The sequence below is a fragment of the Alosa alosa genome, chromosome 21, assembly GCF_017589495.1.
Source record: "Alosa alosa isolate M-15738 ecotype Scorff River chromosome 21, AALO_Geno_1.1, whole genome shotgun sequence".
In the NCBI taxonomy this organism is placed as follows: Eukaryota; Metazoa; Chordata; class Actinopteri; order Clupeiformes; family Clupeidae; genus Alosa; species Alosa alosa.
The window spans coordinates 23477451-23621629 of record NC_063209.1 but is presented as its reverse complement, the minus strand read 5'-3'; the positions used below and the strand labels follow the sequence as shown (position 1 = coordinate 23621629).

The window sequence follows — 144179 nt, the reverse complement described above, 5'->3', positions numbered from 1 at the left end:
CTGTTTTCAACTGTATTTAATGTTAAATAGTTAGTTTTATGGTACCTTTATGTTCATGGATAAATTATGCTTTACATGAAAGATTCTGTAGTATAGATTTGATTAGTTATTACTGAATTAACTATTCACATTCGCAGAAATAAACATTAATTACAAAATTAATTGAATTTCATATATAGTGTAGGCTAATCAATTGTAGTTAAGGGACTTTCAACATAGAGCCAGGATTACAGGGAAATTTGCATTTACAACTGAAGGGCGATATCTACCTACTGTATGTAGTTCAGCATGCAGTTTGACATGTCTGCTTTAATGGCTCAGCATGGACATATTAATCTTGCACAGGTTACCATCAGTCAGGTAGACTGTTTTCAGTTAAAACGTCAAAACTTACTAAAACACAGAATTACTATTAATCATATGGAACTGCTTCTACGTCAATATCAAGTAAGAGGTGTCTGAATGAAGCTGTGGTAAGTTTTCCATTTGCTTGCTCAATGTGGATATGTGGCTTCTCATGTACAGATTATCATTCACCATGACAAATCGCTGATGGTGAAAGGCTGTGAAATCTTTCTATTTGTCTGAGCCACCACAAATGAATTGCGTTTTGTTCTCCTGTTTAATTGCCCTCTCCAAACTTAGTGATGTTTTGGGGGAGGGTGGGGGGGGGGGGTAAACTTTGTCCTCACTTTATACATATTCTAGCCTCAAAGGACTTCAGCTTGGCTCCCAAAGTAATATTTCTTGTAGCGTGATCTGGATTTATTGAATTATATTTCTGCATTAAGGATTTATTATTTGTACTCACCGTCATAAATCTGCCAAGCAACATTTCATTTTACTAAACATCTTGGAACGCTTTAAAAGAAGAACAAGACTTTCAGAAAGGCAAATAGAGAGAGAGAGAGAACAACCACTAACACTCTGTAGAATTAACAAACACTGCTCCCCCTGGGGAGGCTGAGGGGGATGCACGAGGCCCTGATCATGGCAGGGCCTCCTCCCCATAACATGCATATGATTCGTTGTGCTGGTGAAGACAGCAGCCGTGGCTTCTACCGCTACTTCATAAAATGGGGATGAATCGGGGCGTTTCTTTTCACCTTTTTCTTTTCACACTCTTTTCTGAAATCACTCTGAGATACCAGTCCAATCATTTCATTTGACTCGGAGGTCACACCGACAGCTGTGACCAAACAGTAGAGATCAGCTTTCAACTACAGCCAAGAAGGCTGCGGACGTGCCTGTGGTGGATGAGTTTGACAGTAATGAGGACAGTGAAGCATGCACATATACGGGAAATGCAAGTCTTTGTGTTTCCATACGGCCAAGAATATTTGACTAAAGCAAACCACTATACACTTTCATCTTTCTGTGTGAACTATTGATGGCAAAGATAGTGTGCAGATCAGCAGAGGGTGTCTTGCTGTTGCATGCACTGAATTATAAATACTGTATTCCTGAGAACATGTCATGGAGGTCTAGTAGTTTTTCAGCAAGATGCAAAGAAAGGTAAGACATGCATTAGGACTAGCTGTACTTAAAGTGACATACATTAGGACTGTACTTAAAGTGAGAAAACAATATGTGCTGGCTCACTTATCATGTGTCATGTGCGTGTGACATCATCTGATCATATTTGTGTGGCAGCAGCTTTATAGGTAACCAGAGTCCATGGCACTGTTTAATCAAATCCACATGTTTGTCTAATAACAACATAACAAATAAGAAATAAGCTCAAATACTACATATCATTTTTAACAATTGTCGCTAAAAAAGTTTGATTGCATCTGCTACAAGTCAAAATCTATTCTAATATTTAGTCCAGTATTTGTCTACACCAGGGGTGGGCAAACTGCGGCCCGCGGCCGGATCCGGCCCGCCAAGCACTTTCATCCGGCCCGCCGAGCATTTCATTTGGTTATCAGGCTGCTCGCTATTTTTTTCCTGCGATAGAGACGACGTTGGTTAGCTTTACTGCAAACTGCTTTTCACTCTCCTTAGAGAACATTATGTCAATGTCAAAACATGATGTTAAATAGAGATAACATAATGTTAAACTAAGTTAACTCTTATTTATCTCCTTTGCAGCAGATCCAACGTGAACATTATGCGATCCATTTAATTGGGAACGCGTCTGCACTCACGAGAGGGAGAGAGAGCTGCAGGTTCCAGCTGGCTTGTCATTGTTGATAATTGATATCTCCTTCTTATAAGAAAGTTTTAAAAGGAAATCATGAAGGCAACCGTAAAACTGTGAGAGGGCCCAGCTGTAGGTACAGCACTAGCCATAGCGGAGCAGGCAGAAGATCATTGAGAAATAAACGTGAATTAAAGCGACTGTCTTACAACAAATACGTTTCATACTAAATTATAGGCTATAAAAAAATGTATTTTTTTATGTGTGTGTCGTGGGGGGGTTGTTGTGCGGCCCGCCGGCCAGTTTTCAAAACCCAATGTGGCCCTTGAGCCAAAAAGTTTGCCCACCCGTGGTCTACACTGTTTGTGTGATCACCTTCTGATCGGGCATCAGTGCTATAAGCTTGCAGCAGTGCATGTTATTCCAACAGACTCTTTTAAAGTATCCCAATGGATGGCCAAAGGTCCCTATGTCTAGCCTACTACCTTTTCAGAGACTCTCAAAGATGTATACAGGCTTCCAACGGGTCATGGAATTTCATGGAATATAATGGAATTTTACAAAAAATCTATTTGCGACAAAGTCAGGAGAATTTATAATTTTTTGGTCCTAGAGGAATATCATTTTTTTTTGTTCGAAGCATGTTTAAATATACTAAGGCATGTATCAAAAGTCATATTTTCCATGCTGCATGCTGTGCCATTATCATCAACAACTTACAATCACTTCAGGCAAGATAATAATGTATTAGACCATAGGCATAGAGGTATGTAATCATAATTATGCACTATGTTTAAGCAGTGCAAACTTTAAATTAAAGACTAAAATTTTAAAATTGTCACAAATGGATGTGTTTAAGATATTGTGGCTGGTTATTGTCTTCTCATAACAAAGATACTGAAAGATAGAACAAAGATAGAACTGTTTGTTCTGTTCATTAAAAGTCATGGAAATCCAGCTTTTTAGTCAGTGAAAGTCAGAGAAGAACAAGTGTTTACCTGGGTGCAGAAGGTGAGGAACTCTTTAATGAGGCATTCGGTCAGTTTGAGTAAAAGCATGTGGAGAGGATATAAGTATACAGTAAGTATACAGTAAGTATATATACACTTTTGATCCTGTGAGGGAAATTTGGTCTTTTCATTTATCCCAATCCGTGAATTAGTGAAACACACTGCACACAATGAGGTGAAACACACCCTAATCCCGGCGCAGTGAGCTGCCTGCTACAACAGTGGCACTCGGGGAGCAGTGAGGGGTTAGGTGCCTTGCTCAAGGGCACTTCAGCTGTGGCCCACTGGTCGGGGTTTGAACCGGCAACCCTACAGTTACAAGTCCGAAGCGCTAACCAGTAGGCCACGGCTGCCCCTTATAAGCTTGATATAAATTACACTGCAAAACTTATCCTTTTTATTTTAACAACCCCAGCAGCTTTTGCAACCTAAGGGTAACTTAAACAGGCTGTAGATAAATCTGCTGCTACTGCGGCAAAAGTTGATTGTAAGCTAATATAAGTGTAAGGAGTGACTGAAAACATTTTGTGTCTTTTTCAGATTAGACTTCCACTGACGATATTACCAGTCATCAACGGCATAATTTACACCTTTATTACTTCCAACAGTCTACACTGGGGAGTAAAAGTTCCCAAACATATGAGGATAGCATCAGACTGTTTTTGTATTCATCTTTGGGCTATAAAGATTTGTAATGATGGACTTGGGAAAATAAGCACGTCCCGGCTTCCATCCAAAGCCTGATTGATTGGACTCCCCGGCATATTCGTCACTTAAGCAATCAGATTCAAAAAAAATGTTAAGGATATGGATTGCAGCCGCATTCAAATGATGGCTCAAGCAAGCCAAGGAATGATCGGTGAGGTAAAATTAAACACACTGAAAGAAGTCCTGCTGAGAGGCTCACAAGAAACTAGTTGTGTTCTCTTTTCTTCTTGTACATGAAAGTTGTCATATTTTTTTTTCCATTGCTCAATAAGGAATAGGACTTATAAAACATCAGAATCTCTTATAATGACTAAGAATCATATAGTGAAATAGCCATCTGGGGCAGTGATTATAAAATAACAACAGCAGCACAATGTGGATCATCACAGGATTAAGGTCTTGGATGTTAGGACTGCATCTCTCCATTTTCTAGTTAATTTTGTGATGGCTCAGCCTCACTCACACACAAAGCAGTGTGAAAAGACAAGACAGCAGAGACAGGGTGAGACAGAGAGTCTCTTGGCTGGATCAATGAAACGAAGTACTTCAGTCCTCACAATCCCGGATCGCAATTTGCAGAAATACAGGCAATTAGTGTGGGGTGGGTAGCCGGAGCTTTTTCAGGAGAATAGTCTCATCAGGCCCTGGGCTCCACAGCAGAGAGCGGCCACAGCATTCCAATTATGGAGCCGCTCTCCAGCAGCAGCTCAATGCAGAGATGGCCACAGGTATTGAAAAAAGGGAAAACATTTGTTTGTGTGTGTGTGTGTGTGTGTGTGTGTGTGTGTGTGTTTGGGGGGGGGGGTGGTTGTTTACCTACATTTGACGACTGGCCTTGTGGAGCCTCGGTGACGTGTAAACGTGGGTCACGACATTCACTTCCACTGTCCCTCCCGCCACCACCGCTGCCTCCGCCGCCTGTGTTCTCGTGATAAACGGAAAAAAAGATCTGTTTGTCAGTGGCTGTTTGGTTGTTTTGGCAGGCGGCGCTCGCGGCAGGCATCTGCCATTGTTACTGCCCGGCCCCGCGGTGAACCCCGGGTGCTATTTTCAGGGCCCCTGGTCCTACCACAGGAGCTCCGCAGTGAGTGCCAGCGACGGACACAGCCATGCGAGTCCGTGCGAGTGCATACATAGGCAGCTCACTGGCTGACTGTAAAATGAAAGAGATAGCTTTTAAAAGCCCAGGGCCTCTTCTCTGAGGGATACCTTTCACCTGCAGCAAAGTGTGTCTTTGTAGCACACAGCTTCAATGTTCCAAGAGGTGACTTAAAACACCCACAGCCCTCTGGAAGTACATAAATATATTCAGTGCATGTTCCACTGACTTAACTGGCAGAGCCAGGTGCAAACACGACCAAGGTCATGGACTCGGTACCAGTTTTGAGGCATCTGTACTTTACTCGAGTATCATTTTTGGGGAGTACTCATGACTTTACTCAAGTACATTTGAGAGGCAAATATTGTACTCTTTACTCCACTACATTTCTATCCATAACCGTGAGTACCCGTTACTTTTTCTAAAAAAAAAAAGGAAAAAAGAAAAATCTCGGAAACCCTCAATTTGTTGTTTCCCTCTCCCTCTCTGGATTGTGCAGGCGCCACTGATTTTCCGCCAAAGTCAACTCCATGGTCAGATTTAGATAAGAGACGAAGCCATGGATGAAACAATGGATGAAGACGCAGCAGGTCCATCCCGGGAATTATGCCAACCCGTGGCCCCACCTTACCAGACTATTTCAATAGTCTGGCGAGACTATTTCAAGTTAATGATAGTTTTCGCTTCAAGTGTTTCAATTACAAAGTAGTGTTTTGTATTTGAAATACGTATTTTAAATACATGTATTAGAAATACTGCCCATTCCTGGCAACATGGTAAAAAGATGAAAATGACCTGATTTTACTTTCAATTCCTTTTACATTCTCCAAGGTATTAACATTAACATTTTTCATAACTCCATGTGGGACGTTTCTGTGCATAAATGTAAGCACTGTGGCAGTAATGCAATATTTACTCTTGTACTCTTGATACTCAAGTACTTTTAAAAACAAGTACTTCAGTACTTTTACTTAAGTAGACATCTGACTGTTGTACTTTTACTTGTTCTTGAGTAAAATTTAGCAAAGCGTATCTGTACTTTTACTCAAGTAATGAAGCTGTGTACTCTGTCTGCCTCTGGTAAAATGGCAAAACACCATAATAGTTAACCATAAAACACCATGTAGTTCCATTTGTTACACTGTGGTTATTTTTCAAGAGGAGTTATAACAGGTGAAACACACTTTGTGAACAGCGTGTTCCAATGGGTTCAAAGGCGTGGGTGTTCGGATGAGAAGATGCATGCTTGCTTTCTCTTTCTGAAGACACCATGTTGTGAGTTCCTCACTGGCATTTCTCTGTGATGTATTTTTTTTTTTTTAAACTAATAGGATCTACTTATCATGCGGCACACAGCGCTGAAGCAAAGAGACTTCCAGAAGTCAGAATAATTATGCCACGATCAGCAGAACTAATGTTCTCTTGCGTCCCTCCATTGCATTTAGTCCCCCTTTTTCCCATTCTCCTCTGAAAACAAAGACCTTTCATTACATTTTAGATTATATGCCGGCGGTAATTTAATTCACAGCTTTACACTTCAAAGTTATTCAAACAGAAGCAAATGAGGAGTGCTACAGTAGTTCTTAGCTACGTGCGTGTGCGTATGTGTGTGTGTGTGTGTGTGTGTGTGTGGGACATAGGTCTGTATTTACTTTGTAAATCGCTGGTCCTTCATGTACCTTTTCTGTGATTACACCCCTTTTTTGCTTCTTCTCAAACCAACCTGTTAAAGCGGTAATGAGCGGCAGGCCTGTATGTTCAAAGCATGAGTCAGGATTAAAACATGGGAGTCAAGCCATTTATTCCATTAGCAGAAAATAACAAGGGTCTGAATAGCTTACGCAAGATACCAACCGTTCTGCTTTCATACGCTCGCAATAAATTGCAAGGCTGCTATATGGTCGGACTCAAGCAATTAACAGTGTCTTGTGGATTTAAACACCAGAGATAACAAGGGCAGATCAAAAACCACAGAAAAGGAATCAGGTTAGAATTTCAGATCATCTAGATTATAGATAGCCTCGGTGTAAATCTGCAATTGCAGTTGAATATGTTCTGCAGATCCCATCACAACCACTTACCCTGCATGGGACAGGCTTTATGCGGGGGCGGGCTTTATGCCCGTGGTTATAGTTAGGAACACTGTTGTACACAACCAATGGCTGCACTGATGGCATCAGTATTAAACAACACTGTCTTGTTATCCTCTTTGGAATCGAGTAAACAACTGCATTTTAATCCTTCAACTGCAAGTTTGCTTTACCTGTAAGAGTGTATTGTATCAATTTAAGTTTAATATGCTGAAGTACCTCCCTTGGAAATCAGAAGTGAAAGAAGCGTTCCCAGACCAATACTCTTTTGGGAATCAGTCTGTTGGTAGCCAGGCTAGATATACAGTATATAGTTTCACAATGCCTAAAAATGTAACTGTCTTATAATATTTCTTTTTTTTTTTGTTTGTTCATCCATCCATCATTACATCCATTGAAGGATAAAAAAAGGTTCCATGCCAACTGGTCATTGAAAATTCTTATGTATACTTCCAATGTTAAATGTGTGTTGGAGTGGAAAGAAATTTAGTTTTTCATCAGCCATCAGTATTTTATTTTGGTAAAATATTTGTAGTGTTTATTATTGTCCCTTAAAATAATTTTAAATATGTTGCATAACGTACTTTTAGCATATTTATGGATTCTGAACTATGATGTTCAGAATCTCTTATAACGATTTTATTTTGATGTTCAAATTGTATGTGGAAATTTTGTTTCTAGACTGTTGCTTGGTTTGATGCATATCTGAAGTATTTCTGCTAAATAAGTTCAACCAGTTCAGCTAAAGTAAATTTCTGAACTTATGTTTGATGGAAATTTTAACTGTATTTCAAATACCCTAGCCTGGAAGCCAGCCCGAATTAACCTCACTCACAAAATTTGAGGTTGGGAATTTTGAATTCGGCTACACCGAATTCAAAATTTTGAGTATGGCTACACCAGCTACCGCCATTTCCATTAAAATGATGATGATTCTAGGCTTTCTTCAACATCACAATATTACATAATGTCCTGGCGTGGTCCATTTTTCTGCCAAGTCAAGTCAAGTCAAGTCAAGTTTATTTATATAGCACATTTCATACACAGAGGTCAATCAATGTGCTTTACATAAACAAAACCAAACAATAATAACAAATAAAAGCATAGAAGGGCAATATAGTCAAAGAATAGTTAAAAGGTAAAGATCATAATAAAAAGAAAACATAAAACACAAGGTAAAATCATTTAAAAATAAAGAATAATTAGTAAGCAAAAAAAAAAGGCAAAAGTAGTAAAAAAAAAAATAAAACACAAAGTAGAATAATTATCGAGGCAGATTCAGAATTTGTAACTCGGTACAGTTAGCAGAAAGCATCTGAGAACAGTTTGGTCTTAAGTCTAGATTTAAAACTGGCTACAGTTGGGGCCTTTTTAATGTCATCAGAAAGTTGGTTCCACAGCTGAGCCACATAGCAGCTAAAAGCTGCTTCACCATGTTTAGTTCTAACTGTAGGTTTTACTAGCAGGTTTTTCACCTGGGACCTGAGAGGACGAGAAGGTGTGTACTGCTGAAGCATGTCTGACAAGTATTTAGGTCCTGCTCCATTTACTGGTTTATAAACAAGCAATAGTGCTTTAAAGTCAATTCTGTGACTTAAGAATTGGAGTAATGTGGTCAGTTCTTTTAGTTTTTGTTAGAGTCCTAGCTGCTGCATTTTGTATCACCTGAAGCTGTTTAATAGTCTTTTTAGGAAGGCCTGTGAACAGTCCATTGCAGTAATCAACCCTGCTGGAGATAAATGCATGAATGAGTTTTTCTAAGTCATGTTTTGACATCAGCCCTCTGAGTTTGACAATATTTTTGAGGTGGTAAAAAGCTGATTTAGTTATCGCTTTCATGTGGCTGTTGAAATTTAGATCACTGTCAATTAATACACCAAGATTTTTAACAGTATCCTTTGCCTTCAACCCTTTTGTGTCAAGGACAGTGGCAACCCTAAGTCTTTCCTCATTTTACCAAATATAATTACTTCAGTTTTTTTTCTTTGTTCAGCTGAAGAAAATTTTGAGACATCCAGGTGTTGATTTGTTCTATACACTGACACATAGATTCAAGAGGACCATAGTTGTTTGGTGATAGAGCTAAGTCAATTTGTGTGTCATCTGCAAAGCTATGATATGAAATCAAATTATTTTGAATGATTTGTCCAAGTGGGAGCATATAGAGGTTGAATAATAGTGGCCCCAAGATCGACCCCTGGGGAACACCACAGGTCAAGGACGTTGGTGTTGAGGTACAGTTTCCGATGGCAACAAAGAAGCTCCTTTCTTGTAGATATGATTTTAGCCAGCTGATAACTATGCCTGTAAATCCAACCCAGTGTTCTAGTCTGTGTAGTAAAATATTATGATCAACAGTGTCAAATGCTGCACTAAGGTCCAGTAGCACTAGGACTGATGTTTTACCTGAATCTGTGTTGAGGCGTATGTCATTGGAAACTTTAATGAGAGCTGTTTCAGTGCTGTCATTGGAAACTTTAATGAGAGCTGTTTCAGTGCTGCCAACAGTAAAATGTTGCTAATGATGTGTTGAAGTGGCATAGTTTTAAAATTAAACGTCAATTTGAGGATGAAAATGTCCAAAAGATGTGTTTTGTGCCAACAAATGGTAATTTGGTTACACTTTACTTGACGGTATCTACATAAGAGTGACATGACACTGTCATGAACGTGACATAAACATTATAAACAACTCATAAACATTTATGACATGACGCTTCTGTTATTAAGTGTCATTTCTTTTTTGTCATGACAAGTTAGAATTAGGGTTAGAGGTTAGGATTAGGGTTAGGGTTCATGTGTGATGACATTGTCATGTGTTCATGACAGTGTCATGTCACTCTTATGTAGATACCGTCAAGTAAAGTGTTACCGGACATTTTAGTCTTCTTTGAAAGTCTAGTCATTGATAACAACATAGAGCTATCCAACATAATCACATATTTTGTGGTACACAGACATGTCTGCAGAAAATGTCAAGCGTTTACCCTGATTCTGAAACTACCCATATAATTGAGCATAATTGTGTAAAATTACTTTGACAAGACAACGGAGCATTTTGCCTTGTGGATGTGAGATATAAATGTTGAATCATACATAGAAAGCTTCAATAAGAAGAAACAGGAAAAGAAAAAGACTGATTTGACCATGAAATCCTTAGTCTAACAATAAACATCTCTTCTAAGACATTAAATTACTCTCAGTACAGTTTATAGTGTAAGGCTAAACATGCTGCCATGGCATGAATTATTACTTCCTTAAACACTGAAATGCAACGCTAACATGGCTCTGCCTTGGAAGTAGCTAGAGCCCATTTATGATTTCTCTGTGGGGTTGCATAATGGGTTTTGCTGTGAGTCCCACACACATATCCTTTCCTCTGTCTGGGACATTTCAAGCAATTGGAGCAATGGCTGCATTTTTCCTCCTCCTAAATAACACAGAACTGTATGTTCTCTCCCGAGGTATGGCAGACGCTCTCGATTCCTGCGTCATCTACCTGTCCAAGGGGACTGACAATCTCCCACAAGGTTTCTGATGGCTTAAAGAGGTTCTTTGCCAAGGTCTCATCCCCATATGCTGTCTCGGGCTTGTCACGGGGGACATGACATAGAACCCTCTGCTTTGAGCAGGGTTACATCCTCCTGAACTTTTAATCTAAAATTAAATCTTCGTGGAGCAAATTAAATCTTTGCAAAACGCATGTGTCTCTCAAATTGGAGACAATCAGACCTCCACCTATCTGCTCAAATCCGCAGTCCCCTGGCTGCCGGGGGTTGTAACCTTCATGTCACTGCGTGGAGGTAATTACAGAAAAGAACAGACAAGAGGCTTGTTTTGCACTTCAACATTTTTTCTTAAGTCGAGAAATCTGCTCTGTGTCAGTCAGGGAGAACAAAGGCGTATGATGAAGACTTCACCGTGGCAGGTGGGCGGGCGGCCAGACGGGCGGTTTGGCTGGGCGTTTTGCGATCTGAAGTGGCGCGGTGGCCCGAACATGCGGATATGAAGACGAGCCTGGGGAGAGAAGGTGCAGAGGCAGCAGCTGGAGATGCAATGGCTGACCCGGCGCTTCCCCTGCCGGGCATGTAATGCTGTTGTCAAGGCCACACAGCCCCCCACGGTGAGCAAAGGAGATCAAACTTGACGCTTCCTCGCCACCCCACACACACACACGCAACCCCCACCCCCCTACACACACACACAACCCCCACCCCCTACACACACACACACTCACAACCCCACCCCTCCAGAGTCCGTATCTAAGCCGATTACCTTTTTGCCGATTTTGCTCCTTGCATCCCTTTCTTTCTTCCCCTGTCCCTGTGTAAAGCAATGTTTATCTGGAAAATTCATCACAAAGGTTGCCGTGTCACAGCCAATATGTCATGGCGGCCCGTCTGTCCTAGAAAGCAACGGTTGACCCCTGGGGGCGTCGAATCGGAGCAGTGCCCCATTCGTGGGGGCCTCGTCTTGCAAAACTCACAAGCGTAAAACGTGAGTCTTCCTTTTGTGCTAATAAAGGCGGTGATGTAAAGTTGGTCTGTGCTCGGCTAGGTGGCTCAGGAGACCCGAGCTGGTGTAGCCACACAGCCTGTCCCTCCCGTTGGATCCAGGAATCAGTTTAGTGCTAAATTGACAAAGCTACTGGATGTGACAGGGGCAGTCATAAGATTGCATTTTGTTGGATCAGTGTTTCTCGTTTCACTCTCTCTTTCTCCCTCCCTCTCTCTCTCTTTCGCTCTCTCTTTCATTCTCTGTTGCAGCGATTGCACACTCAGATCACTGCTGAATTTAAATTGATATGATTTATCTCGATCCAAATCACAGTTGTGCCCTTGCTCCGTGGAGATAGAAAGACATGAAGTCCATGCACTGTAAAGACAGGATGATCACAGTTCAGGGGAAGGCTTCCTTCAAATCTTCATGATTTGATTCGAGCTGACTTGTAACCAGCGAAATGTCAACCATTCATCTAATGACCCCATATATGAAAAGATCAGCTAAAGGAAAGGGGATCTTTGTATACTGCATGTCAGGTCTACAACCTTTTCTCGATCTTGTTTATTGATTCGCTGATACAGCTTGCTTCATGTTCTGTATTTTTTTTTAATCTAGTGTAAAAGGATTTGCATTGGAAAGCATGCCCAGGCTGCCATGTACTGTGGCTGGAAACCTCAGCTGTTGACTCTCAGTACATGGCTATGGAAGGAGCATCCCATTTGTCTCCCTCAAGGCGTTCCCGCGGCTGTCTAGGCCTCTCTGTTGTGTTCCTCAACCTTCAGGACTAAGTGGTTCTCTCACTGTCTGCGTGAAGGGGTCCTGCAACCGCTGTGGAGAGGAATGGGATGGGGCTGGGGGTGGAGGGTGGAGGGTGCGCTGCCATGACTGAAGAGGTCACTCGGCACACACACACACACACACACACACACACACACACACACACACACACACACACAAACACACACACACAACACACACACACACACACACACACACACACACACACAAACACACAAACACACACACACAAACACACACACACACACACACACACACACACACACACACACACACACACACACACACACACAAACACACACACACACACACACACACAAACACACACACACAAACACACACACACACACACACACACACACACACACACACACACACACACACACACACACACACACACACACACACACACACACACACACACACACACACACACACACACACACACACACACACAAACAAACACACACACACACACACACACACACACACACACACACACATACCCACTCTGCTGGTTTTTGCCCCTAAAAGAAAAAAAAAATTGCAGTCTGTAGTCTCAGCGCCACAATGAATTGAATCGAATAGGTTCCCCCTAATACGCCCCGAGAGCCATGGGTCCAGACTGTTAATAAAGGCACCTAAGAGTGACCCCCCCACACAACACACACACACACACACACACACAGGGTCGCGCCTCAATCCCCTCCCTGCCCCCCTGGTTGCCGCAGTGGGCTGGACTCGCAAGCAGACTTCAGCCCCGGCCCCCAGCGGAAAACCAGAAATAATCGAATGTTCAAGCTTGGTCTGTTCCCAGGCCTGACACAGATTCATAACCAGAAATAATCACGGCAATCTCAGGTTTCCTTTCAGGAAGGGATGAATTCATCGACCGGAGCCTCGATCAATTTCCTCCACTGAACCACAAAATGGAGTTACAGGCCAAAGAAACTTCGGACAATATTTTGTCTTCATGTTCACAAACATCAAGATTGCTGTTTTTTTTTTTTTTTTACCTTTTTTTAGCTGACTGATGTGCACATTTGAATTAAGTCACACTAGAGCTCAGCAGCACTTGAGGACACGAACCCTCCAATGACTCCTTTCTACAGTCAGTATTATATATACCGCTGTCAGATTCATTCTGAAGGACAATTTCAAAGCAGCGCAGTCTCTTCAATGCCATCCATCCATTCTTTATCTCGTTTGCTAGGAGAACAAGGGGCACAGGGACATCAAGCGATACCACCAACCGAGACAAATACAGCCCACAATGTCATCATGCCTTGAAGCTAAAAGCAACTTTAAGGTTAGCTGCCTTCATCTCTAAGCTGCCTTCATTAGTTTCATAGCCCCAAGTTCAAATATGTTTAAATCAAGCTGCACACAGACAGAAACGCACGCATGCGAGTGCACACACAGACACACACACACACACACACACACACAAATTATGGGTTACTTAGGTCAAAACTGTAGCTCTAAGCATTTGTCTTTAAACAAAACAAGGCAGAGGTCTTTTTTTCTCACCGGCGAAAGAAAAAAACAGTAAACAAATCGGAAATTCCATCTTGGACTTAATCTGTTCCTCCAGCCCGAGGCCTGGTCTACCCACTCAAGGGTCCCCCCTGCAATCGACTGCCACTCTCAAGGGAACCAGCAGAAGAGGAAAGCGCAACAGCATGGAAATCTCAATACACAGTTCACCCAGATTGGTATTGGAGGGATTTACAGTACACTGGCTATAATGTGCAGCCAAGCATTGATAATGAAACAGCCACACAGGCAACATTTGTGAGCAAAAAAAAAAAGAGAGAGAGAGAGAGAGAGAGAGAGAGAAAAGAAGGAAAGAAAGAGAAATAACAAGGAAGCACACATTATGCAAGAAGCCAGAGAAGCCATTTACACCCGTCTAGTTAGTTAGTGGATGACCTTTTCCCCACTCTCTCATTTGGACTGCCACGGAGGTTGGCCTTTAACGATCAGCAAAGACCAGAGAGGGCTGGGAAAGGGGGAAATGGGAGTAGAGGAGTAAGCATGTCATTTTTTGTGGTTGTGGATTTGTTCCAACAGTGCACTCTGAAGCAGCAGAACGAGTCGTACGCCCTGCTGGGGTATCCCAGGTAACATTACCTGAGGCTGCCTCTCCCTCTCTCTCTTTCTCTCTTCCTCTCTTTTTCTCCTCTCTCTCTCACTCTCTCCTCTGGTGGCATTTAAGGACCTGTCAAGAGGAGGTTGGCGTCGCATTTCATAAAACAATTATCAAAGACGGGCCGTGGCAACATGCCCGTTAGGGCTGATTGCATTCCCGCGGCCCGAGCAGCTCCGCCATTGCAGCCGCGCTAAATGATTTATAGACGATAGGAGATCCAAGGCTGTGGAGGCCAGCGCCGCACACTACACACACCGAAAAGAAATGTGGATGAAGGGGGAAGAGCAAAGCACGAGTGACACTACGTTTGAGAAGGACGAAGAGGGAAAACAAGTGAGAGAGTGAGCGACAGAGAGAGAGAGCGAGAGACTGGAGACTGGAATGGTGACTCAGGTTGTTGAGGACACTAAATCAGCATTTGCACGTCCTAGAAAGCACCTGTGTTTAGATAGCGACGAAAAGCAGGCTGATGTGTGTGTGTGTGTGTGTGTGTGTGTGTGTGGGGGTGGTATTGGAGCAATATTTTCTGTCTCCTTCTTGCCAGGCCAAAGGCAGGCAGATAAGCACCCATGCGCAGAGTGCCAGCCGGATTACAGACAGGTTCTGGGAGGCTGGAGGGACGGCAGGCCATCGTTTCTCCCCACGCACATTAGGGGCTAACACATAGCATCACGTATCTGTTATTGCCTCCAAAGTGGTCCCTGTGACACCCGCGTCCGTCTGGCGGAGGATGTGTGTGTGTGTGTGTGTGTGGCCCCTCCCCTGGCCCTGTGCTGTGAGCAGGCAGGCAGGACCGCACGGCCCATCAGGGGGGGAAAGAAGGAGGTGGGGAAAAAAGAAGTAAATTAACCCCACGCACAACTGCCAAATAACAACTGCAATTTCACACCTGAGCGAACAAAAACACGACCATTCGTTTCGTTTCCTGACAGGCAAAAGAAGGAAAAAAAAAAAAAAAAAAAAAAAAAAAACCCTTATGTTTAGCTCGGGCGGGCAACCAACAAGAGGCTGGGATCACCATCAGTCAGGCTGGTGTTTGCCGCACGAGTGAAGGCATCCGTCATACAACTGCGATCGCTGATTACTTTCATAATGGACCTGTGCTTAAAGCAACGTTTTCGAACTATTAATCCACACTGTAATGGAATGGAGGCGCAAAGGGTGGTCCGACATGCATTTTGCGTTCGTTTGCTTTGGGGATCTGAAGGCGTTGCCCGTAGTGGAGGATGCACTGGAGTTTGCCAGATTACTGATGCTTGTTTGAATCTGCAGTGAAATGTCAATTCCACAAAAAACATGATGTTTGCGTCAGCGAACACCCGCTGTACCCGCTAAAGACCTAAAGGTTTATGGCTTAAAATGCCAGAATAGCTGCAAAATGACAACTACCATAAACACGAGGTCGTTCATTAGGCATTGATATCACCTGGTAACCTGGATTACAGATTACCTGACCGAGCTACCACAGTTCGTCAGACTGAAGAACTGTCTCTCTGACACTGTGATCTGCAGCACCGGAGCGCCACAGGGAACTGTGCTCTCTCCAGTCCTGTTCACCCTGTACACATCTGACTTCTGCTACAACACCAAGTCATGCCACATGCAGAAGTTTTCTGATGATACTGCAATTGTGGGGTGTATCAGGAACGGGCAGGAGGAGGAGTACAGGAGCCTGGTGGAGGACTTTGTGCAATGGTGCAAACTCAATCATCTTCAACTTAACACTTCAAAGACCAAGGAGATGGTGGTGGATTTCCGCAGGTCTAAGCCCACTCTGCTACCAGTCCACATTGATGGGGTCAATGTGGAGGTGGTTAGCACCTACAAGTATCTGGGTCTCCACCTGGACAATAAACTGGACTGGTCAGCCAACACTGACGCACTCTACAAGAAAGGGCAGAGCAGGCTGTACTTCCTGAGGAGGCTGCGGTCCTTCAATGTGTGCAGTAAGCTCCTCAGGATGTTCTCCCAGGCTGTTGTTGCCAGCGTCCTCTTCTATGCAGTAGTATGCTGGGGAGGAAGCACAAGGAAGAAGGATGTGGGGCGAATTGACAGGCTGGTAAGGAAAGCTGGCTCTGTAGTTGGAGCTGAACTGGAGTGCATCACTTCACTATCTGACAAAAGGACCCTGAACAAACTGATCAACATCTTGGACAATGAGTGTCACCCACTCCACAGCACTATTGTTAAGCAGAAGAGCCTGATCAGCTGGAGACTTCGCTCACTGCCTTGCACAACTGACAGACTGAGAAAGTCATTTGTCCCCAGGGCCATTGAACTGTTCAATGCCTCACTTAAGGGAAGAGGAGAGATAGACTTCTCTGCATAGTCTGTCTGCCTCTTCACCTCCTCCATGTTTGGTACTGTCTGTCCACTAGCCACTTGTACCACTGTCTTTATGCCTCACTGTTTGCGTGCTATATTAGCACATCAGCACATATGCATAACCCCCATATTAGCACATTAGCACATATGCATAACCCCCCCCCCTCCATGCCACAGCCGAACTGTGGCAACACTTATACATTTTCTTAAATAGTTAAATATATAGATATATAGACTTTACTTTATTTCTGCATTGTTGCACTGTTGACTTATTCATTTGCACTATCACCATGACCACTATCACCATTGCACTACCACCATGACACTCATTCACACAGAGCACCTTAGAGCACCTTACCATACCTTACTATGCACAGAGAATCACAGGCTCAGTCCCCTGCCTCAGTCATTGCAAAGCCTCTGATTTATTAATCACCACTATGTGGATACTGTTTTTAGAATTGATTTAGATTAAGTGTTAGTATAATTTGTATTTTTTGTAATTTGTATTTTAGTATATTTTATATATTGTATTAAGTGTTAGTATAATTTGTATTTTAGTATATTTAGCATATTCTTTATCTTCTACTGTCCTTACTGCTTAGTTGTGTTTTTATATTATATACTTTAATTACTCTTTCTGCTGAATGTGTTTGTGTTGTATGTATGCTGCTGCTGAGACCTTGAATTTCCCCTGGGGATCAATAAAGTATCTATCTATCTATCTATCTATCTATCTATCTATCTATCTATCGATAGTATATTTTTACTACCATATTTCTCTTAAGACTCAATCAGGACGATGCAAGATCAGGATCCAGGCTTTATTCTTTTCAATGAGGGGCCAGTGGCCCTCAAGGGAGGGAAGTACACGTTTGTTTCACCCCATCATGGATTTCACCAGATTCTCAGTATTCTCTGACTTCTCTGCAACAGTATACTAACTTTATGTTACAAACAAAAGAAGGAGTGACCTCTAGGTCCAACCCAGTTTGAATATGCAATAGAAAGGGAGGATGAGGATTAGGCCTTCATCAGGTCTGGTCAGCTTCTATTGTCTTTTAATTAAAACTACCCCCTTTCCTGGGAAGTTCCTCAGAGGCCTGGACACATGCTGTTCTACAAACATTAACATTTCACACCTGGTGATGGGCAAAAGGCCTCTAGAAGGCTTTCATTGAATTCAAGGATAAACAAAGGATGCTTGCATACAGACCAAAGACACACACAGGGTACACATGGGTACAAAAATCCCAGATGACCATAAGAAGTACGCAGTATGTACATTTACAGAAATGAGGCTGATTCACAACACTTTCAGCATGAACACACTGAAGCGCCTTTTCACCACTTTCTGCTGGAATAGTATTATTGTAGTATCAAAATATTATCAAATGACACTTTAAATGTATTTTAACATCTTTAAAAAACAAAACAACTTAAGTGACACAGTAAACAACAGTAATGACATTTTAATTGAAAAATAATTGTTTAAGGATTCTTGTATGTTTTTATCAATATTAGTATGTGATGTACAGTAGACATTTGTACAAACATAATAGATATTGCAATATCAAAACAAAAACAATGTCTTCTGTATGCACTAATGCTGTATGCTGTAGGCAAAAATAAAAATAACTCAGATTGGTCTCCCTGGAAAAATGTGTCCATTGCAAGAGGAGAGAAGGCCATGATAATGTGTAGGCCTACTGACCATCCATACATGTAGTATTTTCTGTCAAATCCCTGTACAGGGGGAAAAAAGCTATGTGACGTCTCACCCAAACAAAGTAAATAAAATTGACACCAAAATCCCAACAAACGGGCAAATGGAGCTCAACGCCGGAGTGCAGAGGGGCTGGAGAGTTTGACATCTTTCTCACAGTGAGCAAAGTCAATGTGACATCAGTGAGAGAAACTCCCAATTAAGGGGCCAACTGAGTCCTCCAGCAAAGCCTTGCTATTATAAATATATATATAAATATATATATATTTTTTATTTATTTATTTTTTACAATACATGGAAACTCTTACCAAGTGCAAGGCCAATTTGTACCCCAGGCTAGGGTAGAGGAAGGGCAGAGGATATTACAAGCATGACTTGAGAGTGAGCAATGTCCACTCTCCTCCAGCGTAGGGATGACGGATGATGGATATGATCATAACCCCCCACACACACACACACACACACACCATCCTCCATCCCAGCCAAAGTGGACTATAGTGCCTGTGCAGTGGATCGATAGGAGGATGTATTTTTCCTGTGGTACCGAGGGAAGGTATTGACAAACTTCAGATCATCCTTACCTGATCTACAGTACAAAGATATCATCACTGCCTGCTGCGACAGTCTGTTTCCCTGGCAACTATATTCTGTTATAAAAAATATATATATAGTCTTGTACACTGTCGTAAATTAAAATGCTATCGCCAGCTGTGTGTGAGAGAGGGAGGGTGTCTGTGTGTGTGTGTGTGGGGGGGTACTCAAACAAAATGCCCGGTGTGGCGCACACATTTCCAGTCAATTCCAGAAACATAGGCATTCATTTGTATGACAAAAACCAGTGATTGCCAGGCCCTTTGCTTAGCAACTAGTGCATTACTGAAGCAGTGTGTAGCGATGATAGAAAGGGAGTGAATTATTTGTAATTATGTGTCAGAGTGGAGGGAGTCTTCTTTTGAACCACAAATCATATGCCAGGACATTATAAACACAACTCACTCCCATTTGACATGAACAGAGAGCTCTTTAAAATCAGTATGTAAATCCATTTTCCTGTCCCACATTTATGGACAAAAAAAGATGGATTACTCAATTGGACTTTTTTACATAATCCTCGGGGGATAATACTCCTGACTGGGCATGCAACATTATTTACTGCAATAGCTTATCACGCGAGGAAAGGAAAGAACGGAGAGGAAAACGGAAACTCGTAATATTTGGAAGGAGTTCTTGTTATTTCTGAACGACGGTTGCCATGGACTGAACCAATTAGCGAGTCGACACATTGGAGGGTGACTCGGGTGACTCAGCGCATATCATTGTGCAAACGGCAGTCAGTAAATTAACGTTAAGTGGCTGTGAACTAAAGCATTGTTTGCACAGCTGCAGCCCGGTGAAGGCAACGTGTGTATTTTTGAGTAAGTCCATGGCTAGATTGTTGTGTGTGTGTGTGTGTGTGTGTGTGGGGGGCAGCCTTCATGGCTGTTTATATAAATGCTGATAAAAGGTTTGCCATCTCCCTAATCTTTTTAGCTCTGTGGATTGGTTGCAGACAGGGTAGAGGCACGTCTGTGCTTTAAGCCCTACTTGTGGAGTGTTGAAGCCTTTATTATTCAAGTGACTAGTTTACCTGAGCCACTGTATCCCCCTTGTAGCATGTTTACCTTGACCACATTCCCAGTGCTGTAGTACCATGTGTACATTGTCCATAAATTGTATATTTCATATATATTGTGTTTTATATTGTCTATATATTGTCTTTCCAGCTAGAGAGGGACACCGATGGCCAGAGCTAAATTCCTCACTAGGCCAGATAAAGTGGACTCTGATTCCCTGATTGATGGTGTGTGGTAACTCACTAGGCTAGATAAAGTGGACTCTGATTTCCTGGGCCCTCTGCCTTCCTGGAAGAGGAGGGAAGTCTGTGGCATTTAAATCAGAGGCATCATCTCTCCCCTCCTCTCTCGCTCGCGATGTCTCTCCTCTCACTTATATAATTCAGCTATAAAACTATTATTACTAGGAATACAACAGTGTTGTAACAATCATTAAGGCTAAGTGAACTCTTGAACTGTTTGTTTTATGAGGCCACATGAAACATTTGTAGCCACAGTGCCATTTTGCAAAGTTCATCTGGGCAGCGTTTTCCACTAGTTGGAAATCTCCACGGCAACTTGTCATCCCATGTCTCATCATCACATGCGTATATGTTTATTTTCTGCTCTCCCTCCTGCATACAGCACAGCACGGAGGGTTGGGAGCTTCAAGACATTGGGGGTGGGAACTGAGATGAGGGGATTGGGGGGGGGGATTGTGTGTGTGTGTGTGTGTGTGTGTGTGTGTTTGTGTGTGTGCGTGAGGGGCGACATGCTGTACATCATCAGTCACGTTAGTGCAAACAGATGCCGCTGCCAGCAGCCCTTTTGATTCGCTTAAAATGCTGCACACAACAGAAATGTTCAGACTCTTTTTTTTGCTCAACTGTTACATATTTCCGCGTATTTGTCTCCCCGATTCAGCGCCCGTGGCAACCGCCCATGTATCAATGTCAGCTCGCCGTCGACAGCCCGCAAAAGAGCCGAACTCAGCAAATGGCGTGGCACATGGGTTGTGCAAAAGGGGAGAGCCTGATGAGACTTCCTTGGCTCCGCTACATGGACAAGGAGGCAGGGGGGCCCACAGGCTGGGAGAACTGAATCGTGTGTGAGAGCCCAGGCATTAAGTGGTGGGCTGTTTTGTTTTTCTCCCCATGCCGTTCAGGGTCCCCCGTGCCTGGTTTCACATGAAGTTTAATACGCCTATTAAGAGAGCTCTGCCGAGGAGGGGCGGGGTGGGTTTCATGACACCATTAAAGGAGCAGCATGCCACATATATATCAGCACTATTTGGGGGTGGGGGAATGTTTTATCTTTTTTTTTTTTTTCATTTGGTAGCATGAACGCCCTGCTGTGCTCTTCACAGAAAACTAAAATGCGAGTTGACAAATGTGAAAATTGAAATAGGGCAAAGAGCTTGCATGCCCTAACTCATAAAAGCAGGGGTCACGCGGGAGTAGAGTGTGTTGATGTGTGTGTGTGTGCAGGGGTTGCGCTCTCTGGCGAAGAAAAGGAGGACATCCTCTGGCCCAAGCAGTTTGTCGCCGGTCAATTAGTCCCATTTTTTGTCGCCTGCAGGCGGAGAGGACAATTAAGGAGGACGCAGGTTGTTCCAGAGGGAGAGCACTCACATCCAAGAGGGCTTAACCGAACTGATGGGCCCGGGCCACGGAGGCCAAACACTGGAGACCACGGCGCTCACATTATTATGTCTCAGGACAAGCCATAGGATCTCAACATTTGATGATGACCATTCAGTTACTGTACTGAGCTGACTTGATAACTCTGCCCAAAGGATTGCTATGCTATACTGACTACTGGCTGAAATATGGATTTAATAATCACACTACTGCATTCTTATTCTGGTCCAACACTGGCGAGCTCAATCATGGGAATACATTTCACAGCACATACACTCTCCTAATGCTGTTGATCCAGTCGGAATTGATTGTGGTTCTGTGCAGAAAAGAAAAAAAAAGAGATTTTTTTTAGTACTGTACTTACCTTAACGTGGAACTAATGTGAGCCAATCTCTGAAGATTTAAGAGCCACCCGAACATGTGAGTCATTCGTATGAGCTGTGTGTCAGGTCTATTTGCCACAGTACACTGACAACAAAGCAGGTTCATCTTGTGTACAGACCCTTTCAATCTGTTCCTTGAGGGTTTCAAAACCAACGGAGGTAATTTGAAATGAAAATGTATTGCACTTTAGTGCTCAACTACAAAATGTCGACTTAAAAACATGTTTTTTTTTTGTCTCCAGGTTACCATTAGCTCAATGTTGTGTTCTGTGCCACCGGAAATGCCTTAGGAATGCACATGTTTGTTTAAGCTGTTGAAAGGGTCTATGGGCACTTGTCCTGGCCTGAAGGTGGCCCACGTCTGAGCCAGAACTCGCCCAGATCTGCCCAGAGGCAGTCAAACTGTTATCAGAAGGACAGGACTGCAAGTAACTGGCTTTGTAGACCACCTTCTGATAAGCACCAGAAATAACACCATTAGCAACAGAGTGAATTTGAGCGAGCTGACAAGCTAGCTAGGACTTGTCACTATGTGATTGGATAGTGTGACAAAAATTGCATGACATGTTTTTATTTTTACATTTCATCACTAGAAACATAAATAACATGTTTTTGCGACTTTTCACATTATTATTCAGATCTGGTTTCTCCTTGTCTGTGGCAGGTAGACTGCAACTTTATTTGTCTCCATTTGCCTTGTGTTTTGAAGAGCACAGAAAAAGTACTTCAGACAGGTACTTTCTGTTAGATGCACAGCGGCACCCCCACGTTGTGCTTTCTGAAAAACATCATCTTCTAGAGGGACTGCACACTGTGCTAAAAGTTTTCTGGCGCCAGCTAAGATGGCAGCCAACAGCGGCCAAAAATGGGTCCAGTGGAAGGCCAAATTCAGCTGTTATCTGAAAACGCTGTAATAACAACTGAAAAGTTAGGCCAGCTTTAATTGATTCCATAAATTTGGCCTATCCCAAATCCGAGAGGCATGGTTAATGAACAATAATACACTCACTCGTTTTACGGACATCTGGCAAATTTTCAGTTGCAACCCCGATGCAAGAAAACAAAACCACAAGCCCCATTGTGCCGCTCCATCTTGCACTGAAAATAGAAATATTACCGCCATTAAGCAGAAATATTACAAGGGAGCTCCAGACGCAAAATGAACAAAATGACAAGAGCGAAATAAACATGTTGCTGTTGTTTATGTAATGGGGACGCTTGTGTTTATTGCAGCATACAGAAAGGTGGAAGAGGAGAGGAAGATTCTGCATCACAAGTTTACTGTCCAGCTGCAGTAAGCAATCTTGCCCCTGTGTATCTTTATTTTTTTTCGCAATACGACTGGCTAGGAAGAGTGTGACCTGTTAAAGAGCTTTACGTTACATAATTAGAAGAATAATGCAATCCGACACTCAACCTTTGCATGTTTTAAAATTGATTAAATAATTCAATGTGCTATTCAAACATGTATCTCATCCTATTCTAACTGCACAACAGTAGACTTGCAGTGGCAAAGAGATCTAGGCCTACACACAATTATCATGGATCGTGCGAGTGGTACCAGCAAGTGTTCAAATAGTTCTTGCGTAGTCTCTAATCGCGTCATTATTCATGCCTGCCTTATTAAAATATTTACTCATTCTTCCGCTTGTTGACTCACAACTTTTATGACACATTTTAATTTGTTTACACATTCATATTGGTCGACATCAACTTTGGGCACAGATATTTGTGATATCAGGCGAGAGCAGAGTGGTTGAAGTAGGTCACCCAATGAAATATCACTCAAAATAGATCCTGCATTATTTGGGCGCGTTTCCGCTTAGTTGCGCTAATCTTGAAGAGATTTCACAGAGAATTGCCTCGGCATCACCTTGCGGATCCGTGAGTGGCTTATTCCAACTCTCGTCTCGTATTTTAATGAGCCTCTGCACAACACGACACATGCTCTTGGTCCAGGTGTCGAAGAAAATACAGAGCACCCTTAAGCATTTAGATGTAACCCCCCTCCCTCTGAAGGTGCCTTAAACCCTTCATAAAATATACAGTGTAACAATCACCTTGATTTACAGCCCAGTAGGAAGGGTATTATTTTCAGAGGAGAAAAAATCAATAGAACTGAAACTCTTGCAAATGCCTCTTTTTGTCCTCGAGAGGTGAGTGCTGTGTCCTGGAATAATGTGTCTCCTGAAGTATGCACGAATGACATTATTCTCCGGTGGTAATGGTGGCCTGTCGTAAAACAGGGTCGGCTTGGTGGCACTGTCACACAGAGAAATTATTTAATATCACTTTTAATTAAGTCAGCCTACACAACAGCTCATTACAATGAAAGGTTGATTAACTCAGCATATCTGCTCCTCCGTATAGTCCATTCACTTTTATGTCCGCCTGTCCACTCACTAGCCTTGAGCCGAAGCGATGCATAAGAGGCTCCGCACATGGACTCCGCACAACCCAGCCCCAGACAGTAATATGGACACTGACTGACAACTGAGTGACAACACCTCGGGTCAGCGTCCCTCCTCAACTTAAATCACTTTCACTACCAGTGCAAATATACAGTAGCATGTCTGTAGACAAACTGCATAGGCCTAAGCCTGCTCTGAAGGGCGTTCATGTGTGTTATCATGATAATTCCTTTCTTCCTCCTATCTACCTAACTCATTAAAAATGAAAATACACACAACTGTCAACCTAAAAGCTGAATTGGACACCTTTGCTGCTTTTAATTAGAGCACCTCATGAAGATGATAAATAAAGATGGAGGCAGCCGTTAATGCAGGCTAACACAGGTGTAAGCCTTGTTTACAGAACGCACAAAAGGAGGCCCTGGTTGTGACAGAGAGAGAAAAATCCCAGAGTAAACAATTTATCAGTCACAGATGAACAGGTTGTGAAGTAGATATTCTGCACTTTCAAGAGTCAGAAAAAGAGGAGGAAGGAGGATTTGCAGAATATTAAAATGCAAATGTTCATTATGTTTATGGAGTTGTTATTAGGTTCTTAGTCTCTGGTTTTAGTAGATATTTAACATCTCCTGTAGATGTATTGTATACCGCAGAGGAAATATAAGGCTCACATAAAATATTAGGAGCCTAATTAATATGTTCCGTCGTCGTATTTACAGCACCACACAGAGTAGGCTACAGAACATGAATATCTGGAGCCTTGATGCGCTTGAGTCATTTGGCATGCTCAAGCACTCTTCCAGGCAAAAGCATCACTCTCTCTCTCTCTCTCTCCATCTTTCTCTCCCTCTCTTACTCTCTTTCTCCCCCTCTCCCCCACACACCTCCATAAGACCCCCCCCTCTTTCTCTCTCTCTCTTTTAAACCACAGCCATGAAGGACACGATGGCCTAATTGGGATGCAAAGAAGTGGTGGCCTTCTGTTTGTCATTTACTCAACAAATCACACTGTCATCCGGGATGCTTCCCCAGCCTGTCTGATCCAGGGCAGAGCCGGGAGGTGTCAGCCTGAACCCAGGCCCCTCCACTGGGGATGGGGACAGGGATGGTGGGGTGGGGAGGCCTGGGGGCTTGGGAGTTCAGATGGGAGTCATGCACACACACAAACAAACACACACACACACACACACACCTCACACACACATACATACACTCACACACACACATACATAGAAACTGTAATCTAACTCTTTGGCCTAATTAGCCACAAATCACATGAGTGCATTTGAAAATCATCACTAGCCTTACCTATAAAGAACACCAATAAAAATAAGCAGTTTTTCGATTGAGGCGGTTGAAGCCCATCGGCGGGGTGGGGGCAGTGGAGTACATTAAGTGATTGTAGTGTGCGTTTGCCCATTGACATTACGCTATGAAAGGAGAAGGGGGGCCTTGCGTGCCCACGCCCACACATGCAGCTAATTCAGACCGAGAGGACGAGCAGTTTGGTCTGAGAGTCCCAGTGGGTCAAAATAACCCTGAGACTCTTCACATTTAATTAGATCAATGTGTCCTCCAGCCTGACCACGACTTCTATTCAAAACCGCTGATTCGTACTGTAGGAAAGAAACATATATTGCAGGAAATATATGCAAGTGTAGACATTTCATCATTGAGATTTCAAAAGATTATTTTAGTCAAGAAAAAGTGAAAGCTTTTTATGGTCTCCAGCAAAAGCAGCTACCACAACAGTATTCTGCGCCAGACAGAGATATTTCTACTGGAAGTTACGAGTTCATTCGCTCCACACTTGCAAAAGAACAATGGCTAACAACCTAACCGTATGCAAACACAGAGTCCTCGCTAGTTAAGATTAAGGACGTGCCAAGGAGCGGGTTGGCGCGGTAACTAGACAGCTAACAAAGGCGTCTGGAAACAGCGTGCATTCGCCCGGACCGGGAATGCAAAAACTCCGGCTGCGGCCCCAGCTCTATCCATCGCCCGAGCTGCCAGCCTGATCTAATTGTGAAAGCAGGATAAACACTTTGAGTAATTCAGTGTCGGTCAAAAAGGAAACCACACAAATCACCCTGTCCCAAGGGGGCCTGGCCAAGAAATTGGTCTAAGCACAAGCCCGCGACATGGGTACCAATGCAGACCTCCACACTCTTTCCCTTGCTCTCATGTGGACCCCTACACTCTCGTTCTTTCTCATGCAGACCTCCCCTCTCTCTCTCTCTCTCTCTCACTCTCTCTCTCTCTCATGCTCCCATCTTCCCTCCCTCCCTCTCGTGACCACAGTCCTTTTGTCTCATCTTTCTTCAACAAAAAAGAAAACAAAAACCCATTAAAGTGCTCATTGTTATGAGGTTTATGTTTAAGGGAGAGAAAAAATAAGGACAGAGCGAGATTAAAAAGATGACTGTCTGGCAGACACAGCTGCACACCCTTGAGGTGGATCGTTGACTGATTGATGACTTGAAAAAATATAAATCACAGTCAAAGCCCATCTTCAGCATGGCAGCCATTAAAATGCACGCACGCACGCACGCACGCACGCACGCACGCACGCACGCACGCACGCACGCACGCACGCACGCACGCACGCACGCACGCACGCACGCACGCACGCACGCACGCACGCACGCACGCACGCACGCACGCACGCACGCACGCACGCACGCACGCACGCACGCACGCACGCACGCACGCACGCACGCACGCACGCACGCACGCACGCACGCACGCACGCACGCACGCACGCACGCACGCACGCACGCACGCACGCACGCACGCACGCACGCACGCACGCACGCACGCACGCACGCACGCACGCACGCACGCACGCACGCACGCACGCACGCACGCACGCACGCACGCACGCACGCACGCACGCACGCACGCACGCACGCACGCACGCACGCACGCACGCACGCACGCACGCACGCACGCACGCATGCACGCACGCACGCACGCACGCACGCACGCACGCACGCACGCACGCACGCACGCACGCACGCACGCACGCACGCACTGCACGCACGCACGCACGCACGCACGCACGCACACACACACACACACACACACACACACACACACACACACACACACACACACACGTTCATCAACAATATTTATTCCTCATAGAAAGACGGTAAATGAAAATGTCAAGAAGCTGGGTTTGACCCAAACTGCCATTGTTGAGGGAAGGTTCCATCCAAATTACCAAACACAGTATCACCTGCTATTATGATCTTATTATGCTCAGCTCTTGTGAAATCATAATCAATTGAAAACGCCAGCGCTTGTCCCAGCCAATGTTGTCCTGAAAAAAACATGAATACATTTGACAGCAGAATTAGGTTTTCATCTAACACTTACAAAGAGAAAACAAAAACTTTTAGGCAACAAATTCAATTTCATATGCATAATCTCCTCTTTGTTAAGGCAATGTTTACTTGTGGCCGAGAGCGAGCACAGCGTGGTGGAGAGGGAAATTCAATGTTTCCGTTCTCCATCATAGATAAAAGGAAGGGGACAACACTAAGCAGAACAACTCACAGAATATTTTACATTTACTGTCACTTTTGTTTGAAAGTCTCAGTCTATTTGTGCCCACAGAATTAAGCAGGCTTATTTTTTCAACTTTTGTATGGGGGACTGTGGGTCATGCCTCCAAATGTGCCCTACCCCACTCCACTCAAGCGTAGCAAAGTCTGCACTTAGTTCTTCATACTCAATTGTAACCACCAGACGCCACTTATACGTAGCCTACAATGAGGTCATACAGGAAAACACAGATTTGATCCAGTAACACAATGGAACCCCCAACCCCCCCACTTGAAAACAGTTACGCCCTTGTGTGCAATACTATTAAATACGTCCGGACAAATCACCCTGCATTGTGTGCCTGTAAGCAGCTTGATACTGGTCACCTCAGTGGCTTTTTAAAGTGAATTTGATGTACCTCGGGGCAACAGGGCAGCAAGGGTATTCATATTAGTCAGACAGGGTTTATGGATTATGATAGGAATTCAATCCAATCCATACGCCATTCCGACTGTGGCCCTGGAATATTACACCACCACTCCGGCCCCACCGCCACCCCCACCCACACACACTTAACTCTTCCTCCTCCCAGCCCCTCCAACCTTCTCCACCCCCACATCCAGGGGGACATGTTGCCAAGGCACTCTCTTCAGTTGGGCTTTATCTGTGTGTGTGGGTGGCAGGCGGACTCGTGTATGAAAGGGCATGATACAATTGTTTAGTGGACCGTTAGCGAGACTTCAGGCCTGATGGAGAGATACCAGATTGAGAATGACTCAGACGTCAGCCCAGGCGGCAACCACATCGGGCCCAGATGTGGTTCACATGTGGCCCAGTCTCTGCAGTGGGACTCCTGGGAAGCCGCTCATGAAAATGTCATTTCGATCAATACGCGAAGGCATAGTAAATATTATATATATACATAACATTTATATGTATATAAGATTGTTTAAATATCGCTGTGTCATAGGGGTCATTTCATGCATGTCATGAAATGAATAAACATGTCAGGGTGAATTACACATCAGCCTAATAATTCACAACACTATAAAGATGAGCTAAAAGAGCGCTATTGTGTTTCACTGGACTGGCTGAACCATGCATACGATTAAGTCCATTTAGGGGAAAGGGCTGGTGTGTATGTGTGTGTGTGTGTGTGTGCATGTGTGTGTGTGTGGATGGGAGGGGTGAAGGGGATTCTGGGATAGCATTGGTTGTGGCTGACAGGCTTTAAAGGATTGGCAATGAGAGTCAGCAGTCACAGTAAAAGTGCCTGTTCAACAGGACCCCTTCCCCTTCCTCTTCCCCCCACCACACCCCACCTTACACACACCCTCCTGAGTATGGAGGGACTCTGTGTGTGTGTGTCTGTGTGTGTGTGTGTGTGTGTGTTTATACACATGTATGTGTATGTGTGTTGTGTTTGCATGTGTGTGCATGTGTGTGTGTGTGTGTGTGTGTGTGTGTGTGTGTAGGGGTGGGGGTGTTGTTGGGGGTTGGGGGTTTGGTTAGGTTTACGAGATAAGCGTAGACAAGATTGAAAGCTCAATACCACATTACTAATTACACTTCTGCGGGAAAATACTTCCATTAAACATGATATGTGGGTTACCGTGCTACTATAAACCTGACACTGCAAGCACAATATACAATTGCGTTCCTCACGGCTGCAGCCCCTGCCCTGATGGCCTGCCCCTAGTTAATACGGCCTCCCAAAAGATCCGCTCTCCTCAAATGCACCACCACAATACACCACCACCTCAGACAACCACTGCAGATAAATGTCATTATTACTGATATTCAGGGTTGACTCCATCAAGCAAACATAAGGGACCACATAACAACGTGTAGCCTATGCAGGTTTTCTCACATACGTCCACTCCCCATCCTCCGGCAAGCCAGATGTTTACTCATTTTATTTTTTAAAACTCTTGCGTTCTTGAATGTTTAAAGAATATTGGAGGACATAAAGGAAAACATAATATTTTATTGTGTCAGACCGCTGGTGTTAAATTAAGGCCCTGGAAGGCGTCAGGACGGAATGCAGTAGCTTCCCAGAAGCTGAAATAAAACCCTGATCCACAGATTTATGAGGTTATGCAACGAATCCAAGGTAGTGTTCTCACCCATATCACCTCTTAATACAAGCCTCTCCAAGAGGCCTTGGATTTCCTTTTTATGGTCTTAAAAATATATATAAATAAATATATAAAGCACTAGCCTAAGCAATAAGCCCTTCCCTATAACGGTCTCAGCAGCTCAGACAGAGAGTGCATTTATATTTATTAAGCTACTAGCACGGAAAGCATAACAAATACTGATCACACTGACTCTATGAATTGTTTGTGCTCGCCAGTGTATGTCACTAAGAGTGTTTTGATTGCTAATGCCATGGGTGGTGACTTGCTTAATTTAATGCCACAATGGTCACACTGCATTTACACAACACCAGCGACAGAACTTGCAATAGAAAGCCTTGCTGCTTTTCAATTATGTGTTCCACACCCCTTTCATAGGATCACCTGAGATTTAAAACTCAACATGAAGTCTACTGCAAACCTATTATTAAGCTCACATATTGACACACACTGAGACACACATGCACACAGGCTCAAAAACACATGTAGAGATCATTCATTCATAATGGGTCAGAACATTAAACCACAAGCGACCTGTACTGCTGGCCACAAACGGACTTAAGTATTAATCACAGGCCCACTATGTTTAACCACACACGCATATAGGGAGGCACTTTCACAGGAAGCAGTCTCCCACTGTGCCCAGTTATCAAGAATCCAGATCCTCCTACGTCCAACACGAGTCTTTTTTTCCTTCATGTAGCGGACGTGGAAATCCTCAGCCACCCCCTCATGCTGCGTGCACCACCACATCACATTCACCACATTCAGACCTCATTATTCCACGCCTCTGCTAAGCTTGATGTGACGTTCAGGGAGCCCTCCTCCTCCTCCTCATGGTGCACAAAAAACACCAGTCTGGCAAGTCTGTGGCGCTTCAGACGTAAATCACAGCTTTCAACATGTGCAATATCTCTCAGACGTCTGGGTTGCCCCTGCATTCACTACTGCACAGATCCCACATATTTTGAATTTCTTTGCCAATCTTTTCACACCTCATTAAATGTTAATACTTCAGAGAGGTTTTTTTTCTTTGCCATGTGCATCTTTTCATCGCGGAATAATCACTTGAGGTACAAGAGTGGGGGCAAACCTTTGAGGGGGTACTCCAGTGAGTATAGTATAAGTATAAGTATATATACTCTTTTGATCCCGTGAGGGAAATTTGGTCTCTGCATTTATCCCAATCCGTGAATTAGTGAAACACACTCAGCACACAGTGAACACGCAGTGAGGTGAAGCACACACTAATCCCGGCGCAGTGAGCTGCCTGCAACAACAGCGGCGCTCGGGGAGCAGTGAGGGGTTAGGCGCCTTGCTCAAGGGCACTTCAGCCGTGCCTACTGGTCGGCATTCGAACCAGCAACCCTCCGGTTAGTCCAAAACGCTAACCAGTAGGCTGCCCCAAATTATTAAATTGTTTTTTTTTTATTTATTTATTTTTTTTATTTGCAAACATCATTGACATTACAGAAAATGCAACACTACGACATGCACATGAATACTACATACGACAAACAGACGTACATTACATAAACACATACTGTAACTTAACAAGACATCACATTGACTTGGCTAAATTATTAAATTGTTGATTGAACTGTCACATAACACCTTTTTGTGATTGATCATATTTCCACCAGTCATGTCACGGCAATCTCCGAAACAGTTGTAGCGATGACAGCACCGGTCCAATGAGAGTGGCAACCTAAAGGGTGGAGGGGGGAACAGGGGGAGGAGAGGTTTGACGTGAGACATAACTGATGCACCTCTTAAGCTCACAAAAAGGAGGTCTGAGAGATTCTCAAACATGGAGAATGATGGTCTTATAATAGATAAAAAGCCCTCCTTGGTAGAATATGGGTAAAGGTCAGATGGAGCGAGAGAGAGAGAGAGAGAGAGTGAGAGAGTGAGAGAGAGAGAGAGAAAGAGAGAGAGAGAGAAGACTCGAGTCTTGATAAGAAAGGGTTGGATTCTTCAGAGGAGCATGACTGAAATGCTTGACTAAAACCACCCTGACTAAAGGACCTTGACGTCAATCCAGTCAAGCCAGCAGGTGGATTGATCGAGACTCTCGCCGAGCCACTGTGCAGGTCCTGCGAGAGCCATACCACTCACCTCTCTCTCCACCTCATCAAACAGCATAGCTAAAAGGCTGCACTAGCTACTGTCAGACAGGCCTTCAGTGAAGGATATTTCTCTGATGGGGAGAGGAAGAAAAAGAAGGAGAGAGAGGGGGAGAAAAAACCTGCCCATCAGCACGAAGAACGAAGAGAGACAGAGAGCACGTCGGCGGGTCAGATTTGAAACATTCAAGACAGCAATGCAGCAGAATCGAGAATGAGCAAGGACTGAGACTGAGAGAAAAGTTCAAACTCGAAAGCAATTGCAGGTCAGGAGAGGACAGTACCCTGCAACAAACTGGAGAGGCGCAGCACAACCACCCACACTCTCTCGCACTCAAATACATACAGTAGACAGAGGATGGAAGACTCCGGAAAGACCATGTGTGGAAGTAGAGAACTACTATGGGGGCAGGCACTCATCAAGTGGTGACTGAATGAGACCCTGCTCCCCTCCTGCCAAGAACTCCATCACATTCTCAGCAAGTGAAGCTCATCACTTGGTCACTCAATGCGACTCCTGTCCAAAATAAAGATGTGCAATCCAGTCTAGGTGAATGCACTCCGCCTCCCCCGACTAGACAACAAAATGAGGTGGTGATAGTCAACCATCCACAAATACAGGTAGAATTGCACCACAGTAATAACTAGCAGAACAAAATGTTTTTTAGTTTTGTCGAGTTATCGTGACTGAACAAAATAAGCATATTTAGTCAATTTAGTTGATTGCTGCTGAAATAATAGTTTATTTAAAAATATGGTTGCTGGGATCCCTGCTCCAGGTCAATAACAGACTTTATATGACATTATCATCATAAAAAGGGGCGGAAATCCCTCAAAGTGCAGCCGACATTGACCCTGCCAATAAGAAACAGACCTCTTTAAATTAACATGCCCTTGAGTTTTAAATATTTATAGCCTGATTTTCCTTTCAGTTCTGAAATCATGTTAGACTTCAGAATGGTTTATAGTTACAAGGACATGAAGAAAATCATGTGTCTAAAACAAAGACAGTATTGTCTATAACATATACATATATAAATATTTATAAATATATAAATCTGGTAATTTAAGTCCATATGATCTGGTTCAACAGTAATATTGAGTAAGACAAGTTTAGTTAAAATTAAATTTTTAACAATGTGCGATGACTCTTAAAAACACTGGCTTCTAATGACGTTCACAATGACTCAAATAATTCAGTATTCAGGTATAAGTAGGCGACAGGTGACATTAACCAAATAAAAACAATATCTCATTTCTGAAATCAGAGTTTGAATCTATTGGAAGACTATCAGACACAAACATAATAACCTTCAGGAGGATCCAAACTTTTTAAAACTGTGGTAGACAGCAGTGTCTAGAGATTGGCAATATAATGGGTGGGAGTGTGCACACATTCACATTACAACTTTCAATCTAAACCAGTGGTTCATACCAGTCATTTAAACACACTAGTTTATGAAATTGCTTTTATGGCAGCCTCTATTCGATCACCTTTGTTCTGACGTTTTCTTCTCAAGATCAATGCAGCATGTATTGCACGCAAAACGCCATGAAACTCTTTAGCGCTCGAGTGCCCTGTGAATGAAACTCTCGACCTCGGCATTTCAAACACCATGCTTCTGCACTTGAGTTTCAGAGGGATCCTTCGTGTCAGAGTATTATGCAAACCATCTTGAACTAAAGGCAACACAGTTGATCAAGTGGTGACAAGGGAACAGCTCCAATAAGGAAAGGGATGCTTTCAGAAAATGGAATGGTGACATTATGTAGGCTTACGGCAATTTTGGCATGTAGACGGGCAGGATTGCTGTTCTTCTTCCAAATCCACCCGCTACTTGACAAAAGCACCACTGATCACCGGGGCCAGCTGGGCTCCCAACTCAACTGTAAGAACTGGGCGATTGTGGCGGCTCAGGAGGTAGATGGGTCGTTCAGTAATCGGAGGGCTGCTGGTTCCTCTCTTGACCCCGTCAAAGTGTCCTTGAGCAAGACACACTGAACCTAAAAACGCTTCTGCCTCCACCATCTGTGTATGATGGGTAAATGTGAGGCATTAGGCTACTAAAGCGCTTTTAAGTGCTTGATGGAGTAGAAAAGAGCTATATAAAATGCATTTTTATTTACCATTGTATTCTCAAGGTGCTGGACCAGTGCTTGAATGTTTTAAATGAAAACCATTCAGTGCTCCATTGAACCTATGGGCTCTGTGCACTAGCTTACTTGAAGTCGGCAAACCAGTATCCTATTCATTGACATAGCTGTTCACAGGCACCTGAAGATGAGTGCTTTAGTTGTACCAAAACGTAAGAAATACAATGTAGGCCTACGCGAGTCTTAATGTCCATGGGCGGCTCTAAGGAGCATTGCTGTGTGCCATTCTGCTCGGCTTCAAGTCGTTATAAACACAACTTTAGCTTCCATCTTTTTCCTGAACACGCCAGCCTTCGTGCAGTGGTTGCATACAATGGGGAAAGGATTTCTGGTGAGCATCTGTTTTCAGGTGATTGTTGACAAGTGTTGTCAACACAGGAAACTGGCTTGCGGACTTCAAGTAAGCTAGTGCAGAGGCAATTGAGAAATTTACTTGATGAGGTAATCTTACCTCATACCTGCATTAGCTCTCGAAAGAGTCATACATGCCTGTATTACAACTAGACTGCATTACTGTAATGCCCTGTACACTGGAGTAAGTGAATCATCAGTCTGCCGTAGTGGCTTTGTATGCATGTGTCTCTTCTATTGTAAAGCACTTTGGCTTCATGAACACTTGCACACACATGGACTTGACACATTACGGTCACTTAAGTGCACTGATAAATAAGGTTAAGGTTGTGAGCCATAATACCAGACATTGTTCATAATTTGTCATCCATGATGGGGCATGACAGCAGTTTACTGTGCCCTGACGTTTTTCAGCAGTAATAATGTTAATTTGATACCCATTTTAATTGTCCACAAGTATATTACCGTTCTGAGTAGGCAAAACATGTATTGCAAAGACTTATGTTCTAACTAAAATAAATAAACAAGGGTAAAAAAAACTCATCCAAATATCAGGCTTGGCTGAGATGTTGGGAGTTGAAAAGAAATCAAACTGAATGAAAAACAGCGTTTGCACTCAAATCTGTGCGAAATGATTTTCTAAATTGGCATGCTTTCAGTCAGGAAGCTTCAAGGCATGAACAGGTTTCAATTGAATGCACCAACACATGAGGTTAAGAGCACTTGAAACCAATAATCAGATTTGATAATGCAGATCCTTTTCCCCCATTCAATGACTCATGTTCTAAAAATAAAGTATGAGGATGATTCAGTGTTATACAGGGGTGGTCTGAACATAAATACACCTGGAGCATGTGGCGTCAGATGATAAAAATAGTTCAAAAACTTTTAGGAGTACTCTTTCTAGCTCACACTAGATTCATGTGAAGTGTAAGCCCAGAAAGACACCTTTGGATCTTAAAAAGGATCTGAAATTGCACAGTTCTAACTCCAACATCAAATCTCACATTCTACACATGAGCATGCATGCCATCCTGATTGCTAAGACTGATGTCGAATCCTCCACAGCTCCCAGTTCGCTCTTACACTTAGTTTGCTCTCTCTCTCTCTCGGTCTGTCTCTTGTGCGTTCCACAGCTCCTTTCTATTTTAAACCACTGGTATCTCGGGAGAAAGGTCAGTGCAAGAGGAGAGCTATGAGTAATGTGTCAAAAGTGTTGAGTGTGTGCATCATTCAGTCTGGAAATTGGACGTCTTGAGAAGATGCTGCTGAAGTCTGTTGCCAGGAAGGACAAAAAACATGGGAGTGTATAAAATCCAATTAGAGGAGCATTAAAAAAAGAACCTCAACCACAGACTAATACATCGCACGCAGACTATGAATTAAACTAAAACATCAACATACAAATGAGCAAGGAAAGATAACACACTTTTAGCTTAATACCCTCCATCCGTGAAACACCCTGAAACTATATTTAGGGAAAATTACTGATTAACCAACATACACCCTCTCTCTCCCTCCTCTTACACACACACACACACACACACACACTCTGCCTGAGGTGAAGTCCTACACATACAAGATTAATAGTCATTTGTTCCATTTTAGTGTTTTTTATTTCTTTTTTTTACATAAAGAAAATACATGTAATTGTAAAAAGTGTGCAGTATTTAGTCAAATCCCAATGAAACTATTACAGAAAGCTCTTAACTTACAACAAGTACTCCTCTTTATGTAGAGATCACCACAGCAGTCAGTGAAAACAAACAAACAAAAAAAAAAAAAAAACAATAAAAAATAAATGAGAAATGAACTTAGTGACTTTCAGAACAGGGTATGAGGAGCCAATAGGACACAGGACATGATTGAATAATGAGACAAAAAAAAAAAAACACAAATCCAAATAGAAGGCAAAAACACAAGGAAAACAACAAAGTAAAAAAAAAAAAAAAACAGCCTTCAGACCATCTGTCATGGGTTCTCCATTGACCTGCCCTCTTAATTGTTTATAGACATTCAAAACAAGGCTGCAACCTGGGCTTCTGAGTAGCGTTGCTTCAAAGACCTCCGGTGCGTGCACATCCGTGCATACACATGACGCACGCATGGCTTGTCCGAATGTTGGAACAACTCAGTGACTGCACAACACCCACTGCATTGGAGTTGAGAGGGTAAAGAAAAAAAGTCTCTCCCTCATGGGCCCAGCTACACTAAACTCCTTGACTTTGCATTACAAAAAAAAAAAAGATCCACACTTCTGTGAACAGCTCAATCAAGCAGGGATTCCTACAGGAACAATCTTGCAAAAAGAACAATGAAAGTAATGAAAGTACATAAAAAGTTATATTTCTTTAAAGAAAGAGACGTCTGAATGACATAAAAAAAGAAACGAGAGGAATCAAACCGTTCGGCAGAGAGGGGGAATGTGTTTTAGATCTGCCTGTTACAGTACGAGCGCTGCCACTGCAGCTGTCCCGTGGGACTGACACGAGGGAATATTGATCTCATGGTTTGGCAGATCGTTTAGGATGTGTAGGGTGGCTGCTCTCATTTGCGTTCAATGGTGCTTGACTGCTTAGGGAATAGAACAAAAGTGGGTTGGGTAGAAGACAGCAGAAGTCCTGACTACAGGTCTATTGGGCTAGTCTTGGCCATTGAAGGACAGGATTCCAGGACTACACTTCCCATGATGCCCTTGTCAAGATAAGAACACTAATTAATGCAGTCAAAGTGGCTGATGGAGGCCACAAGTAAGCATTAGAATCGAGTTTAGGGGGATGTATCCAAGTCTATGTATAGGAACGGGGGGTATCCTGCAGCCATACAGGGGATCACTTATTCACTCCTTAAAACACAATGGAAAACCTGGATAAATGGTGTGTTCTCTCTTTTCCAGCACTGAGGAATGTGTGTTTGCTATAACCTATATTGTGCACCAGCTAAACTGCAATCAATGTGTGTTCGCTATAACCTATATTGTGCACCAGCTAAACTGCAATCAATGAATACAGATAAATTGACAAATGAAGTCAGATTAGATTAAACAAATTAGTCAGACTAGAAAGTTAACAAATCCAGAGCCCTGTGGTTATTTTACTTTTATTTTTTGGCATGTTATAAAATAGATGTTAGCTCTCAAACAAACACACCCAAGTATGAATATATCAAAAGTTAATTAGATTTCAGAGAACATTATGGAAAAAAGCACTTTGGTCTGAGCGCTAAAAAAAGTAAAAGAAATAACTGTTCCCTAAAAGGCCTCACACACTCTACAACATAACTACACTTATTATTGCTTGAGAGCGCATAAGGCAGCTTAGAGCTTGCATAGGCATGACATTTAATACCACAAATTAGATCAGAGACTAGATGGTGCCATATCAAATAAAGTTTCTAAAGGCAATATAAAAAGAGCACCTCAAATATAATTCTTAAACACACACACACACACTAGATTATAAAACACTTAGAGATGCATGAAAGAAGAATCTTGATCTGAAGGTCCATAAAGACCCTCCTTTCCCCTCTTTTAATACCATAAAATGCCCTTAGTCCAGTTGCCATTTCCTTATTGCTTTCATTGAGGAGAGTTTCATTTACAGATTGAGTATAGCAGAAGGATTTCAGAGTGAATAAATATACACATTTTTAGGGGAATAACTCAGCAACTTTCTAAGCTAAATGAATGCTTTCAAAAGCATATATGCATCCCCTATATATATATTAAAAAAAAGAAAAAATCAAAACAAAACAAATCCCAACATCTACGCTGAGAGCAACATACATTAGAGTGGTGAATACAGGCGTCATTCTAACCCCCCACACAGCCAACAGGCTCCCCTTTTGTACCTCCCCCTTAGATGCTATCCATGGCTTTGAACTCGCTGAGGGCCTGCACGGGGTTGATGTGCTTCTTGTGCGAGGAGCGGCGCACCTTGTTGGTCTGGTTGTCCTCCTTCTCGCGCTTGACCAGTGGCTTCTTCTCGGGGGCTTTCATCTTCCAGGAGACGGCGGGCATGTTGAGGTTCTGCATGCCCTGCTGCCTCTGGTACTTGGTGGAGGCCACGTAGGACGCCTTCACCGTAGACACCACGCTGTTCATCAGATTCTTGGCCGCCTGGATCAGGGACATGGCACTATCCAGCTGTGAAGGGGGGGGGGGAGGAGGAGAGGAGATAAGAGGTCATGGGGGGAGAGAGAAAGGTGAACAGTTTAAAAACACGGGAGAGACATTTTCACGCCTATTAATCTATAACGCTCTCTGGAGAAGGTCATGCTTATAGACAAAAAGGTGAGGCGTCGGATTCATGATCTTCTCCTCAAACAAATAATAATAATAATAATAATAAAATAAAAATAAATGAAATTAGGAAACGTGCCATTGGTCGGCCTCAGGAGTGCCGGCAAGTGTGCACAAAAGGTCAGGCCATGGGCACCAGAACTCATTTAATCTGCCCCGTTTTATGGCCTTGCAGACCTTATTGACATGGAGAGGGTAGAACAGAGCTTCCCACACTCCAGGCCAATAACAATGAGAAGTCATTATTTTCTTTTGCACAGATCAAAATAACGACAAAGACAATGACGACGAAGTAAACAAACAAAAAAAAAAAACGCACGAACCTGTGTTTGTACTCAGAGAGGCAGCCTAGACCACTTTCTAAAAATACAGCAGAAGAGGTAAATATCCTTTGGCACACTATAATTTATGAGTGCCAGAGAGAGAGCGAGAAAGAGAGGGAGAAAGAGAGGGAGAAAGAGGGGGAGAAAGAGGGGGAGAAAGAGAGGGAGAGAGAAAGGGTGATACCACCCCTGTGGAAAGAGAGCATGTCGACTGTTTTCCCTGGTATTGTTTCAGAGTGAGATGAAAAAACAAGGGTAGCAAAAACGCTACAGATTTTACACGGCATGGGGAATACATTAAGAGGTTAATGAGGAGAGATTACATGGGCTATTAAAGAGCGGCAGACACATCCAAGACTTTACACGAAAAACACGACGAGAGATTAAGATGCTTTGAAATGAGAAGTAAGCAAAACAACACACGGGGTAGGACTAATCGTATTACGGAGGTGATGGAGTGAAGTGACAACACAAACTGTGTGTTCATGCGTGTGTGCGTGTGTGTTTGTGATTATACAACAGATTATAATCACAGATAAATGTGAGTATATAAAATGGAGAACACATAGATGTACATCTTTAAATGTGTTATGAGTGTCTACACACAAATATTTGTTTCAGTGCGCATAAACATTCGACTTAACTCCATACTAGCTTCCAATTAGCCAAAACATATTACTGTTGCGCTTGAAAACACTTTTGACTAAAACAAATCCAGTAGTGTTGTCACAGATATTATAAAACTGCCGCATCACAACCAGTAAGTTGTATTTAAATCAGTGAGCTTCATTTCCAATGGATGACTTCTACACACGAACACAAAGCCAAGGGGCTCTGTAGGCTACACTTTGGCTACCCTTCTCTTCCACAACACCCGTAGCGACCACCCCCCCCCCCACCCTTTACAAGACATTGACATTTAGTGAACTAAAACAAATTTAAGCCAATCTAGGTTCTCTTTCAACAACAATCCGCCCCAAAACAATTACATAAACACCTAACGGTGGGTGTCCACACAGCGAAACACCTCGCGGCCAGCGACATTTCGCCTTGGGGGGTGTGACGGCCAAACCGCTAACCTTTTGACTGCAGTGTCTAGTCAGTGGTGGCAATCGAGCTAATTAGGCTAATCAGCTAGTTCAAACGTTTAAGTACTTAAGGAAGATATCCAGGGGTCTTTATGCCTCGGCTAAGATGATGTTGCCTATAAACAAGAATTCATGTTCATAGAAACAACAAGGTTAATAAGACATAATATATTTCATACCTGTGTTGCAGCATGTAGCCAAGCTGTCTAGCTAGGTTTACAATGCAATCCAACATACAAGCAGTTCGCCTGTCAGCTAGCTAAAAAGTTTGAGTGTTTTATTTAGTGGTCTATTTAGTGGTGTATGCTCTGACTAACTTCGTGTGGCATATAAACCGCAATTCGTGTTGATACAAGTGCCAATGTTTGTGTAGAAACATTTGAATCACATACAAATTTTCGTGTTACAGCTCAGGTAGTCTCCGCCATCTTGGTCAGACTTTTTTGTAACTCCCGCCTCCAAACACAAACACTTGGGATTGGTTCTCGAATGGTCCTCATTTAAATAAAGTTAAACTTTAAGCCAACCGTTTAAGCCTGCCTCGGGCGATTAGCTCTCATTTAAGCCCAACCAGGGCGAATTTCGTCTCCATTCAACCTCAATGAGAGCGACGTGAAATTTCGGTGTGTGGAATCCGACCCCAAGTTCCAGCGTCCGTGAATAAGAAATGCAAAATCCAAGCCGCATCCCCTTGGCTTCTGAGAAGGGTGTTGTGCTAGCACGGCTTTACAGTAGGTTTATCCACGCCGAGTACGGACTACTTACCCCAGAGACCACGAGCTCTCCTCCCAGGTTCTGCACCTCAGCCTTGACCTTGCTGCAGATGTTAAGCTGGTGGCAGTAGAGGGCAATGCGCTGCAGGTAGGCCAGCAGGTCCTGCTTGCAAGTAGAGTCTGGACACTAGAGAGGAGGAGGAGGGGGGGGGGGGAGGGGGAGAGAGACACTGTCAAGACCTGATCGGACAGATTTACAACACCGTGCGAGGAATTTCATTTCCATCAATCTGCTTTTAAGAGATATATAAATAATGTAGAAAAAGACTGGTCATGACTCATCACTTTTTTTCCCCTCTCCCCCACCCCCACCCTTCCAACGACTTCTTAGGTTTTGGCTCTGAGCTCCAATGCTTTTTGAAGTAGATCAAAGCAGGTGAGGATTATTACAGAACTTGGACAAACTTCTATAATTAAAAGGGCGAATAAAAATCTGTAGGACTCCAGGGATTTTTCACCGTCGCAACAAATTCCTCAAAGACACGTACGACGAGACGAGAGAGAGAGTGAGAGCATGGACTCCACTCGCTTAAACTGCCCAAGTCAAATGAGAGATACAGGATTTGCTGACAGCATAAGAAGCGCTTAAGATGAAAAACACACTAACAACTGGGGGAGTCGGGTGGATGTGGGGGAGTGGGGTGAATGTGTGTGTGTGTGTGTGTGTGTGTGTGTGTGTGTGTGTGTGTTGTGCGCGCGCGCGCGCGCCAAGCGCGCGCGCGCATCTGGGGGAAGGCGGTGGTGGGTATGGGGTGTCTTCACACGCCAGAGTTTAAGTCAACATGAGACCTTTCAAATTATAATGACGTGCTCATATTCAAGGGTGTTTAGTTAAGCCGAGTACTGTTAACATCACTCAATGGCCCCTCACTGGTCCCGTCCCTCCTTAGAGGTTTCAACCCCCTTTTTTAAATTTTATTTTGAAGCGCTCACACTCCAAGCATACCCAGCAGGACTCCAATGCACTTAACCACCACTGCAAAAGAGACTTGCAGGGGGAGTATTTTCTCTTTCATGTTGTTTTATGTAATTTAAAAAACTAACCCAGTTCCCAAGCTGGCCTTTTATTTCATTTACGGAGGGCTTGTTGAGATAAAACATTTGGGAAAGAGGGAAGAAAAAAACAACAGAAACTTTACACTTTCAGCATTTTAAACCATAAATAGTGGAAAATGCGGATACAAAGCAGCTTTGGGGCAGGGGGAAACTAGACTGTGTATATATATTGTGTTGTTGCAATGTAGCAGCAACAACATAGGAAATGCCATCCTGATAAAAAGAAGTATCCGGCATTAAAATAAATAAATAAAATAAAAATAACTAGAAAAGCATTTCCTGAAGGAAATACAGTGCATGAAAATGCGAAAATATGATGTAAAATATCATACAGAGTAAAAACAAACTATATTGGTTGCTAAGTAGATAAGGTTTAATATAGTTGGAATGACTGAACAGTTAAATAGGTGGATAGTTTAAATGGTTAAATTATTTAGGTAGATAGTTGACGATAACTGACAGTTGGAATGGCTCTAATGTTTGCTAGCAGTTATGCTAACTATGTTAACAAAGATAATATTGCTAACCAAGTTACTATGCTAACTAGCATGCTAACAATGTTAAAATGCTAACTATGTTAACCATGTGACTAAGCTAACTTCGCTAATCATTTTTAGCAATTATGCTAACTATGCTAACTAGCATGCTAACAATGTTAACATGCTAACTATGCTAACCATGTTACTTAGTTAACCTAGCTAATCATTTTTAGCAGTTATGTTAACTATGCTAACATGCTTGCTATGCTAACCATGTTACTTAGCTAACTTAGCTAATCATTTTTAGCAGTTTTGTTAAAAATGTTAACAATGCTAAGATACTAACCATGCTAACTAGCTACAGTGGGTAGGAGTCATAGTTGATGACGAGTAACAGTTACAATGGCTGAACAGTTAAAAAGTTTAGTAGTTTAAAGGGTTAAATTGTTTAACAGTGAAATATTGTAGTGAGGACTTTTATTATTAGCCAGTTTGTATGCTTAAAGCCTGAGACTGGCAGTTGATCCTGGTGGCCTGGCCACCTGGCAGAAGATTCTAATTGCTGTGATGTCAAAGGGCAATGTTAAGTCAATGGGGAAATTTTTATTAGTTTTTAATTCATAGTTTAAAAAGTATAAAAGTTACAAAGCTGAAAAATACATAGCACCCATGTCCTAAATAAGACCTACGTAACATAGTTTGAATGAAGTTTCTACGTTAAACGGTTGAAGCTGCATTAAACGCGTTATAAGGAAGAATAAGAAGAAGCCTAGGAAGAACAGTACAGTGCATTTTCATGCACTGTAAAAATAAAACTCACCACTTGTTTCTAAACAAAATAGTAAAAGCAGTTCGGAATCCCTATTAATTTGACAAAAGTTGTTTTGAGGGGACATCGACAAATGTGGCGTCTGAAGAGATCATTAGATGTCACCCTTGAGATCTGCCAGCAGCGTTTACGGTGGGCGCAATCAAAATCTACTCATGAATCTCTCACTGCTCAATTACGACTGACGATCACGCTCCAGTGGAGAGCCAAACCAAAGTAAATACTCTTTTTAAGAAAAGGGAAAATGGTCTACCGCTGTGTATAAAAAGTGTCTACCGCTGAAGTATCCGCCCCATGTGAGGACACCAGTGAGACACGACAGCAGGGTACTAAACATTTCTTTTGGACTTAATTGCCCTGAGTTGTGTTCATTCATTTCGGTCCTCCCAAGCCCACCACAAAAGGCATCTTTACCCCAAGACAACTGATACAGATTTTAGGAATTTCTTCTGAGTCGATCCCCCCCCCCACACACACACTTTAAGATACCTGACATATTCTGCCACCCACCCTTCCATCACCCCTGAACACTTATTATGCACTCCAGCTCTTAGTCCTATCCTCAGCCGGCACCTCTTCCCTCTGATGTGCAGAGGTCGGAGTGAGCAGAGGGGAGAAAGCAGGCTTTCCGGAGATAGATAAAAAGGTAACACGGTCATGCCCGTTCTGCAAGCTAACGTGTCGGAACATTGGGGAGTCTGGGCCATGACGTCTTAAGCATGCTTTATTAAGCAGCGGGCGGCAGCGATGGCGGGCCAGGACGAGGCAGTGGCGGTCACTCCGTCGTGCCTCGTCTAGTCTAGTCGCAGCAGCAGAGCACGTAGTCGTAAGTGTTACTCCATACCACTCGTATTGTCACACCTCTGCTCGAGCAGAGCAGAGAGAGAGAGAGAGAGAGAGAGAGAGAGAGAGAGAGAGAGAGAGAGAGAGAGCCTTGTGCCCACTCGAGTGCCTCCTGCCATAGCAAATTTCGTCTACTTGCCTTCAGGTTCGCTCTCCGATCATGTGTGAGCCGGGCGCTCAAGGGACGAGGGGACACGAGGCGCGGGAGGGGGAGGGTTAGAAGGTCAGGTGAACATAGATCTTAGAAAGGCAGAAGGGGCGACGCGCGGGCGGGCAGGATGGCGGGCTGGCAGCCGCCCTGAACGTCCAGTCACTCGGGAGATGGGTGCTGATTGGAATACCAATTACTCTGCCCCACCCGGTCTTGGCAGAGCCGCTTTTGGAGTGCCTTTCAGTTTTTGGACGGGTGCCGCTTGGCACCCTGGGACCTGTGGTGCGGATCATCATCCCACGGAGCGTGCGCCACGACTGCCTCTGTGGGGTATCTTGGATAAGACGCTGTGGCCTCCCGTGCAGCTCGGCAGCACGGCGGGTGCTCTGTGCCTGCTCTCCTCTCCAAGATGTGTGAGGCGCAGCAGGGGTTGGTGGGGTGTTGGGATAGGACTGGGCAGGGCCAGACTCTTGGCAGAGGCATCAGCCCCCAGATTACAGAGGGACAGCAGCAGCGGTGGCGGAGAATCGTCTGCTTGCCCTGCTTCACTATTCTAAGCCATTACTCCCGCGGTGATTAATATAAACCTCTAAATTATATCAGTAACCCCCCCCACACACACGCACACACCCCACCGCTAAGCTGCTGCTGCACTGCACACCCCAAGCCCGCAGCCTAAAAGCACTCTGCAGACAACGGCAGTCTAACGGAGAGCACCTCAAGAGAGGGAGGGAGGAAGATAGAGAGAAAAACGACAGGAAGGGAGGGTGGCACAGAGAAAAGCAGAGAGAAAGACAGGGAGGGAAAGAAAGAGAGGATCAGAGGGGAAGCCATGGATACAGTGTGGGAACAGAGAGAGAGAGAGAGAGAGAGAGAGAGAGAGAGAGAGAGAGAGAGAGAGAGAGAGAGAGAGAGAGCAAAGAGAAGGGGAAAATGGCATAGGGGAGTGAGGCGAGCAGCAGAGACAGAGGGAGGACGAGCGCGCAGCAGAAACAGAGCGGTGCTAAGATGGTACCCACTGTGCATACAAATCAGCTGCAGGATCGGCGTGTCAGACCGATCGCAGCCGCCGCTCTCAAAGCCCCGCTTGTGCCTGCTCAGCTGCTGGCCACAACACAGCCCCACCACCACAGGATACACAGAGTACCATCTCTGTGTATGTGTGTGCCCATCCTGATCTGCGCACACACACACACACACACACACACACACACGTGTGAATACATGACAGTTACACAATCACACACACGCACCCTGACACACACTGGCACCTATGCACATGAATAAAGGCATGAGATACTGTAGAAACCACGACTGCATACTGTATGTGATATGAGACTGCCTCAACCAGACCACCTACATATATGAATACAAAACACACACACACAGACAGACAGACACCCCCAACAAGTGACTGAGCTGGAGTGTGCTTCACCTAAACCCCCAACGTAGGAGGGAACATGTGACACTTGCACAGAGAGCATACACACACACACACACACACACACACACACACACACACACACACACACACACACACACACACACACACACACACAACTTGTTCGTCACCCAGAGACAGAAAGTGTTCAAACACATGCACGCAAACACGGTGACTAGAATGTATACATGCAGAAAACAATCTCTCCTCCGCTTTTCTAACCCAGAACTGGAGCATTTCTTGTCCAGCCTGTCCAGGAGAGAGCAGCCCGGTCTACATAGTGTTGGTTGTCGTGGAGATATAGGCTGGGGTGGGATGAGGCCATGCTGCCTGAGAGGACCCTTATCTGTTGCGTTTATGACGTGAGGACGGTTCTAATGGCCACTGTAGCAGCAGCTGCATCCTAATGCCTCACTTCATCATTTAAATATGAAGTGGACTAGCACAGCCCCCCCAAAAAATTGCTGCTTTTGAAAAATCCATAAGCCCTGGTACTGATGTACAGTTCCCAAACAGTTCAACCCCACTCTCCCCCCTCAATGCGGGTCTGGCCCTGGTCACCTGAACTAACCCAACTGGAGGTCATCCTCAGTTCACTTTGATTAGTCAGCTCCAAGCCTCTTAAAATTGTGAAATGAGGTAGATGGGCGTCCCTCCCTGCCTGTCAGGAAGCATCCTGATGCATTTAAAATGCAGAGGCAAGTACAACAAGGGAGTTTTCTTTTCCTGGAGCACTGAGGAGAGTGTGCAAAGGTTACTGAGGTTAAAGAAGGTTTGTTTTGTTTGCTTGTTTGTTTGTGTATATTTTATGCATTCCCACCTGCACGGCGTCTAAAAATGGTCCTGCGAACAGCCACAGGTTGGTGGTGCAACCATAGCAGGCGTGTGTAGTATCTGAAACATGGGCGCTTAACCGCCATTGTGTGACTAACTTCCAGCTCGTCCATATTTATGAGGACTGTGTCTTCACACGCTGGAGGAGTAGTGGCAGGCGCGCGTGTGTGTGTGTGCGCTTACACAAGCCCGTTCCTTCTGTCGACGCGACCCACCGCTACGACATGCCGAGTTCAAAGCACAAATTGTTCCCATTTTTCCGAGCAAAACACCCACACTGGGGAAACAAAAACAAACTGCCTTTTGTATAACAACGAAAATATACTAAAAAAAAAACAAACAAAAAAACAAGTGCACCAACAATGAAGAACTGAGAACAGGAGACAAATGCGGACTTAAAAAAACTACAGTAGGTGTGTTTCACAAGCACGGACTTTTAAAAATATCCACTGCACATAACACGAACGCGAAGGTCAGGCCTCATCATTGGAAATGTCATCTGGCTGGCCACATTCCATTTCAAATGGGCAGAGAGAAGGTGAGACCAGTGGAGGTGGAGGCGGAGACGGCACCACCATGGGTCTGAGAACTGGCGAACGCTGACCTTTCAGGACACATCACACGGGGGAAATGCCAATTCCCCCTTCTTTCCATATTTACTGACACCGCAGCATGTTAATGTGCCGCGGCTTGGCTGCGAGAGGTGACCCCTGGGTAATGTAGTCTTTTGTTCTTTTTTTGTGGACTACAAGGAGGGATACTGACACACTGGAGCTGTGTATATTGGCGATGTGAATTCATGTGTGTCTGTATTACCAGTGGGTAAACGATGCACTTGTTTAAATAAAAATAAAACCCCCTTCTCCACCGTCGCATTTGGACAGGCATCCTAATGGTCTTTGATGTTGGTCAGGGCCGTGCGTGGGCATTCTCAGCCATGTCATACCCGCTGGAAACCACTTGAGACGTTTTAACCTCCCGCGTGAAAGAAAAACACACACACACACACACACACACACACACACACACACACACACACACACACACACACACACACACAGAGGCGAGGGGTCGGAATATTGCACGATTGGAAGCGCTCCAGTCACTGGCAAGTTTGCATTAGAATAAAAAATATAACACATAAAAGAGAGAGACAGAGTGGATGGGGGGAGGGAGGGGGGGGAAAAAAAAAAAAAAGAGAAAAAGATTTAAAAAAAAAAAAAAAAAAAAAAAAAAAAAAAAGTCTGGCAGTCAGCAAATTTGGCCCTCGTGACTTTGCAGTGTTCTGACATAAAACACATCTGCTGGAGGCAGGGAGGCATGGGGAGGAAGGATGATGAACCGTCTGTGACCTGGAAGAGACCGCGGCCCCAGTCCAGCATCACAAACTGCCCCACCACACACAGGCAGGCAGGCACACTCGCAGTGCATCATCGCATCTCTGAACTAGGGATGCTCTGCTACACACATGCAGAATGAATATGCACCATAGCTCTGACATACATGCGCGCGCGCGCACGCACACACACACACACACACACACACTGCAGAGCAGGTATTAGCCATCTCCACCATACTCACATGCACTCCCTCAAAGGCCACACACACACACACACACAAAAAATGGAGTGCAATCGCTTTAAAACACACAGATCTACACCAAGAAATACATGCACAAAAAAACATGTACGCACAAACACACACACAGACCCTCCTACAGGAAAAATATAGTCCATTGCACAGCTTGATATGTCATTTGACACAACATGTAGAAAGTGAGGTTGGTGCACTTTTTTTCAAATATGCGCGTGTGTGTGTGTGTGTGTGTGTGTGAGAGAGAAAAAGCGAGCAAGACTATGGGAAAGGTGGGGACAGGGGAGCAGTGCGATCTGTATTCCAGGTGCACACGTTACCTCAGGCTGCATGCAGTTCATTTTTACAAAAGCACCTGCTTCATATCAAGAGTCATTCTCACCGATAAAAGATTTGTCTGTGGCCTGCCTTTACCAAGACATGGTAAACATGTTGGCACGAGCATGTCCTATGTAGGTCTGTGCTGTCTTGGCCTGAGTTCTAAGCAGCTCGGTGTTGTTCTATGTAGCGCCATGGTTCTGGATGAACACTGTTTTGTGTCACTGCGTACTGTATTAGCTGTAATGTGGTTGCAATGGCAATACCACCAGTCTACCAGTGGACATATGAATGAGTCAGGCAGGATGGGATTGAAAGAGACAGAAGGAGTGAGCGAGAGAGCACACAAGGGAGAGGGAGAGGGAGAGAGAGAGGGAGGGAGAGAGAGCTGAGCATCTCTTCCCTTATGTGGCTAATGAGACTTATATTGCATTTAAACCCGTCTGGCGCATCTCTTGTTTCCAAACATGCTAAATATAAAACCATCGCCGTCTGCACTAATCAATCACATCCCATTTGAAACGGACTGACGATTCTGACCCCCAATTACCAAATAAACACACAAACAAATAAATAAATAACCAAACAGCAGCAACGGCAACATATCTCCCCCCAAATTCAATTGGCGTGACGGGCCTAGGACACTAATGTGACATTTAAAAGGACACAGACTCGACACCAGGTCTCCAGGGCGCCAAGTATGGATTGGCTTGGACTGGGGGACCATTGCCGAAACGCATGAGTCCTGCCACGGAGAGCACCATGCGTTCTTTAATTAATGCATTCATAGACTTATTAAAATACACATTATGAGCTTGTCAAAACCTATTTTAGAGTCGGTGTAGTGAGTGGCTGTTTGAGTGCATGCGCCTGCTTTCCACAACTGCAGACATCCCCCTCCCCTCCAGATATGGCCTGCTGTGAAATGACGCAACCGGCCTACCAACACGCAACCTACCACCAGCAAATACCCCCTACCCCCACCCAATCAAATCCAAATCATTTCAGCAACTTTCTACTGCTCACTGGAGCTTGTGAGAGCACGACTACAAGATCACACAGCAGGGCAAAACTAACGTGTGATATCCAACGCTACGTACTGCGCCTGTGTTCTGTGGTTCTGTGTGCTGGAGTTCAGAGACCGTTTGGGTGGGGACTGAGGGTGGTAGCAGTGTATGTCTCTGGTCTTCGCCCCCGCACACCTTCTCTCCGATCACCCGTTCTAAACGGACGGACGGACCTTTGGCCCCAGCATTAGCATAGCTGCATATTTAGAGGCCGTGACGCAACCTATAAATAAAAACTCTGTTCAACAAACAAGGGAGGAAAAGAAAAGAGAGAGAGAGAGAGAGAGAGAGAGAGAGAGAGAGAGAGAGAGAGAGAGAGAGAGAGAGAGAGAGATAAAGGTTTAGAAAAGTGTCTAGTAAGACTGTGAGTAAGAGAGTAAATATGCATTTGTGTTTGTATGTGTGAATTTGTGTGTACGTGTGTGATAGTGAGCGAGTACATGATTGTGTGCGCGCTATGAGTGCATGTGTGCTTGGTGATTGGGGTGGGGAGCTATTGGCGTCTGTGCTCTCTCTGGCTGACCCTTGAACTGCAAAGCTGTGAATTTGTGGGCCTCTTCTCCCACTCGACTTTTGTTCCTCCGCTGGAGCTTGTGGGGAAGGGCGGGGGGGCGGAAGGGTGGGGGGATTTACTGCCCTGTCACCATAAAGTGTTGCAAGTCCAGAGGGGGGATTCGAGTCGGACCACCGCCGCCGCTCGATCATCATAAATCTGCGCTGATTGAATGCAAATTGGAAAAGTACACTATGTATGTCGGTATACATCATGAGGAGAAAGCGAGCGAGCCCCGCGCGCTGCAACCCTGTGCCCGCTCCACGCTAAATATGCAAGCCTTATATTACCAGCCTGTGGGGAGAGAGGGTGGGTTTGTCTGCATGGCTTTCCCATTGTGCGCGTCTGTCTGCGCGTCTGTACTTATAGAGTTGATGTATTTGTGCACATGGTCTACCACTGTGTTTGTGTGTACGTGTGCGCGTGTTCTTGTGTGTGTGTGTGTGTGCGCGCGCGCGCGCTATGCTTACATGCCTGCATACACATATACACATGCATGCATGGCTGGCCGCGTCAGCTCCTGCCGCCTGCACATATCCGTCCACATGTGCCGAGAGAGAGACGGGTATTTATTGCACACATGGTGGCTTGCACATTTACATTATAAATCTCAATTACACGGCATTATTTGTTTACCCGCGCCGGCGCCCGAGTTCTCACTTGGTGCCCCTGCAGAGTCCTGCTCGTAAATTGTTAATAAACTGCAGTGCAGACCTATGCGTGGCACTGACCTAAATCCTGCATCGCCCCCCAGTACACTCATTTCTTTAAACTTTAATGGGGCTCTGTTACATCCATTTAACTGATTTCATCCCCGCCCCTGCAGCTTGCCTGGCCCTTTCATACCCCCATACACACACACAGCCAAATAACAGCTCTGAAAGTCCCCATGCCATGTTTGACTGTGTTAAAAAGTGCAGATACAATAGGTTTGGGACCATCTGGAGGGATGATGGGGGGGGGTCAAAATAAAAAAAGTTAGTTTCCCGCCCCTCCTCAAAAAATCTGTACACACGCACACACACAAGGGTAAGTGTCCTGGCAAGCTCCAGTGCATTCTGATATGAAGCTTTGGCACAGACCAGAAAACAGGAGCCCAAACAAACAAACAAACAAAAACAAACAAACAAACAAACAAACCAGTGAAGGGTGGGTGGGAATGAAAAGGAAAAGAAAAAAAGCACAAGAGTCCTGCTCCTGCTCCTGACCTTCTCTTTTCAGAGTGCCAGAGAGGATTACTCACCACTGTGGTCGGGCAAAGCAAGCACAGAGGCGCTCGCTCACACCAATACACACACCCCTTTTCCTTTTTTTTTTTTTTTTTTCTCCTGCTCTTGCAGTGCTGCGTTTGCCAGCCCCAGGCAGCACCCCTGTGAGGGGCAAGTGGTGGCGGAGGGGGCAAGAGCATGTGAGCGAGAGAGCGAGAGAGAGAGAGAGAGAGAGAGAGAGAGAGAGAGAGAGAGAGAGAGAGAGAGAGAGAGAGAGAGAGAGAGAGAGCGAGCACACAAACGAATGCATGAATGAACGAGTGAGCGAGTGCTAAATATAGATGCGTGTAAATAAATTAAAAAGCTGCCACCTGGTAATTAGGCTGCTAATTAAAGACGAAGCACTCCACTTTAATAGATTTAAGTCTCTTCAGGCTTCCCTCTGACCACCCAGGCCACCTTTACCAGCCTCCTCCATCTCCTCACCACCACCACCAAGCTGTTCTTCAACCTCCAACCAGGACTGATGAACCTACTGCCTTCAAACCTTTGCAGTCTAATCGCATGCTTATGGTGTGCGGTTTCCTTTGTGTGTGTTGCAGTGTGTGTTTTCCGTGATTCTCCCAGCCGCTGACTGATTTTCAGAATTATGGCCAACTCGGGTGTGAACTGCACGTCAGATGCGATAAACGCATTTGACACTCAAAGTTGGCGGGACGTTCTCACGAACGCGGGAATTTTTTAATTGGAAGTCGTGTCATCCTACAAGTACTCGAGCATCACACGAGATACCATGATTCTCTCATCACAACATTCTCTTTTAAAGAATTAATAACATGACTTGGTCACTGAATCTTCAGAGTCATGCTTTTATCAGGGAGGGTAAAACCTTTAACTTCAAAAATTCAGCTTATTTTGCCTCAAGGTCCTCGAACTATCCATTCTTTCTGTGTGTGCGCTTGATAAAACTTGTGGTGTTCTTACAAAGTCCTAGGCATAGATCTGCTCAGTTCAGCTCATTAGAAGACCATATATTATTCCAGCCAAACACATTGCTTCAGGATCACATAAGGGAAAGATGTCATTTAATTGGACGTAGAGCTTAATTTTTCACAACTTTCTGCTAGAATCATGGGCTGCATTTTGTACATAGGTAAGCAGCCATGTAGAGTGGCTCCTGGCCCTTTTAAATCTGGTACGTTTGTAGGAAATGTTTACGGAGTCACCAATTCAAAGACGGGGATGTATGGCCTTCTGCACCGATCCCACATCGATGCTGGGCCTTTCTGGCCACTTCTGTTGATTTATTTATACTTAGAGTGTTCCAGAAGCTCTGAATCCCTTGCTGGTGCAACCCCCACAAACATGGCAGGAGGCAAGTGAACAAACGCACAGCTCCAGCACCTTGCCCATGCTAGCTCATGCAGTTTGATTTAATGTGCTCCCATGCACACGGTGATGCCCGCACACATGAAGAGACACAAAACAAGCACACATGCACGCACAGGCAGACGCGTCAGACAGCGTGCGTGCAAAAACACATTGACACAAGAGCGGATATTCGGAGTGTAAACATCACACACACAGAAACATTCACATGCCGTCTCCGTCGCAACTACCTTCCAGGTCGCGCCCCACACACACACACTCCTGTGCAGATCCCATCTGTTTTCTTAGGGGGATACCATTGTATTCATAACAGTGGGTAAATAGCTTCACATGGTGGTGGTGTTGGTGGGGGGTGGGCAGGAGCTGAAAACCCCCTCCCTCCCCCAGTGCCCCTTGTGAACTCCTTATTCCCACTTCGCCTGGGCCAGCGCAGGTAATGCCATCGCAAAGTTGGAAAATGGATCAGTCCCTCCGCGGATCAAAGCATGACTTCAATAAAATATCAAAACCGCCAGTGCTTTTCCAGATGATGGCGAGGGCTGCTCATTATGCAAGATTATGTGGGAGAAAGGTGCACACTGCAGATGTTACCATGCCAACTTTAATTAAAGGCTATGGCCATGCAGCAAATGAGATAAAGGTGCTTAGCTTTAAGGATCCCGCCCTGTCCTACAGTACATGAAATGCTCAACCACAAAAAAAAAGAGCTAACTTTGATGCAGGTGATTAATAATTCAGTTAACCCTAGTCGAGTTTGCAATGAATGGCGCAAGGCCATCTACACTTGCATACCAATGCAGACGAGGATGTTGGGGATTGTTGGATGTGGGAGGGCGAGTGAGTTGGGGCTAGACTGTGTTAGTCTGGTCATGTCCACTGGGCTGATCTAAGCACCCCTTCTCCTGTAGAAGTCATGTTTGAAGAAGACTAGCAAGACACATTTACATCTTGGCTACAACCGCAATACAGATATATTTGAAGATGCGGCTCTAAAATATACAAAACTTAAAACGACCTTCAGACCCTTGTTTTGCAGAGGGTGAAACATAAAAGTAGATACATCAGTGTTTACTCTAAGACATCTTGAAATAGTGTATGCTTGGGCCTCACTGTTGCCGAGCAATAATGCAGCCAGTGGGAAGCGAGGCACGAATGTAGAGTAGAAGGCAAACTGTCAACATACCATCCCCATTAGCTGTCCCCCAAAGTAAATAAAAAAAGCTACACGCACGTACACAAACACTGCATGGTGGCGGGTCTGAAAGGAGGGGGCGTGAAAGACTCAACAGATGAATTATGCACATAGTCCCCTGGGAAAAAATCTTTACATAAAATGCTCGGACATGGATAATTTAAAAGGCCATCTCCATCTACACCCCAACCATGCCCCCCCACACTTCACACCCCCAAGGAAAGAGGCTCGTCATCCTTCACCCAACACCCCACTTACTTGGTCGGCAATAGTACGGCCCAACTTGTCCATTCTGGAGCCGGCCTCGGCGATCTTCTTTGCGGCGCTGATCACATCTGAGGTGTTCTTCAGCGGCCCCTTTCCCCTGGAGGAGAACGAGAGAGATAGAGATGGAGAGAGAAAGAGTCAGTCACATGGTGTCAGTCAGACGGTGTTTGCCAGCCGTCGCTACCAACCCTCCCCCAAACGCACAGAGACCCGCTCATCCGACACGGAGCCGACGGGCATTCCAAAGCACACAGAACACACTCCCTCTCTCCCCTAGGGGCCTGTGGAATGGGCCGACTGGTGTGGAAATGGGAATTATGACAGCAGCTCGCATGTGTCTGGATGGCTCTCCGTCACACTGTCCCGTTGCCAGAAGTTGTAGCAGTTGGGGCAGAACGGGTGGGGAATGGCTAACAGAATCACACGGGCCTAAGGGAGTCTGTACGGTCTTAGCTTCATGACCTGTCTCTTCAGAAAAACCTCCATCTTCACAGCCATTAATTATATATATATATATATATATATAAAATATATATTATTATTATTATTATATAAATAAATAAACAAACAGAAGCATCGTGTCACAAGCTTCACATTTTGTCTCATGGCAGCCACCCTGGATTGTAAGCGGCCTGTCTGTGTGTGCAAAGCCGTCCAGATGGTGAAGGACTACGGCCAGACCCGCCTGCTCTGCTGTGCTGTGCTGCCTGCACCGGGCTGGGCTGGGCTGGGCTGTGCCCTCCATGGGTTCTAGGGGCAGCTCCTCTGGCCCTGTGAGCTTAATAGGGTTCTGGCCTCCCCCTGCTTCCTGCGTCTGCCACCACCACCCTCCTCTCTCCCTCTCCCTCAGTCTCTCCCCCTCGGTTGAAGCTGGCATGGCGTTTGCCAGCTTTGTGCCCCCACAAGGGACTCCGGGGCACAGTTGGCAAGTGGCGCAACCTGGATTCAAAGCTGCTCTCTCCCGGCTAAACTGAGCACTCCAAACCCACAACAGATGGAATTTTGTGTTCTCCCTCTTCCCGTCTCCCTCTGGCTTTTTTTCTGTCCTTTCTCTGCCTTTTCCGCTTTTCTCATCCTCTCTTTCTCTCCTCCACCATCCTCTCTTTCTCTCCTCCACCCTCCTCTCTTTCTCTCCTCCACCCTCCTCAACCTTCCTTCCTTTTTCTTTCTTGATGTTTGTCAGGAGACTTCGAGTCCACATGGAGGTAGCCATGCGTTACTTTAGCGAGCAGCGAACCACAGGGGACAGGCGAGCTCTCCGAGACTGAAGCAGCAGGATGTTACCTTCCCACACACCCCCACACACCTGACAGAGAGAGCGAGGGAGGGGCAAAAAAAGAGGGGGAGAGAGGAGAGCAGAGCGAGAGCGAGAGAGAGAGAGAGATCCCTTACCCCTTAACTGCAGAATCATTATGCAAAGAGTGGCTGCATGAGTAAAGGGGCTTGTGGTGTGCACGTGGACGAATACAAGACAGGGAGACTAAAATAAGAAATACAGACACTGCACGTCAGTGTTCAGCATACACTGTGCATGTGTGTGAATTAAAACAAATAATAATAAAGATATGAATACGTGTGTGTGTGTGTGTGTATATGTGTGTGTGTAGTGTTTGTGTGCAAATATGTGCGTTTTTCTAACCATATCCATGTTCTGTATGCACTCTGTGTGTGTGTGCGCATTCCAAGACAAACAGTAAAGGGCAGTGACACGGGCAACCTTTATCGCGCCCCCCACCTTTCCTCCGTCCCATGAGTCTATTCCCTTCAGCGGCCAGCCAGCCACCCTGAGCCACTACAAGGTGACTGTTTAGCAGGGATGACTCCAGATCGTTTATCAGATTTGCATAGCTGAGGGCGCGACTGTCACCGGAATGCCTGTGAATTAGTGGGCAACGCCAGCTCCAGATGGGGGTCTGGCTGGAGGAGGGGGTGGAGAGTGAGTGAGAGAGTGTGTGTGTGTGTGTGTGTGTGTGTGTGTGTGTGTGTGTGTGTTGTGGTCCAGCGATCTGGCTCCCTTCCCCACCACGCGCGCACACACACACACACACACACACACACGGACAGGTGGCTCCGATTCTGCGACACGAGATTCTGTAGCCATGCTTTATTCATGAAAGACTGGGACGGCGGGGCGCAGCAAGGCTGGTGGCATCGGGGTCCTCTTGGCAAGATATTAAGTCGGGATAAAGGCCTGAATCAATTTCCCCTTCGAAGCATTAACCTTCAGAGGGCTGTATACCCGCTCAAGGTCGAGGGGCAATAATTTGGGTGTGGACTGAATTAACTCGCCGCGACCTTCGCCATGGCTGCTGCAGGTGTCTGCTTTCAATCCATCACGAAAATGTGTGCGTACACACACACACAGAGTTTCTTTCAGTCACTCTCACATAAGCACATGCACAGACACACTGACAACTGATGTGATCTCCTTTAAACACGGTGACATTTGAGTCATCATGCATGGTGCGCACTTCACTTACTTGTTGCAGTGACACCATGAAAAGGCAGTTAGCTCTATGATGAAGAGCATTCATCACAGACCATCACAAATCACATGTGATATCATGCCTCATGACACACATCATCTACTCTGCCCCTGCTTTGTGTATGTGTGTGTGTGGATTACATGGTACTCAGTGGATATGGCTTTTAATCTGAGGACACACGTCCCTGTTTTTACGATAGTGGCAGTGGGTGGCATGTGAGGGGGGTGAGGGGGCATCGGGGGTCGAGGGGCGTGTGTGCGCGCGCGTGTGTGTGTGTGCGCGCGGGGTGGGCTGGGGTGTTGGTGTGAGATTGGAGCCAGGTTCATTTGCATGATATTAACATAGCGCACGGCCGGTCAGGGAGGAAAGGGCCGTGGAACTGCTGGAGGTGTAGAAGGACGGAGGTGGTGGATGCTGACCACCAGACCATGGCCGGCGTGGGAGAAAAGGGCGGATGAATAAAGGAGAGCTGGAGGAGTAAACCTGGCTGGCTTCTTCTGCCTGCACTCGTACCTCATCTATTTCTCCTCCCTCACTCAGTCGCGCGCCCCCCTTATTCTCATTTTCTGGACGGCCGATAACATGCTATGACCGTATGGGTTTGGTGACCGAAAGCTGTGCAGGACTAGGTTACCTCAGCAAATGGTGTTCTCTGATGGATAGGCTTACAGAGTGTACTGACTACCATACATACATGTGCAGTTATATTTGTCTATCCTCATACACACATAAACACACACGCACATAAATAACATAGTCTCTCCCAGTCAGCTTCAAACGGTCACCGCCACCCACACACAAACAGACAGAGACACACATACACACACAGTCCTTGTGGGGAGCAGATGGCGAAGACTCTCAGGTGTTCAGGCCATGAGCTTGCGCTCGGTCACAGCTTAAATGGACCCTTTTTAGATTCTGCCAGCATAGGTGGAACACACACACACATATATATGAATGCGTGACCTTTCTCACTGGCAATAACTCTTGCACCCCACCCTCTATTTCTTAAGCATTGTGCTATGCGGTGTATGAATCTGTGCCGAGACACCTAGAGATGGCCCTGTCCAGATAGGAGCAGCTGCTGCTGGGCTATTTAACACTGTGATTGGAGCATCTCTGTGGAGTCTGGTGTGCGTGCGTGCGCGTGTGTGTGTGCGTGCGTGTGTGGGGCGGGTCGTGACCCACCTTGTCATTGCTTTGTGGAATGCTTGGCTCTCAGTGATAAGATCATGCGGGCTGTCAGTGAAATTAATTGGTTTTGGATTATGAATATCGGATGCCTGATCTGCTTTTATTTATTCATCTATTTCAAAGAAGAACAAGGAAATAAAAAACAAAAAAACAATAACGGGCCGAGAGGTCTGTTCTTATGTGCGGAGATGGGGAGAGATATGACCATGTTGTTGGTGAGTAGACGAAGAGGGGTTCAGAGGGTCCTCTTTAACTAAAGGTGTAGGTTTTTGAACATTCTAAGTTCCGCAACAATTGAAGGTTCTAAAATTCTATGTTGAATTCAATGAACCCAGATATTCTTTAGAATGTTAATTTCCCAACATTCCCGTCACACTGGTGTGACGGTACTCCTTTAAGGGTTAACACAGACTGCAGAAGATGCAATGGCCAACAACACAGGAGCGTACAGCTTCTTCCTACCAGGAAACTAAGCATGGTAATTCTGCAGTCATGCCAATAGGCTGAAATGACACTGAACATCAGAGTGCAAGGGTAACAACAAAAGCTTGTCACTTATTCAAGAGAAACAGAGAGAACGGGGTAAAGGGGGGTTAAACACGGCGAAGAAGCAGACAAAAGAGGCCCTAACAAGGATATCCGCTTAAAGTCATCGCCGGGCCATACAAATTTAAACAGCGGCAGGGGTCAGATGAGGATTGCACAGGCAGCCAGGGCCAAGCAGTCCGAGAGAACTAGCAGAGCGCCACGCCAACTCGACGAGCCACTAAGCCAAGACACACGCATCACTGGAGAATGGGAGTTTGGAGAGAAGAGTGGGAGAGGAGAGAGGGAGAGAGGGAGGGAATGAGCAAGAGAGAGAGGAAGAGAGATCTTGAGAGAATGAGAACGAGAAAGATTGAGAGGCAGAGGATGACAGCAAGTGATGGAATAGGAGCAAGAGAGACAATGAGGAGACCAGAGTGTAACTGCAGCCAAGCAAGGGGAGAGAGCGAGCAGAGGAGACAGAGAGAGAGAGGGAGAGAGGGATAGTAAGGGAGGGAGAGGGAAAGAAAGAAAGAAAGAAAGAAAGAAAGAAAGAAAGAAAGAAAGAAAAGAGAGGGAGGGAGAAAAGAAAGAGGGGGGGGGCAGAACGAGAGAGGGCAGGCTTCCCGGGCATAGCGCCCCAGCTGCGCCCGACTAACCTGGTGAAGTCGGTCATCTCCATCATGATCATGCACATTTGCTTGGCCAGCACGATGATGTCGTTGCCGCTGTCGTCCCACTTGGACACCTCAGCATCCAGCTTGCTCTTCTCCTCCTGGAAGCTGGCCACCTGCTCGGCGATCTTGGCTTTCTGCTCCTGAGGCAGCTGTGCCATGATGGCCTACGGGGGAGAAAGAGAGAGAGAGAGAAAGAAAGAAAGAGAGAGAGAGTGTGAGTGAGTGCAATGAAAACAGAGAGACTGGAGCATTGAGGATTTGGCAGAGTGTGGCCATTACACCCACCCTCCAAAGCCACAGAGTTGTACAGAACCCCAAGATCACACTGAAAGCCAACTGTTCCCCGCATCCCCTTAACCCACCAATGGCTGAAATCCTCTCCAGCCTAAACCAGGGATCTTTACAGAGGAATCCTGGTTCACGAAAACAAACCCAAGATCAAATGTTTAAATCCCTACCATCAAGCTCAAACTTCAACCAACATTATTTCAAAGGAATCCTTCATGGCTTGGTTAATGTAATCCAAACCAAACAATCAATACTCCCTTCTGCCTTAGGTAATTCTTTTGTTTATTGCACTAAGCACTTTGGTGCGGCTCAGCCGTCTGTAAATGTGCTCTATATAGAAATAAAATGTGACTTGACTTTACAGAGGAATCCTGGTTCATGCAAACAAACCCAAGATCAAATGTTGAAATCCCTACCAGCAATCTCAAACTTCATACTCCTAAAGATCAGTTAAACAAATCCACCATTTCCTGTGGCTTCACGAGATCAGATTCAGTTTTTTTTCCCCTCTCTGCCTTTTCAAAATAATGTTTAGGAGAGGCATCACTTACACACAAAACAATTCATTCAGTCTAAAGTAACAGGCATCCCAAGCCCCTGAGTAGCTACTTCAGTGAGAATGAAGAGACTGGTCGAAACATCTGCTGCAAATACATATTTATTTTCTTCCCTTGCCTCCGGCAATCTTAAGATCAATAACGCAAAGGGCTTTTTTCTCCCTCCAGGACATAACGAGATGTATGTGTCACTCGGTTAATAATAACGCTGAGGCTCCGATGAAGGCCCTGAATGAGGCACGCTTCTTCTCTTTGAAGGTGATGGGAAGGAGAGAGAGAGAGAGAGAGAGAGAGAGAGAGAGAGAGAGAGAGAGAGAGAGAGAGAGAGAGAGAGAGAGAGAGAGAGAGAGGGAGAGAAGTAGAAAAGAAATGAAAGACAAACATAGAGATGAATAATCAGAGCAAGAAATGAATAGATAGGTAAAGGGGATTAAAGATGGGACAGAAAAAAAGAGAGAAGGTGAGAGAAATAAGTTAAAGAATAAATAAGGGAAAGAATAACAGTACAGAGAGAACAGAAAAAAAAAGTGAAAAAGGAGAAAGACAAGAACAAACACAGAGGACAAACAAACATCCCTCCAGTACAGTCGGCGCTTCGGTCCTACCCTTGCTATTCCTCGGTGGGCTAAAACCAGTGCCCACAGGGGGAATGTGGGGAAAAACAAAGTGAGGATGCCCGACACCAATTAAAACGTGAAGTAATTGTGTTCCATCAAGGACGACCCAGACAGGGTGTGTTCTGCATTGGTGTCAAACCCCTCAGTTGGCTGCCGGAGTCCCGCGGCAGACTAAAAAAAAAAAAAAAAAAAAAAGTCCTGGAGCCAACTTGCCTGATTGGGAGAATGAAAAGCTGTATGAGGCTAACGGAGGTTTGATTGGGAGGGGGAAAAAAAGGGGGAAAAGAGGGGGGGAAATCACACACTTAAAGCGGAGGTGGAGAGGATGAAAAAGCAGTCACTGCTCATTAAAAAGAGCGCTGCGCTGCACTGTGCTCATCTTTCATAAGACTCAGCAGGAGAAAGCCGAGTGAGAAGCCTTCGATAAAACACAGAAGCCGTGTAGACTGGGAGCAACAACAAACATAATAACAGTATTCTAATAGCTTTCTGAAAAGAAATAAAACATTATTTTACTTCCAGAGCAATGAAGCTTAACAAGCTAGTCATAAGTACAAAGAACAGCAAGGGGAGGGTGGAAAACCCTGTATTAGAGTAAATTTCAACAACAAGAATGAGCTTTTATGAAACTGCACTGTGCCAACAAGAAAGATCAAAACCATAGTAACAAGATCCCCAAAGCAAAAGCTTACTCCACTACGTCAAGATAAAAGACCAACAATCGCAAAGCAGCATTGCCGTTTTTGTTCCAAACCTCTTACCTGATCACGTCACATCTGAGTCAATGGGCTACCCCAGTGGCAAAAAGACAGAACATGGTCAAGCAAATAATTTTTGTTTCATAAAAAAAATATGTTTTATGATGTAACCTTTGCAGATAATTTCTCATCATTTGCTACTGGGAATGTCCATTGTCCAACCGTTCCAGGTTAACAAATAAGGGTCAGCTGAATGTAGGCTAGTTTAGGCTACCTCCTAGTATTAAACTCTTATAAATAAAATAAATTAAATACTTCACAACTTGTATAGTAAAGTGACATTCAATGTAGATTTCATAAGATATTCATGAAATATTTACAAAGGCTAAAGAGAAAAAAACGGCAATGCTGCTTTGGCGAATTTGTTGGACTTTTTATTTTGACAAGTTGTCATCATTCTGTCTTCCACATTCATGAAAGGTTTGTTATGAATGTTGAGTGATGTCTCATGAAACAGTCATGAATGCTTTATGTGCAGTTTATGACAGCTGCTATGAATGTGTTAATAAACTCACCAGTCAAGTAAAGTGTTACCCTATAAATTAACCTCATTTACATGCCTGATTCCTAATACCTGCCCCTCGCCACGGCAAAAAAAAAAAAAAACGCAGAGACCCTTTACACAGCTGCTCTGTGCCAGAATGTATTTTTGCTTGCATTACCAAGGCAACAGCAACCAGGTCGGTGAGCTGATAAGAGAGGAGATGACAAAAAAGATGCAGAGAGAGAGAGAGAGAGAGAGAGAGAGAGAGAGAGAGGAAGGGGGAGAGAGAGAGAGGAGAGAGAGAGAGAGAGGAAGGGGGAGAGAGAGATGGGGAAAGCTTGATCTTTGAGCTGCCGCTGATGGCATTAACCTGTGAACTTGCGACAGACACTCACAGTAGAATCCTAATGTGCCGTTTCAGTTTCCTTTGCTCGAAAGTTCGGCCACTCTGTGGAACTTCACACAGGGAGGGGAGAGTACAGTGCAGGGAGGAAGTGGCGCTAAGCACACCAGGATGGCCATCCCACCCGTGCAGCTGCCCACTCCCCATTTCCACACCGATATGCCAGGCTGACAATGTGTGGGCTATGCACTGGCACAAAATGGCTGCCATCACATTACCCAGGTGGGCACTACACAACTGGTGATAGTTGGATGCCAATTAATTAAAGTGAAAAGAAACCACATGTTTCACTTTGTATCGTAAATAAGAGTAATGCTATTTCAATTCAGATAGAGGTTATGTGCATCAATTCACTGAAGTTGAACCACAATGGTCAGCTCTTGATACGTTTCCACGAACCTTTCTTCAAATAAACCCCTCCAGTTCAGTGAAAAGTCTACAGAAGTGGCATTTTGACCTCAACAATTAAAAAAAAAAAAAAAAAAAAACGACTTCAAACTGAAAAGTACAAGTCCAATCTCCCCTGGTCTCTGTGTTAGGTTGCATCATTCCTTTAAAAAGAAATCCCCTCAGGAGCTACAGGGCAGGGGTGATCCTAAATGGATGGAGCTACAGGGCAGGGGTGATCCTAAATGGAGGGAGCTACAGGGCAGGGGTGATCCTAAATGGAGGGAGCTACAGGGCAGGGGTATCCTAAATGGAGGGAGCTACAGGGCAGGGGTAATCCTAAATGGAGGGAGCGGAGGGAGAAGGAGAGAAAAGGTAAAGGTAAGTGGGAGGGGAAAGAACAAGTACGACGGCCAGCCAGAGAGACCAGACCAGACTGAGCGAGAGACAGAAAAAAAAAAAAAAAAAAAAAGATAGAGTGAGAGAGAGACAGAAAAAGAAAAAAAAAAAGAAAGCGAGCGAGAGACAGAGGCAGAGAGGAACAGAGTGTGCGCGGGTGTACAGGTCTGACAGATCTGGAGCCCTGGTGTGACTGTGGGTGTGGGTGGGTGGGGGCACAAACACAGAGGGACAAAGGGGCACACGTCTCACCCTGGCGCTCTGGCCGGCAATGAGCTGGTCGTCGTCCGTCTGCCTGCTGGTCCTGCTGTGCGTATCAAAGTCCTCCGTCTCAAAGTCTGAATCGTCCAGCTCCTCAGGGGTCTGCGGAAGGAGAGAGACACAAAAAAAGCAAGTGAGCATGAGGAGGAGAAAGAGAAGGAGGGAGTGGGGGGGGGGAAAGCAAAAAAAAAAAAAAAAGTGTGAACAGGAAACATTAGAGGGCTGGTCTGAAGACTGTTAAGTAACCCAACTTGCTTAAGATCTATGACGAAGCCTTAACTCCAACCCAACTGCGGCGCAGGCAGATAAATGCCTTGAATGGGGCTCGGCTACTGGAAACCGTAAACTCTAAATGAATTTGTAAATCAAGTGTAATGTGCTGCCTGTGCATTTTGAGAGGGAAAATGGAAATATAGGCCAGTGTGAAACATATTGGGAGTAAAATGTTTCAATCAGTCTCCCATCTGTCGCCGGTGTCTTTGCCTTAAATAACTTACAAAATAAATAAATAAATAAATAAATAAATAAATAAATAAATGAGCCGCAGAGAGGGGGGTGGGGTGTGTTGGTGGAGGGTGAGCGGAGGTGGGGTGTTGAGAGAGGCTGAAAAAATGAGGAATGATCCCCTGGCTTCTGTGAAGTGAGACAGCCAACCTTATCCCAGGCTTCCATGCTGCTTCCATGCTCCCTGCCCTGCATGCAGAGCAGCCCCTGTGTAACCATACTCTTCTTTTAGCATGCAACAATAGACAATCGGGGCAGGCTGGCTTGTGTGTGACGGGGTGAAGTGATGATATAAAAATGAAAAATACAACAATATATATATTTAATATATCCAGCCAAATCCTTGACGGACAAGGAAATGCATTCAGACTTGATACACGCGGGGGGGAGATGCGGGGACGTTAAAAGTGCATTATCCCTGCCGAAACGGGGCAAGCCACGCTTATCCAACTGTCTATAGCATCCATTTATGACGACAGGCTCGCTGACTGCAGGGCCTGGAGAATGGAAATGCCACGGCTCAGCAAGCCAGGGTCCCCTTCTCCCTGGTGAGATTAAGTGTGTCCACCAGCCAGAGGAGAGTCGAGGACCAGTGAAGCTGACTGGTGGGGGGCTGAGAGTGGTTTGGGGTGGGTGGGTAATCAGCACCTACTCACCAGTCAACAGAGGGGTGGGGGGTGCGGTGGCTTCGAGATCTCACGGCCACAGCTCGGTGGAGACAGATAAGCATCGGAATACTGAATAATCCCGGAGATGAAGGGAACTGGGACAGGGTCACGTCAAGACGTCAGCTCAGAATGTCAAGGATGTGTAGATTACAGCCCCGGCTCACCTCAACATAAATATAACACACCGCGAGACCTAGAAGTCATCTCCCCACCGATAACCTGAATTAACCAGTCAGAAAACAGCAACCGGCAGGGACTGGGAAGGTGGACTGTCTTTCAATGCTCCTTGGAAACTGGCATTCACACACCAGAATCACCTTTCTCCCAAGGCAGGAATTGGAAAACCACTTATTTTCTTCACCCTGCCTCCTTTTCTTAGTTATAGACCCTTTCAACAATAAAAACAAAAACAATGCTTGAACGTTCTATTTGGGCCCCAATCTACTTCCTCTGCATTAAGATAACATATGGAATGTTAAAACGGAAGCCTTGTGGGGCCAACTATGATGCTGATAATGGAACTCTCTTGAAAGGGTCCATAGTTTTTTGGCACTAGCGTTATACATTTTGGATGCTCTCTGACAACAGAGTTCCAAGTGTCAAGTACTTTGACACTTCAAAGAGCCTTTTACATGTGCTCTTTTAAATCGCAGGATGGAAAGGTGAACTGCCTTTTCATGCTCCTTGCTAACTGAAGTTCAGCTGCCTTATAGTGTTTGAGTGGAAGCTGATTGGAAAACTGCAGGGACCACGTCTCCACAAGACAGTCAGTAGATGAATCAGACGAGAAAAAAGCCTCCTGCTAGCAGGCACTTTCACAGTATGCCACCAACTTGGCACCTTGGGTGTCAATGAAAATTTGGTGTGTTCCAAGTTGTATTTAAGCTGTTAAACCATACCAGGGGGCCGATGTTTCCAAGGACGCATGTTAAAACGTTGCAGAAAAAATATCTGGGATTCTTTCCGCTGTGCGTCTCAGGTTGAGTGCATTTCGTCAATAAACTAGGGCAGACAAGAGCCCAAATATCAGCGTTCACCAGAGAACGCCTGTGGCGACAGCGGCAGGTGAGCTGGAATCAGGTCTGGCCTCCCAGCGCCCACGAGCAGTCACAGCTGCCCAAACTTTTCCAATGGGTAGGCTGTCCGCAAGCCATTAGCACCAGTGACATCTCTTTGTTGCGGGTGTGTGTTTGTTGGAGGTGTGTGTGAGTGTGTGTGAGTGAGTGTGTGTGTGGACGGGGAGGCTGCTCGACTGTCAAATACCAGGAGACGTTCGACCCGGGCTAAGAGCGCTTCCATTTACAGAGGTTAAAGACTCTGTCCATCTCGAGTCGCCCGAGCCACACATTTGTCGGTTTGGATTGAAAGGTCCGCAGCGTTGGGCGGTCCAGTGGAGGCCCGGCGGAGCTGCTCTTCTGCACGCCGCTGTTTTAACCCGCCTGACTGGATGACACTTGTGTCCACTCGAGGGGCCCGCTAGCTGGGCGTGACCACGGTCGCCTGGGCGATCTGATTAAAAGGAACTGAAGTGCAAGTACTTATTCGGTCTTTGTTTTTTTTCCCTTTTGAAAAATGTGGCTGAAGCCACTATTTATAAAAAAGCAACTTCCATAAAAATAAAAAAGTAAATCATTGGATTACTTATGGAACAAAGCTTTGGGCCTTTAGTCTGTCTACATGCCAAAATGCCTGTAACAATTGCCTATTCCAATTCAATTTAAACAGTCGACTCAACACTGAGAAAAAAAATAACAAAAGAACAGAAAACATCAACTTCCCCTGATTTTTAATTATGCGATATACAAGCTCGAAGGGAGAAAACAGATGGAAAATATCAAAAGATCAGCAGTGATTGGCTCCCTGCATCGAAGGCTATTGAACCTGCCATGCATTCTCGGGGTAAGCACTCCTCCCATTAATCCTGGGCCACGTTAAACCAACACTGGGCAAGGTAAGGCCCGGGCAGCCCAGGGGCTCGGGTCCTAACTGCTTCATCAATCTGGATAACAAGAACGGCGCAAGGCACTGCAGGGGGAATGAATACTGTACCAGCCTGGGCGAGTGGGGGGAGGGGTACTAATTAAAACTGCTGTGTTAAATCAATTACTTATTATAATGCAAATACTGTGTAATGGTTTCTCTATCCAATTTGGTGTTTCTCTAGTTCAGAGCTGTGAGCATTAATGAGGACCTTTGGTACAATGTGGGTGCGGAGATTCTACAAGGGAGATGGAGGGCAAACAGAAGGTTAGTGAGGTCGATATGACCTCTGATACAGCTGAGGGGATTCCTTACGCTTAAAACAAAAAAATTAAAACAAGATTAATGTTCTTTATGGGTATGGAAAGAAGCATATGGTGGTACAAATGACATATGGGGGCAACTGAGCATTAAGAATTTCTAAAGGAATGACCAGGGACCAATGTACTGCGTGTCATTTAAATTTGTCATCCTAATAACTTCCTCAATGATCCCCTTTACTCGACTATGAGGGCCAAGTGCATTGCGGGGTCTTAGTACATTTAACCGAAACGAGTAAGTAGGGGGGAGGGTGGGGTTTAAAAAAAAAAAAAAAATAAAATCTCCATTCAATTATTCAAACTGTGCACACAATCTTTACGATTAATTGAAAGCTCATTACACTGAACGATGCCACATGAAATCTGCCTCAACTAATGGCCCTGCCATAGCCACAAGTTGCGTATGGCGCCTATTTCCGAGCTCCCCGCTAATCTTAACGATGGCCATGGGTTTGTTGTCTGCTCATTGTCAGTCTATTAGATAACGCTTGAGTGCTCGCAAGCTGCCATCTGTCCTCTCTCTGAGCTCTTCTCAGGCAAAGATCATTAACCCGTACACAACTAGCCTCCCGCACGTCCGGAGAGAGTGCAGGCCGCCAGTGCACAGAGTGAAAAGGGGGTATTGCCTCAATTAGCCTGCCAATTGCTGCAAACACGTCGCCTCCATTAGTTTGGGATGTCGATGGACAGTCTTGCACTCCCGCACACACGTCCATGGTGAGAAGGCCAGTGGGAAAGGACAGGATCGGACTTCCTCAAGGGGTTTATTATGTACAAATGCCAAGGGGTCTTTTAGCGGAGCTGGCAATTGTAATACATGTGTGGAAATAAAACCATGGGCCTCAGATTTTTTTTTTGTTTCTGTTCAGAGTTAAGTGCCTACTGCAGTGTTAACAAGTTTACACAGAATACATTTTTTTTTTTTTTTGTATTTCACACAAATTTCAATGCTGGAAATGAGTTAGTCACTTTACACTAGAGAGAGAGAGAGAGAGAGAGAGAGAGAGAGAGAGAGAGAGAGAGAGAGATTGTGTTTGTCTGCGTGTTACTCACGCGCACACATACAAACACACTTTCTCCAACTCTCGCTCACCCCCAACACCATTGTGCACACACGCACACACACTCGAGCAGAACGAGGCCATGAATAATACACTCACCCTGATCATGAGGACAGCCTTCCTGATATCACGCACACCGTCATAGACCAAGCGAGAGGCGTCGATGAACTCGTTCTCGTCCACCGGCAGGGTCGGGTTGGCGCTCAGGGCTTCCACAGCGGCCTCCACTTGCTCGGTGAAACGGGGCATCACTGCGGAGGTCACAGGACGAACGGTGGCCATGTGAGAATGGAATGCAGTTATCCTGTCCATACGTGTGCACACGTACACACACACCCCTATATACCCCAGGCTGTACAACAGATGACGAAGGCATAGGGTTTGTAGCTGCCTAAGTGCTCCCTTACGTACGTCAGAGATAAGGCGCAAAGGGGAGCCTGCTTCCTGACAAACGTTTCCTTACATTTGGACCCTCTGGAGGGGTTCATCAGGAGACCCTTACTTTTCATTATCACACAGGCCGCAGCAAAGGTTCCAGTCAGCCATTTCTTTCGTTCATTTTTCATTTATGTTCCTGCAAATAAATAGTTTTTTGGGAGCAAAACCGAACTGAAGTGAAATGAACTAACAGATTGCCCTTTAAATAATTAATTGTGTGCCAGTAGAGATTACAAAAAGCTTTTATAGCTGGGGAAAGGTTTTTTGCTGTTGAAGTCTTGTTCATTGCCTTCTTCTTATATGTAATTTGGTGGAGGGGAGGCTGCACATTAAGACTGTTCACACACCCAAAAAAAAAAAAAAAAAAAAAAAAAAAAAAAAAAAAAAAAAAAAAACACCTCTAGTTTAGTGAAATGAGTTACTTGATTTAACATGATCTATGACCATTTGCACAGCTATTTTGTAAAGCCCTCCCAGAGGCTCCGTGGCCTATCTATGTAGTAATGGGTCCTCCCCGTGGGTTGTTAAGTTGCATTTACATTAATATCCATTCTCATTCACAATTTAGGCCTACGCAGTGGGACTGAACTGAATGGAGAATAAAAGACATGAGCATGAGGAGGAAGAGAGAGAGGGGAGAGAGGGAGAGAGGGAGAGAGAGAGAGAGAGAGAGAGAGAGAGAGAGAGAGAGAGAGAGAGAGAGAGAGAGAGAGAGAGAGAGAGTGAGAGTGAGAGGCCAGAGGCCAGAGGAGTGAAGGGAGAGATGAACAAGAGGGAAACTCAGAGACGGGCCAGCGAATAAGGAAATAAAAAAAACTTGATGAGAGTGGGCACTGAATGACACACTGAGGGACAACAGGAGAAACGGATGGAAGGAGAAAAGGGGAGGTGGGCTTGCGGAAGATGGGAGCTCCACGTCAAGAAATAGGTTTGGGGCCAGCCTGCAGGCTCAGCAGGGGAAATGAGGTTTAAAAGTAGTTAAGGGAGCCTTCACGGTCACGACACAGCTCGTCTTCTCTCCTCTTTCTCTTTACTCTACCACTCTGCTCTTTGCTATTCTCTGTTCTCGCGCCGCAAAAAAAAAAAGGAAAAAAAGACTTAATCTTTTACAACTTCCTTCAGACAGGACCACGTCCGATATTCATCTTAATAACGCAACTGGAGAATACGGCTTTTGCGGTCATTGCATCATTAAATGGACTTAAAGGGCCTTTGCGCTCCAATATGAAAACACAGGCTTTGTGGGATGCAGACGCTCACATGCATGAGCAGCGTGGCTTGGCGAGAGGGTTGCACTTCCGTGATTTTGCTGTATTTATTTATTAAAACGACAGTCCACAATTATGGCAAAAGGCTGTTATTGAGCTCAATTGCCAATCAAATTACACAGCTCTCTTCCATTCTCCTAAAGCAACATGCTGTTTGGCAATTATCTGGATGTAACAAAAAGTAACTGGATTCATGGATTTTAGATTGCACCTTTTAATTTTTTTTGCTTTGTTTGTTCTTTATATAACAAACATTGAGTTAGTGAGGCTGCATGAGTGAAGTGCAAAACCACTAAACCAATGCATTATGTGCCATCTGCTCCAGTTCCAACCAGCGCTGCTCATTTTCAACAGGGGAAAATCTGGAGTCTGTCAACAGTGATGGTCACGCAGGATAAACGCATGGCAGGGGGGTGTCGACATCCTAAAGGGAAGGTGTAGAGTCACACCTGTATCAGCTGTGCAAGGAATCATGGGAAGATTGGGGAAACCACACCTGATACGGCCACAGAGGACTGGAGTGTTTGTGTGAGTGTGGTGAATGCAGAAGTACTGTTGTGTCAGTCACAAAGGGGATTTAGTCAGGTGTGGTGTTTAGGGAGCTGTAGCAGAGCTGTGGTGTTTAGAAAGCTGAAGTTGATTTTTTCCCCTTTTTATCTTAATTTGCATATTCATACATTTATTCATTACGCCCTTCATATTCTCAAAACTGCATGGGCCTGTTTGATGTGGCGTGTGTGTATACACACTTGTCAGAAGCAATGTTAAGCCTGCATTTAAAGTTTCATCTGTGAACATTTTTACAATTTTTTTCCCCTCAATGTTTTCATGCTCTCTTCTCCCCTGAAACTGTCACCTGGATAAATTTCAGAGCCTTAGTCTGAGAAGTCCCAGCAGGCACAGAAATGAGCTTTTGCAGGAAAATAAAATGGGGTGGGGATGAGAATCCATTCAGTCCAGCATTAGGAGGAGACAAGGGGCAACACACCACTGAGCCTCTAAAAAATGGGGTGATCTACAAGTGTGCAAGTGCAAGTCTCTGTTTGGTCTGCGCTATGCGTCTCTGGGTTGGAGGTGTAGACGGGAGCCTTACCAGTGTCTGTCAGCAGCTTGGTGGCTTCCAGAACCTTCTCGGTGTACACGCCCGGCTCGTAGTTGTCCATTTCCGAGGTGACCACGTGCACGACGCGGGCAGCGCGGCCACGGATGGCGCCGGCGGTGCGGTCCAGCCCGTCCACATCCTTCTCCTGCAGCGCGATCACGCACTTGTTCACGTCCTCCAAGATGTGGTTCTCTGAGAAGGGGAGATGGGAGGAAACAAACAAACACCGGCCAATCCAGATTAACATAACATAACGCATGTACGGTACGCACGCAAACATGTGACAAGACATTTTCCCCCAGTGTGTGACCGGCCTGCGTAGCAAAACAGGAACAACAAGGACTAAACATGGAGAGAACTGAAGAGTGCTGTGGTGGGGGTAGTGCGCAACACACACACACACACACACACACATTAATGCGGGAAATCCTTATCCTTCATGGCATATTTGCATTGTCCCTGGCTTAGAGGAATGTTAACAGCAAACCTGCAAGGGCAGTGGGGAACGAGACTTGTGTGCACACACACACACAAAAAAAGTCCTGGAGACAAACGCGTAGACAGCTTATTAATGGGTGCCTGTAAAATGCAAATCGACATTGTGTAAACTGCACTCTGTCCTTGGATGGAGGTGAGGAGTCACTCCGCTTAATGCTTAATGAGAACTCTTTAAGGCCACGCCTGACAAGCCGTTTGTGTGTCTTAACATACGTGACAGGATGTCAATTGCAGGCCTGCCGCAGCCAGTGCTCAAGTGCTTTTGTCTGGTTCGGGGGGGAGGAGGGAGAAGGGAAGACTAATCAAGCACAGAGAAGTCTTGGGGTGCAGACAAAGCATCGCACTCCAGACTTGTGCCCCCCCCCCTTCTTTGTAGTACCTTTGAGAAACAATTAACAGTGGTTACCGTGTTCATCTTTGTCTCACAAGGTTTCAGTAGCAGATGAGAGTGGCTTAATGCTTTGTGCATGCTCAGTCAATGGTTACCTTGTACCTTATCAGGAACTTTACAAAGGGAATAGTGGCAACGCACAGCAGCAGCAGTGGTAACAGTACTATCGAGATTTCTTATCCTGTTTCAATGGGAAGCACAGCTCATTGAAAAACATTACCAATACATATGTACACACGCAGATTAATACCAAGCAAACCACTTCATGTGCTCTCCAAACACAATTTCCGAGGATAGGGTGCCATAGACCCTCACTGCGGTTGCCATTAAAGTAGCATCAGGGCCCCATTCGGCTCTCAGAGCGCTCTATCCTTTCTGCCCGCTAGCGGCGGGGGGGGGGAGGGGGGGGGCGTGCAAGGGGAAGTGCTTACCTGACACACTGAGGAAGTCGTCGATGGAGGTGATGTCGTCCACGGCGTCGGTGAGCACGCGCACTTGCTTCTCCCACTGCTCTTTAAAGAGCTCCATGTTATCCTGGGCCACCTTGCTGTTGGGCTTGGCAGCCAGGGCCAGTGCTGCATTAATCACCTGCAATTACAAATTAAAGCCCATTAGGTCCCCATTTTAAGGGCTGGCTGAGTAGAGGAGGAAAAGGGGAGGGGCGGGGGGGTAGGCATGCAAATCATCATGCATGAACATAAACATGGCTCCGTTTCCCAGTTTCTGTGTTTTACTTATGTGTTCCTTTATTTATTTTTAAATCACACAAAACTAATGTCAATCTAATTCACCTGGCGCCAATTGTACATCATCTGATTAATTCTGGCTTGTTTGGTTGGTTGGTTGGTGTAACCCCCTCCCGCGGCCCCACACTCATGCTTTCGGAGAGCTACATTTGTCGACATCAAAGCCAGAGGATGAATAGGAGCCATTAGGAGCACCGAGATGAAAAGGACTCGGCAGGCTTGCTAGGGGAAGGGGGGGTGGGTAGGGGGTCTGGCACTGGCAGTGGGATGCCCAGAGCCGAGTGCAGGCGCATGGGCCCTACCTGGGGGCAGAGGGTCTCCAGCTGAGATGCTGCCATGCGGACCAGCTTCACTCCCTCCTCATTATTGGAGATGGAACATGCCAGATTGGCCACCTAAGACAAGAAAAAACAAAACAAGATAGAGTAAGATGTTTTCAGGACAGGCACTTCAGAGAGATAGAGAGAGATGGAAGGAAGAGAAGAGTGAGAGAGATGGGAGATTGGAGAGAGGCATAATCATCATAGAGATGGGCGAGAGGGGGAGAGAGAGAGAGAGAGAGAGAGAGAGAGAGAGAGAGAGAGAGAGAGAGAGGGGTAAAGAGAGAGAAGTACACAATATTACTATGAGAAAGATGTATCAGGGGAGATTGACGGAGAGCAAGGCGAAGGAGTAGAGAGGGGGCGAGAAAGGGAGAGAGAAACAGATAGAGACAGACAGAGAGATAGAAAAAAAGAATGAAATAGAGACAGAGTAAGAGGTGGCGGAGATAAAGAGTGGGGTGCAGGTAGACACCCACACAAACGCCCATCCATCACAGAGACAGCATACAACCAGAGGCGCATTTAATGTAATTGAACATAAAAGTCGGATGGTACCGAGATTATTAGACAAAAGGGATAAATAATAAAGCCTGCGAAGAGAAAGAAGGTGAACGGCATCAACACACACAGACATAAACACAAACAGTCACAAACACAACAGGAGAGGGAACAGAAGCTGTTCCTCCTCACATGTAGCAGAGATATTGGGGTGGTGGCAGTGGTGATGGTGTGTGTATATGTGTGTGTGTGTGTATGTGTATGTGTATGTGTGTGTGCGCGTCCGAGAGAGCTGAAAGAGACCTGGGCCTGATAAGGTTCAGATCCGTTACAGAGCCAGTGTCGGTCCCTCTCGGACGGGTCGGCTATGACAAGGCAGGCAGAGGCTTCCGCGGATGATTAAATCGCCACTCTTGCCACGACGCTACGAGGCAAATATTCCTGACACCTTCAAAAAAAAAAAAAAAAATCTCACAGGCTGCTGAAAGCGAGAACGCTGAGGTAAGCAAGTGCTGTTCCCGCTGCCAACGTTTATAGTTTGAGAGTAAATTTTGCTGTATTGACCCAACAAATCAAGCTCACCAAGGGCCGCCAATCTCCCAATCTCCCCCCTCCCCCGACACTTGTGCCCTTCCCAGCGAAGGAGGCGCGTTACGAGCTCTCTTATGGGTCACCTGCATTTCCATCAGGCACTTTAAAACAGTGGCATTTATGGGCCTGCTGTTGTTTACCGAGCCGCCGTCACGCTCACGGCCACACAGGTGGCGCACGTGTGACAAAAGAGAAGGAGATGAAAGGGCCACACACACACACAAACTGCCAACATGGACGATTCATGGCCTCCTCAACCATGCATTACACACTAAGGTCACTCACACATTCACAGAGTGAATGGCTAGTCATGGTTGCTCCAGTAGACTCGAAATGCATTTAGCAAACACACGCTGGCACTTGGCATCACTGCTGTGCCCGAGGAAAGCGGCGCTGCCCAGGGAGCTTCTGGCCCTGAAGCTGCCCGCTGTCTGTAGGGAGGGAGTGTACGTTGGCAGAACGGAATCTTAAGTACATTTTGCTACCCATAATGCACCTCTACTCACCGTCCCCTGCAGACAGCAGACTGTTGAAACATTTAAAACCACCACACATTTCAGATGACGGGCACTTAGCTGTGCATGTTAGCACTCAGAAATGCCAAACTCACACATCAGAGGGGGAGGGGTCTGGTGGTTTGAGGGGAGTTTAAATGGGGGGGGGGGCTGTTGTGCCCCTGGGGACAGTGGAGGCTGCTGGGGGAGGGTATGGGGTGCAGGCCACTCTCAGACGGGAACCTGGTGTCTAATGTCACAGGGATGCAGTTTAAAGTCCTGATGCTTTCCTTTGAAGCCACTTGATGAAGAATTTGTCTGGAGGGCAAGTTGCACTATACCCCATTAACCACTCTAGCACATTACAGCACTTATGCAAGGTGAGAAAAAAGAAAAAAGAAAACCACAAACACATCCAACGAATCCTCACCCCTACTCCACACACAGACGCCAGAGAGGCTGATTCAGTGGAAAATCTATTAAAACGCATATCTGTAAATGATCATGTGACAAATTAGAGAACCATTTTAAATAACTACCCGGTAACACATCTGGAATTGCATTAATTCTTCTCCCAAACACTCCCTGCTGGGGCATGTCACTGCCAATTCACTCCAGTAGATAAAAAAAAAACATTCGCTTCCAAACAATAAAGCAAGTGAGCAAGAACAAGAATATCTTAGCCTGGAGGTTTAAAAAACCAAACATGTATATCTTTGAAAAAACAGGTGTTTGGGTGCATACATTGAAACTGAGCTAATTAGCAGCTCAATTTAGGCAATTCTGCGGTGTAATAGCAGGTCTCATCTGTTCAATTTAGATTCAAGAGGTTTTAAATTAGTTTCCCTAAATGTATATCCCACATACACCGAGCTGATTTAAATTAACATTATAAACTACCTCAGAAAAGCTAGTCTGTGCAGAGATTAAGGCCTTGTATTTTTCCACTCTCCTTTTCTACAGTTTATTTTCTTAATACTTCTTTCTAGAAAGTAGCAAAGAAAAAAAAAAAAAAAGCTCTGGCATGAAGTATCAGGGCTGCTGCGAGACGCAGAGAGTGAAATACACAGTTGGGGACAACCCCCCCCCATGTGTATTTCACTCTCTCTTTGCATCTTGCAGCAGCCCTGATACTTCATGTCAGAGACTCGGCGACAGACCCTGGCTGAGCCCCTTAATGGGGAGAGAGCCGGGGCGAGTGCAGCAGCGGCAGGCACCAGGAGCTCCAGCCATCCTCACCACGCAGGGAACTCATTTGCAGCTAAATGTCAAGCGCCTTCCGGCAGACGGACCGCGCTCCCGCGGCGGGTGCACGAGTCGAGCGGCTCATTTCCTGTTCCCAGTGGCAATGATTCGCCCGTGCCCCGTGGCCTACTGTATATCTCGTCACATAAATCAGCGAAGGTGCACTGGATCAATAGGCAAGGGATGGCGAGGTGGACTTGGGGGGTGGGGTTCGGTTACCATCTAAGGGCCACGAGAGCGCCAGCAGTAGCTTGCGTCATCCGAGCTACGCCCCCATTAAGATGGTGGCTCAGGATGAGGCAGTATGGATGAGAAAGGCGGTGAAATGGTGATTATTCAATTTGGATCCGGGCACTAATTACGATTTCAATATGTTATGCAGACGAGTTGGCAAGAAATCTTTTGAGGGGTGTCAAACGGAATGAATCATGAATCACTCAGGGTGACTTGCCCAGATTTTCTTAAGCTTAGTAATTATTGCTGGCACTAGGTTCCTCAAGGGAAAAAAAAAGGTTTCGGTTGACAATGTATTATAAATTAGACATATGATGGGCTTTTCTCCCGCGCGCGCTCCCTTCCACTACCTCTTGTAGACACACACAAAACAACAGACCCAACACATGCGCACACACACACAAACACACAAGCTCCTGGTGTCTGCTTCTGCCCTTAGACTGCACATGGTACCAAAGACACTGCAAAACCTCTCCATCCCTTGAGCAACCTGGAACCTTTCCGTACGAGGCCCAGAGGCACCAGAAAAACAGAAAGCTCATCCTATTTTTACCCTTGTCTTCAGGAGAGGCAGAGAAGAGTCTCCGCAAAGGAAGGAGAGGCAGAGAAGCGTCACGTCTGAGAGCTGGTGCTCAGCTCAAAGAATCCTCTTCAATATGTGGCTAAACACTGGCACATACAGCAGGCAGCTCTTCCAGAAAACTGGCTCCTGTCTCTAGCCCTTCCACACGCGCCCCCCCCCCCACACACACACACACAGCGATCTCGGGATGCTGAGGAACGTCATTAAGGGAGAGGGGCGAGTGAAATCAACTAATCAGACCAGAATGAGGCAGCGGCGACATGCGCCTGGTGCCAGGGAAACGGAGAACAGAAAGAAAACTAAACAGGAACCCCCCCGCCCCACACACACACACCACAGTGCCAGACTAGACTAGGCAGCCAGCCACCACTCTTGAAAGGCAACTGTATAGACACAGCAAATGATGTATGGAAAAGCATCTTCAAATAAACTGGGGAAACATTTTGAATCGTATACACGGGCCCAAATAATGTAACAAATTAGAGAGTTTTGGCACGTTTTGTTCTCCTCTGGAGGACGATGGAGAGGGAGAAACAGAGGCTCTGATGCTTTTGTATGAGGAGAGGGAGGGAGGGAAAGAGAGTATGAGGGGGAGAAGGGGAATGAGAGCTGGCTCTTTCTTATCCATGGCTGTTCAATAGTAGCACAAATTAAAGGGGAACTTGGCAACTATTTCAACGTAATAAACCCGTTTAGAAATCATTTGGATGGTTAAATGACCGGTTCCGGTGAAAATGGTGACTTTTCCCGCTGCCCCTAGCGTCCCCAGGCGGAAAACCAACCTTGCAACATTGAAACTACCGTCCCGGAAAGAGAACTGAGAAACACGAAACTCGTTTTAAATCGTGTTTCTTACCTTGTAACATCCACATTGTCTGCCGAACTTAAGCTAACCGTTTTGCTAGCTTACACAAATCCATGTGCTTTATCGTTACCTTTTTCCACAGTTTGAAATAGCATAATGCACAATTTCTCCAGCAGAGGGGGAAATCCTGCCAAGTTTCCCTTTAAAATGGCTTCGCTTCCAGCTAGAGAGCCTGAGCCATATTTAAATGGGACATGGAAATCGTGGATGTACGCACCAGTAACCAAAAGGCCATCCTTTCAGCCTGCCCCCTGCTATCATTCTTTTTCCTCTATCCTATATGAAACTCTGTAGCTTAATAAATAATGGGGGAAGAAAAAATAGACAACAAAATAGGTCAAAAGAAGAGTTCATATGAGGGCGGATGCCTTTCTTCACCCCCTCCATCTCGCAATGTTATGCAGTCAGACAAGATTAAATAGTGCTGTGACCTGCTCAGCTTAAATACCGGCTTTGTAATGGTCAGTGGACAAAAAAAAGTTAAGAATCCACTTTTTAGAACCACAAGTGTTTGGGGTATGTTTGGCCATTGGTGGGGGTGGAGGGGGTAAGTCATTGGGGTATGTTTAGCCCTTGGTGGAGGAGGTCATTGGGGTATGTTTGGCTCATGGTGGAGGTGGAGGGGGGCCGAGGAGGTCATTGGGGTATGTTTGGCTCATGGTGGAGGTGGAGGGGGTAAGTCATTGGGGTATGTTTAGCCCTTGGTGGAGGTGGAGGAGGTCATTGGGGTATGTTTAGCCCTTGGTGGAGGAGGTTCATTGGGGTATGTTTGGCCCTTGATGGAGGTGGAGGTTGTCATTGGGGTATGTTTAGCCCATGGTGGAGGTGGAGGAGGTAATTGGGGTATGTTTAGCCCTTGGTGGAGGTGGAGGTGGTCATTGGGGTATGTTTGGCTCATGGTGGAGGTGGAGGGGGTAAGTCATTGGGGTATGCTGGGCCCTTGGTGGAGGTGGTACGTCACCCTGGTATCCAATACAAAGGATGAGATGAAGATCTCAGTTCTTGTAAAAGGATTGGGGAGGGGGGCGGAGGGAGGGGAGACGCACAAGCATACATACACTCGGGATTTCAAATGGAAAGCACATAAGCAGGCTCCAATCACGTTTATTTTTAATGCTGTATACTGCATTAATGTTTAAGATGTCCGCAAAATCAATACATTAAAAAACCTCAATCCACTGTTAAACGGCTATCCATTTCCCTAGGGTGAGGCCCGAATACTGTGCAAGGTGGCAGCCACACACACACACACACACACACACACACACACAGCGTCTGCTGCACTGGCGCAGAGGAGCACATCTGAGAGTGCCCATCTGGCTGCAAATCCCTGCTCCAGGCGCCAAAACACGGCGTCAGGTGGTCTCTCGGCACTGAACAGGTCTTACGCCTCACCTGGCCAACTCCCCGTAGTTCGCTGAAGCATAATATGGAGTTAATTGCGAACAATCCTGTTGGTTCGTTAACAATTAGGAGTGGAATGTAACTGATACTAGTGCAACGTTTGCCAGGAAGGAGGAGTTTCCAAAGTTGACTGAATGGCTATTGTTTTTAGTAATCCCTCCATGGTAATGATGAATGAGTAAGCATTCAATGATTTGAGATGGCATCTCTGAGGTATATGTGAGGGGATTTGTTCCTTGCTCAGATTATCATAATCTCATCCTGTACAAAAACAAACAGGGTATAAAAACGCCCCACTGCTTGTACATATGTTCACTACCACACAAAGCTGATAATTCAAGCAAATGCTGTGTGGTGATGGATTTTATTTATGGATTAAAAGCCACGCTTGTTTTGCTTCAACCTGCCGATTGGATTGAGAGCCCCTGGCCCGCCTCCCCTCCCCCTCCAACACACTGTCTCTGTGTCTGCCACACAACATAAAACCCAATGCGGTAGAGAGAGATGTGACTTATTGGAGGACATGTTCTGCTGCTGCTAGCACTTGAAACCCCAGTGAGAGACTGTGCCTAATGAGCTCCTAACTGCCCAGAGCACCGCACCACCACCACCAAAATCCCAATCCCCCAAACACTCTCCTACCTTTCACTTCGATTTTCACACAGACCCCCCCGCCCCCCGCTCACACCACCCAGGCAGCCGTCCAGTGCCACACGCAGAGGGCTGGGGCGGCCCCCACACAGGCCGAGGTCATTTGAAAATGTCAATGGATGACGCCTCTGTGCCAGAACTGCGCTGGGCAGATTTGAAGACAACTAATGAGGGCGGCTAATGTTCCTGTCAGCTGGTTGGCGGCCCGTGAGTGAGTGAATGAGCGATTGTGTGTGTGTGTGTCAGTCTCTCGCTCTCCCTGACACACACACACTTGCATACAGAGGGTGTGGATAGGTTTGAGAGAAGAGTGAAAGTGTGTGTGTGTGTCAGTGTCAGTCATGCATAAAGAATGTGGATACTGTAGGCTTGAGAAGAGTGAAAGTGCATGAGTGTGTGTGTATCTGTATGTGTGCTTGTGTGAGATTGTTTGGAGGGAGAAAGTCTGAGTGTGAGTGTGCACCATGAATGTAAAAGCCTGGCTAATTCTACATGAGAGGCCTGTCTATTAGGAATGTGAAGCAGCAAGGGAGATGTGGAAAGGGTATTTTATTGGTCCGTATAACCATGGATGGTGTGTGTGTGTGTGTGTGTGTGTGTGTGTGTGTGTGTGTGTGTGTGTGTGTGTGTGTGTGTGTGAACCAAAAAAAAAAAAAAAAAAAAAAATAGTCGAGCAAAAGCAGCTTTCCTGTGCAGTATGTCAACAAGAAATAGGATATCCAACTGTTGAGACAATGAATGTATTTCCCTCGAGACAGCATTTAACCTTGGAGCATGGAGAAGTTTCGTCTTCTGGGCAGAAAAGGTAAGATGAGGAGGGGAGGGGAGGGGTTGGGCTTGGAGGGGGAGGCTTAAAATTTGATTCACGACTGTGACCATCCATACAAATGTAGTGTTTGGCCACAACAGCGCCGGTTTGCAGCCTCCCCTCCCTACGTTTGCCAGAGGCACAGCTATAAATGTCCAGGTTTGTTGACTCAGTCGGTCCCCTCTGACGCGTCACAAAAAAAATATGATCTATAAGTTAATATGTATAAAGGTTACGGCATACTCTCACAGATCAAGTGGCTGCGTCAGGAGCTATTTTTATTTACACTTTCACCGGCCTGCTTGCATCTTCTAGGTTTTTAAGGGGTGCAACAAGACTCAATGACACACACACACTCAAACACACACACACAGACACAAATAATACATACACAAAAATCAAGTGGTAGCCAAGAATGCAAACCTATGTACATATTAATCTGGGCTTTATACAGAGACATGTAGCAATAACTACCACTTCATTGGAGTGCCTGTTACCTACCTCAATGAGCTTGTTGGCGTGCTCACGGAACACTTGGGCGTACTCCTTCACTTCCTTCTCGTTGCCGTTCTTGGCCGCCTCGATGAGGACCAGGAGTGGCACGTTGGTCTCCAGGAAGGAGTCGGACACGTGGTCCATGACCGCCTTTCTCAGCTGCAGGGAACACCAAGAGAGAAAATAATTAATAAAAACCTGAAAAAAGACGGAACACTCAGCACTGACAAAACAGCCTCGCTAAATGTCATTCATCATTTGTGGAGGATTTGCTTTTTTCCCCTCGTTTTTATTATTTGATTCATTCCTCCTCCTTGCGTTCCAAAGCGACAGAATGAACTCCATGTCTTCAAAAATAGCTGAGGATCCAAGACACAATACAGGTACTTCTGTGATCACCTGCATACTTGATCATTCTTCAACTCCTGGTTCTCTCTCTCTCTCTCTCCCTCTCCCCCTATTCTTTATGGTATTTGTGTCTAATGAAAGTCAAGTATGGATGCACAGCAGGGGAGGGGGGCAGGAGTGGGATACAAGAGAGAATGGAAATAAAGGGATAGAAAGAGGGGGTGGTAGGAACAGAACAAAGAAAATAAGTGTGAGATCTGTGGAAGGAGGAGGAGGAACTGGAGAGGAACTAACCTGTCTGCGCAGGTCACGGGTCTTCTTTGTCATCCTGTCGATGGCCGTGTTCAGGGCATCACTCTTGTCCTTCCGCCCAGCCTGGAGGAGGAGACATGGAAGGATTAGTGAGTGTGAGTGTAAGTGAGTGAGAGAGAGCGAGAGAGAGAGAGGGGATTGAGGGAAGGGGCACACCAGCTCAACTGTTTGCTCTTGTTACTGTTATATCCTGGTGAGGGAGACAGGTGAAAGTCACCTGGGAATTTAGTGGAATGGATAAACACATTAGCTTGTCACAGAACAGTTTAAATGTTTAAGGAAAGGTGAGCAAGCGAGCAAAAGCGACAGACAGACAGAAAGGGAGAGAGCAGAGAGAGAGAGAGAGAGAGAGAGAGAGAGAGAGAGAGAGAGAGAGAGAGAGAGAGAGAGAGAGAGAGAGAGAGAGAGAGAGAAACCATTCAGCTGGCATGCACAACAGGAGAAGACGACAGCGAGCCATGACCAATGCGTCAACAGCATGAGCACGGAGACGAGAGTTGGACTTTAGTGGGTCAATCTGAACCCTGACTAACATGACTAGAGGGGAGTCTTACACACGCATGTTCTGCCTCCCTCCCACACATATCCTCTGACTCTAATGAATATTTAGGTCTGAATTGAGATGCAAAAAGGCAAAAAAAAACCTTGGCTTGTAAAACTTGTCGACCATGTTGTGGTTGTTGTGTTTTCCTACACTGCAAACCACAGATTTATTTAAAAGTTCAGTAAAAAAAATTGCGTTTCAAGAAAAAAAAAATATGTTGCTATAAAAGGCTTGGAACACATTCTACAGGCAAAAACATGATTCATTCTTAATCCTCATTAAACGGCATTCCTAAACTTAGACATCAATATCATTATATTAACTAGCCTGTGTGTTGCTCATGAAATGGGAGTCTGTATAAGCAGCAACAGAATACTGAAATGCAGTAAGAGGCGACCCAGGAAAGGGTCAAAGTTTGGTCCCTACAGGGTTAATATGGCCTCTGATGAGGGCAACACAGTGGCACTGGCACTAGTAGTGTGTGTGGAAAAAAAAAAAAAACAGGCAGATGACTATGGCTTTGCCCCTTGCGTACCCATCCTCCCTCAGGGCTAAGCCTGGCACCCAACCATTGGTCCAGAATGGAGAGATGGAGGGAGAGAGAGAGAGAGAGAGAGAGAGAGAGAGAGAGAGAGAGAGAGAGAGAGAGAGAGAGAGAGAGAGAGAGAGAGAGAGAGAGAGAGAGAGAGAGAAAGAGAAGAAAGAGAAAGAAAGAAAAAAAGAGAGAAATATGCACTCCACTCACATTGCCCAAGTAAACAGCTCAAGTGCACTGGGAAGGTAAATGTGTAGACAGAGGGGGTGCCAGCGGGGAGGGGGGGTAAAGGGGTAAAGGGGTATAGGGGGTGTTGGAGGGCGTCACGGGGGCACAAGCAGCTCTGCGGTGACATCCAATGAAATATGGCAGAGGCACAAAGCACCAGCCACTACTTCTGCGTGCCTGCACGAGCCCATTCCACCTCCACCCCTCCCCCGCCGGCCCATCGGGTGGTGCTCTACTGAAGACCAGGGGACGCCATCGGTCTTAATCCCTACTGAGGTCCCCCCCCAAGCTAGGACCAAGCACTCACAGTGGCATACCTCTACAGACACACACACAGAAAACTCATTCGCCACGCTGCATAAGAACACAGGTGCACACACCCAAACGTACAGAATCACAGTCACACACACACAGCCACACTCACTCACCTACCACCCTCCAGTCCCAAAATCCCCACCTCTAATGGCTACCTATTCCAGCGAACCAGTTCTTCTGCGGGGAAATTCATCTCCCTGGACAGGTCATTTCTTACCAAGTGGCATAAACCCAGGGAAACGTGAGCATGGAGTATCTTGCAAATCAAAAGTTAAGAGGAGAAATAAAAGAAAATGGAAAAGAAGGAGAAGATGGAGGAGAAGAGGAGGCATTTCTGAGGGGCGAGATGATTGGGCTGCTCTTCAGTATTGATTTCACTGCAGGCCCAGTCAGCTTAATTGGTGACCTATTAGGCTCCTCACACGGCTTCACAGGGTGTTTTAACCAACTGCGAGGGCATGATGAGCTGAAGGCGGAGCCCTTGGGAATATGCATCCTATATATACACACACACACACACTTTTTCCCTCCTACCATCTCTTTCTCTTCCCCTCTCAGTGATTGAAGTCCCACCGGGAATAACGAGACTAGCCCAGCAGTTTGGGCAGACAAATGTGTCTACGCTAAATAAGGTGACCCGGAAAAACAACGGCAGAGGTCATTTCTGTGCGGGACCAAAATAACTGACACGCAGATGTATGAAAAACATGCAGAGCAACCTTGGCATCCACACAATGAATGGGAACTTCCAACAAACGTGAATGAGCACAGTACATAGGCACGGTGCAGAATCTATTCAACAAATGTTGAATTGACATTGTTGTTGTTGCACTGCCACCTTTAGAGGTTTACTCGTGTGAATTCCCTACAGAGAATCACAAGAAGCACAAATGTCGTCTGTATTCCAGGGTGTTACATGCTGTTGCATATTCTTGTGTGCACTGACAAACACTGTTCCGTTTAAAAATCCTACGTGCTTTAAAGTTCTACTAGTGACCGAAAAGACATGGTTCACTGAACTCGTGCTAAACAAAAATAGGCTACCTCAAAACAACAAGCAGGGGGAAAAAATAAACTGACATCAGAGAAAAAAATAAACAGATACAGAGGCGTGCACACACACACACATGTGCAAACAAAGCACACGCACACCTCAGTACGAATCCCAATTCCGCATGTCTTGTTTTATCTAGTCTTCAGTACACTATTGGGTTGTCCTGTTTGAATGCTCCATTAAATCCTCCATTCAAGGGAAAGAGAGAGGGAGAGAAAGAGAGACTGTTCCAACCTCCAACCCACTAGAGTATAAAAGGCCACTGTGACGTCAGCCAGCTCATGACGTGTCGAGTTTTGAAAACCTGGTTTAGCATGACTTCGTCTGTCTCTCAGCCATACGTTAAATGCAAACACAACATTGAAGAGGTAGAAATGCAATTTTTTTTTTTTTTTTTTAAGAGAGAGCCTGACAAACTGCTCTGTCACCACACAGATGGGACTTTAAATTAAGAACGTCTAACTATGTTAAAAAGAAACCAAGAGTGTTTTATTGCCATCAGCTGGTGCAATTAAATGGAGAGAGACAAAAAAATAAAATAAATAAAAACAATACAAGCAACACTCTCATGCATCTTCTCTCCATTTCAAAAATTGAACCACACATCTCTAGAAATGAGAATCATGCATAACTCATCCCTCGACCACCCCATCCTCTCCACCTACAGTTAATTTGTGCTCTGACGCGCACACACACACACACACACACACAAACAAGATGAGACAGAGAAGCCGGAGCCGAGAGATTTACTATGATGGTGAATTTTTGCTGCGAGTTGCCGCAACACGTTGGAGTTATCAATATTCCAATGGTAACGAATCAGGGAGAAAAGTGGGTGGAGAGGAATCAAAACGCACAGACTCTGTGAGAGCAAGTGTGCAAGGCAGAAAGCAAGAGGGGAGGGGGAGAGGGAGGGAGAGAGAGCGAGAGAGGGAGGGGGGGCGAGAGAGAGAGCGAATGAGCGAGCTAGATAGAGTGTGTGAGAGCGAGTGTGCGCGCGAGCAAAGAGCAAGAGACAGAGCGGGAGAGAGTGAGGAAGAGAGCGAGAGAGAGAGCGAGAGAGAGAGAGAGAGAGAGAGAGAGAGAGAGAGAGCGAGAGAGAGAGAGAAACCGCACTGATGATCGACGCCAGCCTGCCACCACTCTGTAGCAGTGAGTGGCTGCAACAAAAAGCACAGAATAACATCGCGGCTTTTTCTCCTCCGCTTTCCCCCCTGCGTCTCTCTCTCTTCCTTTGCTGCCCTGAGCTCGGCACACAATCGCACATCAGCCTTGCTGCACTGGCGTCGTAAGCGGGGTCTCCGACTACCATCAACAAGTTAGGGGGCTGAAGGACCCCCAACCATGCAAGAGGACCGCTTGATCTTCAATTAACCAATTGAGCTGACATCATTGCGGACGAAAGGAAGAGGGAGCAAAAAAAGGAGGGGGGGTGTGTAAGGAGATGTATGCCGGGGTTGCTTTGGATGCAAATCAACAACTTCAAAAATTAAGGATTCCTGGGAGGTAGAGATGATTGTCCTTTCTAAATCTGGGATTTAAAAAATCAGGACGGAATAAAAGCCGACAAAACAGGAGGAGGAAGGAGAGGAGTAGGTGAAAAAAAGAAGAGGAGGGGAAAAAAAAAAAACATCCCGGGACATGGAATTTGTGATTTTGTTTCAATTGATGAGGCTCAACAGCGATTCTTTCTTTCAGAAGAGCTCGATTCCTTTTGTGTTTACTCAAAAGGGCTTTTTCTCTTCGGATTCAAATTCCATCTGGCTGCTCCAAGAGTCTGCGGAAAAGGAGAGTTGAATGCAGCCCCCGATGTGCACAAAAGAATGGGTAAGTTAGCTCTTTAATTCACCGAGTCTGGTCCTGAATAGGAAATAAGAGTGAATAGGAGTGGGCTGAGGCAGTCTAGCAGTCCAGAAGCACCTATTTAGTTAAAATGAGGTCTTGTGTTTTTTTCCCCTTCTCTTCACCTATCTTTTGTATAACCAAAGTCATGATTTGTTATAACAGCAAATTACTGCCATGTTGTATGCCATGTAGTGATCAAGGAATGCTGTTGGTCTGAATTGTTTTCTGTAAAAAAAAAAAAACATTGCCTTTAAAAAGAGGAGAGATTTGATGTGTCAAGGGCATTAAAGTGAGCAGAGGGTTAAGAGTGTAATAAACCTGAGGATTGGAGCATATTCAGTAAACATGAGATGAAAATAAGACAACATATCAACTGCAGAGGATGTTTCAATTCATCCGTGACACGGCGTCAATGTGCGCATCAAACACTGATGAATACTAATCAGAGCTCTCTCTGTCAAGCCACGTCAAGTAAAAAAAAAAAAAACACTGAAAATAGACGCAAAAATGTTGGAAAGAATTATGGATATTCAAAAATATTGACGAGAGAAGGGGGTGCTAGTGGTGTTTGAGTGTGTGGGGGAGATGGGGGTGCTAGTGGTGTTTGAGTGTGGGGGGAGATGGGGGGTGCTAGTGGTGTTTGAGTGTGTGGGGAGATGGGGGTGCTAGTGGTGTTTGAGTGTGTGGGGGGGGGGGAGATTTCATGCCTTGCAGAGATTAGATTTCCCTCCCTCCGGTTTATTTTCTTATCTTCAAACCCTCCCAGGTTTCCATTCAAGGTGGCCATTGGTGGGACAAGCACCAGCGGCACTTTGTGTGATGAGCATGCTTCTGTGCCTGCCTCCCACGTCATGCACAACCTGCCCTCAAAAATGCCGCTGTGAGGACCTGCAGTTCTACTGCGACACGCAAGGGCTTCTGACGCCCCCAGATGGCATCGATCGAGGGGCCCTGGGGCTCTCGCTCCGACACAACAGCATCGCCGAGCTCAGCCCCGACCAGTTCTTCGGCTTCACCCAGCTCACCTGGCTCCATCTGGACCACAACCAAATAACCACTGTGCAGGAGGATGCTTTCCAGGGGCTCTACAAGCTGAAGGATCTCAACCTGAGCTCCAACCGGATCACCAAGCTGCCCAACACAACCTTCATCCACCTCATCAACCTGCAAATTCTGGACCTATCTTTCAACCAGATGACTGTTCTGGAGCCTGAGCTCTTCCACGGGCTACGTAAGCTGCAGATCCTCCACCTGCGCTCCAACTCTCTGCGGACCACGCCTGTTCGGGCCTTCTGGGACTGCCGGAGCCTGGAGTATCTCGGACTCAGCAACAACCGGCTCCGGAGCCTGGCCCGGAACGGCTTTGCCGGGCTCATTAAGCTCAGAGAGCTGCACTTGGAACATAACCACCTGACCAAGATCAACCTGGCGCACTTCCCACGCCTGGTCGCCCTGCAGTTCCTCTACCTGCAGTGGAACAAGATTAACAATTTGACATGCACCATGGAGTGGACCTGGACCACCCTGGAGAAACTGGATCTTACCGGGAACGAGATCCGCCTTCTCACACCCGAGGTGTTCGAGACGCTGCCCAACCTGAAGATATTACTACTGGATAACAACAAACTGTCCAGCATGGACACGCAAACCCTGGATATGTGGAAGTCCCTGGGCACCATTGGATTGTCTAGCAACCTTTGGGAATGTACCAAAAGGATCTGCAACTTGGCCAGTTGGCTCAGTACCTTTAAGGGCAGATGGGAACACTCCATTTTGTGCCATAGCCCAGAATACGCACAGGGGGAGGAAATACTGGATGCCGTCTATGGATTTCAGCTTTGTCAGAATTTCTCAGCACCAGTTATTCAGTCCAGCACCCCCACGGAGGCCATGTTTCCCCAGGAGGTCACTAGCCCGTTGTATGGAAATATGCAGACCCCAACGTTGGACTACTATGCAGAGGATTTGGGGAGTTTTACCATGGTCACCACGACCGTCACCACCTCCACCACCCAGACCCCAAGCACCGCTCTGTCGACCACCACCATGGTGCCAGGGCCCGCGGTCACCGATGACTTCATTGATGACATTGACAACACGGTCCTGACACAGAGAGTCATCATTGGAACTATGGCCCTGTTATTTTCCTTCTTCCTCATAATTTTTGTAGTGTACGTCTCGCGGAAGTGCTGCCCTCCAACACTGCGCCGGATCCGTCACTGCTCCGCCATGCAGAACCGGAGACAGCTGAGGACGCAGCAGCGGCAGCCAATGGCGGACCTGGCGACCCAGGTCCCCTACAACGAGTACGAGCCGAGCCACGAGGAAGGGGCTCTCGTCATCATCAACGGTTACGGGCAGTGCAAGTGTCAGCAGCTGCCTTACAAAGAGTGTGAAGTATGAACTCTTTATTTATTCCTGCAGTCAATGGGTTTTTGCCATTCTCAACCATTTAAAAAAAAAAAAAAAAAAAAAAGATACAGGGTTTGTTTTATGGATTTTTATTTGACCAGTTTCTATATATAAAAAAGAAAAAACATGCATAGTTTGTTTCTACTGGCTAGCTTTTGAAAGAGGAGAAGGGGTGGGGAGGGTAGAGTCTTTGAGTTGCTGGAGTGACTGGAGGTGGATTTGTGGTGAGTGATAAGATGTGATGTAAAGAATTTTCACACTTTTATTTTTGTAACGAGAATGCAAGGTCCTTATTGAGCTGGGGCAATCAATCTCCACCGAGGATGGTTAAATGGGTGAATTGACACTGCATTATCATCAAACTCTTCTGCAGCACAGTGGAGAAAGAGAAAGAGAGAGAGAGAGAGAGAAAAGAGGAGAAAAAAACATAGCCAAATCGCCTAGAAACCAGGGGTTCGGATATCTGTTGCAGAAGTAACATATTCTTGGGAAGATCCTTGGTGAAAATTTAATTTCCAAGAAGAAAAAAACAAACGAAAAAAAAGAGTGCTGTTGTGCTGTTATGTTGAATAGAAGTACAAATTTGATAAATGCAAAAGGGTTTTTATGACACACAAGTAGATGACACTTATGAGATTCACTCACGTGATCACTTTTGGGAAAGTTCAGATTGGATAGTGATTAAGTGACGTTTTTTTAAATTCACCTTTTTACAAATTATTTAAAAAGAGATACTGTTATTAATTACATACCATGTGCATACTGAGAACCCAGTGTTGAACAATTAAGCTGGCAATTTAATCCTTACAAAGTTATCTGTATTTGTTGAGGAGAAAACGTAGCCTAATAACCTCCTTGTTTCTGGATTTGATTTCATTAAATAAACTCAATCCCCTCCTGCAAAATCTAAAAGCTTAGCACTGTGTGTTCAAAGGTTAATGCCCAATATGCCTCTGCATAAGCTCTGCCAAAATGTCTGGATAGCTCCCTCAACTGTGACTTCAGCAGGGATATATTAAGTGTTCTGTGGATATTCATTTCCTCTTATGATTATGCATTATGTACAATGAAGTGATTTGGTCTTCATTTTCCTTTGTGCCATCCACGACATCTTCACTGTGATAATGCACTGCGGCTAAACTCATTTCGGCATAAATTACTGATGGCAATCGTTAAAATCTGACCGAGACAGATGAAACACCACACAAAACAACTATCCAGCCAACAGTCTACAGTCAGGGGAGGAGTGAGAGGACAAACGGACGGCAAGGGAGCAAGGGAGAGGGAAGGGTCGACAGAGGGGGTGCACAGAGAATATTACGCCCCCGAAAATAAATTCATTGCGAGCTTCATGCCATACTGCTTTAATGCGGAGGACTGTAATTGCACCTGACAACTTCAAGATTGAGCCAATTAGGGCCAGGCAGAAAGAATCTAATGTTCTGTCACCCAGCCCACTGCTCTGGCAAGATTTAGCTTGCTTGGCCATTGAAGAGTCACTCTCGCACAGCAAGCCATCCTTTCCAACTCCACCCACAAAACCCATCAGAAATTTGAGGGGGTATTTTTTTTCTCCTGAAGGCAACAAAAGAGAAGGGGGGGGGAATTCTCTCAAAAATGAAAACTTGAAAATAAGAAGAGTGCAGGGATAGAGTGTGTGTGAGACAAGAGAGCATGATGGGAGCTAAGAGCCAGAGAAAGACGAGTGATGGAGAAGAACAAGAGGCAGTAAAGGAGGAAGGGGGGCAGTGAGAGAAGAGACAACTAGACAGAGAAACAGACAGCAAGAGATGGAGGGAGAGAGGGAGAGAAAGTAGGAGCCTCCAGTTGATGTGAGCTAGGCCTCTCAGGAGACTATAAGCACCGTTCCTTCATTAGCCAACGCCAGGAAGAGACAGACAGAGATAGAGATAGAGATAGAGACAGAGATAGAGATAGAGATAGAGATATAGAGAGATGGAGGCTGGGTCAGCGGAGCATTTGTATGCAGCACTGAGAGGATGTGCATTAGTATCCTCTAAAGAAGCGGCCACTGCAGTTCTTTGTGCTATTTGGAGGAGGCTAGGAGGAGGAGGTGGGGTAGGCTGGGAGGAGGAGATGGGGTAGGCTAGGCTGGAGAGGGACGGGAATGGAGGGGATGGACATGGAGGCTAAAGGGCCGGGGGCTAACCAGAGGGTAATGCCTTATCTCAGCCAATAAGAGTCCCCCTAAACCCAGGTAATGGTGGTCCGCAGGGCTGGGATAACACGTGGCGAGGGAGAGGCAGCATAACTAACCATGAATGACAGGACCCTAGGACGCAGCGCTGTGACCGAGTTATCGCCTTGGCAGAGACGGAGAAAAAGCCATTTCTTGCGATCCTTGCCAATAAAATGACAGTTCAGTGCATACTCAACAAAAGATTAAAATAAACAACAAAATTGAGACTTGGTAGGAGCCCCACAGCATACAGTAACAGATGCATTAACAAACTATTTTTAGTAGACCTACTAAGAGGGTAAAAAAAGCTTTACTACAAAACAGAAACAGGGAGCAGATAGTCATTGGCTAGAGAGACTATTTGGCAGTGCAACTGGAGTGGCTGGGATTTAAGCGAGGGATGGTGGCCCCTAGGGGGTGCTGTGAGGAGCCATCTGTGCTGTGGAATGGCAGTCTATGCAGAGAATGTTGGCTCCATCCGAAATACCCAAGACACAGTCAACATCTCGCTCCCTCAGAGGTCTTTATGGCCAGACACTTTTCAACAGCCTAGCTGAGCCGACAAAATGGGCTTATGTTCTGATTCAACAATGGAATCGAATTAAACAATGCATCAACATTGTACAAGACAAATCTAGTGGGCGCAAAGCCAGAGCTGGATATCTCTACCAGCAGTGTTTTGGCAAAAGAAAAAAAAAGGGATTCTTAGGGCCCTTTCACACAGCATAATACCCAATTTCACTATCAGTTTGGTGTTTGGAAATGATAAAGAACTTGCTCATGTTTACAAAGTCGTTTTGTTTTGTTTGTTTCTTTGTTGGGTTCTCTTTTCTTTTGATCTAGAGGTGATCTGTACCCCTCTAAAATGGTCTTGCATGATTCAAGAGGGTCTGAAACATGTTTACCCATCCAGCAAATTATGATGGAAAGGCCTCAGTTCCTGGTATGATAGATTTAGTGAAGGTTGAGAGAATAACTATTTTTCTTCAGCAAATAGAGAGCTATCTTGGCAAATGTTGACATCTCACTGTTGAACAATCAGCTTGTAAAGTGATTGAAAACACAAATTTGTAGACATGCATCCATTTGCACTCCTGCTCTTGTAAAATGTTATTTTTTTGTTCTCTTCTTGTCATAAGCTGAAAAAACCTGCTCCTCACTCTGCCTAGACCTGAAACACAGCCCCCCCTCCCCAAAATCCTCTTTGTGCAAATTGAATGCTTTTCACCCCCGTTTCCTTTTGTATTGTATTATGTACAATTTCATATCTGTATAGTGGATAAAGATGTGGCCAACTGAAAAAAAAAATCTTTTTTTCCTTAAGACATATATTTTTAAATAAAAATGTTACAATTTATTCCTGTTTTCGGGGGTCTGGTTTTACAAAGGCTTCAAATCTCTAGAACATGGTGTTTATCTAAGCTCATTCCAGCGTAAGGGTTCTGCAATTTCAATGCCTTCTTTGCAAACAGAGCCGAGTTGACCTGACCTAAACTTAAGAGATTGGCAATCCCTATGATATAAAGAAAAATAAACAGAAAAATCACAAGTCGGAGAGGATTTAAAGATCAAGATCTTCACCAAAGAAAGTCATCATCACACTGTCCAGCTCAATAGTGGTGCGACCAGATTTCATGAAATGGATATATGGAGAAAAAGAAAATTAAATGGCTTTTGGTATCATTCCAACCACGGCACTTTTTTTTGCCCTACAAAACCACGATTAGGGAACGCCTGAATAACTCCCATCAAATGCTGGGACATTTCTCAGAGACCTTACTCTGGCCTCGGGCAGGGTGGCGTTCAAATCATGCTTCCGCAACTCTGATAAAACACACAATGATTGACACGGGTTGGAAATGATTATCTAGACCAGTGGCTCATGATTTCAACAAAATAAAAACGAGAGGAATTACCTCAGAGTTTAGCCAGAGGGCAACGTGTGTGTTGACGATGCCTTGACCTTCTTAGCTTTCTTCCCCTAGCTTTCTTTATTCTGTTTGTGATGTAGGATGGGCATGGAGAGTGTTATTGCCTCTTTTTTTTTTGAGGGCTCCATCCTAAAAGGCCCTCAAATGCACGAAGCACAGCTGCTGTGGACATATTCTGGAGTGAGGAGATACACTGCCGGGAACAACAGCTGCTACCAGTGGGGTGATACACTATGAAGTGTATTACAGTTTAGCTAGTGAACAGGGGGGGGATGGGGAGCAGGGTGGAACGGGCTATTTTTTTTTATTTCGCCTCAAACATCCTCTTTTCCTCTGGCTTGCCCAGAATGCTGTGCAACCAAGTGCATTGCATGACATCAGATATATATCTATATCTGAAGGTACGGGAGCATGACTAATTAAGCCACACAGAAACTGGGTGGCCAACAACAGAGCTCTTTCAACTTTTCAAAAAATTTAAAATGAAAATAAAAAAAAACATGGATTTTGGTGCCCTGTCTACTGAGATCTGAGGTTTCAAAGCTTGTGGTCATCAATATCAAGCCTTTTCAAAGCCATCAATACGTGGTTCCCCCAGTGCAGATGACAAGCTGCTACACTGTCTGCATTACTAAGTGGCATTTTTTTTTTTTTTTTTGCACCAAATCACTGGAAGCAGACATGAGATGTGAAGAGGAGGAATGATTGGCTCACAGTGCTGTCCGTCAGTGGTCAGTGGCCATCAGAGCGACAGGGTAACAGCTGCTAAGCCTTTGGGGATTTCTCACAAGATGAAGGGAGAGAGCAAGAACTGAGACAAGGCGTGATGAGCAAGATGGGGAGAGGAGGAAAAATGGGGGAGAGAGAGAGAGAGAGAGAGAAAGAAAGAGAGAGAGAGAGAGAAAGAGAAATGTTGTTATGCTTTAAAAAAGACCTTCGTCATCTGGCCAAACTGCATAGCCACATGGCTGCAGTGGCTAGAGGCATGTGTTCACTTCCTTGAGCAGTTCCACCAGGACCTCAAATAGGGAAGGCTGCTGCCTACTTCTGCACAATTCACATCAAGGCCCTGTGTTATTTTGAGATTACTTGAGGTGATGAAAATTACATGCCAACCTGAGACTGTATTAAGTATTAAGACTCCAAGCTAGACAGGTGGTCCTCAACATAAAAGCCAACATGAAAGTAGTGAACACACAGACCCACACACAGAGACACACACACACACAGACACAGACACAGACACACAAACAGCATATTGTTCATGGCTTTTTGTGTGGCATAGCTTTTTGAGTGTTCCAGAAAACATCATTGGTGATGAAAATAAACTGTGAGGATACAGGAAGTTGAACAAGACTGGCCAGCTGAAACACATCTTTGCTACAAAGACCAATAAATCTGAACTGGGTGACAATGCATCCACTCTTCAACTCAAGTAAATTATGGATATTATTTGGAAATTTAGCAAAAATAGTACAACTTTCAAATAATGTGTGGATCTGTGACATATTCATTATTTTCCATGATCACAAGGTCGCAAATTCCTGGAAGGACTGCTTAAGCAATTCACTACGGCCAAAAGAAGCTATTAACTCAAAGGTCGGAATTTAATTTGGTTGTGGCTCTCTCTGTCAGAGGTTGTCTCTTTGGTCAAAATGGAAACAGAAATATGAAGATGTATGGGCATCGATTAAGAAATATAAATCTTATATAACTGCCATCAGTTGTCTTATCTATGCGTTTTGCCATTTTCAGGGGGTCTGCTGGCCTCCATTCAATAATATGTGTCTGTCTGACCACCATTAGAATTCATCAAAGTGGTCTTGTATAGAGGATACCTTCTGCAGGACAAAAGTAATAGGGTTTTTTTTTTGTGCAGAGTCATTCCCCTCCGAGATATTAATCCTCTGCCTTTGTTTACCCCTGAAAGATGAGTTTGTCTCTGTTTGGCAACTATTTTATTTATTTGTTCTTGATAAGGCAGGCCAGGAGCTGAGGCTCGGGGCTGAGGGACACTTGGTGAAAGGAACGTATCCATCATGAGCAGGCTCTTAGTACGGCGTGCACTGAAGGCAGTCACGGAGCTTTCACACGGGAGCCAAGAGGGAAAGGGGAAGAGAAGCAGGAGAGGAGTGGGGTGGGGGGTGGTGGGGTGGGGTGGGGTGGGGTGGTGGGGGGTGGGGTGGGGTGGGGTGGGGTGGGGTGGGGTGGTGTGGGGTGGGGTGGTGGTGGGTGGTGGTGGGGTGGTGGTGGTGGTGGGGTGGTGGTGGGGTGGGGTGGGGGTGGTGGTGGTGATCGTCCTTCAGTCTCTCTGATCAAAGTGTTCAACAAACAAGAAGTGATGGCTAGGGTTGCAGTGCAGCTTTGCAAATGAGCGACAATACATTCAAGTCCTTTTATTATACCGCACACTCTCCGCACACAGACATAGACACACACAAAAAGGTTAGATCTGCTTTGAAAAAAATGTTGATTAGAAATTACACACATGCCAGACAAAAATTAAAGCCTACCCCCACACTCCCCGGAGGCGAATCAGGGGCAGGAAAGAATGGGGGGGAAATGGAGAGTAAAGGGAAAGTGTAAATATGGCTCTTGTAGCAAAATCAAGTCAGTATTTTTAGTCTGCCTCGATTGTAACTTGGCACTGCATAAATCCTTGCATAATACAATACTGAACATAAGTATATGTTTGAACCATGATGCTATTAAAATTCCATAATACCCCTCTCTTTCCTGTAAGAGAACAAGGCTCCATTAATCAATGTTGTATCATTCAGCGATGGCTAAGAAGCTATGAATATATATTAATTCATATGAGCTCACTTTGATTTCACCTTCACACTGGGGCTTTTTTTCCCAATGGAAATGCAGAGGCAGCACTCCAATGAGACGAAACCTGCCTCTTTTTTTCTATCACCTCATTTACACCATCATCGACAGTAACCGCACATTAGCTTTGTAATACAAAACACAGGAACTGCTGTTTTATATGCTAAATCACTTGAGTCATCAGGCAGGCATTTGCACCCAGTGAGTGAGTTAACTCACAAAACAAAACAAAAATAAAGTCTCAAAGGACAAAAAGCCTGGTTTCTCAGCCTTTTTATTATTTAAATAATCTGATGACAAAATTTCTTTATTTTACACAGTGTTCCAAGTCAGGTTAACATTTTACTTTTAAAAATTATTATTTAAATAATCTGATGACAAAATGTTCCATTTATTTACCACACAGGTGGTAGTCAGCTCAGCTCCATACTGTGATTGGTAAATCTGACTAGCAATTCTCTCCTAGGCAACGCCACTTTACACCAGTATCAAACTGGCTGGTTATTCTCAAGGAGATATGACCAGGTTTGCATCAAATATGAACTGTAAGTGCCCCTCAACTCACCCCATCATTCCAACCGCCTCTCATACCAATACAGGATGTCAGAGCTCGTTCCGCCCACAAAAGAATTATTCCATCCATAATTGCATCACGTTTAAGGGCCTTGCTGAAGACAGCTGCAACACTGACATCACCATAATAATTTCCGGAGGAGGAGAGGGGAGGAAAAAAAAACACATAACATAAGAGCGCACCTTCAACCCCGAAACGCTGCTCTACTTCATGTTCGGAGAGTTCAAATAGGCGGAGGGGTGGAGGCCCTTCAGACAGGACATTTCACAAAAGCAATCAGATTTACCGTAGGAACCATTCACAAGGAGATCTTGACCGACTGGGTAATAAGGGGCCCGAGAACGGGGGGCGAGAGCATAAATCTGGTCCCTAGCGCGTCCATACTCTCCAGCACCCGAGTGAGTCGTGTCCATCTGCACCGCCTCGTGTCACGTGCCAGGCGGGGCACGGAGCCTGACATTCGGGCCATAAAACAGCCGCTCCGCAGGAAGGCAGGCAGGCACGCAGCGAAGGGAGGGGGGCGAGCGAGATGGGAGCGATCCTGGGCTGAGAGCGCGCAAGAGCAACCGCCTCTGCTGCCTGAGTGGGTTCAAGGACTCTGGGGCGGCGGTGTGTGTGCCTCAGGTACTCATTATGAGGGTTCCAATAAATCTAGAAAATGCTTACTAGGAAGGACATATTGATCTGGACTCTCATCAGCAAAATACCTCCCTAATGTATTTACTGCCTAACGCATTTAAAGTGCGATTCCGCACATGGGGTGCTGAACGTTGGCGAATCCAAAAAGCACACCTTGGGCTTGGTCTGACCGGGATCAATTAACCTATGCGAAAGATCTCCTAAGCGACACAAGACACCTCTGGTGTACCATGGGGGTGGGAGGAGGGACTGGGGCCTATAAGCAATGCTGCATATAGTGCGGCCAGATTCATATACTATGATTACTTTTACTGTTGGCCACCTGGAGAGCCGTTTGTAATGGAATTATGACTCATATTATAACAGTCGTTTAGGGTAAAGCGCAAGTCTCAAGTCGGCTTGTGAATTTAGCAAATAAGCACTTACGCAGATCAGGTCAAAATCACAGCCACTCAATAGCCTGTGCAGCCAAGTTATTTTTTTTTCTTTTTTGTGGCTCCATTTCCTTTCTCAGGGTCTTGTACAGAGTTCCCTCCACGAAAACAGCAGGTACTCGTCAATAATAAATGAACACGCAGCGAACAGAATGTAGCCAGCACATTTATGAACATCACTATTTCAACAGCAACACGTCACTGAAATGTTTCAGGGTTGAGGAACATAATGCGTATGCATGTGACCTTTTCCAGTAATGCACCTTCCTGCTTTGAGACTAGGAACAAGAAGTGGTAGTATAGGTGTTCTCCTGTGCGGTGAAGAGTGTGGTAGCGGTGCGGTGTGAGGGGTGTGACAGGGAGGACAAAGCTGGTGAAATCCAGGCAGCTTGTCTATCGACACCTGTGGCGGCTCCCGCAAGGCTAATGTTCCTAGTAAGCTGTTAATAGCAGATGCCAAGTCGTACTTCATCATCTGGTTACCACTGGTTGTGTGATGGAAACACAGAGAGAGGGGAAAGACAGAGAGCGAGAGGGTGCCAAGTCTGGCAGCATCCGTCCGTCTTATCCGAGCAATCCTTCACAGTGTCAACTCTGCATCCTGGGGCTAGCTTCGAGTGGCTAATAAACACCGACTGATATCTGTCTTTATTTGGGGCAACTCAACAGGAGCTAGGAGGAGTCTTAGCAGTGAGCGTCAAGTCAAAAGGGGCCACAGTTGTCTGCCATGTGAATACTGATATTCCAATCTGCCTGCGGGATCCTTATTCTAAAAATCGTTCAGATTCAGTCATTCAAAAAAGGCAATAAATGGTCTCATCGGGAGAGGTCAAGAGAATGCCCTTTTGATTTATTTAACGTGTTAAACATGAATCTCTTTCCTGGTAATTAATTGGAACAGGACAGGACACTGACCCATGGCTACCTTGAAACAAAGCCCCGACTAAAGTCAAACTAATAGGGTATGACCATAACCCCCCACCGGCCCCCAACTGCCCCCACACACACACACACACACACACACAGCACCTTTTCCCATTACATCCAACAGTTAGATCAACTCCAGGCAGCATCCAGAGCAAGCTAGCGAGCTAGACTAGGCTGTGATATTACTCAAGATGGCCCAATCAGTACAGAGGCCCTGCTCTCGCAGTGCGCAACTCTGCCTGTGTGATTGGAATTTAAATGACCCCCATCTCTGACCTGATGCCCTGTCGGATTCCTCTGATGGTTATTATTCTCTGCTCCCACTGCGGCTCTGAGAATGTTACAGAGGAAGAGGAAAAATAAACTGCAGTCAAAGTAAAGAAGGAACTTTCTTCTGATAGGAGGAATGAGTTCCTGGCCAAACAGTGTAAGAGTAAGAGAAAAAGAAAGAAAAAAAAAAAAAAAAAAAACACACACACACACACACACACCACAGCTCAGTCAGATAATTGAACCAAGTCGGCTTTGACATCTCTGTTAACTGCTTTTTCTGGACAATTAAGTCAAAATCCTTAGACTCTTGCTGTTGTTATTTATATTTCCAAATACACACACAGATTAATTCAACTAGACAAGTATGAAACATTGGAAGATGCTAACATGGTGGTTAATGGTTACAAACGGATGGGAGATGGGATAAGCAGGGTTCAACCATGGGTAAAGCTCTCTGCAGAGCTTGTATGGCAGTTGTGCGTAAATAACTCCTGTGCCCTTAAATAATGTTACACAAGCTGGAACAGCAACACAGACCTCTGTTTGAACCCTGATTTGTAAAAATGGACCTTGAGAAAAGAACCACACTTCTTGAAAATAGCGCTGGCATGTTAAAGGTAAACCGTGGTGTCAGAGGAATAATACAGGCTATTAAAAGTTAATATGCCATTTGCAAAAACAATCCTATGAAGTCAACACTATTAAATGTCTAATAAAACAAGGTGGAAATAAGTCATTTTAAATGGGGATAGAGCTGGAATGAGGCCTCTACCAAGCAGCTGCATAACACTCTTGTCCCAGGGTTAATGGCTGTGAGATGGCAACGCTGGTCGTAGACTGCCAGCTATGACTCGGCTGTTAAAAACACACAGGGTGACAAAAACCCTGAACATGGAAAAGACTAAGGCTGATAACTGCTTCCCTTTCAATTTCTGACCGTAAATCACACAGGGGAATCAAAGGAAACAAGCATTTTCAGGTCACAGGCACCCCTCCCCAAAAAAAGAAGGAAAAAAAAAATGTTTCCTAACAACTGGGTGCCCTAAAAGAGAGAGATGCGTACCAAAGTCAAGCTTGTCTCATAGCAAAACCAACACTCCGACAATAACAAACTGAGGCCAACACTATTATCTAGCCTATGCCAGTATGATTCAACATCCTCGTAATACATTCACTCTACACATGACAGAAACTTTCTGAAGGTTTAAAACTGGAATCCAACCATCTGTTTAGTATCTGTTTAGTCTGCTGACGAACAGGAGATCCAATCAATGTTATCTGACTAATTGTGATAGCTCAACCAGACAAAATATGAATCAATGCAACCACAGTAGCACTTGATGGACCAGCAAGCTATTGATCACTGTTTACAAACCATTCAAATGGTTTCTCTAATGATGCATGTCACAATGGACCTTACAAGAAGTCCTTTCTTAGACGTACAACCAGTGTATCATCATAAAGAGACATTTCTCTGCATCATACTCCGTTTTAGGGGGAAGCAAGCTAGCATTATATCATTGATTCCAATGGGAAAGACAGCCAGTAGTCACAAGTTACATCTAGTTATTAATTCACAGGACATTCAATCCTTTTACTAACACAACGGTTATGAATAAATATGTATATGTAACTGACTCATGCCGAAACTATGTACATTACCAACCTAATTTGTTTCCAATACCCCAATGTTGAGGACAAATTTAGTTTGTAGCTAACACTTACCATAACATCCAAAAACGGTTAGCTTGCTAGCTAGCTAACTGTGGAACTTCAGTATAACATAGCCAATTATCTCACCTAGTTGTAGAAAATATGTTCGTATTTCAAGTGATAGAATTAAGGTGTGACTATTGTTTAGTTGACATGCAAATAGAAGCTGGCCGAACTTATCATACCGGCAGCCACGGGCAGCTGGACTGTAACTACATTTATGACACTCCTGTTATTAAACTGGAAAGAGCAAAAAATAGGAATGTAATGGTCACCTTAATCCTACGAACACACATAACACACCAACCTTATTCTGTGCCTTTTATTCACATTTGTTTTAGTATTTAGATTTAGTATAAGCCCTTTTCACTCCCCACTTTGATGCAGCTCCATATGTTCCCATTCAATCCAAATACTTCCCCTAAAAGGGGACGGGTACGTGAAGCCTATACAAAGTTCCCAGATGTGCCGGTTGTATGTATACCAACCTTACAACCGAAAAGGTACACCCGAAAAAGAAATCTGGTCGATAATTCTGAAATCTGGTAAATAATAAGGCCTAGTCAATTATAGCCTAGTCAATTATGGATTTAGTTAGTCAGTGATAAAATGTTTCAGAGTGAAAGAAACCTCTGTTGAGGCCAAGAGACCCCTTCACAAAAAAATAAGGTCAAAGTAAGAGTATTGGGCAATATGTACATTGTGAACCTGCAGTCTCACTAGAACACTGACTCAAGTGAAAAAAGCATAAAGGTACATAAAAATGAACAAATGTATTAACCACCATTACTTTATTATGGTTTGTTGCAAACTCGAGAGATTAATTGGGGACACTCATTCGAAAAGCTATCATCCTGAGTTTTTTATGGAAAAAAAGCTTGGTGGATTTGGGGAACAAGCTAATGCAAGCAAACACATTTAAGCTCAATTCAAAGAGCTCAACAGAAGTAAACACATCTGACAGCAGCCTCACCATTTGCTCTTCATCTAAACTAATAAACACGTCTGTTTTGAGGGGTTCAAAAGGCAATTAATCTCTGGCCAACCTCTTATTTAGAACGCATTCAAATTATTCCTTTCCCCTAGATATTTATTAACTGCAATTACAAGACATTTCACAAGGGAGATATAATGCAAATTCCCAGGGCTCTCCTTTTCCCAGATAGAAACCAGATTTGAGACAAATGAGTAAAAATAGACACATCATAAGACTTATTCCTCTCCCTAGTGTTTCATTAAACCTTTGAATCTCTTTAAGATACCTTCCTTTTGTTGTGAACCCACAAGGCTGCATCAACAATTCACCTTGGAAGGAGATTGTGGGATGTGGGATTGTACGCCTGTCTAATTGCAGTCATCTCTGTGTCATGCAAACAGATTTGAGTGCAAAATCCAATATTTCATCGTCATCCCTGCTTCCAATTGACTCGAGCCATTTCAATGAAGGAATGTCGACAGACACAATATGGCACAGATTCATTTCATGTTCCGTTCCTGCAAGGAACATTAAGATTCAACAGTAAACCACTCCTTATCATATAAATGCCCTTCAAATAAAGGACACATTATGGGTTATTTTAGGCATCCTTCTCATCATCCACATTTAATTAACCAAATTATGGCATGGTGGTATTAAATGTTTTTGCCTCCTAGCCCCCATCCCCCACAACCTCATTTAATACCAGTGTCTTGGAGATAGACCCATTTACTGATCGCAAAGTCAGAGATATGTACCAATCACAAAACTGGCATGTACAGACCAAACAATCAGGCCACTGAAGGGTTTTATGAAAACTATGCAGTGGTAAAGCAGAGCAACTGGTAAGGGCTCAGTATTCGCACACATATTCCTTCAAAAGGAAGCCTCTCACCTTGGCTTTCTTTGATTGTTTATTATTATTATTATTATTATTATTATTATGACACGCTAAATGAAAGTAATGACTGAAAAGCCAATTCACACATTAAAAAATCTTTTCAAGGGCCAAAGCAACTCGGCTACCTTTAACAAAGTTTTGGACTATGGGGGGGAAAATGGACACAAACACAGCCTAAAACAAAATAAAAAAAACAAGGTGGGAAGAAAAATAAACTAGCAACTTCATACCTACAGGAGAGAGAAAAAAATACACTCAAGTACCTTGCAGGCAGTACATCAGGCATCAATTGGGAAGGCAATGAGCCAAACAGAAAACAAAGCTCAAATCCATTCACCTCATATTGAGACCCCGGGTGACATTTGCGCTAAAAGCTGGCAACAGGGGAATCCGCTCCAGTGTGGAAAAAGTGAATTACTCTCCAAATGAATATAAAGTTGCTTTCATTTTTTTTGCAATCGATGGCAAAAGGCCGTCATCCTTCTTTATACAATCTTTTATCGGCTGGCACTTTGCGTCTCATTCCAGAACTGTTTGTGACAAATGTGCACTGTTCTCTGACCTTCCGCAGCAGGTGAGGCCGAACTACCTACCTCTATCTCCCTCTCTGCACCAACACTGTGCTTTTGACGAGAGTTTTTCGCTCGTAAATGTCACAGTCCAACCCAATGTCTTTCGGAAATGGCAGCATGCTTATTATAATTGAACGGGTGTAATCTCTTGCTGAGCAAGAGCCCCATAGCCAAGAAATAGAACACTTCTCCAATTACTGACTGACGTTCAATTAATGGAGCTATCCGTATTAACTTGGGGAGTCTGTTGCACCGCGTTCTTTTCCTGCAGAGCGGTCGCTGCCAGGAGGCGGCACATACAGACTATCCCTCTCTTGGCTTGGTCTGATATCAGGCCGGCTAATGTACACAACTGCAGAGCTGGGACAAAATGTCAGGGGACTGGGATGAGAGGATAGAGGGTTGGCTTTATACAGTTCAGTATAAGCATGGGTACATGGCCTACCCTACAGTGGCACTGCGGCATACACAAATGGGAGGATGTCAACAGAATTCTCTGTTCATTCGTGTAATCCTTCACGGCTGTGCTAAAGGCGTTTTGTTGACAGCACTATTTTTAAACAAAAGGAATTTCAGATTGTGCTACACAACCTTTTCTTTTCAAAGTAAAAAATCCAAATGTAGTTCTCCTGGGTAACTGGGGGAGAGATATTTGACGGCAATTGACACCCAGAACCGCAACAAAAGTGTGGACAGAGCAGACGTTTCTCTGAAGGTCAGCATTCCAAAAAACAACTGGAAACGGTGAGAATGAGGTTCAGTGGGCCATCAGATTTGATCTGGCAGAGTAAACAGAAAAAAAACCCTGCACAGTGCAACCTTGAGGTAGGGGTTCGGCATTGCAGATTTTGCCCGTCCACCGTTCATCATGGGCTTCAACAGACCTTAATAGAACCTGTCAATCTTCCTAAGCAGTACCATGGCTCTCATGACCCAAGGGGTGACGTTTTCAGACATTCGAGGATAAGACCGCGTAGAGAATAGAAATAAACACAAACACATCACTGAGTCCTCTGAAATACCAGCCCCCCCCCCCCCAGCCCCACCACACACACACACACACAATGCCCTACTCATTCAGTAGGAGGCTAATGGACCTGCCCATAGTTTGGTAAACGCACTGGGGACGTAATCAGTATATAGGTCAGTGGTTTTATTAGCAAGGGAGACAGTCTTCACCCTGCAGGAAGTGCATGGGAACGCCAACAGCACAGCAGGACCGAGTACACCAGGTAATCAACTAGTGAAGGAGAAGGGTAATCGTGACCTGCTGTCATTTCTCGCAAAGCGAGGCAATTCAGCATCGGAAGATAATACCACCCAAAATAGATCCAACCACTTGAAGAAATAATGAAGAAAAATGTATATTAATGGATTGGTCAAATGAAAGTCACACTGGAAAAATCAAATTAATGCTCATTAATCTAATTAATAATAAAATTAATCTAAATTATTAGTAGTTTATAATTATAATAATTAGTTAATATTTATAGTTTACTTCTAATTCATTCTAATTCAAATCTACATCTCTCCGATATCTAAATCTGCTAAATTTCTCTAAACCCACACATTGCAGCTACTTGAGGTAATCATGGTGACTGCCTTCACTTGTCTTTTCAGACAATGAAAAAGATATCGTCAGAAAAATAATAAAAGGAGAACCCGGAAGACCCTGTTAGCAAATTTGAATTTGCTCTGCAGGTCAGGAGGCCATTGGCACCTTTTTCCAATTTTCCAAAAACGCAGGCACCAATCAGAACTGCTTATCTGGCATGGGACAGGCTTTATTTGATGGCAATGGCTGCGCTGGTTAAACAGATATGGATGTGCATCATCTTTGGAATTGAGTAAACAACTGCATTTTAAACCTTTGTTTACAAGAAAGATTGCCGAACTTCTGAAATGATTTGGTAAGAGTTTAATGCCCTTATTTAAGTTTAATTTAACTGCTGGTTACGCCCCTGTCTTAAGTCGATGAAGCCTTTACAGACCCACTCTCAATTGAGATTTGAGCAGTCTGGTGTTGAAGCCTTTACAGACCCACTCTCAAAGATTTGAGCAGTCTGGTGTTGACCAGGCTAAATACTACTACAAAAATCAGAAACTACAGCAAGTGATCGAAAGGGTGACCAAAAGAGGGAAGAGTGCAAAAGACTGAGTAACTAAAAAAGAAAAGAAAAACAAAGTAAGAAAAAAAAGGACAGCGAGAGCAAGAGAGAGCGAGAGAGAGCGAGAGCGAGAGAGAGAGCGAGAGAGCGAGAGAGAGAGCGAGAGAGAGAGAGAGAGAGAGAGAGACCTTCAGCTTCTGATTTCCCTGAACCAAGGGCTGCACCTTTTCTTCAAGCCCTGCTGTAATTAAACCCAAGGAGGTGGACTGTATCTCATCTACCTGCCAGCCAGGCCAATCAAAACGGCAAGATTTCAACAGCAAGAGATCACGGCCCAGGTCTGGGCACGGCCGCCTGACAGTCGGTTAGTGACAGGTTTGTGTTTTATGGTGGGGCCATAAATATAGCGAAAGCCTCAGGGACATTAAATCTTTCCCTTGATACATTGTGTGTGGTGTAATTTGTTTTAATTATGCATTTAGATGCGATTACAACTAGATAAATTGAACTGCTTTCACTTTTTTGTTTTTGAATTAGCTCCTTTTAACCTCAATTTAACTCCTGACAACCCCAAGGTGAGGTAAACAGTGAGAGATGCTGATCATGAAAAATAATAGCTTAGTTACTGCACAGTCATCTGCCATGCTTTGCAGGCCTAATATATCAAAATGTGAAGACTAATCCTTGCTTGCAAGTGCACAGGTATTAGATATAAGGTCGCTAAGGTTAGGCTTAAATGAGCAGGTAATTGTATGTTAGACTACATGCTGCAGAAAATAGATGCAGGGGATTGGGGGGGGGGTCAAATGATTGGGTTAATATTATCCTGCGATTGTTAGTTACCATCTGCACTCAGTCTACATACCAGTGAGTCATATCAGAAAAAAAATTCTACAAAGCAAAAAGTGCCTAAACCAATCATCTCTCAACTGTGCATTCAGAGGGAAACATGCATGCTGTCTGTCAAGGAGAAGGGGGGGTGGGAGGCGACATTTTGAGAGGTGGTTTGGGAGGATTGGGAGATGCAATGAAGCTGGACAGTACGCCAGTCACTCAAAGTGCCTAAGGCAAAATCCAGAAAGTGGACGACAGGGGAGAAGAAAGTAGCATATGAGGTGGAGGACGACGGCGAGTACTACTACATGGGAAGAGGCAGGAGGCACTTGCACTCATTTCGAGAACTTTTTCAGGGGAGTAAGAGTGCGTGTGTGTGTGTGTGTGGGGGGGGTTCCTCACATGTGTGTGCCTTCAAGTCGGAGACTTTTAAATGTCAGCAGCTTGCTTAACATGTCAAACTACTCTCTTGTCACTCTGGCCTGTTTGCACACAACCCGCTTGAAAGCCGAGGATTTTAAAAAGATTAAAATCACATGCACCGCAAACATTAGGTGCAAACGCATGCTGTGAAGCAATCAGCACCGTGCATGGTAATTGGATGTAATGGCAAAATAACTGCATTGAGGCAAAACAATTCCTTATTGCTGCAGAGGTACAAAACGCTTGTTGATCGAGGTGCATTAGGTGGTTGTCAATCAAAAATCCTATTAGACTGAATTTGTATGATATATTATTGCCCGATAGGGTGAGAAATAATATGGCCGCAGAGAGCGGACAGTCTCAATTACCGAGTGTCCATACATCTTTTGCAGTCATCAATGAGCAAATGGCTTGATCAATTTACCCTGTTAATTGGCAGTTAATTATCTCCTGCACTTTAAATGAGATGGAGGACAGGGATAATGTGCAGAAGACAATGCACTGGAAAGCTATTGCAAACTGAAGGTCCTTCCTGTATATCGTCCGCACAAATGTATGACGCGGCTTGAAAGGTTCATCAGGTAGACAACCAACAGTATGGCAGGTCACATACATACACACTTACTAACTCTTTCACCAAAGGGGGGTGGACAATGCCTTCAGCATTAAGTATCCTACCAAATGCAACAGTACAAATGTGATATACAAATATATTCTTCACCATTGGTGAATACGACTAGCCGTGTGCTATTACCCACCATACTGTACACCATAACAGTATGCAGTTATAGGCTACAATGTGTTTGTTTATGGAAACTCATTTACGCGTGTTCTCCTTGGCCCTTCTCATGATGCGAGCTAATATTATAGATCGATAATTACTTTAATCATCCCCAAGGGGAAATTGTGGAAATACAACAGGTAGACCACTGTAAGCCAATTTATTGCGTCTTGTTGTAGAGATCTCATTAGATCAAAAGATCTACCTGGGAATTGGATTTAACAACCTTTCACAGCCTTGGAATCATATTTGGAATTAATAGAGACCCATATAAACTTCTATCAGGAGTTTGCCACTATTTACATTAAATCAAATAAAATCTGTCACTGTCACATAGCAAATTGGACTGGACAGCTTAACAGTTTTATTCTAAATTCCATTTGCATACATTAGACTCACTCTCCCTTGGCAAGCAAAACAAACCTACATAAAGCTAAACCACCATTTTTTTATATAACCAGACCACTTTCTAGAATCATTGGCCATTTATATCTGTGAACACCACAATAACAAGGTCACATTTATGGAAAATGATTGCCGTTTGTCATCCCTGGAGAGAAGAGTGGTAATTCTGGGGAATTGACAGACAACAGACTAACTGGCAATACTGACAACACACACACACCCTGCAGTAAGAAAACCAAGCACATGAAGAACACATACACTTAAAACACAAAACTGAGCACAACATGCAGAGCTAAGTGTGCCAAGAAATGCACGCACTTTCGGATCGATACTGAATAGGATTCACCTTTTAAACATTAAAACGCAATGTTGCACACCGCTCCCCCCCCCCACCCTTCCATTCCGCCGTCGCTCAGACTCATTAAATCAGGCCCAGGCACCCTGGACATTGCAACAGAATTAACATTTTCATCTGAAAGACAAAATAAAGCCTCCAGTGTTTTTTTTTTTTTTTTTTTTCGGGGCCTTGGCTTCCTCCCCTTGGACAGCTTTTGGAGCCATCGTCACGGTAAATGAAGCAGAAGGTGGGCCGGGAGGGGCAGGGGAGAGAGAGAGAGAGAGAGAGAGAGAGAGAGATGTGCTATGTCATTTGAAAGAGACAGTTTCATTACAGATAACTGTACACCACCGCTTGCTCACTAGCGAAGTGCAAAAGAGGACACGGATGGGGTGCAGGAGAGGGGGGGATGGAAAGCATAGAGAATAGGCTGGAAGGAGAGGGTAAAAGACAAAACTAGCGAGAAGCACATATTGTGAGTATTGGGCGTGATGCACAGAAGACATGAAGAGGCAAAAGGTGAGAAAAGCACAAAATGGGAAGGTGGGAAGTGACAAAGACAGGGAGGATGGGAACAGAGGGGGAGAGAGAGCGAGAATATAAAAAGGGCCTGTGTTACATGTGTATTCAACAGAAGAGCCTCAGCTGTGACTGAAGGCCCATATGCTGTTCAGAGCAGCATGTCCTTCAGCTCATAAAGGCCCGCAAAGTTACGATTTGCTTGAAAATGTGCGGTTCCGGCACCGACAAGAGTGGCAGCATGTCGAGGTAGCTCTGTGTCTGTTTTTTTCTACGTCTTTTGTTTACTTGGCAACTTTTTGGATTAAATTACATACTTTTTTCTGCTGTTAGTGAATGTGTGTGTGATGTCTGTATGCTACTGAGACCTTGAATTTCCCCTGGGGATCTATCTATCTATCCATCCATCCATCCATCCATCAATCCATCTATCTATCCATCTATCTATCCATCTATCTATCCATCTATCTACAGCTTCCAATGCTCTGAACTGGAATCTGCTTGCTTCTTCCCGTCCAGTCAAATCAACCGCTGTTAGTGGAGTTAGAAACAGAAAAACTAAGCTAAAACTAACTAAACTAAGCATTCATCTAGTTCTCTAGTAAGTCATATGATGACTGAGTTGCACAAACAACCTACTACACACAGGTTTCTCTGGTGCATCTGCCAGCACCAACACAAATGGCCAGTTTTCTTGAGTGACTCGAGCAGTAGCTAGTATGAACCAGCTTCTCGGCAAAGTGCTAGCTCTCTAGTAACCATCGCGGCAAGCTTGAAGGTGCAAGCTGCTTGGGCACATTACCAGTTCCGAGGTGCCCATGACATACGCTGTCTACTCCGGGTAAACCTACATCTCACCCCGGTGTCACAGCCAGCACATGTGCAACAAGGCGGACATCAGGCTCAAAGTGGAAGACGAGGAGAGACAGTTGAGACCGCAGAGCATATAGCAGCAGCAGCGGCAGCAGACAGTGTCCCTCATCGGCCTCTCGTATCTTGTGAACCAGCTAGCAGCTGAAGCCCTGTCACGTCTGCTTCCGCTCCTATACGGGGGGTGGGGGGGACTGTGGCTCTAAAACAGACTGTCAGCGCTGCAGGTTGGTTAGGAGCGTGATATGGCGAGGCTCGAGAGTAAAAGAGACAACAGGCTACTTCCATCACTCAACCGAGATATATGGCTGTACGTTATGTGCCTGATGGCATATGGAGACCGCAGGCCAAAAAACAACAACAAAAACAAAAAAAAAAACAAATACAAATAAAACCGCAACATCAGAAAGAGTCTGGGTTAAGGGAGCTGGCGAACAGTCTTCCTCTATTATATTATCATTCTTCATGCGTCGTGGCCACAGAGCACATGCTAGGATCGAAAAAACAGGGAGCCACACGGAGCAGATGTATGAGAGCAAGGACCTAAATGGCAAATGGATGGTGTGTTTGCTACTGGCACCAAACACTCAGATCAATATGGAATGTGATTTGATTTCTGGCACGGGCTTGTCAAATCACCTGTTCTGCTTGCCTTTCACTTCTCCGAGCAGACGATGGGCTACGTTAGACTGGTCCTACACCAGAGGACAAAGACAAGCACAGAGTCGTTTCCTGTACAGGGTATTTTTTTTTTTTTAGGCAGCATCGAAAGAAACATTTGGTCCACGTGCCAAGGGGAAAAATAAAGTGCAACTCTTGTTGTTAATGAAATTAGATTAAATGCTTTTGAACTCGCTTAGTGGTTTCTGTAACACAGGCTCACAGCTAGTAGTGAAAAATCTAACCATTAATAATACTAATAATAATTTATAAATAAATGACAGGAACGTCTGTCTGTTTGTCTGTCTGTTATTCGCATATCTCTCGAATTGTTCGTCCGATTGATTTCAAACTTGACAGGTATCTTGATACGGGCACGAGTAAGTACAGTGCGAAGTTTGACGTTGTTTGGATAAGTAACTTATAGGCTACCAGAGATTGTTGAGTCACATCATTGCAAATATCATACTATGATGCATCATTCCACAAAATGGTTTGTCTTCTCTATCAGGAAGTTATTCAATAAGCTTAACAATAAACATATAGCCTTAACTCAAAACAGCTGTTATGAATGCTGAATGCTTAGCTGGAATGATAATTTTTCTTATCATCCTATTTGGGCATGTAATTGGGCTACGGGTTTTCTACAGGAATAGCATGTTTGAACGGGCACTGCACTCGTCATTATAAAATCACCATGTGTGGCATCTTTTGTTCCCGCCGGGACCAACCCAAAAACATTTACAGTTTGCCTAATCCACCTCCCTGATAACCACGCTGTGACCACCCTGAGCCCACAGTCAGTCTCATTTGCCTAGTAAAAGCCCTCCAAACATCCTTCCATGTCGTTCACAATCCAGGCCACTGCAGTGCCCTTTCCCGCAGCAACGATAGCATATTAGAGTTCATCTTGAAGGGGTGGCTGCCAGTCTACAGTCGGTGGAGGTGGGCAGACCAAGCTCTGTGTTACCATTTGCAGATGAAAACAACGGTCAGGGTTGAGCCCTCCCTGCACTCGCCTGGCAGATAGAAATAGACTCGGCTGCACCTGCGAGACATCATCATCATCATTGCCGCTGAATTGTAGCGCTGGTGCAGCTCTATGATTCACAGGTTAAAATCTTTTACAGGCTACAGTATGTTGGCAGGGGACTGGGGCAGGAGAGAGAGGGGTGGAGAGAGACAGGGGTGGAGAGACAGGGGTGGAGAGAGGGGTGGAGAGACAGGGGAGAGAGACAGGGGTGGAGAGACAGGGGTGGAGAGAGACAGGGGTGGAGAGAGACAGGGGTGGAGAGACAGGGTGGAGAGACAGGGGTGGAGAGAGAGGGGTGGAGAGAGAGGGGTGGAGGGAGAGAGGCAGGAAAGAAAATGAGTAGATATATAAAAGGTAAAGAATGGTACAAAATAAAGCATTACTGCAGCTATAAAATAAATAGGAGGGGGAAAAAACATTCTGGCTGGCTAGCTGTTTGCCATGAAACGGAGAGGCAATTTCCACTGGTTAATAACAAGGAAGCGGATCAAGCTCAGATATCGCAGGGAGAGAGTGTATGGGGGTTTTTGTCCAGAGAGAGATTCAGTGAGAGACACTACATGACAAGAGAAAGACAGAATGAATAGAGAGAAATGACAAAATAAAAGGGGGAGAAAGAAAGAAAGAAAGAAAGAAAGAAAAAGTGGGGAAAGAAAGAAAGAAAAAAAAACCAGAAAGGGAATGAAAGGTAGCAAGAAAGTGAAAGGAAAGAAAAAGAAAGGAAAGGAAGAAAGAAAACCAGAGCCAGGGTAGCAGAAGACAGGAGGAGGAGGCCGCCCAGGATACTTCCTGCATGCCAAGCGTAACGCGGAGCCGAGCAGAGGGCCACAGAACGGCACAGCCCACCTCCCCCATCGCCTGGGCTCTCCCCCTCGCACAGAGAGATGGGACCACTCCGCGACGCCAGGGCTGAGACAAATTCTCAAAATGGATTAGCTTCCCCGATTAGGTGCCCAATTTATTTATTTTCATTATTAATTACCAGAGGTTTCATACTGCTTAGGCCTATAAACGCTGCCTAATGCATCTGGAGGTATAATAGAGCGGTTGTTACTGGGGCAGGGTTGCGGCACGCATGTGTGCATGCTTTCTTCAAGCTGCATGGCTGTCCTTTCGAAATGTCAAATGTAATTTTGAGGTGATTTCTAATGAACGAGGAGCGGGAGGAAATGGGGTAAGTGGATTGTGTGTGTGTGTGTGTGTGTGTGTGTGTGTGTGTGTGTGTGTGTGTGTGTGTGTGTGGGTGTGTGGTGGGGGTGTTCTTTTGTACAGCACATAACATATGGGCCAACTCTGGCTACAGACACTGAAACAAATGTCCACTGGCACAATTAGAGATCCTTGTTACCTTTCATGGCTGCGCTTTAAATGCCTGTGGAGAGGCCGGAGAACAACCGGCACATTTGCCGAAAGCTCAACTTTTTGACTGAGAAATATTAATTGTGGGGAAAGGGCCTGTCCAACAAGCGTAATTAAATGGCTGGGCCGTTCATCGTAGAATAAACCACTGTAAAATGCACTAATTCTGTCTCGATTACATTGGCCATTAAGCCAACGAGCGAGCAAAACCCTGAGCCTTCCAAATCTCTCCTAGAGAAGAGACCTGCAGGAACAAGGACAGCTGCACAAAATGTATATCTGCCTTTTTTAAAAGAAGGGAAAACAACATAGCACAAACACACACAATGCATCAAACATTCCAGAAACAGAAAAGGGTTTTGGGCAACCCAACAGGGAAGCTTAGTATTTTAACAGCAGGTGGCCACATACTGTTGACACAGCAAGCCGCAGGACAAGAAGAGGTGAATGGCAAAAGGTGAAACTCAAAATGGGGAGAGAAACTGTGAAGAGGAGAGAAAGGTTGTGTGTGTGCGTGTGCCACCCCCAAAAACAGACAAACGGAAGAGGAGAATAAGAGGACAGCAGCTGGGGTGGCACAGCTCAGGGGCAGCAGAGAAAGCTCTGCACAAAAAAATACAAAGCACAAACGAGAGAGAGAGAGAGAGAGAGAGAGAGAGAGAGAGAGAGAGAGAGAGAGAGAGAGAGAGAGAGAGAGAGAGCGGCCACCTACGTTGCCCATGTACTCGGAGAGCAAGTCCTGCAGAGCCTGGCGCACGGAGTTGCACTCGGCCACGATGCGTTCGCGGCGGTCGTCGCGCGTACAGGAAGAGTCGGCCATGAGGGCGGCGCCGCTGATGATGCTTTCCAGACGCTCCTCCAGAGAGGGCCGGAAGCGCTCCTCGCTGAAGCTCAGCGGGTCCACGATGATCTGCTTCTGCACGGGGGGGAAGAGAGGAGAAGAGTGGAAAGAGGGATGGATGGAGGGAGAGGGAAACAAACAAACAAAAACAAAAACAAAAACAGAATGAGTTGCTGAAGAAACACACTTTTTTTTTTTTTGATGATTTGTTGTTAATGTGTCACTTTTAACAGTTCTTCCCATCCAAAACAATCACAAAAACACCAACACACAAAAACAGTTTAGTATCCTTCATCCTCCCATCTGTCCATACAATATATATCATCAGATAAAGGGGATACTGAGTGGGAGAGAGGAGAAAAAAATGGCAAGAAATAGCAAGAAATAGCGAGAATGAAAAGGCCCTGGAATAGACTATGGGACGATGGTGGGGGTGGGGTGGGGGGTTTGGGGTGGTGGTGGCGCGAGCTCAGAAACCGCGTTGAGCCGGGTGAATCACATCACCCACAGGGCCGAAGCGATTTGACATGTTCCAACTTGGCAACCGTCAGTCCAGAGGGAAGGGAGTTTGACAGCTAAACGATCGCCGCCACCGCTGCCACCGCCAGCCCTCCGTCGAGGAGCAGATGATACCTGTGGCTTCAGGGACCCCTGGCTCCTGTCTAGCACGGGTGGTCAGTGTAACACGCCGGAATTTTCTGCTGATGGCCGTCTGACAGGGGGGCTGAGACAATGCAGAGGCTCAGCGCCAGACGAGGAGAGTAGGAAGACGAGGAAGAGAGGAGACAGGGTGGTGTAATCTGCATTAACCAGAAGGATCAATAATTTAGCGGCAGACGAATGACGAGGTGGGGGTTTGGGGAGCGCAGCTGCCGTTACAGCCCAATAGGCTCCTCAATCAGGGACGGCATTAGCTATTCAGCGCTTCCCCTGCAGATGGACTCCTCTGGATCAGCCTTGGACCGTGCGGAACCACCCACATGCCTTCTCACAAAAACCCACATTTGCAGCTAATTAATCCCCCCAAAAAAAAAGAGAAAGAGAGAAAGAGAGAGAGAGAGAGAGAGAGAGAGAGAGAGAGAGAGAGAGAGAGAGAGAGAGAGAGAGAGAGAGAGAGAGAGAGAGAGAGAGAGAGAGAGAGAGAGAGAAAAGGGGACTTAATGGCAAATGACTCACACCGGAAATCAACAATGAACAAAATGAAAGTCATAGCTGAAGGTTTATTTTTTATTTTCATTTCTCACTTCGACTCCTGGGGGAACTCACAGACACACACAGCTATATATACACACAACTAGGAAGAAAGCTGCAGGTGGAGAATTACCAGCAGAAGTCTGCCAAGTCCCCTGCTCACGCACGCACACACACACACACACACACACCAGCCTGAGGGTCTCAAATGCAGTTATGCATATGAAACATGTTGCTTCTCCTCCAGCGGAGCCTGAGTGACATTTCCCGAGTTCCTGGTTTCATTTCAAAGCCATCCAGTCCACCTACACCCACGCATACACATACACACAACCCATCACACACACACACACACACACACACACACACACACACACAGAGCTCAACTACCCTCCTCAAAAAACAGCTCCCCATGAGAACCCATGTCCATACTCACTCCAGTTATAGTAAATAAACTTGTTCATGTCAGGTTCCATGAGTAAAGGCTACGTGAGAGGAATTTGTCAGAATGTTGGAGGAGGAGCGAGAAAATGGGCAAATAAATAAATAAATAAATAAATAAATAAATAAATAAAACATACAAAGCAAACACAATGCCGCTGATGCTCCAAGTCGCATCATGGGAGAGGAAAAAAAACATTCCCCAACTTCCTGCCATTCTACCGAAAAAATGAAGCCCTCTGCGAAGCCCTTCCGTCTGACAGTCGCTCGTATCTCATGGTAAAATATTCAACAATTCAGTTGTTAGGAGTTGGAGTTTATTAGCCTCCGTCTCGTCTGACCTCTTTGCGTGTGTCACGTTGCCACGGCAACAAGCCTCTGACTCACTCGCTCGTTTGCCTGCTCCAAAGTTGCCTCGGCTGGCTTGAAATTAGGCGCTGACTAAGTGATGTGGAAGAGGAAGAGAGTGCGAGTGTGTGTTTGTGTGTGTATCTGGATGTGTGTGTGTCTATCCTATGTGTGTGTGTGAGTACTCGGCTGTGCACATATGTGAGCCAGAAATTCTGCAGTCACCAGGACATAATGAAAAGGTGGGGGGCAGGCACACATGTGTCCTTGCTCACAATACAATCGTAACACAAGCCTCCCCTTTCACACACCATTTTGGTATCCTCTCTGCCATTGAAAAAAATGTAATCTGTCTGAGTAAAGTTAAGTCAAGGGGGGAGGGGGGGTGGTAGAGAGAGACCTCTTGATTTTATAAAAACTAAGCTCATCTTAAGAATCAATCAATCAATCAATCAATCAATCAAATCAATCAATGCTGCACAGTGCACCGATTCTACAAAAGTATCGCAATACCCTGAAATTAAAAATGTCACGATGCCTAATTTTATTAGTATCGATACTTTTGAGAATGACCGTGTTCTTTTGAAGTAACATGCGTGTGCACAAGGCATGCTTCTAGCGCCTCCTCCCCTAACCTGTGGCTGTGCGTCTTTTCTCCTCACAGACATGTTAGCGCAGCTGTCGTGCTATAAACAGCGAGATATGGCTGCTAGTTCAAGTGATGCTATGGTAACACATCATAATAGGCTAATATCAAGTTGATTTGCTCACTTGCATCTAACAAGTTTGTGTTGCTAACCTACCTAGGCTGTGGGATTTGGGTCATTTAGGCCTACTATTTGGGTTCAATGTAATTTAGAAATAGGCTAAGCAACCATGGCAAACTTTTACATCTGAAGAGAGATCCTTGCTAACTATCCCGCTTAGCTCAGGTCACGCTTTGACAATTATTGCTCGCTAAAATCATTAATGAACATTGCAAGACACTTATCTCTTCTATGATCCCAGAAAGATTTTCTTCGACTTGTACATTTTTTTGAACATTTATTTTATCTAATGACATACAAAACATAATTAATTGCATCCACATATCCTTATGCGCCATGTGCAACTTTTATTCACTAGACTAAAACCGTGAGACAAGGCCAATTACTCACGTATCTCTTAAAGTGACAGGCACTCAATTACACCTACACATCACCAATGTGCACTCAATTAGACCTACACACCACATTAAAGATATGCCTAAGTGTAATGGTTTAAAAATAGTTAGTTTTCAAATTGCTAAATATATTTACTAGTAATTATGCAGAATATATGAAATATGACATAAGCCATCATTTTCCATGCGTGTTTGTGTGGAGAGAGTCAAGCAGAATCTGGGATGGCCACTGGTGTGAATGATCACACTACAGTATATTCAATATTACTGATGATGTCAAGGTGGTGGGGCCCCCAAATCAAATACATTTTTTAAAAAGTATCTAAGAAGTATCGAAATCGCAATTCTTAACTTGGTATCGAAACATTAATTTTCAATCATCAATCATCGCTCAGAGGGGACCATAAGGCACAGCCTCCTGACTGCCTACGGGTGAAGCACGCCCGTATGGAGTGGGTCTTCCGCTCAGCATTATGTTCGCACCTCTACTGACAGATGCCACCAGCTCGCTCGCATCAATTTTGCCTGGCACTGCGACAACAAAAGCACTCATCCTCTGCTCTGTGCCACTCAAGGCACAACACAGAAAATGCCAAAAGCCCAAACAAAGACAACAGCATTAATTCTAATTCCAGTAAAGGCTTAAGCAACAATGCGGTTTTTAAACAGTTAACCAATGGAACAGTCAACGCATCTTAGTGGGTGTTTTCAGGCTGCTTAGCAGTTAGCTCAGGTGTGAGGTCTCAAAACCGCTTGGAATAAAGATCCTCATCAGAAGCCGGAAACCAGCAGCAAGCGTCACCCTGACGACAGGGTTGGAAATCTCCAAGCGATAAAACTTGTGGCGCTCAATAGTATTTTGACCTTGGGGACGATTAAGTCCCGTCAAGGGCTCTCAAATAGAAACGGCACAACAAGCGTCATGCAACAGCAATCGTTCTGAGCCTGGTAGATCTGGAGAGATGAACTCCTAATACTTTCTAAAAAATCTCAGATGAAAGTGTGAGCCATTGGAGGTTGAAGGAAAAGCCTCTGATAATGCATTGGACAAAAACCCATAAAGCAAAGCAGTTCTTCATCGAGACCCTCCGCCACCTTTCAAGACAGAGGTGTGTGTGTTAGGGGTAAGGGATTGTGGTAGTTTGCCTCTTCATATGTTCATTTTACTTGGGGAAAATATGGCTAGACATGTCTATGCTTTTTTTCATTAAACAATTTACAAAATGGCCATTTGCAATTACATAAAATCACAGATAATTCAATGCCATTGACAAGGCACATTTTGCGGGACAGTTATGGCCAGTTGCTGCTGAAATTCTAGAAGTCTGTTGCCCTCCAATCACTTGTCACCATTCACCGCATAAAGATTGAATTATCACCTCTGAACAGCTCCACCCCTTGAGACAAGACAATGTGACCCCAGCATCGACGCCTGAATAGCTTAAAAGGTCCCTAACGACGGTTTCTAGCGACTTGAGTGACTGCTCAAATGGCAGACAGCTAATGTTTCGGCTAGCAATCCAGCTGATTGATGCATTAGCAGGCAGGGTATTAGGATGTGCTACACATGCACCGAGGCAGAAAAAAAGAAAAAGAAAAGGCTTAATCAATGGAGATGACTGAAGCGGAAATAAGGGAACCGGGAGGGGTGAGTCACACTAGGTTCACACACCTACTCGCAGCAGCTGCAGTGACTAATGAAAGCACTCCGCATGAATCCATAAACTTTTTTTTTTTTTTTTTTCAACCAGTGAAGTACAGCACAGGAGTCTCTTAAGACAGGAGTGAAGAGATTTTCACTCCTTTTCTTTTTAAATAAATAAATTAAATGGAGGGATCGGGGTAGTGTGGCTGTGTGCGCGACATCCATAAGAAGCTGCACCCCTTTCAAAAAAAGATCACAGGCACTCGCAAGGACTCTCCGCACAGCGTCAGGCTTCAGAGGCGCCACCCCTGCTCCCCTCGTCACAAACAAAGGGGTGTACGAGCAGCAAAACGATAATCCAGAACTTCAGAAACTAATTGGCGCAACACAAATCGAGCAAGCATAAGGGAGGGAGGGAGAGAGCTGCCTGCCTGGCATGTGGGGAGAGAAAGCAGAGTGGAGGAGGGTGTGTGTGTGTGTGTGAGGGCAGAGCTGTGGAGTAGGGAGGTGGAGTGGGTGGAACGACATCAAGAGCTGAGTGAAGCTTTCGTTCAGATTTGCAAATGTGTTCTTTCTCTAGGAGAGTGCAAGTCTGCCAGCTGTTCTTCCCGTAAAGCCCTCTTCTGAAAACACTGAGGGTGGGAAGAAAGTAAATAAATAAATAAATAAATAAATAAATAAATAAATAAATACATAAATAATAGGTGGCATGATCCTCATACAAGAATCTGTCAACACTGCAGAAGCACCTGTTGGTCGCAGCACTTGCTCATGTCATCAGTTACAATCATGGCTGCCTCGACTGGCCAATTAAGATCATAATTAGCCCATTTCACAAGATGGGGCCACTGTGTAAATCAACTTCCTGTGGAAGAGCACTGTCCCATAGACAGCAAAAGAAAAGTCCACAGGAAAGACAGAAACAGGAAGACGTTTTACCCTGCCAATTAAGGCATCATTAACATCAATGAGGCCGGACACCTGGACACTGTGAAATTGGTCTATTTAACCAGATGTCTAGGTCCAGTGCATCCTTAGTCAACAGAGCAATGTTGCTTTGAGCAAAGACCACTAACAGACGAGGGCTAATTGAGTATGCTAAAGATTAAGTGTAAAGCCAGTTAATCTCTTGAAGTTTGATCTAATCATTAAGTAATGATTCCAAAGATCAATTAAGTCGAATTAAAACAAAAAAATAAGCTTGGAATATTACGTCACTTCATGCCGCTAATAAACCATGCATAGTATCTCAGCGCTAGGATTAGAAGTGGAAAGCTTACTTATAACACAGCAGGCAAGAGAGCGGCCATGGCTGCTATATCGACATGGCAACAGGCCCAACAGAGCGGCGTTTTAGCATGCCTTAACGGAAAAGAGAAAAGCCTAGTATGGTAATAACGATGAGCTGTCTAATTACTTCACACATTTCCCCAGCTAGAGATGATGATTGAGGTGGTTTCTCAACCCTGGTCATTCGACACACACACACACACAAAAAAAGCAAACCCACACACATACAAGATGATTAAGAGGCCAAAGCAACATGGTAGATGTCCGCAGGGCTCTACAGGGCTCTACAGTGCGCCCATTTCACTCGCACATGTACAACGGAGTATTAGGGCCACACATGAAGGAAAAAAAAATATATATTTTTGCCATGGCGAGATTAAACTCGACATGTTGACTTTAAAGTCGACACGTCGACATTATACTCGACATTTCGAGAATAAAGTTGAAATGTCATGTCGACTTTAATCTTGCGTGTCGACTTTAAAGTCGACATTAAACTCGAAATGCAGTTTAAACATAGCCTACAGTTTAAGTTTAATGTTTCTATACAAAATGTTATTTCACTCTGTTTTACGTGGGTAAGGCCACTGCACATCCAAATAACTGCCCTTCATGACCCACAGGCCATCACTCTCCATAGGTTAACATGGCAAAACTATTTTTTCTAAAACTGCTTTTCCATGTCTCACCTGCAATAAATATAGGAGGCTAACACAGATATGTATAGGCCTAAGTATATACACTCTTTTGATCCCGTGAGGGAATATGTGTGCATGTACTTTATGCATGTGTGCACGTAGAATACATGGGGTTGCCTGGTCGGGAGGACAGCTTCCCAGGACAGAGGACAGCTACTGTGAAAGTAGGATTGGGGAGAGCACTTAGTATGCCTAGTCTAGTGCAAGCATGAAGTTGAACCTTTAGATGAAAAACACTCTTTAATAATAGCCATAAATAAACCGCTAATGACGTTTACTTTTGACCATCGCATTTATCGCCTGTAACTCCGTGAGAAGGACCTTACAGGAAAGTATTTGGCTGAGCAATGGAGGTTACTATGTTCTATGTTTTGTCCACATGATATAGGCCTATGTCTAATCATTGTTGCACTTGAAGAAAACTGGAATGTTTCATTTTCCTGTCCTCCCTTTCAATCGTCCCGAGCGGTCGTTCTCTCTATTATTCTCAAAAGGTTGAGTTTAATGTAGACACGTCGAGATTAAAGTCGACATGATATTTCAACTTTATTCTCGAAATGTCGAGTTTAATCTAGTCATGGCAAAAATATTTTTCTCTTCATGTGTGGCCCTAATACCGTGATACGCCGTATTACATCGCGAGTAAAATGATGGCGCAGAAAGTGCAAAAAAAAATATTTAGGGCGACTGGTGCGAATGACTTCTAACCATATCAATGTCTGTCTACAAAATACACCGCAACATCAAGAAAGATTACTGGTGCAAACCACAGAATCACGTTGCGAATGCAGCATAAAAACTACACCTCCCATCAACGTTAGCAGTTTCGCGTTGTGACTTGCTAGTAGTCGCTTCTATCAAATCCAAGAGCACGCAGAAAAAGTGGAAAGTTAGACTAGCCAGCCAAGATGCAAAGATTGAAGAAATTAGTTCTTCTATCCACCGAATATCGGAGGAACAGGATGAGATTCTGAGAATGCAGTGAGAGAAGGAAAGGTAACCTAACATGCCTTTTAGCCAGGGGGTCAGGATTTGAAGGGTTAGCTTCAGCCACTTAGCATTGCATTTGGCCGCCGACATTTTTGAAAACATGGCGTTACATGGTTGCAACTTCCGGCAGTTTTCACATGCTGATTGGTAGATGACAGCTCATGCACGAGTTTAGTGTTGGGCACAAGCGTCCTCGCGCGTCCAAGTTGGTTTGCAATTCTGGAAGACGACAAATAAACAACTAACTACTTGTATTAAGCTACAGATACTTGTCTTAGTGCCTACATGGTTAGGCTGTATTATACCGGACTTTGTGGTAAATAAAATAAAAAGTAAATATTGTCATATCAGGATATTATTTGCCTTATGTGTGGGTTGACAACTGACTATGACATTTTATTCAAAGGTAGAACGCTACTGACAACTCCAGGCTTCCACGCATGCTTGTTTGTTTACACCGAATACAAAGCTGAAGTGCAAAACGAAAGTAGGCCTAACGTTTGCCTACTGCCCCATCAATGCAGATATTTCAAATAAAAAGTAAAATAAATAAATATAAATAAAACAAAAAAAAAAAAAAAAAAAAAAAAAAAAAAAAAAAAAAAAAAAAAAAAAAACAATAATAATTTATATATATATATATATATATATATATATATATATATATATATATATATATATATATATATATATATATATATATATATATATACACACACACATACTTGATTAGCCTATTATGGGTTTTGTGGAAGAGCAAATGGACTGTTTTAGTAGCAGTAGTAGTATTAGGCAGTATGCTGTCAGATAGGTCACCATGGGCATATTTGGATTAGCTACAGATGGATTCACAAATAAATAAATTAGCCTACATTTGGCAGGATACTTGATATACAGGCTAAATGCAAATATGGCAATGTATTATACTATTTTACATTAACAAAATGTAGGAAAATAGAACAGACTGAAAATAAAGTAGGCACTGATCTTTAAAATCCTATTTCCTGTAGCCTAAATGTTGTCAGTCATTCTTAATATTCGCAATTGGTGCACTGGCATGTTTAAGTGTTAGCTGCAGTGTAATGTTAGATTATGTTTAAGTTAAATACAGAACTGACTGTGCGCCCAAATTTGTGTCTGTGCTCCTACATTTTTTAACTTGGGCACACAAGTGCTCCTGGAAAAAAATGTTAGTGTAGAGCCCTGGTCTGGTATAATTATTCTGAACCCATTGAGCTTCATGCAGCTGATCCTCTTCAGGAGGCAGCATTTCAAACCACCTCATGCCAGATGGACCTCTAAGGCAGAAATAGAAACATCACAACAGAGGCAGTTGACTGTAAAAGCCAATGCTTTTTTATACGTGTAGTGATTTCAAGCTAACTTAGCATTGTTTTAACCTACTCTGCATGATCTTTGTCAGATCACTGCCTTAAAAAGGTATAATCGGCTGGCTTTTCAAATTATTTCACTCCGTAAGCTTTATTTGGCTCAGTTTTACCCTTAAAACGTATTTCCAGCAATGATTTTTATGCACTTTCCATCCTGCCTGACACAAAGTAACATTTGATAAATGCAAGACAATATTGAACCTTTTATAAGGCCATTTTATTTATAGGGCCTTTATATTTTTAAAAATATACAGTATTTTCAACATACTGCATATTTACGGTAGTGTCAATGTCAGTGTCAATGCAAGCAAATACTGTGAACTAATGATCCATGACGCATTACTACTCAAACGGACATCAACTGTGACAGGAAGGCCACTGTGTGAATGTTGCTGCCTGACCTTGCGTTGCTTTAGGCAGTGGAGTTCTCACTTCCCTCTGGAGAGATTATCAGGGGTCACGCCCTGGGCACAGGCGAGAGTAACCTCACTGACCCCTCAGCAGCAACATGAACAACGGGGGATTTGCGGGTCGCCCTCCACCCCCATCCCCTATCCCCTCTCCTTACCGGATCTTGAAGGTCAACCGGAGTGCTTTGTTTGGGCCCGGAGAAATTAATCTGATACAATCCTGGATTACAGTCTCCTGGATCAAGTTCAATCAAAACGTGGGTATGCAAACAGCTCCGACTGTTCATTTGCATTCCCACCCTCCCTCCACCTCTCTCTCAATCCCTCCATCTCATTAGAAAACACACATTTCCACAGGGGAGAACAGGGGGATGTGTTTCACAGGGTTGCAGACCCCCCCCGTTCAAAGTTGAGCTCAGGCTGCCTGCCAACATGTTCCTCATCTTCAGAGATTTAAAAAAAAAAAAAAAAAAACAAGTTGCTCGGCACGCCTTTTGCCTGCCACGAATCCGTTTCACACAGGCGCAAACCTATTTTTAGGGGGCTCTACTTCAAAACACCAAAAGAGTTGCTGGATGAATTCGACGGGAAAATGGTCCCCAAATGGAAGAGTGGAGAGAGGAGGGGACACAAAACCCTCTGGGATTCTCTTTACAGGCTCTTAAGAGGCCAGCTCTTTGGAGTGTTTTTTTTTTTGTTTCGTTTTGCATACTACTCTGAGGATTTTACTTCCAGAAATGTGTCACTTTGAAACAACCAATTAGTAACAAAATAAAGGCTTGCCCCATGGTTCAACATTTACTGAAGATAATGACTAAGTAAATAATTGAATGAACCCACAACAAAAAGCAAGACTCAAGGGTCTATACGCAAACCCACATCCACACACACACACACACACACACAGAGAGATGGAAAACTCTGCCTTCTGAAAATAGGTTGACACATTTTTCCCAACTATTACCTAAACCCCAAAACGTCTCCGCCAGGAAGATCAGGTAAATAGTGAAATCGCCTGTGGGGAGTGCACAGGTAAAACCAAAACGCTGGTGCAACCGTTGCATCAGTTTTCCATCTCTGCTTTCTGAAAGTAAAAAGGAGCAAACAGAGTTCACTCATCTGTGTTTGCAACCTCCAGTGGCCCCGACTTACGTCAAAGTTGTTGAGCGCGTACGCGAGCTCTCCGCCGCCGGCGGTGTGGCCGAGCGCGGAGTCCTCGCTGGCGGTGGCCTGCGCGGCGTTGGAGATGCCGGTGACGGCGTGCTGCAGCTGCTTGTAGATGAGGTCGCGGTTGGCCTTGTAGGCAGCCACGTCCGGGTGCTGCAGGCAGGCGATAGAGGCCGTGTAGAGCATGGGCACGTTCCTCTGCAGCACGCCGCGCGCCGCCGCCATCTGGTCCTTGTGGTGCACGTCCTTCAGCTCCTGATGGAGGGAAGTGTGGCGGAGGGGTGGAAAGGAGAGACAAGGAGAAAGGAGGAGAAACAAGGGGAGAAAGGAGGAGAGACGGGGGCAGTTGCAAGAAGTGAAGGGGGTTATGGAGAGGGGGCATAGCAGTGGTGAAAGAAAGAAAGAAAGAAAGAAAGAAAGAAAGAAAGAAAGAAAGAAAGAAAGAAAGAAAGAAAGAAAGAAAGAAAGAAAGAAAGAAAGAAAGAAAGAAAGAAAGAAAGAAAGAAAGAAAGAAAGAAAGAAAGAAAGAAAGAAAGAAAGAAAGAAAGAAAGAAAAGAAAGAAAGAAAGAAAGAAAGAAATATGGTGATCACTTTATGGTCTCAATTGCAACGCTAAGGACTGTTGAAAACACTTAATGGAGCATTGTCGAAATGACCCACAAGCATTTCTCTCCTTCAACACACTATACACCATCATAATCAGGCCATTAAAGTATAGTTTAGCCATTTACTTCACAGGCGGATGCAGGCCATTTAGAGGCTTTTTCCAGCTCTCACTGTAAGAACAGCATTCTCACAGTGGTCCGGGTCATCGACTGCAAGGCAAGAGCCAGCAGCAGAAAATGGTTGCCAGCTTCGCTTATGCCTTTGCAAGTGTGCATCAATACTGACAGTGCAAATAAAAGACGGGTGTTTTTCTCTTAATAATGGCTATGTGGGTGTACTAGAGAGAATTTCACTACAGACGTTCTAGAACACACAGCATAAAAGATCTCGATGTCTTGTTGCTGCTGAAAGGGCCTGGCTGCCTAGGTAACTGCTGATGTTCGGAAAGATTCAGAGCAAATAAATATTCGCCGAGTAACTACACCCCATATTTGATCTGTGCGAAAATAATTAAGTCAGGATTCAGTAATCTATCTCAATTGCAAAGAGAAAATATAAACGCTCATTCCATTAGTCAGTGATGTCACCTGGAAAATTCATCAGGAAAAGCACTTCACTGTTGACTACGGCTAACCTGATAAGCTCCAAAAAAAAGAGGCCCCAATTCTCATATCAAGCTAATGGATTTTGTCACCCTTTCCAGCAGTAAGAGTGTCGTTTTCTTTTTTCCCGCCTCTTTTCCTCTTTTGACTGCAACCCCTTCCCCTTGTGCGCCCTGTTGGTAATAAGGAGATTGTTCATGCCTATATGCATCTAATCTCTAACCAAAGGCGGGAGTGACTTTCACCCTGTCTGTGTGGGAGGCAAAGGGGGTAAATGTGACGCCGCAGCATCTGATTACATCTATTCAGGTGGAGGCGAGGCAAGTCAGCCACACAATACAGGGGGCAGAGCAGGGCACGGGCTCAAAAAAAGCGCGTCGAGCTGCATCGCATCGTGACACGCTTCGCCATACCATCGCACACTACGTGGGGCCGCGCCACTTTACCTGCTGCCTCTTGGATGCCATCAGATTGAGTTTGTCCACCTCTGGCTTCAGGGCCTTGTACTGGATGCCCAGGTCCTGCTCAGTCCCAGCGTTACGCACCTTAGCCAGATTCTCCTCAACCTGTGGATGGAAGAGGAGGAGGGAGGAATGTGGAGGGGGGGGGGAGGAGGGAGAGAGGAGAGAGAGGAGAGAGAGAGAGAGAGAGAGAGAGAGAGAGAGAGAGAGAGAGAGAGAGAGAGAGAGAGAGGAGCAGGAACAAAGAAGAGGAATGAAGTGGGGGGGAATGAAGTGGGGGGAAGAGGAATGAAGTGGGGAGGAAATGAAGGGGGAGAAGAGGAATGAAGTGGGGAGAAGAAAGTAAAGATGTTCAAAACTTGAACAACATCAAAACCTATTACACAGTAATGGGGAAATAAGTGTTCCTGGGCCAGATTTAAATGACAACAGACAAAGGCAAATCAAGACTGTTTCCCCATCTTAATTTTCATTTACCAATGATAATGGGAACTCAGGAGGTCATGCAGAGGTAATAGCATTAGAAACAAGGCATCATTGGGACACACAAATTGCTTGTTTTCCATTTAAGGCCAATAGTTTCTCTATATGCAAGCCGCTTAATTGCATGCATTGAGAGAATAAGACAAACACATATACACTCATTCACATGGACACAGACACACACACAGCGATTTCCTCATATGATCTTTCAAGCTTCACGGAACAATCGAGTGAAAAACAGTGCCTACTCTTCCAGGAGCACGCTTCGGCTCCCAGCTCGCACAAACGTCCATCACGGCGCATTTCAAGCGAGGAGCGGTGACACCAAATCTAATCTCGACGCCAAACAAATAAATAAATAAAATGGAATAATCCACTCAGCTGGGTATCACACGTTTGAAATGAAATCTCCTAAAAGGGCCGAGGGATTGCCACCGCTGCCGATCTGCCAACATGCGGAAATTATTTCAGATGCACTCGTGACCAGCCATCCCTGTACCATATCAGGGCACACACAGGAGGCCGAGGGGGGCGTTACAGAAGAAAAAAAAAGGTAGCTCTAACCCATTTTGATGCAAACAATATATCAACCTAATGCATATAAATGAATTAAGCGATGTCTTCCTCTGTCAAGAGTGACAAGGTATTCTGCCAACAGGGAAGAGACAATAAAGGCTGAGGTTCCCTTGAAAGTAAAAAAAGGAAGGCAATAAATAAAAAATAAAATAAAAAAATGTACAAAAAAAAAAAAAAAAAAAAAAAAAAAAAAAAAAGAAGTGGATCAGACCAACTCCCAGGGCCACACCAGGGTCTAGGGCCTTCAGGGAGTTGGGGGATGTGATGGAAATGAATGTTTAAATGTTTTATGTTCACACAAAAAACAGTCTGCATATAAATCAGTAACAAAATGTTTTTTGCTGCTCTGAAACCTTCCACGGATTCCACTGTGTGGCTCACCAGGTCCCAAAAGTAACTTTCCATTGAAAGATGAATTATGAGATCCCTGAAAAGATGATAAGTGTGTAAGTTGTAGTTGTCTAAGTTTGACCAAGAACATTTATTTCGGACTTGCAAACAGCATAAATATAGATATTAATAATGCAGGTCTGTGTTGTGCTCTTCTCTACAATAGAAGTTACTAATTCTAATAGCATTTCCATAATATGGGAGTTTGTAAATCAATTCAAATCCATTTCTATTCCCATTGTCTTGCCTCAAGATACAAAACCACAAGCAAACAAACAGAAGTAGCCAAACTTTTCAGAATTCAGGTTTGGCACTGCTGTCTCACTGGTTATAAAACCACACAATGGAACAAGAAATGTTTAAAAAAATAAAAAATAAAAAAATAAAAAAAAAAAAAAACTGCCAGACACAAAAAAAAGAAGTAGAGTGCAGCTCTGAGAACAGCAATAACCAGAGGGAGCAGTGGGCACTGGAGACCGGAGACACAGCGAGAGAGAACAAGTCAAAATGGACTCGAGCTGTGCGCCTTTACGCCCCTCCTTTGCACTCCCTCTTTCCGGAAGGCGATGGACACACTCTTGGACACGGGCCAGCTGCCTGTAGCATTCCTCTGTGCTTTCGGCCCGCCCAGCAGCCAGTGAGGGGTGTGTGGGTGTGTGTGTGTGTGTGTGTGGGGGGGAGTGGGGTGATAGATAATGAAGTGGGGGCTATAAAAAGACCAGCGATGTCATCGCTCAAAAAGTGCTCCGTGTGGCAGCGAAATATGCACTTTCACAATGACCATCCTCCCCCCCCCCACCCCCACCTTCACGCAAGGGCAGAAGGTCTGTTTGAAATACCACATTCGGGAATAAATATACAAGAGTAAATCTCTATGTTGTTTTTTTCCCCCTCCATGTTTTGCCTGGGTTTGGTTTGCGATGCTTTCGTGTCAAAATCTGCCAGAGGGAGGCGTGAATCACCCGGCAATTTGTGAGCGGTAATCTTTGAAAGGCTCGGCATGACATTTGAGAGAAGCAGTGATACACATTGTTATCCTGGCAAAGGGGGCAAAGACAAAATGGGGGTGGGGGGCACAGAGGAATACTGTGCCAACCTGACCCAAAGCAGCCTCCCCCAACCACCTCACCTGCCTCTGGACAAGCTGGGGCAGAAGCCTAGCCACAGATGGGCCCAAAATAAAAAATAAAATAAAAAGACCTTGGGGCAGCACGGTACATTTCTGTGCAGGTTTCAAAGCGTTTAAACATTCCTTCCTGATTTAATCCAAGAAGAATTGAAACTAAACAAAGACAGGGAAACCTCTGAACTCAACTGTCACTGATGGAGTGCTGTGCCAACAGCTTCCGTTAGCAATTTATAGGAAAGGAGCTGCAGCGGAGATGGCATAATAGCTTGGCTGTGCAGAATGTAATTTCAGCTAAAAATGAAAAATGGTGGTAGACCACAAGGCTATGCAATTCTTTGTCCATTTCAGGTGTTTCTGTGTCAAGCTGCACTGTATGAGTATGATGGCAAACCGTTTGTTTTTAGCTTGTTTCCTCCAGGTATGCCAGGAAGCTGGGCTTTAGTGCCTTATATGGCAGTCCCGAGAAGTCGTAATTCTGATACTTCCTGGTTGGAATCTCCCAATGTCATTCCAGACAAACTCAGAGGTTCAAGAATTCTGACCTCCTACAATGAACCTCCATTCAAAGTTCCCACTTCTAAACTCTGGGCAAATTGATCTATCCCTATTTCGAAGTCGGAACTTAAGCCCGACCTCCAACTTGTACATACAGAACAATTCCGCGCAATACAGCTGCACCTGTACACAGGTGTCGCAGCAACAAAGTCAGTTGCTTCCTCTTCCTGTTAAAGGCTGTTCTTATTTTTAATTCTGACAAACACAATGTAGCACTCGCCACATCACTCTTCAGCCTTTTTCATTACTGATAACGGACTTCCACCTACCTCACTCTCTTCTTTCTTTATTTAGTTAACAAACCATTTCTGCTTAAAATCCAACCACTCACTTCCTTCTTTTGTTGCGGCGTTGACACAGGGTCATAACGTGCGCCTTGCAGCATATTCACACACACCATTCAAGCACACATTTGCACTCCCACAGGGCATGTAGGAGATGTAGGTGGCGGGTGTGTGGGCGTGCGTGTGTGTTGTTACAAGCCTGGCGGTCTCTGCCTGCCTGTCTTTGTCTTTCTCCGGTTTGCAGGGCAGGGTCAAGACACGGGTGCTGCTGATCACTTGATTGGGGCAACTGCACTATAAAAGAGGCTACCTGGCTTAAGTTCAGGGTTCCCTCTCTCCATTGCTACATGCGTCGCCTTTGTCTTTTGTTTGGGTTTAGCACATTACTCTGGTTTACACCACACTTTTGTTTTCTTACCATCTCATTCATACTGACTTCACTTCACATTTTGCATACATGATTACTTTAATAAATACATATTTTGTTAACTCTTTATCCACGTGTGGTCTCCCTATGTTAAATCACCCAGAACGAGCCGGGTGGTTGTAACAGTGTGTGTGGGAAATGTGTGGATAACCTCGGAGAGGCACACTAGTGAGCGAGCGAGCGAGCGAACGAGGTCCGCCTTACCAGCTTCAGCTGCATCAGGAGGCGGTAGACGTCGGCCATGTCTGCCAGCACCAGCAGGTGGGTGACGGCCGAGAGGAGGGCACGAGCCGCACGCACCATGTTCCCCCGCTTCATCGATGAGCACGGGTCCTCGGCAAACTCTCCTGAGGCCTGCTTCATGGACTCTCCTACAGGGAGGCAGACACACACACAAATTACAGTATCTGGATGACCCAAGTAAAGGCTAGATCATTGAAACATCAAAATAAAAACAAGCCCCTTACGACAGCAAAGACTCCATTCATAATATGCACATCATTAAGAGTAAACGTGACGCCTACATTTCCAGATTAAGACACAAGGCTACAAAGTGTAGCAGGCACTGAGCAGAACAAATGCACACACACACACAAGTAATCAATGAAGTCCTGCTGGTGTGCAGCCTCTACATCTGTTGGTTAATCCTAATGGTACGGCCCCTGCTGGGTTCATTAATAACTCATTAATGGCCTGAGCTGGCCTCTCCATTAGGGGTCAACCAGTTATCGTCCTGGACGATTATTAGGGCCGATATTTAGCATTTTTATAATAATCGGTATCGGTAATTTATTCCACCGATAAGTCGATATTGAAATGGATAAAGAACGAAACGCGCTACTTTGTCTGTAAAGCGTCTCTCACTGCCTGCATTTGCTACTCTGTGGTCAAGAGCATTGTCCCGCCCACTACACCGTCTGATTTGTTAAGTTAGCACGAATGCAGCCAATCAGGATCGAAGACTGAACACGGAGAAAGTTTAGGATTCTCACTGAGGCAGACAGTAGACTGGGCTTCAGCTGTATGGAGCTACGTTTTGAAGGTAAGGAAGGTAGCCTACATTGCTTAAGTTGCAATGAATCACAATCATCTACACTGAAGTTACAAAAACACCACTTTGTAAGCTATTGTCTCTTTGATCCGGATCAATAAGTAAAAGCACCCATTTCCTTCATTTAGCGAATTCCCGATTGATGCACGTTAGTGGTATGCTGTTTACTAGTTAGCCTACAAAAACTCGGTTGCTGCGCTTCAGGAGTTCTCTGCCTCCACCTCGTCCGTTAATTGTAAACAACGGGACACCTCGGCGGACATAGTACAGACAAGTCCTAAATTATGCGATAGCGAACGTCAAAAAGTCTAATTGCTCCTTTTTGAAACGGACTGTCAGAAAAGACTATGCACCCAGGGCCAGCCGTAATTTGATTCGACCTGAACTAAATTGCGTCCTGAGCTGGCTATTAACGTGCCTTTTAGGCTCTCAAAAGTGTAGCTTATAGCATGGACACAAATTGCATGCTTAAATAGCCTAAGAACTATTTTAAAACTTTAGTTAAACTATTCAACCGTAACACTTGCCATCACGCATGCACCTCTCCCTCTCCCGTGCACTCACACACACGATGGCAAAGCATCCTCTTTGTGACAGGTCCCTTAACAAGCACATAGCCCATTGTGTAGGCCTACTCTATGAAAATAATTGCTATCACTCAGCTCTTGGATTAACATGATAGGCCTACACAGCATATACACTTGCAAAGAAGAAAGAAAAGTTTGCATAATTAAATGCTTTTGAATGAAATTTTTGCAGCATATCGTCTTTACCATCTACCCCCCTTTTTGACAGCTGACATATCGGTTTTACATATCGGTTATCGGCCCCGTTTTGGTAATAATGGATATCGGTATCGGCCCTGAAAAAACCATATCGGTCGATGCCTACTCTCCATCTCTCTGGTCCTAATCGGCCCCTCAGCACTGGCCCCACACTAACACTAAGGGGGTGCGGACACGGCCAGACGAGGTCACTTCCTCCGCACCTCAGCGGTGTTGGGCGCCTTGACATCCTAACCTCAACCCCGGCCGCCAAGTGTGTCAACACGCCACACAGCAGAGCGAGAAGCCAGCTCCGTAGTGGTTTGATATGAGAGAGGGGGTTTGAAGTCTACGCTTGGGGTCGGCAGAGTCAGAAAACATAGCAAACACTACAGCTGGAGATGCACCTTTTTAGAGACTCTCAGGTGCCACCCCTCCAGCCTCAGAGTGATGTGGCACTTTTTTAGTGCAGATAGACAGTGTGATGTATTGGTAGTGAGGTACCTTCTACAGATTTAGCATCACTGGTATATTTTGCGTGTGTGGCTATTTCCCAAAGACGAGCATACTTCTTTGATAGAATGCCTCCTTGCGAGTCAGGTTCTTCGAAGATGAGGTTAGAGGCCTCCCTTGTGTTCTCGGACACTCAACTCTTCACATGCACAGATGCATCCTTGAAAATTCTCAGAACAAAGGATGCGAATTTCGGAGCATTTTTTAACATTGGAACAGTGCTCGGCGGAGTTCGATGACGTGGCAACTTTGAGTATGCTTCCTCGACTTTGGGAAACTGCCTGCGTTTGTGTGTGTGTTTGTGTGTGTGTGGGGGAACCCAAAAAAAAAGAAATACAAATAATGCTGTGGAAAAAAGAACCCATAAGTTGTGACTGACACATGGCTATAAAAGGAGCCGAGCATGGATTTGAAGGTGAGGAAAGAGGGGTGCCACTATTCTTTAGATGCCTGCTGCTCTACACTCCTTTTCTTCTCTCTACCAAGCTCGAAGAGGAAGAGGAGAAAAAGTGTGGGGGGGGATCTCTTGGCACTCTGGGTGCTCAGAGTAAAGAAACAATGTAGTCATCCAGGGAAGAGGCCCATAAATAATTTCCCATGACATAAAGCTACATGGTGAGTAGTGACATGCAAACCGACATGTAGCAACAGTAACAGTGTCCTCCTCCTCCGCACCCTGCACATCCACACACACACATCCTTCAGCCTCCTGTGGAACAACGTTGACAATCAGTGTGGCTTCTCATCCTGCTTCACTGGGGTGAGTGGGGGAGTGAGAGAGAGTGTGTGTGTGTGTGTCATTGCCTGAGCATGGCTTTAGAAGACAGGGAGAAAACACTGCTGGTTGCAGGGGTTTACAAGTTAATTGCATTAGTGGCTTTTTGTCTGAAGAAAGAAAGAAAGAAAGAAAGAAAGAAAGAAAGAAAGAAAGAAAGAAAGAAAGAAAGAAAGAAAGAAAGAAAGAAAGAAAGAAAGAAAGAAAGAAAGAAAGAAAGAAAGAAAGAAAGAAGAAAGAAAGAAAGAAAGAAAGAAAGAAAGAAAGAAAGAAAGAAAGAAAGAAAGAAAGAAAGAAAGAAAGAAAGACTTGCCACTATGAACTCTCATTCAGGCCATGATGTTCCAGACAGAAGGCGCTATGTGTACGGTCACATACAGCCTCTGACCTCCAAAACTCACTCTCTATCTCCCACACGCACACACAGAGGCAGTCTTTCAAGTCCGTGCCACACAAAGGCTGCTGGTCTTCATTTGTCTGCCATTGTGTGTCATATTCAGTCTACCTCTTTCCTCAGTGATCTGTGTAGACTTGAGACGCGACTGACAGTGATTTTGAAACGTATTCATATTGAGAGGAAAGCCACTGCTTTACTCATGGCTCAGTCTAAATCAAATCTGGATAAAACAAAGGGATAACTAAAGGTTCCCTCCCGCTTGTTCACTTGATGGGCTAAGCATTAAGAGAATTAATCTATTTAAAGATTTATAAGGCGTTTGCTTTGAGGAGGGAAAAGACCAGTCATGCAGGAATGAAATCTATTTCTGAAGTACAAGAAATGCAGATTTTTGTTTTTGCTCCTTCCTTCATTTTTTCCCCCCTCCCCTCTCAGTGGGGTTAAAGCAAAATATACACTGTAGACTTCACCAACAGGAAGTGGTGTTTGAGGTCTGTGTGTTTCGAGACCAGCCCTGGCCAGCGTGCTCCTTCAGACGGAGGAGGCAGGCAGCTTACAGCGAATAACCCAGCACAAAAGATCACCTGGCACTGCCGACAACCGCTCCTTCGTGTGATTTTTCTCTTTCTCCTTCTCTTTTTCTTTTCGCCAGTCTTAAAATAGCCCCAGGACATCCCACCACCCACCCACCCACCCCAACCTCAAAAGAAAGTCAGCACCTTAAGACTGTCATTCCCTCCAGAGGGTCCGATCAATAAGGCCATTTTCACAGTCCTGATAGTGATCAGTGTGCCTTTAATAAACTCTCATCCATCTCCTCTAAAGTAGTGCCCGGAGAGGGACCAGTGTGTGAGAAGGGGGCAGGAGGTGGTAAGGGGGGGCCGCACCATGATGAAATGCTTAAAATGGCCGTCACACAAAAGCCATGCGAGGCCTCGAGATCCTCCCGGGAGACAGAGGCACGGGGGGCATTACCATGGAATCCACATTACTCAGCCTTGCCTTATTGAGAGGTATGAGGAGATGGGTTTTGATTGTTGCCATAAATAAAAGCAATTGTTGCAGGAGGAGAAAGGGGGAAAAAAAAAAAATAACGGCCAACGTGGCAGGACATCCCTGTAAAAGCCACTCACATTGATTTACATGAAGAGAATGAACAACAAAAGCAGCTTTAATTTTCAAAAAAACAAAAAGGTTGATATTAACAGCTGCCACAGCTCACTGGGGTGCACTGCAGACAGGCCTGTGTGTTTGGTTTTGTTTTGTTTCTCTCCCCCAGACCATTCCGTTCTGTTTTTGTGTCATCTGTAGATTTGGCCCCAGTCAATGGCGGAATTATCAGTCTGGCTACAGTTGGCTGAGCCGGCGGCCCTGCGTGGCCCCACTGTCCCAGCCACAGGCGGACAGTCAGCAGCCCCCGGATTCCCAGCCAGTGACAGCATACCAAAATCAATCTGACATTCCTGGGGCATCCGAGCATTTGGTTGGCTGGCCCGCTCCCGGCAAAATTTCTCGTTTTTTTTTCTTCCCGATACTGCATCCTAAACCAGGCTAATAAATGTGTTGTGGGGAGGGGTGGTGTGGGTTGGGGGTTGGACGGGTTGAGTTGACAGGTTGGGGGGTGGGGGGTTAGAGATACAGCTCCTGACAGAGATGTTACTTCAGCGAGCCAGCGTAAGACAGCGCTCGAAAGCTCCATGATGCCCTGCCAGATGAAATCCAGGGAAGCAGCGGATTTTCGCGACTCGCGCGTGCACGAGACATAAGCCTATGTCATGGACTAGGATGCTGACTCGCTCGTATATTTCCAGCACTGCTAGCCTGCCGACCAAACGACTGACCAACCAACCCCTACCCTACCCTCCCTCCCTCCCTTGTCCTGCTGTGGGAGGAAGACGAATCCAGCCTGAAAATCTCATTTCAGTCAACTGGGTTCCACTTCTGACAGGTGTTCAACTTAATAACGGCTGACATCGTCCATGACGACAGAGGGAAATGTCAGATACTGCAGCGCGGTGGACTTGGACTGTCATCCCCTCGGCAACCGGCTAAATGAGAATATCTTGATGGAGCACTGCAATGAGCAGGAATATAGTGACAAGCTGTTCTCTAACCGGGACTTGGAACATGTACATATACCTAGGATTAGCCCACAAATATGTGACAATTTATCACCACACCATGCAAATCCCTTTTGCCCAACAAAGATCCAAACGACTGGAACTGCCATCCCCGTATATCCCCAGAGGGTTAACAGCTTGAGGATGATGCAAGAGGACACAAGCATATTTGTTCTTTTTCAAAATAAATAAATGTATGGGTGGGGGGGGGATTCAGGACTCTGAGCAGAATGTCTCATTCACTGAGCATCAATATCAACAGGCTCTTAAAAAATTCATAGCTAACAAGACACAGAGAGATGAGGTGCAACACTTATTTGACAGGGTTAAACCTTTCTATTAACGCATCTCCTGCAGCAGTCTTGGGAAGAATAACACTCAGACGCCGCTAGGGCAGGAGGCGTAATGAGGTTTAACAAGGGATGAAGGGGGTGTTGGGTGGGTGGAAGGATATAGTGGAAACATGGGGCCTTAAGGCTCTGTTCGCTGTGTGACAGCCCAACAAATAAAGAGAGGGGAAAAACAGGGATGTGTGGATGTGCAAACCCAGGTTAAGTGTGTGCACAATGTATGCCCGTCGATTCCGGTTACAATAATGGCCATTAAATCTACTGGAGAGCATCCTATGAGGGGGTTGAGGGCAATTCCTATGTGTAGGAACCTGCTGCTACTGGGGTGTAGCACAATCACATGTGCTTGCTAGTGCCACCTCAGCCCTAATGCGACCCCTACCTCCCCCTGCCGGCTGCGTACCTTGCTTGCGGACATCCTCCACAGCGGCGGTGAGTTCGTCTTTCAGAAACTGGCTCTCCTTGGCGATCTTGTCTCCTTTCTCCAGGAAATTCAGTGTGGCAGTCTCCACAGAGGCGGCCAGCACGTGGGCCTTCTTCGAACGGCCCTTCTTCTTGTTAGATGGTCCCTTGTTGCTGGAGTTTACCAAGGTCGTAACCTGAGGGCGTGCGGCAGGAGAAATCGAATAGTACAAATGATTTAGATATAGGGCCTATATATACACACACAAGGATGAGTGAGGTAGCCAGAGGGGTTTAATGAATTCTCTTTTCAAAGTAAGGAGAGTTCCAGAAAATGCTAGTCTACTCTAGCCCAAAGACGATGAGTAAGCCGAGCAGTCAGAACAGGGGGGATGGGGTGGGTGAATGGGTGGATGGGTGAGTGTGTGTGGGGAGGGGGGGCAGTAGAGAGAATAAATAGGTACACATGCTCTTCATCTAAGAGTAGGGAGATGTGAGGAGTGTTTAAAAAAATAAAAGAAACTAAATTAAATCAATATTGCCTTTATTACTGAGAACACTTTGAATGCAACTGTCTGCCAAGTGCAGCATCTCACCTGGGTGACCAATGGCTCCAGCAGGCGTTCCACAGCCAGAGTCCGGATTTCCAGACTCTTGGGGTCCCATTTGAAGGTGATGTTGGGCGTGTTAATAGTACTCATGTTTGCGGACTTTCTGAGAGAACAAACAAGAGAAAGAGTCAGACAGGGGGAGGGTGGGTCAATAAAAATGAAAGATGGCGAGTGGAACGGGCAGAGAGCCGTTACAATGAGAAGGGGACAAAAGGGATGCCTAAAGCAGCTGTCTATTTTCCTCTAATGTGGCACAGTACATTAAACACCAAACCTGTGGGCATAAGGAATATCACACATACATGAACCACTGGTCTGTGGACTGACTCCCTATGGCAGTTTATCACACGGGACAACTGGCTCTGGCAAACACTCTCAGAGAGGTCTGAGGCAAGAAGGTGAATCATTCAATCTGAGCATATCAACATCCCGTCAGAAATAAAACAGCTGCACTGGTCCAGTGAAGGGTTTGTTTACATCATGTAGAAGACTGACAGGATTTAGTGCCCCAGCATCACAGCGTGCCCCAGATTCAGGCTGTCATTTTATTGATTGCTCATAGTGCAAATATAAAGTAAGAGATAATCGGGATATCCTGAGGGCTCAAACACATATATAGGCCAAGAGTTGACATGTCGGTCGCCGGTGTGAAATGGACATTTTAAGCAAGCCGACATATCAGGACAAACATATGTGATGTTAGACATAACTTTAAATTTAGCGATCAGTTTATTAATAGAGAATACTGTTAAATGTTAGAGAAAAAGTCATGCAAGAAACGCAGAATCAGGCCACAACAACCCAATCAATCAAATCAACAAATCACAATCCAATCGATTAAAAAAAATTAAGACTTAAGAAACAAATAGACATGTGGTGACGTAAAGCCTTTATGTCTAAAGATGATTACACGCGTACCTTTTAAAAAAAATATATTGTTCATGTAACAGCAGATGTCGCATGTTTTGGAAAAAGTCGCAGCTGCTAGAACTAGTGTTACCCAGTAGAAGGGCGGTGGCCATCCAAAAGTCCAGGTATCGTTAACGTTACAATAAAACCAGGAAATCCTAAGGCCGTTCAATTAGGTCATATTTCCAACTTCAAAAACTAGTATATAACAACTAACAGAAAGACTCACTGTGGGTTGGTTGAGTGTCTAAACTAAATGTGATCATATCGTACGAATTATTAGACAACTAACATAATCTTATTCTCCGCCGCCCAATGATGCACTGTAAAGTTAGGTAAACGGAGAGCTAACGTTAACCGATTGCTAACTTAGCCACAGTCACTTGCTCAGCTGGGGAAACCTGATCCTTAGCAAATTATGCTACAAAACATCAGCCATCAAAGTTTTTCAAAATGAACGAATTGTTAGATACTCCCGATAATACCAACCAAGACACACGATGCTGTGATTCACGTTATTAGATCATAACTGTCTAAAAAAACGCACCCCAGCTATGCATCCGCAACTATTCTCATTACAATGCGAGGTATCCCAAACATCCCTGTCCGAACTATGGAAACAAGCTAATGCTAGCTCACACCGCTATCTATTTAGTCAGTGAAGCTACTTAGCTACACACTTCACTTGCTTTGTATCTGTATCATAACCAGTGATGACTATTTGTACATGACTGTACAGTCACTGACATTCACAAACCATTTATACAATATAATACAACATCTGAAAAAGTGTCGCACTTACTTACCAAAACAAGAGTATCCACTTGGGAAGTTGGGTGTAAATTAGCGTTTCAAAATGGTGGAATGGAGTCCGAGGAATTCAGTGGTTTAGTCAAAAGTTTGAAAACCCTGTACGTCCTCAAGCTTCGGCTCTAGAGAAAAGGAGTAAAAGGTTTACAAACAACGTATATAAAGTTACACACAGCTAAACAAACTCAAAAGAAACCTAAAATACCGTGGTTTCGGCTCCGCAACTTCAGCAGCTACAAGTTTCACCCTCTCTTTGGTTTTCTATGGAGAAAGGGAGGGGGGAGACGGGACGGCTTCCTGGAATGGCGGATAAGCGGCTGACACAGGCCAGTGTCATTCCCAATCGCTATCAGGTGTGTTGTAAGGGCGTGGTGCGTAAACTGAAACGGTGATGTAAACTTTTTCAAACTAAGTGAATAATCAGTGGTAGACCCATTAACCAACAGTTGAATTATACTGTTGAACTCTATGGTTTTAGTTTATTTCTTTAGCCAAGCTGAGTCAGATCAACTGGAAATAAACAAACCCAATCTTTATAAATTCACTAACAATAACTTGTTAGCCTACCTTCCCTAGAGGCCTAGGCTAAACCAAATCAATTAATTGTAGGCTAGCCTATCTTTATTATCCTTTGCCTTAGATCAGTAGTTCTCAAACTTTTTCAGTCATTCCCCACTTTGAAAGGTGGGGAATTTTCAAGCCCCACCTGACCCCATCAACCTGGCAAAATGATAACGTTGAAATAGTTTTTTTCACATCTTGGTTCCACATTACATTTATTTTAAGATGTTAGATGTTATTTTAATTCATATGTCGGTCACTCGGTCTGTTTATGACTTAAATGTTTGTGTGTGGCTATTTCGTTTTGAATATATGATCTTCCTTGTGAAAAAAGAAAGGCATCATTAAAGATAGGCAACAAAAGAACAAACTTCTTGTTCCTCCCACCCCACCTGGCATGCCTCTATCCCCCACTAGTGGAGCTCGCCCCACACTTTGAGAACCCTTGCATCTCCTCATTTCTAATAAAAGGTCTTCATTTTGAATAGGCCTATGACTGAAGCCTGTAAGGAATTTGAAGAAGGGGGCGTGGACATTTTTGCAACTGGTGTTGTAGTTGACACTCAACAGCATGTCTGAGCATTTGGCCCTGACTCAGATATACAGGGAAAGACAAGATAAGGCTCCCCACTGAGGACATAAAAGGAAGACATGCACAGTCTCCGAAGACTTAGTGTAGTGTTCACAGATAAGAGTCCCATGGCTCTGCAGTTCATGTATGTGTGTGCTTCTCTGTGTGGGTATAAAATGCAAATACTTGCTGTTTTTAAGATATCATATGAGAATCTTTGAGTCACAGTGTACCACAATGCAGCATTCTCATCCGGTCGAAACGACAGAAATAGCAGATTTGTGTCGTCTGTACACCCACATGCCTTCTCGCAGCAGCTGAAAGTGACAGGGTGATAACTGCTACCATCATCCAAATCATATATTTCCCTCAGATAGCACTTTTCATTGCCTGTATGTATGTTTCATCACGTTGACTATAAAACAAAGGCATTGACTGCCATCATTGCTGCCAACGTTGCCTCAAATAGACTGAATGCACTATTTGGACCGAGAGTGAATGTGTGTGTGTGTGTGTGTGTGTGTGTGTGTGTGTGTGTGCACGCATGCATGCATGCATGTACAGGCACAAATGTGTGTGTTTGTGTTTGATGGCAAGATCTGAGGTGGATGGCAAAGCTCTCTCTATCATTAAATGACTGAATACCAATGTGAATTTTAATGAACAAAATCTACAGGATCCAAGTGTTTTTTTGTTTTTTTTGCGCTTAATGAAGTGGAGATACAATAAACAGGTTATTGGAGGAGCCAGATGTATTAAAAAAAAATAAACATACACATTTTGTGCATAATGGCCTCACAGAATTATGGCTGTGCAAGAGAGTGAATGCCGTATCCCTTCCAATGCGTTGCTTTTACAACTACCCCATCTTTCTTTTACTGCATCATATGGCAAACCCTCCTTCGTGTCTCTTTATGGGAGATTGAAATTGAAGATAGATAACTGACAGATGCAGCAATTTAGTCCTCAAAAATGTAGGCCTATCTTCTCTGCAGATTTTTCCGAAATCTTCAACGTACCAATGCACCCACCCACTGCAAAAGACGAGGCATCTCCTCAGCTTGCATGAAAACTAAGTAATGAACTGTGACAAAGTGATAGGAGCTGTGGGGTCATAATAGCAATTTAGGTGTGGGGAGGAAATTGCTTTATGAGGAGAATACAGGCAATCATCTGAAATCAGCAGCTGTGTGATAGCGAGTACATTAACAACAATGAGTTCTTGTTCTGCAGGCGACGTCGGGGGGGAAAAAAAACACTCAATTAGACGCCTGGATTAGACGTTAATTAAGAACCTCCACCACCCTGGTAAAACGTGCAACCCTAAAAGTTAAGTGAGTACAAGGCTATTACACAGCCCATGCTGTACAGTACCTCAGTGCTAATTTAAGCATCACAAGATGATTACCAGACAGGAGACGAAGATGCTGAGATAGGGCAGTAATTGTGGTGGAGCTATCTGTGAGAGAGGACACACTTGTGGTGGAGCTATCCGTGAGAGAGGACACACTAACACTTGTTAATAGATTTGTGGAGGGTAACTTTAATCTGTTGGGGAGAAATATTTTCAAGGGGTTGGTTGGTGATTTTCCAAGAGCTAAATCAAGAAGTCATGAAATTAAGGTCACAAATAGCTGATTTAAAGCAACAGTGTGCCGCAATCTGTTGTTTTTTTCTAAGATCTGTTTTGAAAGGCAATTAGTTTTATTATCACCTTCAAGTTCAGGGAACAAATATGAAATACTGTCATGAACTGTGTCTCTTTAGATAAAATCATCTGCTAACTGAATAAATGCAAGTAACTGGAATAATATGCTCCCTATTAACACTATACAGAATGCTATGAGACCAAAAAAAGGGGGTATAAGAAGTGACAGGGGCTGTGAAAAATATTTACCATTTCTAAACAACAGCTTGTTCATGTGGATACACTTCATGTGTCCTTGAACCTCTCTTCTATATCTCCCCTCCCCTTCTCTGCTGCCACCAAGCACACAGTCCAATCTATCAGACGTAGGATGGGAGCACTTTATAAATAATTCCTTCACATAATGAGGCTATGAACATGTGTGCCATACTGAATGAATAATCAAGTCCCTCCATTCTAATTAAAGCAGACTGAGTCTATACTGGTTGTGGGAAACAGAGTTCACAGGTGTTTTTGTTGTTGTTGTTAGTGGTGGTGGTGTTGCCCACCCCCCATTGCCCACCCCCCACTTCCCTAAGGCCATGCTGTAGGGAAGAATAATGCACCACACCCAAATGAGTCATTCAGTTGTCAAGAGCCCATCCAGAAGAAGTGGTGATGTCATCCTCATCAGACGGACAGACTGTGGCCTTATCGCCAAGGCCCCGTCATTAGCATCACCATGGCCGTGTGTGTGTGTTGTGGTTGAGCTCTCAGAGTGATTAGCAGAACAGGCTCTGCTATTTGGATATGCATGGCTCGTAGCATGCCCTGAAGGAGTGGTGTCTGGGAGAAATAAGCCGGAGAGCATGCTAACAACTGCTACATAAAAAAAGCCCAAATCCCTCACAAATCACAGGAACAATAACTTGGAACTACACCCAGGACAGTGTGATGAGGAATTAATTGGTTATCATGAAAATGTATTTGTGAACAGCAAATAATTAGGCAAGCAGTGGATTAATGAAAACTAACCATGGAGAACACATATAATTTCTCATAGGACGTGTTGCCATGGAATCCAGCAGGCAAACTTTTAATGCTTTGTCCAATGTATATTCAACAGTTAATCTGTCTATTTTCTGAATTGTATTACATGAACTCGTGGTTTCTTAGACACTAAAGTGTTGTCAGTGTCCTCATGATAAGTCACAGGGGTGAGTAGGTCATTGCTATGCATCACACTTTGCAGTAAAATAATAAGCTGTGATATTCAGAACCTTAACTGCCAGCCCTGAATCGTCTGTCCACTCTCTACAAATACTCCCTACGGAATAAGTGATGTGCTTTTTTTTCTCAATCAAGGACAAGCTTGTGTTACTATGTATATCTACAATGGTAATGTAGCCTTAAGAAATATGATATAAATAAATATACACTCCTGTGTGCAGTAGCTAAAACTCAGCAACTATCCGCCGTGTCCTAGTGAGTGAGGTGCCCCCTGCCTGCCTCATCTACTCCACAGCCCTGTTTTATAAAAGATGACTCGTGGGATCTGTTCCATTTTGCTATGAGATCCACTGGGGAGTAGGAGGAGGGATTGAGGAGTAGATACTAGGCGAGGCCATGACGGACGGTGAGAGTGGTGATGAAAGTGGGCTCTAACTTGGATTAAGTCGTCATTGGAAAGCGTCAGGGATGAATTGTTTCTTGGTTTCCCTCTCGCCTCATTCTGTCTCACAGGCTTCAAGCGCCCGTCTCACAACTTGTTGACATTCACGGATTTCAAAGTGGAACATTTGAGATCTTTGAAACCGATCATAACAATCTTGTTCACTCACAAACCCAGTTGAAGCTTTAGTTTTTTGGAATCTAACTGAGCGTGGAAAGAGTTAAAACAGGCTCTAAAGGGTCGTGACAAACGTGTCACTGCCTGTTGTCTAGACAGGAAGGACACTCCCTCCGCTGTGGTTACAACATCCAGGCACACTCTGGCCCTTGCAACCTGAGGAGCCGGAGGGCCTGTTTGTGTACGGCATGTTTCTAGGGCAGTCTTATCAGTCACATCCAGTAGTTCATTTCGTCCAAGTTTTTCATTTACTTGTGGACCTACCATCGCTATGGCTATATTACAGATTCTAATAATTTTACATAGCCATGTTGTTTTATTATTATTATCATGCTAGGTCACGTATAGCATTCCATTCTCAGGCAGACTGGTATAAACAATAACTCCAAGAGAGCATTATGATGACAGTGACCTGTTATACTGTATTTTTTTTTTTGTAAGCGGTCGGCTGTCAGCCATGCTTTACAATAGTATGTATTTTTACATCTGCCTTTGCTGAAAAGCAAGGTCATATCTCTGGTTACGGTGAGTCAACATGTGAGTCACAAAGGACTTTAAAAATAAAGGGCATTATTGTATTGGTCACTCGTGACCTAGTTCATCCTGTGAGCTCCATCATGCTCCTAGACTTCTATTCATGAAATAATGAATATATAGTGCATGCAGAACTATCATTAAGATAAAGGTAAATCTATGTTTAAACTGAATTACTATTTACACAGCATTATGTTTTCAGTATACTGTTGCAATGGATGATGTGCTGTTAATAACCCTACCAAGATTATGACGATTTTCTTGACAGATTGTCTTGACAAGTTAAGGTGGCAACCCTCAAGTGTAACAGCTCTCAGTTTTGAGCTGGTGCTGTGATTCCATTATGACTTGCTTTTCACTTGATATTATGCAAAGTTTAAAAAAAAAACATGAGGCAAGTGCATTCAGAACATGTTCTTGTTTATGATGTTGGAGATGAATCTTGAGAGGGGGGCTTCTGAGCTGTCCATACAATAGAATCTCCTTATTCTCCAATTGAAAATTCCATTATGATCAAAAAAGGCACAGACATTGTGAGGCAATGATGGGAAATTACTTTTTCTCTCTGCCCAGTCATCCATGTTTCATTTCTTTGATACCATGTGAAGTATGGGTCATTGAGAACATAAAACTCTCACACTTCAGACAAGCTGTGGTGCAAAGAAGTATTGCACAGTTTCCAGTTCATCAGACTTGACACTCAGTCTTTCTGATGAGAGTAAAAACTTGTGCTGAGAGGAAGTCTCTGGTAGCACGCCTGTAGATTATTTCTTTATTTTATTTATTTATTTATTTATTTATTTATTTATTTATTTATTTATTCCAGTGATCTCTGACTCGATGGAGACAGCGCCTCTGTTGATTCAACAACATGTCAAATGAATAAAAAGAAATGGTTGACGGCCGGTCAAAAAATAAACCCCGGATATTTCCAAATACTCCAGTCCTTTTTACACAGCTCTGTTTTTCAAAAAGACAAAAATAAACTGATACTGATACGGGGGCAAAATCTGTTGCTTCAATAATACGTCAATCATTCATATCGTTCACATTTTTTTTTTTAATCATGTATTGCATTTCTTTAGAAATGAGGAAGTTATGCTTCACCAAAACGTGAAAGGTAATTGTTATATGGACCATTGCTTGCTGTGAAAGCCTGCCACATTCACTGATGTGGATTGCAAGAATGACAGCTAAGTGGATTGAGGTACAATGCTGAAATACTACCTGACCAGATAGCAATAAACATCCAGTCATTGCCCTTGCTCAACACTGTAAACAACCCACCATTGGTTGACAGGTCAGAAGGCCTATATATCCTCAATCATGTCAGGTCACCCTGGTAATACAGTACACTGTCAGAGGTGGTTTGAACTAGTCTTTTTGAACCTGCCAGTGCTTGTGAATAAGAAGTATCTTCCCCTTTAACTTCCCCCCTTCTGAGCTCTTGTGGTCAGGGATGGTATTATTATGGTATGTCTATTGATATATTATATACAGTATATAATTAGCAGAACATAGAGGAACGCAGGAGAAATACCGCTGGTC

The 144179-nt window shown here is 44.7% G+C and overlaps 2 protein-coding genes across 3 annotated transcripts; one reads left to right on the top strand and one right to left on the bottom strand.

The window, feature by feature from the left end:
- Nucleotides 1–36495: 36495 nt before the first annotated feature.
- Nucleotides 36496–137782, bottom strand: ctnna1 (catenin (cadherin-associated protein), alpha 1). 2 transcript variants are annotated; one of them, XM_048230797.1, is made up of 19 exons: nucleotides 137695–137782; nucleotides 137486–137611; nucleotides 135756–135873; nucleotides 135161–135356; nucleotides 128992–129158; nucleotides 124929–125048; nucleotides 123259–123528; nucleotides 112412–112615; nucleotides 81448–81528; nucleotides 80812–80964; nucleotides 72917–73009; nucleotides 72300–72456; nucleotides 70971–71171; nucleotides 68271–68422; nucleotides 63630–63740; nucleotides 59467–59648; nucleotides 54594–54699; nucleotides 41375–41509; nucleotides 36496–39042 (listed from the first exon to the last, which is right to left on the bottom strand). In XM_048230797.1, exons 3-19 carry the CDS (start codon nucleotides 135858–135860, stop codon nucleotides 38755–38757), a joined length of 2721 nt encoding a protein of 906 aa, XP_048086754.1. In that variant the 5' UTR covers nucleotides 135861–135873; nucleotides 137486–137611; nucleotides 137695–137782; the 3' UTR covers nucleotides 36496–38754. The 2 variants fall into 2 exon arrangements, with proteins under 2 accessions (XP_048086754.1, XP_048086755.1); XM_048230798.1 differs by having other exon boundaries at nucleotides 135756–135869.
- lrrtm2 (leucine rich repeat transmembrane neuronal 2) lies at nucleotides 85258–89993 on the top strand. The gene is made up of 2 exons (XM_048230799.1): nucleotides 85258–85968; nucleotides 86753–89993. The coding sequence occupies exons 1-2, from the start codon at nucleotides 85965–85967 to the stop codon at nucleotides 88387–88389; spliced, it is 1641 nt and encodes a 546-aa protein (XP_048086756.1). The 5' UTR covers nucleotides 85258–85964; the 3' UTR covers nucleotides 88390–89993.
- Nucleotides 137783–144179: the final 6397 nt, after the last annotated feature.

Bases quoted from the DNA above. Each gene is read 5' to 3' on its own strand.
- ctnna1 (XM_048230797.1), bottom strand. From the start codon at position 135,860: ATGAGTACTATTAACACGCCCAACATCACCTTCAAATGGGACCCCAAG. The intron at 125,049-128,991 runs GTAAGGCGGACC...TTCCATCCACAG, and splicing joins TCCTGATGCAGCTGAAGCTG to GTTGAGGAGAATCTGGCTAA. The intron at 71,172-72,299 runs GTAAGCACTTCC...TCCCCTTCTCAG, and splicing joins CGACTTCCTCAGTGTGTCAG to AGAACCACATCTTGGAGGAC.